General features: G+C 39.5%; 10 protein-coding genes, 2 long non-coding RNA genes and 1 other non-coding gene across 28 annotated transcripts; 8 read left to right on the forward strand and 5 right to left on the reverse strand.

Annotated features, from left to right (window-relative positions):
• Positions 1-2657: 2657 nt before the first annotated feature.
• LOC120440964 (E3 ubiquitin-protein ligase TRIM33-like) lies at positions 2658-12002 on the reverse strand. 3 transcript variants are annotated; one of them, XM_039614520.1, is made up of 10 exons: positions 11934-12002; positions 7897-8101; positions 7438-7623; positions 7157-7296; positions 6295-6475; positions 5632-6203; positions 5419-5542; positions 4445-4519; positions 4122-4274; positions 2658-3569 (listed from the first exon to the last, which is right to left on the reverse strand). In XM_039614520.1, exons 3-10 carry the CDS (start codon positions 7603-7605, stop codon positions 3366-3368), a joined length of 1617 nt encoding a protein of 538 aa, XP_039470454.1. In that variant the 5' UTR covers positions 7606-7623; positions 7897-8101; positions 11934-12002; the 3' UTR covers positions 2658-3365. The 3 variants fall into 3 exon arrangements, with proteins under 3 accessions (XP_039470454.1, XP_039470455.1, XP_039470456.1); XM_039614521.1 differs by having other exon boundaries at positions 7897-7976; positions 11934-11972; XM_039614522.1 differs by lacking the exons at positions 7897-8101; positions 11934-12002 and having other exon boundaries at positions 7427-7572.
• Positions 12003-14161: 2159 nt separating this feature from the next.
• Positions 14162-18320, reverse strand: LOC120441203. The gene is made up of 3 exons (XR_005613876.1): positions 17076-18320; positions 15499-15583; positions 14162-14793 (listed from the first exon to the last, which is right to left on the reverse strand). It is a non-coding gene; the product is annotated as an uncharacterized LOC120441203 (long non-coding RNA).
• Positions 15285-19600, forward strand: rpl27a (ribosomal protein L27a). Its single transcript, XM_031731834.2, has 5 exons — positions 15285-15358; positions 15970-16033; positions 16129-16204; positions 18327-18501; positions 19421-19600. Exons 1-5 carry the CDS (start codon positions 15356-15358, stop codon positions 19547-19549), a joined length of 447 nt encoding a protein of 148 aa, XP_031587694.2. The 5' UTR covers positions 15285-15355; the 3' UTR covers positions 19550-19600.
• LOC116314035 lies at positions 18014-18144 on the forward strand. Its single transcript, XR_004198987.1, has one exon. It is a non-coding gene; the product is annotated as a small nucleolar RNA SNORA3/SNORA45 family (small nucleolar RNA).
• A 1120-nt stretch (positions 19601-20720) lies between the features above and the next one.
• Positions 20721-22885, forward strand: akip1 (A kinase (PRKA) interacting protein 1). Of its 4 annotated transcripts, none has more exons than XM_031731910.2 (5): positions 20721-21083; positions 21575-21759; positions 21893-21967; positions 22055-22186; positions 22563-22883. In XM_031731910.2, exons 2-5 carry the CDS (start codon positions 21604-21606, stop codon positions 22710-22712), a joined length of 513 nt encoding a protein of 170 aa, XP_031587770.1. In that variant the 5' UTR covers positions 20721-21083; positions 21575-21603; the 3' UTR covers positions 22713-22883. The 4 variants fall into 4 exon arrangements, with proteins under 4 accessions (XP_031587770.1, XP_031587769.1, XP_039471327.1 ...); XM_031731909.2 differs by having other exon boundaries at positions 20726-21083; positions 21530-21759; XM_039615393.1 differs by lacking the exon at positions 20721-21083 and adding an exon at positions 21169-21437 and having other exon boundaries at positions 22563-22885.
• An 85-nt stretch (positions 22886-22970) lies between these two features.
• On the reverse strand, positions 22971-31579 carry c7h11orf16 (chromosome 7 C11orf16 homolog). 4 transcript variants are annotated; one of them, XM_039615389.1, is made up of 8 exons: positions 31500-31579; positions 26733-26946; positions 25978-26340; positions 25759-25883; positions 25536-25623; positions 24673-24904; positions 23970-24449; positions 22971-23192 (listed from the first exon to the last, which is right to left on the reverse strand). In XM_039615389.1, the coding sequence occupies exons 1-8, from the start codon at positions 31568-31570 to the stop codon at positions 22999-23001; spliced, it is 1767 nt and encodes a 588-aa protein (XP_039471323.1). In that variant the 5' UTR covers positions 31571-31579; the 3' UTR covers positions 22971-22998. The 4 variants fall into 4 exon arrangements, with proteins under 4 accessions (XP_039471323.1, XP_039471322.1, XP_039471324.1 ...); XM_039615388.1 differs by having other exon boundaries at positions 25536-25689; XM_039615390.1 differs by having other exon boundaries at positions 25536-25689; positions 31504-31533.
• A 328-nt stretch (positions 31580-31907) lies between these two features.
• Positions 31908-35029, reverse strand: LOC116314002 (nuclear receptor-interacting protein 3). 2 transcript variants are annotated; one of them, XM_039615660.1, is made up of 7 exons: positions 34656-35029; positions 33892-34053; positions 33684-33766; positions 33445-33584; positions 33291-33343; positions 33028-33116; positions 31908-32590 (listed from the first exon to the last, which is right to left on the reverse strand). In XM_039615660.1, exons 1-7 carry the CDS (start codon positions 34869-34871, stop codon positions 32560-32562), a joined length of 774 nt encoding a protein of 257 aa, XP_039471594.1. In that variant the 5' UTR covers positions 34872-35029; the 3' UTR covers positions 31908-32559. The 2 variants fall into 2 exon arrangements, with proteins under 2 accessions (XP_039471594.1, XP_031587742.2); XM_031731882.2 differs by having other exon boundaries at positions 33892-34056.
• Positions 35030-39557: 4528 nt separating this feature from the next.
• On the forward strand, positions 39558-51446 carry znf143b (zinc finger protein 143b). Of its 3 annotated transcripts, none has more exons than XM_031731835.2 (15): positions 39558-39694; positions 41692-41807; positions 42055-42243; positions 42439-42519; positions 43025-43221; positions 44467-44535; positions 44620-44736; positions 44879-44954; positions 45511-45636; positions 46230-46409; positions 46995-47222; positions 47368-47516; positions 48194-48346; positions 48673-48801; positions 51088-51446. In XM_031731835.2, exons 2-15 carry the CDS (start codon positions 41702-41704, stop codon positions 51169-51171), a joined length of 1884 nt encoding a protein of 627 aa, XP_031587695.1. In that variant the 5' UTR covers positions 39558-39694; positions 41692-41701; the 3' UTR covers positions 51172-51446. The 3 variants fall into 3 exon arrangements, with proteins under 3 accessions (XP_031587695.1, XP_031587698.1, XP_031587697.1); XM_031731838.2 differs by having other exon boundaries at positions 39592-39694; positions 41695-41807; XM_031731837.2 differs by lacking the exon at positions 39558-39694 and adding an exon at positions 41558-41579.
• Positions 51447-52628: 1182 nt separating this feature from the next.
• wee1 (WEE1 G2 checkpoint kinase) lies at positions 52629-60554 on the forward strand. 4 transcript variants are annotated; one of them, XM_031731840.2, is made up of 11 exons: positions 52629-52952; positions 53045-53621; positions 54078-54292; positions 54675-54741; positions 55693-55865; positions 56162-56430; positions 57668-57757; positions 57851-57936; positions 58025-58195; positions 58743-58888; positions 59301-60554. In XM_031731840.2, the coding sequence occupies exons 2-11, from the start codon at positions 53133-53135 to the stop codon at positions 59452-59454; spliced, it is 1860 nt and encodes a 619-aa protein (XP_031587700.1). In that variant the 5' UTR covers positions 52629-52952; positions 53045-53132; the 3' UTR covers positions 59455-60554. The 4 variants fall into 4 exon arrangements, with proteins under 4 accessions (XP_031587700.1, XP_031587702.1, XP_031587701.1 ...); XM_031731842.2 differs by having other exon boundaries at positions 53048-53621; XM_031731841.2 differs by having other exon boundaries at positions 53076-53621.
• A 1198-nt stretch (positions 60555-61752) lies between these two features.
• On the forward strand, positions 61753-96114 carry swap70b (switching B cell complex subunit SWAP70b). The gene is made up of 12 exons (XM_031731843.2): positions 61753-61963; positions 64454-64594; positions 71788-71961; positions 73189-73416; positions 74221-74367; positions 74593-74701; positions 75942-76123; positions 84717-84824; positions 87671-87837; positions 90447-90645; positions 91397-91493; positions 92720-96114. Exons 1-12 carry the CDS (start codon positions 61868-61870, stop codon positions 92836-92838), a joined length of 1767 nt encoding a protein of 588 aa, XP_031587703.1. The 5' UTR covers positions 61753-61867; the 3' UTR covers positions 92839-96114.
• A 15912-nt stretch (positions 96115-112026) lies between these two features.
• admb (adrenomedullin b) lies at positions 112027-114973 on the forward strand. The gene is made up of 4 exons (XM_031731883.2): positions 112027-112134; positions 112379-112494; positions 113064-113189; positions 113538-114973. Exons 2-4 carry the CDS (start codon positions 112391-112393, stop codon positions 113821-113823), a joined length of 516 nt encoding a protein of 171 aa, XP_031587743.1. The 5' UTR covers positions 112027-112134; positions 112379-112390; the 3' UTR covers positions 113824-114973.
• Positions 114974-122801: 7828 nt separating this feature from the next.
• ampd3b (adenosine monophosphate deaminase 3b) lies at positions 122802-141045 on the forward strand. 2 transcript variants are annotated; one of them, XM_031731844.2, is made up of 16 exons: positions 122802-123058; positions 125984-126055; positions 131240-131462; positions 131586-131748; positions 132162-132327; positions 133795-134014; positions 134125-134254; positions 134416-134610; positions 134870-135001; positions 136197-136360; positions 136487-136613; positions 137546-137709; positions 137792-137912; positions 138968-139141; positions 139382-139492; positions 140312-141045. In XM_031731844.2, exons 2-16 carry the CDS (start codon positions 125995-125997, stop codon positions 140486-140488), a joined length of 2328 nt encoding a protein of 775 aa, XP_031587704.1. In that variant the 5' UTR covers positions 122802-123058; positions 125984-125994; the 3' UTR covers positions 140489-141045. The 2 variants fall into 2 exon arrangements, with proteins under 2 accessions (XP_031587704.1, XP_031587705.1); XM_031731845.2 differs by lacking the exons at positions 122802-123058; positions 125984-126055 and adding an exon at positions 127268-127955.
• LOC120441155 lies at positions 128018-131231 on the reverse strand. The gene is made up of 2 exons (XR_005613835.1): positions 130401-131231; positions 128018-128765 (listed from the first exon to the last, which is right to left on the reverse strand). It is a non-coding gene; the product is annotated as an uncharacterized LOC120441155 (long non-coding RNA).
• Positions 141046-141264: the final 219 nt, after the last annotated feature.

Here is a 141264-nt window from a genome sequence, read left to right on the forward strand (position 1 = left end):
AAGCATGAGCTTGATGCTCTCTTATGTTTGGCAAATTACAATGAGCTGCAGGAAGGAAGAACAGCAAGAACAAAATGTCCTGAAACATTAAAAAAAAATGACACGTTTAAGAGCTGAAAAATTGAAAACCACAATCAGAAAATGACAACAACAGAGCGAGCCAGCCACCAAGCAGGGCAGCAGAGGGCAGGAAAAACACAGGCTGTCAGGTTTGGCAGACGGATCCACAGCATGATTTTAATGTAAAAATCACCAGGAAGTATCCAAAGACTGTCTGTATCATTTAAGAAAAAATGTATATGGTCAAAAAGAATTAGTGAAGTAGGCTGTAAAACAGTGTATTCTGTCAAGGGAATAAGGGTTTGGAAAAGAATTAGCAAGGAACTGAGAATAAATTGCAGTGACATCATAATTCAGGATGACTAGGGGGTAGTACTGGCATGAATGAATTTTGAAATTAGACTCATTGTAGCTTCTTTTATTTATGCTGCTTGTCCATCCATTTATCCATCCATCCATTCTCTTGTGCTTATCCTTATCAGGGTTGCCAGCAGGCTGGAACCGATCCCAGCTACCATAGGGAGAGGGGGGCGGGGTACACCCTGGACTGGTCGCCAATCTGACGCAGGTCTAGTTGCTGATAGGGCTAGTAATCTTAGTCTTAGCATGTCTGACATCTGATTGTTTATTGTCAAGCAAACATCTGTTGCAAAATAATTCAACATAACAATTTTACAATTTTGGTTTTAACAATCATACAGTTATACAAATACCGAACTTCTCTTTGTTGCATATGTTACAACAACTTGTTCTTCATTTTAACAACATGTCTCATGTTATTGTTACTTTTTTATTCAGTTTTTATGGTAAGTCTCCCTTCACATAGAGAAGTACAGCAATGGATCAATTGATGTTTAATAAACAATTTGCTAATTAATATTTATTATTTATCAGTCAATTAGCAAGAATAATTGTTATATTTCCAAGTTGTGGAAAAAAAATTACCCTGCAATATATTTGTAATTATGCTTATGGATAATGATCAGATAAACATAGAGGTTGAAACACTACAATAATGCAATGCAATAGTTGTTTTGTACTCTGACACAACCACAGCTGTTTCAAAGTAAAATGCACATACTATGCATAACTTATGCTGCAAAAGTATTGAGGTAACTCCTGCTGGCAGATAGTACAGCAGATAACGTGTGTGTGTTTTTGAAGCACTTTCCTCCAGCCTTCACTGGGTTTTACTAGCTTGGCTCTGTATGATGTCATTTAAGGAGCTCGAGCCGCTGTCTCATATTTCTGAAACACTTGGCAGCTTGTTGTGTGCAGAGTGTCCAGACAGCATGATTTTTTACCAGTTAGTGTCAAGCAGGTTTAATCAAAATGATTACTGTGAAAAATAAGTTATAGTACTAAAATAAGTTTTGATATCATCTAATCAGTGTTCATAGTGTTGAGGGGGAGTTGTAGACTGAAACGTGCGCTTAGATCCCTAAACACTGGCTCCTCCCCTAATTCCTCAATCAGAGCTTGAATAAAAGACACCTGAAGCCCATTGCTCAATCCCCCCTTGGCTTTCGGGTTGTATTTTTGTGGGGAAGTTGATTTATTATACACTCATTATCCAAAGTATGTTTAGTAACTCCCTTTTTTGTTTTGGTTCCTGGTGTTTGTGGACCAGTGGAGGTTCACCCTGTAGTGACCCTGTGTTTTGCTGCCCTCTGCTTGATGGTGGTGAGTAAGGTTGCAGCAATTAAGGTGGCAAATCAGACTGTAGGAGAGTGGACCCCAGATACAACACCCCCCTCCTCCTTCACACACACACTTGTTTATCTCTGCTGCTGTCCTGACTAAACCTCTTATTGTGCTATAGTTTAAGGCCATGGACACTTGCTTGCCTGGCTAGCTGCTGTTAACTATTTTAGTGCTGTAATTGTAGTTTTTTAAGAAACATAATGAAGTAACTTAATGATTGAAACTCTGTTGTTTTTGTTTGGGCTTTTTCTTCATTGCAGCTCCAATCTCATTTCTTGATTTCTTTATTTTTATTCTTTATTTGTTACTTTTACTGTCAGCTGGTAATATAATCAAGCTTTAGTTTATAATTTAGATTAATATTTCCAAAGGTGCAATTCTCTGGTTAAACACACTGGTAAAAATCCAGACATTAGTTTTACTTTTTCTCCATTTTATATTAACTGTTTTTAGTTTTGGGGCAGAATTTTATTGATTAAATACATCACTTGCTGCCTTTTCAGGCTTTACATCTTTCTGTTTTTTTCTTTTACTTGTCATAAATTATGAAACTGAACGCTGTCATGGATGAGGATTTATTTTTATGTGAAGTCTAACCACACAATAAGACGAAGGCAGAGGTATTAAGAAAGAAAGTGGATAGATAAAGATGAAAGTTGATAGATAAGAAGAAGGGGACACAAAAGCCTCTTGTGCTATAATGGGCTCACTGTCAACAGTATAATTTGCACTGAGGGTACATTCAAAACAGATGTCCTTCCAGTGTTAAGTCTTCCACGGGCTCCCCCTGCTGGGGAAAGTGTGTAATAACTGCAGAAGCACAATAACCAACAATCAACCAAAGCAATTTTAATGATATTTATTTGTCATCAAACCCACATTGCTGGGATGTATGACACCATTATGGAGTACTTTTTATGAAAAGGTGGAAAGCCTTCTGTCTACTGTATAGCTATAAAGTATACTAGCATCACCTAAAACCAGTGTTGAGCAGTGATGTAACATCAACAGAGTTAAAGTAGACCTATTGTGCTCATTTACAACTCCATTTTTATTTTTAGACTTTACGAGAGTAATGCTGGGCCTATGAGCAGCTCCTCAAATAAGCCATTTAGCTTACTTCTTCTAGCCTTCAAGCTGATGTTCTTCTGGTTGGCTACCACTCATAAACAGAGGTCAGCCAATCAGAGATGTCAGAGATGTGTACCTGAGGTTACTATATTAAAGATATTCCCTTTAATCAACATTATACCGAGCCAATAGTAAAACAAACAGCCTGAAACTGAGTATTTAAGGAAGTGATCAGGATAACTTTTACATAAGCTGATATTATTATTTAATATGAGCACTTTAATATGAAAATGATAAATCATGCAACTGATCTGATTTGACTGATTTCATTTAAAAACTGTAAATATGTCTTTGTTTCATTCCATGAACATGCCTGAAAAATGTGACAAGTTGTCAGTTCCACGACATGTATTTTTAATATAAAAAAACACAAGTTATTAAAGTTATTGTCACAGCTTTTTTTAAAGACACACATTTCAATGTGTTTTGTATTAAAATGAGAAGCTGCAAGGAAATTAATAAATTGCAAGTTATAGGTAATATTTTTTCCCGCTAAAAACATTTCTCTTCTTTCTGGAGTTTTCCTTGTTCTTCCTGTGGAGCCACTGAAGGCGAGCTCTGTCTGTTGTGCCCTGGTTGGCTGATGGGAATGTCCGGTCTGGAAAAATCTCCTTCAGTTTGCTCAAGAAAAACATCTCCAGCTTTCGACCAGCCTGAGCCACCTCTGAGTCTGGCTGCACAGTACAAGGAGAGAAAAAAGAACCCACAGTGACCTACAATGAACTAGTTTACCAGAGTAAAGTCATAAATATTTCAGACCAAGCAGGTGCAAGGTGATCCTTCCAGCTTCAGATTTCTATTTTGGTTAAACGTATTTTAAAATACCTCAGCACTTACTTGATTACCATACAGTTTACACAAACATCCACGTTCCCATGGCATATTGTCTATAACCATGTACTCAGCACTAAGGGGAAAAACAAATCAAAGACTACAGACTTCCTCCAATATACATTATAATAACTGCCTTGGCTGTAAACTTCTTCATTCCTGCTAAATTTAAGTAGTAAATCCAGTCACATCTGCGATACCGCCTGAGATTTGATTGATACTTGATTTGCAGATGAACACAACCTTGACTGGCAGGCCCCATGTGAAGAAATCAACATAGAAAGGGGCCCAGCTTGCTGATACACGTGGAACTTATCTCCACAGACTGCAGTGCAGGAATAACTCAATTATACCAGAAATTAGGTCAAAGTGGGAAATCCGCTCATATTCCTTACGTAATTGAAAGTAGCACAGTTCTTGAACATCAACAAGACGTCATCAACAAATTGCTCAGCAGTGAAGTAGTGGAGAGTGTTGCTCTTGTCCAGTTTCCTGCGGATCACTGACAGGTCGATGGGCCTTTTGATGATCTGGTAATAGTTTTGAGCCTGGCACACGAGAGCATAGATTTGATGTAAGATCACAGAGGTGGAACATTTTACACACTCAGTTAGGTTGGAAGAATTTCCTATATACAAATATGCACTGTATATTTAATCCGTTTGTTGCTCATGTATGTTACATTACTGCTGAGGTGATTTGTTGTTGTTGGACTGACCAGAGGGCTCACAGGTTCATGGAAGGGAGCACTGAGAATTTGACAGTATAGCAGCAGAGTCAACTTCTCACATTTCTGCAGACAAAAGAGCAAAATCAGTTCAAGCTTCTTTACAGTGGAGCACAACACGGATTTATTACACCGGATAAAGGCGAGTGGTTTGTGTAATAAACAGTGATAACTCTCATGTGACATGCTATTTTTGGTCATTTATGGCCCAAATATATTTCACACAGGAATACTTTATTAATACTAGACTGTGTCCTTTAATTATGACAGATATTATAAAGTGTTATTAATTATGGTTTTCAATAAATGGTAAATGGTTCTTATACAGCAACTTTTCTACTCTATCAAAGCACTCAAAGCGCTTTGCACAGGAGATTGTTTGCTTCAGAAAAATCTGGACGCAATCCACTTGGTTTCGTGAGGGAGCAGTCTGGGCAGAGGGGGCAATAAACCAAGCTGTTTTCATCATCACTTTGGCCATTAACTGTCTAATACAAAGCTTCTGCACCAATAAATATTACAGTTGTAAGTCTGTTAATCATTGTTCACCCCAAACTGGACTGAAAAACTGCAATAAAATCAAAGCTTAGACCTTAACACATGTATATATAGAGAGAAAGTCATAAATGAGTCTACACAACTTAAAATTGTGTGGATTCTTGCCCCACCGGTGGATCAATTTCAGTTAGAGAGTAGCACAGTTAATAGTCCTTTAATTTCACAGTTAGCGAGTGAACGTGTGTGTGTGACCTGGCGTCTTCACACTCTTCCCCAGGCAGCTCTCTCACCAGAACTAAGTGAATTGTTTCCTGATTTTTCTGAACCAAACAATCTCCTGTTGTATACTTTGTAAGGATCAACATTCAAAAAGCAACCAAAATAAATGCCATCCTCACAGCAACAGAATGAAACTAAGCAGTATAGCTGTACTTTCTCCCTTTAATTTAGGAATTAAACCAGCTTACCCTCTGGTCCAGGTTGGACAGTGTGTAAGGCGCCTTGACTCCCTCGCAGGAGTCCATGATCTCACAGTCGTAGGCCTCCACGGGCTCCTGCTCACTTCTACACAGAGTACACACCCAGTCACCTCTGTGGGATACACAGGACCACAGTCCATGAAAAAATACACTAAACCCACATATCATATATCCAGTTTTGTATGTTCACACAGCACTTACAGCGGGAAGCTGCTGAGAGGAGGTATATGACAGCCTATGTGATAAACTTTGGGGCAGCGGTCACAGCAGAGCAGCTCTCCTCCGTTCAGACAAACAGCGCAGAAATCTTCACTCTCCTCAGTCCCAGCCTCAGCTCCAGGCTGCTGGGTGGATGAGTCAGCCTGTTCTCCCAAGCATCTAATTTCACCTCTTTGATCTTCACCATCGTCCACTTCGATTATATCAACCACATTTTCAACTTCATCCTCCAGGGGCAGGCATTGATCCTGATCTGCTTCTTCCTCTGGATCCAGTTCGATAACTAGAGTCTGCTCTGGATCTGGATCCAGATAAAATGCTTCAGATTCAGCTTCCCCATCATCAGATCGACAGTCAAACAGGATGTAAGGCTGATCTGGATTAGAGTCACAGTCAAAGCCTGAGTCCTGCTCTGGTTCTCCAGAAAGGGAGCTGTCAGGACAATATGGTTCAGTCCAGGATGTTGGACTGAGATCACATGGCTCTACTGGTTTAGGCTGGAATGATCCTTCAGTTAGCTCCAGTATATCTTCCTCAGTTTGACTGAATCCATTCTGTTAGCAGAGATCAAGACACAGAGGTAAAAAATAAAAAAGGAACTTATCTTTGTTGTACATGAAAGTGTTTAGACCTTCAGCTCTGTACCTGTTCAGAAATATTTAATGACACATTGTCGCAGAGCTCAGCTTGTTTTTGGCACGGCAGACGTTGCAAAGACACCACAGGCTGCAGTGATGATAAAGACACAGACCGGAAGTTCAGACGCTCCAGGCTCACTACAGGTATGCAGGAATTACCCAGAATCCTCTGGGCCTCTGGGTGAATCCTGTGAAAATGAAGGTGTCTTATGGCAGTGTCTTCAATTCCATTACCAAAATCATTTTCAGCATAAAGTCTTAATGAGGCTAAATTTCTAAACCAGACTCACCCAAAAATGGAAAATCAACACTGTTAAAGAAATAGTTCAGCATTTTCCAAGACTTTGGAGGAGTTCATTGATAGGGCTAGCTTTTAAATGTGATCATCAAAGGTTAGCATTAAGTGTGTAAAATTCATAAGAACATTTTAAATTTTATACCCATGGAAAGAACACACAAAAACAATCCTGCCTAAACATTGTTGCAGACCAAGAAAACCACTTTGAGGCAACAACACTCCCCAGTGCCTCCCAAAAAGGGCAATACACAACAGAAACAATTTAGGAACAGGCATGACAAGGACCCCAAACCTATATCACACTGACTTTGCTGGCCTTCATGATCATGCAACTACAGAAACTGTAAATAGCACTCAAGTCCAAATGAATGTATTCTACTACACTGTGGACCATGGATATCTGTCACCATCTGATCTGGCAATAAAAGTGTCTATAAACTGGCTGTCCAGCCTGTAACGTACCAAAGCATAGATTGGTTTGGATAAAGAGAACTTTAGGTTCGTCCATTGCTCTGTTGTCATCCTTTAAAATCAACGTGGTTTTACCACAGCATACTCCCTTTTTTTTTACCTTAATCTTCTCAATAAAGCTTTCACACTCTTGTCTGGAGGCCTTTCCCATTTTTCAGATGATGGAGAGGTTGCTTTTGATTTTCTGTCATAAGACTGGTTTGGCTCCTTTTCCATCTCACAGTATCCAGTCATGCTGACCTATTTTGTTTAAAAATGAAAAAAAAAAGAGACTTTGCATTATTTTCATCTTACTAAAATCCCATTTACTCATCTCTCATTTACTACTAGTTGTAGTGATAAATCCCTCCTTCTTTAAAACATTGTTTACATCTATATTACATGTTCTGCCCGGGGGGTTGGTTCCTCTGCTGTGGTTGCGAGATTTGGACCAGTCTCTGATGGCATGGCCTCCAGTGCCAGCCTTACCCTACACTTGGCTACCCATGGTAACATGGTGGCTCGCCTTTGTGGGAAGTTGCCATGGCGTCTGTGAGGCAAGTCTGCCATCTCCAGGAGACTGGGCCTCTTGGGGTGAAAGAACAGAAGAGAAAACAGAGAAGAAGCCGATGGTTTAAAATCTTCTGTGTGCTCAGAGTTTGACAGTGAAAAAAAAGTACAAGTACAAAACCATAAAAGCGGTAGATTAAGAATCAGCAATGTAACATTAATATAACTGCTCATTTGCACAAAGAGTAACGTTTACAACACAAAAAGAGATGTTATGAGCATAACAAAAAGTGACATCACATTAACATACAGAAGGAATCAGGTATAAGGTGAATTATAATCAAAAATTACCTCAGTATTAAGGCAAGTGATGAAAAAACAAGATGTCTGATTCAGAAAGTCAGGTGAATGTGTCCTCAGGTGGATGTGAGCTGAGCAGGAGAGGAATAGAAATGTTCCATGTGTCCAGTGTCAAGGGGAACTCAAATGATTTGATTGGTGGAGTGATGATTCAGCCTCAGCCCCCTGATATTTCAGCACAGCTCACAAATAGAAACTGCAAACAGGTGTTTAATATTTAATGTGTTTTCCAAGTAATCGTCTGATGCCTTTTTGTCCAGTAGGTAAAAGATATATTGAGGGTGTAAAAATAAAAGCTCTGCATGTAAATCAGCTATGAAAATATTTGTATATTGTAAAGCCAAAAACAACGTGACAGTGTGTGTGGTTGCTAATAAATCTGTAGCTCTATCAATGGTTGGCCACAAAATAACCCCTATGCTTTATTTTCAAACTTTATTAATGACATAAAAATATTTTTTTTTTTTTTTTTTAAAAGCTTTGTTTTGTATAAATGATGGAATTCCTCTTTAATGTATAACCAAAGTCTAAATAAGTTGGGACACTGTTCCAGTCTGCTTTTATTTACAGTTTTGCACAATTTGCAAATCTCAGATTTCATTTACATAGAAAAGATATCAAATGATTAAGTTGGGGAAAACTATAATTTATCGTAAGATGATTTTGAATTTGAAGGCAGAAACACATCTCAACAAAGTTGCATTAATGAAATGAAAAGTTAATATTTGTCTAAAATCGGTACATTTTCTTATTTTAAAGATTTAACGCACTGTCTACATTCTGATTGTTGTGAACAAAATATGGGCTTTCGAGGTATTACAACTATTGCATTCTGTTTTATTTGCATTTTACACAACAACCAAATGTTTTTGGAACTGGGGTTATAAAAAATAACCTTTTAAATTTTGAAACACCAACATTGGAGTTTTTGTCTTATATCAATTCATGTATCAGACTCTAAATAACTGATTCACTGTCTTATTTTACTATTCCTGTTGGTGGAAGTTAAGATAATTTAATAAAACATCTTCTATAAACTTTATTAATTTAGTAAAGATTTTCCTCAATCTGAGGGCCAGGCAGGGGCGGATCTAGAAGGGTGGCATGGGGTGGCAAGTGCCACCCTAAAATGATCTCTTGCCACCCCAAGTGCCACCCTAGTTTTGCATATGACAGTGTTGTATAGTAAGACAGCATTAACACTTTGAACGTAGTTACAGTTAACAGTGAATATAAATGCTAAAACTGAATATATTGTATAGTGTTACCCCCTCCACCATTTACAAATGGTTCAGCCCATAGCGCAGCCCGGCTTTTTTCTTGTTTTCAGTAGCAAGCGATGCTTATGATTGTGCCAGCGCACATTTTGAGCAACACCATGGGAATTCCAGATTTCACACAGCTGGTTGGTTGTTACACTCTGGAAATGGAATGAAGGTGAATGTTATTAACCCTCTGGGGTCCACGGAAACACTGCCCCTCCAAATCACATGACTGATTTAAGCTGACGTTGTTTGGTTTTTTGTTTGTTTGTTTTAAAGCATTTTCTAAGGACAGCTCTTAAACAGTAAAGAAAGGGAAAATAGAGCCAACCAATTAAAAAAAAAAAAAGTCAACACGTGTGATTTGGTTGTTTAGGAAGAGAGGAAAGTTTTGGGAGTGACGGTAACGGCAGTGAGACAGAGCGAGAGAGTGTGTGTGTGTGAGAGAGAGAGATGTGGGAGATTTGTGACGTGTAGCGTGGAGTGTATAGTTAGTGTGTTGTGTTGTCTTATGTAGTTAGTCTGTTGTGTAGTCGTTGTTTTGTTTTGTGTGTCAGTGAGGGCACTAATGAATGTCACAAAGGCACATTGCAATGTAAACACTGTCACTAAGTAGAAAACCAGCGGAGTGATACACCTCCTGTTGTCAGGCCTGCAGGTTTATCCCTGTGCTGTTCTCCTGTCTTGTGGTGGACACACTTTTTTTTTTTTTTTACTGACACACAATTTCTCAGGCATCTTATTGCAACACCTTATTGTTCTCTCATTTTAGTTGAGTAATATTTTTAAATAGTTGTACAAAATTAAAAAAAGGCTGGTGTATTGGCTGCATTTTTAGATAAATAGTTGTATATGTTTACAAAATGTGTGCGTACGTTTTCAAAATGTACAATTTATATTTGCTGTTCAAGTTATAAAAATAATTTACTCAACATGTCTGTGTTTTGTTTTGTTTTACAGTAAAAAAAGATACTACTAGGAGTTTAAGTTTTTTGTGTGATTTCAGATCAGTAATATTAATACAGTATGTCAATGAAAAAACAACTACATTCAGACACATGAGGTTGAGCTGAAAAGAATGATACCAAGCAAGGCAAGGGGAAAAATAAAATGAAACAATTTGAAGGTGAAATACAAATGTAAAATCAAAAGGAGTCAAAAATGGCCGATTATATTTTGGACCTCAGAGGGTTGATGCAAGAAATCATAAAAATTAGGTTTAAATTTTTGTTCATGACAGTGCAGATTTCTGTCTGTGAAGGTTCTCAGTCATCCAGGTCATCGTAGTCAAAGGAGTTTGCAAAGAAAAGCGTCTGGACTTCTTTGAGTTGCTTGAAAGAAGTCCAGACGCTTTTCTTTGCAAACTCCTTTGACAGTGCAGATTTCTGACATTTTGTGTAATTTTAGCATGTAAAAATTTGATTTTTTTTCTAACAAAAAACAGTGTGAAACTTAAGTTAGACCTGTGTTTGTAAATGAACAAGTTGTGTAGCTTTCTGGATTTTATACTTATTGGGCTACATATTTAGTTATTATACAGGCTATACAGTACATAACATCACATGTTTTATGTAACTAAAGTGTTTAATTATGTGGGCTACAGAAAATAATTAAGTTATAGACTATATTTATATGAAAAGCGTGTATACTTACATATTGTTAAAATGATTCAAATGCAGTAACCATCTGCATATGTGTTTGGGAAAAAAAGGCTTTGATTTTGCCACCCCATTTGATTTCTTTGCCACCCTCATGCCACCCTAAGAAAATTTCTCTTGATCCGCCCCTGGGGCCAGGCTCTTTACAAAGGCCAGAAAAATAAATTTGAGGTGGACTCTTTGACATGATAAGTTTTTCCCCTTTTAAGCCAAATGAAACCACAAGTTTAGAAAGTAAATGTCTCTTTTGTTTGGATTTTTTTGCAGGGCTTTTCTTTTAATCTTTGATAATGCATCGTAGTGTATAGGGATACAAAGATATATCTTCCCATTATCATTTCTGATCACTACTGGCCCCAGTTGATAGCAGCAAATTATGAGACAGGAATTATAATCAGCTGTGGATTTGGTTGTGGACACGGACAATTGCAGAGTCAACCGATGAGTAAAGACTTCTGTGAAGCCCACTTAATGACTGCCTAAACGGCACATGAGCAGCCGGTTCTTTGTGTCCTTGAATGTCAGGCATGCAGACACTAACACTGACTCTTGCTCCCACAGTTTGATGATGAAATTTATATTATCCGAGTGGACTGTAGTGTACTCTCAGAGGCGATTTTGGTTATTTTACAACTGTTGTTTTAAACATCGTTATCCATCTCAGCCCACAATTTTACAATCAGTGCATCAGTGAATGTGGAGTAAACGCCCCGAATTCATAAAAACAAACATGTAAGTATCTGTAAAATGTACTTAAAGTATCTCAAAAAATGTTGCAGAAAAATGCATCTGTTCCTGTACTATTGTGCAGACTGTTACCTGCAACATTCTAATGAGTATTTTATGTGTAATCTAACATGTTTGTATGCTTATCATACATTTTCAAATTAAAATCTTTATCATGGTTTAGTGTGAGTAAAGTGGCATGAAATGGAAATACTTCAAAGCAGAACAAAACTTTGGGACAAGCTTCTACAGAATTATTTATCTCTTATATTAACCTTTTTAATTTCCTTGTTTCTGAAATAGAGACAAAAAGTATCACTTCAAACACATTAAATATATATACATAAGACAGATTAGGGATTAATACAAAAAATGTCCTTACTTGTTCAGTGGTGCCGATCTCTAGGGCTGCAAAAACCTGGTGGCATGGCAGAGGTGTGTCTTATCTTCCTTCAGAGGCTGATTTTACACCCTGTTATTCTGGCCAATGACAAGTTACACGCTGTACAATTCACTCAAACTTTGAATAACAGACTGACTTCATGTAAATCACCTTTAACTGTGTCTGTTTGTGGTTGCGTCGCCACAGAAATAAAGCTACGTGGACATGTATGACTACACATCATCTTTAACTGTGTGCACGTGATCCAAGCGTGTGCGTTTTTACTCAGGGTTTATATTCTCTGCATATTGTGTCAGGGTACTGTTTTGTCACACACATTAGTGACTAATATTTCCTTTAAAATGGAGCAACATATAACAGCTGAGTAATTAACAAGTTTAAAGAGTTCAGTCCTTGTAAACTGGTCAAAGATTAACCCCTGAGTGTGGTGCTGATGTCAGATTTGATTACTTATTCAGAGTGTGTACAAATCATCACTATAATTGGCAAACACTATGAAACTGGTAGGGCAGGGCAAAAGCTTACTAAGGTAATGATGTAGAAGGGGGGGAAAGCGGCATATTCAGTTTGTTTCAGTCAACATTTAAATCTGCATAGACAGAAATGTAAGCAGAGCGTGTCACTGACTGTCAGTCTGCCACATAATGATTTAGTTACGTTATTGTTTTATATCTCTAGATTGGTGGGAGAATAGAGTCTATAGGATACTGTGTTTTTAATCAAAGACCAGCATTACTGTCATTTTCTTTTGTCATTAAAAAAAAGAAAAGAAAAGCTGGACAGTCAAACGTTGACAATTATCTCTGTCAAGGTATGGCAGGCAGAGGTAGTAGCCAAACACAAGACTCAGAAACAAAGGAATCTACTAAAAGAGGCAGCTTTATTTCCTGAAAGATGACCCCCCCCCAGTGAGTGAGTAGACCAGGATCAACTACAGCAAGAAGCCCGATGGACCCGCCCCCATCATCGATACTGTGCGCGCTGTAAGTATTGCTAAATCTTGCCATTATTAAAAATGTTCTCTCATTAAAATGTCTCTAATTAGCGGTTTTTGTCATAATAATTGGACCTTTCACATCTTTATGGGAGTTCTTGTTGCTCTACTTTACTGTAGCTTGGAGTAGGTGGTGGCATGTTGACTAGTCAGCATTGATTATCACTTTCGAAAATCGCATTTGGGACAGACATATATACATGTATTGGGTTGTTTTCTTGTTCAGCAACTGGAATGAAGCATCATAAACTGTTTTCTTGGTTTTGTTTTTTTAAAGAATGGGTGTCCTTTATACTATTGAAACATTCATAGTGGAAAATGTAATCTTTTGAAAGGGTTTTTGATGAATTACAAGGTCCTGGGCAAAGGCAAGCTGCCCAAGCAATCTTTAAAAATGGACAGATTTCCTGTTTTGTTTTTTTAATATAAGACAATTTCAATCATTTCTAATGTCTTACAATGAAACAGGTTTGTTAGGATTCTGATAATAATGGCATTATAAATGCACCAAAAAGATATAAATTTTGCCATATGTGCTTCAGAAAGTCAGCACTACATTGAACAATTAAAGAAATGGTCTTTCAGAAGTTCTTTCTAGTAACGCTTTTGTCACGTCATTCCTGTTAGAGGCGAAATGTATGCGTATTCAAATTTTTGAGGAACTTGTTCATAGAGTGCTTAATCATTTATTGAAGAAAATAAGAACAACCCTAGGTTTCTCTTCAGCACTGTAGCCAGGCTGACAAAAAGTCAGAGCACTGTTGAGTCAACCATTCCTTTAACCTTAACTAATAATGACTTCATGAACTTCTTCACAAATAAAATTTTAACTATTAGAGAAAAATTTACCCATAATCATCTCACAGATGTAACATTAACATTATCTACAGCTACTTTCAGCGCCATTTATATTTATTTAGAGTTTGTTTCTCCAATTGATCTTTCTGTGCCAATTTCAGTAATTACTTCCTCCAAACCACCAACGTGTCTCAAACAAGTTCTGCCATTTATTAATGCTTTAATCTTAAATATGATCAACCTATATGCCTATATACCACAGGCCTTCAAGCTAGCAGCAGTTAAACCATTACTTAAAAAGCCATCTCTTGACCCAGCGGTCTTAGCTAATTATAAGCCAATCTCCATAGTTCCTTTCATATCAAAAATCCTTGAAAGAGTAGTTGTCAAACAGCTAACAGATCATCTGCAGAGGAATGGCTTCATGAAGAGTTTCAGTCAGGTTTCAGAGCTCATCACAGCACAGAAACAGCTTTATTTAAGGTTACAAATAATCTGTTTATGGCTTCTGACAGTGGACTCATCTCTGTGCTTATCCTGCTAGACCTCAGTGCAGCGTACGATACTGTTGACCAAAATATTCTATTAGAGCAATTAGAGCATACTGTAGGTATTACAGGTACTGTGCTGCAGTGGTTTGAATCATATCTAACTAATAGACCCCAATTTGTTCATGTAAATGGAGAGTCCTCTTCACACAGTAGTTATGGAGTTCCACAGGATTCCTTAATTCTGTTTACATTATACATGCTGCCTGCAGAATCATTAGAAGGAATAGCAGCCATTTTCACTTCTACGCAGATTACACCCAACTTTATCTGTCCATGAAGCCAGCAGGCTTAGATTGCCCGAGTGTGACGAACAGACAGGGACCCAATGACTTGGGTTCAGGTTCTGGTGTCCCTCGGGTACATGCAGCGGGGTAGAGTCCGTGACAGGTGGCGGCGTAATGGCGGCGTGAGGTCTGTGGCACATGGCGGCATCCATGGCTGCATGAAATTGTAGAAGTGGATGATTTCTGTAGATGTTAGATTTCCATTCATCTAACTGTCATTTTTAATAAATAAAAAGACATGTTATCAGAAATTGACACAAAAACAATATCATTATCTTATATCACATCATTCTGTAAACAAACAAAACATTAGTCAACTTTTGCTTTTCAGTCACTGTACTTAAATGATCTAAAGAAAATATCTAAATTGTTTTTTCTTCTGGATCTCAGAAGGATATTCATGTATTATTTTTGTTTAGTCATTAGTCATTAGTCAAATACTAGCTTATCACTAGCTTAAATATCACTAGCTTGTGTTTTCAAATATATATTTGCTTGATGTAACATGAGAATTTATTTGCTAAAATACAAGTAGAACCCGTTTAATTCTATCAATATCAGACTACAATCACATTAATCGTATCACTTTTTTGTTAAATTCACAATTGTCTTCTTGGACTAAAAAAAGTGAATTTTCATTTGACTCTTGTGTCGTTTCTATCATCAATCAGCAGATGTCGCTATGAAATTGTTGCACTTTGTATTGTTGGGGGCAAATCTCGCACAAAATCGCGTTCGTTCCGAATCCCGTTCCTCTTTCAACTAGCCTCCAAGATGGTAGGTTCTACGTCTTATCCCTGTCCATCCAAATTGGGTTAAATCTACTTCCATCCTTACTAAGCTGTATGAAGTAATCCACTTTAGATGGTGTCTTATAATACACTCATGTTGTAGGAATAAATGTTGGGTGTTATTACCGTTATTTACTCATTTTTGTGAGGACTTTGATGGGTTCAGTGTGTGATATGTCGCTTCTCCTGGGCCTCGGCTCTAGCAGGGAATCTACAGTTTTACCCACACGCAGAAAACAAACATTCGTAAATTTTTTGACAACCGTAGTGAGAGTTAAATGTGCAAGGTGGTGGTGGTGTAACCCTGAAACAACCATTGGCATAAAGCGTTAAAACTGCCGGTAAAGGTGGTTGAGCTAGCATTAGCCTCCTACATGCTAAGCAGCATGCAAGTACTCGGACAAACTCAGCGGTTTACTTTAGCGTTTCTCTGGGGAAAACATGATATGTATAGTCGCGTTATTACAAATTCTTAGCAGACTAACATCACAGTCGACCTGTCGGACTGTTAAGTCTGTTACTTTGCTAGACGGGAGCTAATGTTTCAAATAAACCTCATCCTTTCTTTAACAATAACTGCAAAATCTTTGCTCACAGCCTACCAAGAAGTCGAAGACCAGGAAACTCCGAGGACATGTCAGCCACGGACATGGTCGCGTTGGTGAGTATACTCTTTTTGACACAAGTTTTAATTGATTGATTTTCATCCACGGACGATATGGAGATGGAGTAAACGTTTACCGACTCTCTCCACAGGCAAGCACAGGAAGCATCCTGGAGGTCGTGGTAATGCTGGTGGCATGCATCACCACAGAATCAACTTCGACAAATAGTAAGTAACTCATAATGATATTAGTGAAGTTTGAGTACAGTGTGACTCCTGTAAAGTGGAACTGAAGTAAACCTGGCTTTCCTGTATTTGACCATAAAAGTCTTTGTAAGGTAATATGTCTAAAATACACAGAAGTATGCTTTTACCTCAGATATTTAAGTTAGATTATGTCCCTCAGTGTTGCCTGATATGGTTTGGGTTGTTGTGTTGGATTCCTTTAGAGATGAAGCCAGGTTTTGTCGCTAAAGCAGTAGGGCTGGGTAATATGAGGAAAATCTAATGTCACAATATTTTTGGCTGTATCACAAAAAAACTATTTTCAGCCATATAGAGCCTAAAATTGCACTGGTATATTCTTTCAAATTAACTATATAATATTTTTGAGAATAATATATGTGAATGAATTGAAATCTTTGGGGTTTTTTACCATTTGTTGCACACAGAGGTTTTTGGCAAATAACTACTGTCACAGTAAGTCTCTTTCTGTGGTCAACACCAGATGTTTAACAAACAAAAGATCATAGCAACAAAAAGTAAATCGGCAAGAATTCACGAGACAAATTAAAACAATTGAGATTAGAAAGGTGCTCTTTTGATCTTATAACATAAAAAGTGCAAACCAAAAAATGTGATGGCCTTAAAATTACAGGAACGAACGTTTAGATAGTTGCTATAAAAAGAACTAACCTACAACCATTACAGGTATCACAGCTGGTTTATTTAACGTTTTCTTTGCTGTGTGGGAGATGCTGACATGCAGGGTTTAAAACAGGCTTCATTTTGCAGTGGATGACTTTTCAGCTGATGGAATAAATTTGTGGTATTGCTACCTTTTTGTGTCAGTAGTTTTATAGCATGTTTTGCAAATTACCGTATTTTGTTCAATCTCCTCCTTGTGAAATCCAAACAACAGTCTCATTCCCTCCGTCCTCTGTAACTCCGGCCGTCGCCATATTTTTCCTTATCAGGTAGTAAACACGCATGCTCAGCACAGGTAGAAATTTTTCCGGTTGGGAGGGGGGATTAATGATGCATTTGCAGCGTGTGGGAGAAAAAAAAACTGACAGTGAATTGCATGCAGACAGCTTTATATTGCGGCAATTTCAACTTGATGTTTATGTTAAAACCATTTTAACCATCGTTCGTGGAAAAACCCATGATACATCAAGTATATTCAATGTATCACCCTATCCTATATAGCTGTAGTGTTTCCTAGATGAGGTTTTACAGTAATAGTATATGTTAACAATATATTATTGTGTACTGTAGAGCTTGCTGTAATATATAACAGAATTAATCGGCGGCAAATTCAGCAAGCCCCTCAACCTGTAGACGGACTCAAGTTATATCAGCTGAGTTGTGGCTGCTGACAATAGTCCCTGTTCTGCTCTGCAGCCTTGGTGACCTACAGCAGAACAAGGACTACTGTCACAGTAGGGCAGTGGAATTGGAGTGTACCTCACACAGGTGGAAGAGAGTTGAGGTAGCTGATTGAGATGCCACCGCAGCAGTCTGGCCAGTCTTTCTGTAGATTAATACCTAAACAGCTGCATTTTCAAAGAAAGAGTAAAGATTTCATCCAGTAAATCTGAAATATGGTAGACCATATTGAAAGATATGGAGAGCAGTGCACTGATACTGTGTATTATGAACACAAAGAATTTATTGAACTTTCTCCCAATTTGGAACATCGGTGGAACACATTTGTGCAGGGTTAGTTCTGCTGTCCAGTTAAGAGATGTGCTGATTAGTTTTTACCTGCTTGTAAAAAAGGCTGTAGGAAGAGAAATGCACTTATCTAATGTTTCTATAGAGACTAGAGTCTCATCTTGACAGACTTCATTGTCTTGGTGTGCTTGAGTCCTCTTAGATCAAAGACTGGTCCTACTCACCGACTGGCCTCTCCTATAGTCCAGTCATCCACATGGACAGTTACAAACACTTTAATACACATTGCTGATGCACCTGTCACATTGGAATTTGGGCGGTAGTTTATAGTATTCCACTAAATTTGAATGTCAAAAGTGAACTTTGATTAAATGTTAATATTTAAAATTTTAGTGTTTTTTGCTCTAGTTTGAAAACATTCGATTTTCTTTTCTTTCCTCGTGTTTGCCCTCAGCCATCCAGGATACTTTGGTAAGGTGGGCATGAGACATTACCACCTGAAGAGGAATACCTCCCACTGCCCTACCATCAACCTGGACAAGCTGTGGACACTGGTGAGCGAGCAGACCAGGATCAACTACAGCAAGAAGCCCGATGGACCCGCCCCCATCATCGATGCTGTGCGCGCTGTAAGTATTGCGAAATCTTGCCATTATTAAAAATGTTCTTGAATCATAATAATTGGACCTTTCAAATCTTTACGGGAGTTCTTTTTCCTCAACTTTACTGTGGCTTGGAGTAGGTGGTGGCATGTCGACTTGTCGGCATTGATTATCACCTTAGGAAATTGGATTGTTTTCTTGTTGAGCAGCTGGAATCAGGCTTCATAAACTGTTTTCTTGGTTTTGTTTTGTGTGTTTTTTTGGTTTTGTTTTTTAAGAACAGGTGTCCTTTATACAGTTGAAACACTCATAGTGGAAAGTTAAACCTTTTGGATGGGTTTCTGATGAATTTGGTGCAGAAGTGTACATACTGTTAATAAAACGGATTTAAGGCTTTTCGGTTTTCTTTCATTTTTCTGCTTTCAGGACTTTTTTTCCTCCATTTTACACAAAAGTATACTCAGACATTTACATTTTTAAAGAGCTATAAATTCTGGATTTGTACCGGATAATTTTTCTGTTTTCAGTCATTGAAAATAATTTATTTTTGTAAACATACTTTCATTTTTATAGAATAGTTACTCTTTTCTATTAAAACTTGACTTTTTTTGCTGCATTTTGCTTGTTGTGCTCACTTTAGCACACTCCCTTCTTTACAGAAGTTTATAATGGGCATAGCTCTACCTGACGCAACCCCAAAGGGGATTTGTGTCTCTGGCTAGAGTTGAACCAGCAGCCTTTTTCCTCGGCAAGCTAATTTCTAACGTTTGTGTTTTGTTGGGTCGACAGACTTTTTTACTTAACTAGTGTGGTTTTGTTTGTGGTGGTTATCAGTTCATCTTAGGTTGGCTTACATGTTGTAGTTTTAGCTGTTAGTCTTATAAGAAAATATTACAGTGGTATTGTCAGATAAAATAATGATCTCCATCTGTGCTTTATTTCACAGGGATATTACAAAGTCCTGGGCAAAGGCAAGCTGCCCAAGCAGCCTGTGATCGTCAAGGCCAAGTTCTTCAGCCGACAGGCCGAGGAGAAGATCAAGGCAGTGGGAGGAGCCTGCGTGCTGATGGCATAATGATCCTGTCTGTGTGTTTTTGCAGAAATAAACTGTATAAATGGAAACTGGTGTGTGTGTGTGTGTGTAATGTTTGTTTGTTTGTTTTTCCCCACTCCCAACTTGCAATTTGATTGGCATGGAAACTGAAACGACGCTGTTAATTTTGATTGAAAGGTGTGAGGAACAGAGGAAACGTTTTCATGTGAGGAAATCACCTGGATCCTTAGCACTGTTGGTCTTGTCCTTGTAAAATCTTTTTGACAAGTGTCCAAGTTGCAGACTGAACAATCTTTAAAAATGCACAGACTTCTTGTTTTGTTCTTTTAATATAGCAAAAGTCAGTCGTTTCTAATGACTTACAACGAAACGGTATTGCTATGCTTTTGGTAATAATAATATAAACTCACCAAAAAAAATACAAATTTTGCCATATGTGCTTCAGAAAGTCAGCACGACATTGAACAATTAAAGAAATGGTCAGAAAGCTAATTCTGATAATGTTTTTTGTCACGTCATTCCAATTAGAGGCAAAATGTATGTATATTCAAATTTCTGAGGTACTTGTTTATATAGTGCTTAATCAGCTGCTTTTAAACTGCTACCTTTAAAAGAATTTTGATTATTGGTACGCAGTGATACCCAACACAAACTACCAGATATAACTTAACAGCTTGTTTTGTAGTCTGGAGGCCCAAAATGGTGCATCTGACAAGTCATGTATAGAATAAAACAGTCAAAAATGAAACTTTAATATTTGTAAATATTAAAGTTTTCTCAATTGCATCTGTGTGCAAGCAAAGCTGAAACAATTCAGTAATTGTTGTCATGCAGATTGTCCATCATTTTAAGAGCTTTCCTTGGAAATGCTGGCAGTGTGCTAGACATTGCAACATGAATTTATGAATTTCACTGAAGATTCAGGGTAGCTGGGGACAGTCCTGCTCTTTTATTTGCTTTTCCTTTTGATTCTTTCTATTTGAAGTTTTATGAATTAACTAGTTGATTGATGGAGACAAAAATGCAGACTAATCCACAATCGAAATATTCATTATTTGCTTTCCACAAAACTGCACAGAAAAGATAACAAGATACAGCACAACAACTGACTTCAAGCAACATTTTCGTGATTGTGCAGACATGTTAAACGCATAAATTTCACTCTGGTTTATGATTTGAATACTTCCTCCACCACTAAGGGGCGGGCTTTAACATGTAGGATTTCCTGTCATGTCATTTGAAAGCAGCTAAAAGCGTGACGTGAATGCGACTGAAACGAGGGAAACGTCAAACCCCGTTGTAGCGTACGTGTACGGAGCACAGTTTTGTCTAACTTTGCATTCAGTAACCCGCGTACATGTTAAACGTGCAGAGCAGGTAGACGAATAGTCTCCTGACATGAGGTTTGTTGACGGTTCCTGGAATAAGCAGAATGTGCTCTACATGTTGTGACTACGTCATGCTCTAGAATGTGAGGCGTGCACTTCGAAGCGTTTCACGTCTCGGTGTTCCTGAGCTTCCATCGAGGGAAACGGGTCTTATTTAACAGTTGAAAGTAAGTAGCTTCAGAAAGAAGTGACAGCCCAGCTGATTTAATTTGCACGCATGCGCTGTTTCTAGGATATCCGTCCCATACGTTCCCGTTTCCCACACTGCATTTAAGGTGATTATAGTTGGTTCAAACCTTGTCGGAGGAAAAAAAAAACATTGATCTTTGTTAACTGGCCAAAATTTGTTAACAGTCTTATTTTCTACTGATGTAGCTCTATTTACTTGTTTTCTGGCATATTGTGTTTCTTACGAAGCAGCTGAAAAAGGGTTTTCTCAATATCAGATTAGAAAAATCAGTTGCCTATTAGATAGGCTGGATCCACAGAGCAGTTTGACATCTTAGTTTTAAAAAGTCCCAGTAAGTGATAAATTCATTTGTTGTATTATTTTTTTCAAACTAGATTGGTATATTTACAATTAAATTCTTGTCTTTTCAATATTTGTGTCCAGTAAAGTGATCTTAAAGCGTTCTTTGTGCCCGTTCCTTGGGTAAAGGGCACCTGAGTTTTTCCCTCCACCCGCCCATGGACAGCCAAGCCTGGCTGGAGTCCTCCCTGCAGCGCTCTGCCAGTCTGGGCTTGGAGGTGCTGCAGCGAGCCTCCAGGCGGAGTGTGGACTGGGCGAGCACTGCATCCCAAAACCCCACTATGGCAGATGAAGACACAGATATAGCTGATGAGGTGCTTTTATCTTTTGCCTTTAATATTTATAATAATATAACCTTATAATGTAATCTAAATATAAATACTTTTAATTCTTTGTTTAAAGTTTTTTTTTTATCCGCTTGTCTCTTATCATCTCTTGCTTTTCCAGAGAAATCCCACAGAGCTTGATGATGCCTTTGCAAAAATCGCTGAGTTCATGGCACAAACCACTAGTCATTGCAAAGTTAGTGACTATGTCCTAAAGCACCTCTATATGGACTTCCAGCTACAGACCTGGGAGAATAAAATGTGGATTTTGTCTTTGTTGCAGAGATTTTACGAGTCTGGCTGTTGCACGGAGCCCAGTGACATTGAAAAGAAACACATGTCCAGGTTTCACACACAGCCAGCATCTGCAAAGACAACAGCTGCGCTACCAACCAGGAAATGCAACAAATACCAAGTAATTCTGCATTGTTGAGTGTTTTTGATTATTTGGAATAGGAAAAGCTCAGACGCTGACAAACCCAGAGCATTTAAGGCTTTATATTTAAGCAATTTACAGTAGGTAATGTGTTGGCCAAAAAAGTGGCTTGATCATGAGGAAAAGCGAATCAAAAAACTGAGTTGGAGGCTTCAGAAAGTTAGCATTTTATAGTGGAATAGACAGTACCAGCAGAATTCAGGAAACTCCTTTGAAGTTGTATAGATGAAATTTGAAATTTCAGTTTGGGGGCCTGAGTTTTACCATTTACATGTTGTCAAAAAGTTTGGTTTTAATTCATCTAAAATGTAAAAAATAATCATTGCATTAAAATCTTTTTATTTGTTGCTTTCAGCACCACGTGTCTGGCTCCAGTGAGGATTTTTATATCGAGCTTTCACCTGGAACATATGCCATCACTGCCAGTATGGCAGAGTCACAGCAGCAGACTCAGCTGGTCAGTGTTAAAGCTGGGGAGAGTGTCAACCTCACCTTTGACCTTTGACCCTTGATTCATCGGCTGACCAAACCTGCCACCCTTAACCTTCAATAACAACTGACCATTGCACATGCTCTTTGTTTGTTTCTTGCTTCTTGTATATAGATTTTTGCATTAAGAGTTTACATTTTATTTTACTGTAATGCACTTAAACACATTCTTACCTGCACTAAGACCACATCAGTGTATTGAAATAAAATATTTTTGTAATCAGTTTTTTCTTTGTCTTTTCAACATGCACTGTACACGAGTTTATACACTGAGATAATATGTAAATATAATGGCATTGTTCTCAGAGAGACTGCAGTCCCACTGGTGGTCGAGGTTTGAAGCTAGTTGTCGACAAAATGTCTCTAATGTTTGCTCTTCTTCCTCTGGTGCCAGGAAGTGACTGAAACAGGGAGCTGTGATTTGGTGAGGCACTAATTTGTGGTTCAGGGATGCTGAAACTCACAGGTTGGGTTGTCCTCCTGGGACCAGCACTCCCTGCACAAAAAAATAAATTCCATCTGAGCTCATACATATTGCACACATATCAGAATGCATACTGTATACTGCTATCATCAAAAACAGCATGTTGGATCTTTATTGACATTTTGTGAGACAACTTTGCACTTATTTGTGACCGTTAAACGTGAGGGTAAAAGGATTGGGAATGCATTTATGTTTACAATACATCCAAAACAACATGTATGTGTTCATGTGCACCCACACTGTAGCAAGCAGCATCTGCTATAAAGGTAACAGAGAATAACATTTAGTCAAAATATGAAAAACATCATCGGAAGGGTTTCAGGACCACTCTACACAGCGCTTACTGGGGTCCCCAGTAATACACCCAAAAAAGGCGAAGAGGATCGGATGTTTTTAAGATTGGAGAAGAACAGACTAGCAGATGGAAATACACAGATTTTTTCAAGTTATTTATGAGTTTACGAACAAAAATTCAACCAGGTAACATAAGGTCAGGTACAGAGTCTTTTAAAATGTTTAATTTCATACACTTAAGTAGATGATGTCAAAACAAGGGCTTTTAAACATGATGTGATTAAATCTTAAATTTCAATATTTCCTGTCTTCTAACAGTAACACTCCAGTGTTCTCAGTAAATGTGTCATTAACCTCAAACACTGTAGGACCCATTTGTTTATGTGATATCTCAAATGGATTCTCCCTGTGATCTATTTATTCACAAGTTTTATTTTTTTTGCCCAGTTTTCTTTTGATCAGAACTTATTAACTCAGTGTGTGTCTGATTCTCACCTGGCTGCCTGTGCTGTGGTTCTGGTCCAGTTCTTCTCCAGTATCTCCAGGGAAGACGCTGTTGTTTACTTCTTATCTTCACTGAAGGAGAAGTTGATGCTCTGGTATCATAATGGGAAAGAGATGAGGAGGAGGAAGATGGCAACTCGGGGTCACTCGTCCTCACATCTGCATCTCTGCGGTCCACCTGCTTGACTTGATCTGTTTTATCAAGTTCATCTGATGTTTCAAAGCTAGCTCCAAGACTGGGTGGAACTAAACAGGATGAACAGCAGCAAGAGGCACATGCTGAATGGCAGCAGTCGGTGCAGTACAGCTGGGGGGCACAAAGCCAGCTGCAGCACTGATTGTGAGTGACTGCTTGGAGCTCCCGTACTATTCTGGCATGGCGAGAAGCAGAAATGGGCAAAACCAGACTTTCAGGAAGCACATACACACAACTCTTCCACATCAGCACCTGGAGGCTTCTAACACCGTTACCTACAGGAAGGAAAAGTGGGCCCTTTGAGTGGATTACAGATGGTGGTCATGAACAGACATCGGTGATTTATCATGTGAATATTTATCTTAGGAAACAAGTCTCCCATTTGAAAACCTTCTCATTAGAATTATTGACTATAAAGAAAAATATCCTCGATTGCATCCACACCACTGAATGTCATATGATGATGTTATATTATAAAATATACGACTTCTGCCGTACCTCCATAACCATCTCTATGTTCTGTGGCTGCCACCACTTGACCTGGACCGTATCTTCTCAGATCTTGTTCCCATGGTGACAGGACAGCATCGCCAGGAGTCAGCCTGCATGTGCGATCTCTGCTGTCATTGACCATGTCAAGTGAGCAAACGAGCTGGCGCTGGGAGGAGACAATCTCAAACGTTGCACTTTCTGCATGGTCAAAGTCAACCACCCAAATTCCACTGCAGCCCTAAAATTGGAAGACAGTCTGTAAATATTTAGCGGCACTCATCCCTTTTTTAAAATTTGATTTTTAGTCCATTGCAGTCCGTTACCTCTGACTTTTGGATAAGAGCAGTGACTTTGAGACTAAAACATTTTTTTTTTTGTTCATCAGGTTATATTGTTATGATCAGTTTTTATTGGATTGTACTGAAGCTAGGTCACAATAGATTAAGTGCTCTATATTTATTCTGCTTTTCCTCTAAAGACCAGGAGCTTTTCCGCCACTTTTTAAATGGGATGGCACAAGGAGAGCGCTGTGAGAGATTGGCGACCTTACCCAGATGTACCCCACCACTGATCCCGTGACAGCTGGTACAGATGGGAAAATTTTCGGGCAAAGTGCTTATTAAAGCAGTCAGCATCAATGAGAGCCCTGCTCAGTGCAGCTGATGTGCCCCTGTGCACTCATCCAGATGGTAATACATTAAAAGTGGTGTGGCTGAATACCCTTAAACTTAAAGTCAGCAAATACTGTAAATTTATAGTTTCATTTTTAAAATGGTTGTGCTTATGCGGGAGTAAAAAAACTGAACTGCTGACAAAATATTTGCCCGTATTAGCTGCAGTAGAAACAATATTCAACAGTCATGTGTCACCTGTATTTGTTTTATGACAGTGCCCATGTAATAAAGGCCGTCCCCCTCTCTCCTGGCTAGGACTCTGCATCCTGGGAAGAACTCTGGGCTGCTCAGGGTTTGACCAGACAGGATACAGGAGGTAACCGGAAGATTGGGATTACTCCGACTGCTCCTATGGTGTTAAATTGTTGTTAAAACAATGCTTAAAATGTAAAAAGATTGAATAATTGTGCAACTAGACCTGAGCAAGGGTGAAGATATGTGGTGCAGCTGTGGTATTGTGACAGAGGTGGGGGGACAACACCACTTGGCTGGATTGAAGCTTGGCAGTGATGGTTGGCTCTCAGCAACATACAGAGGAATCACCTGACAGCAGTGATAGAACCACACATACTCAGACTCACAGTCACTGTAGGGCCTATTTTTTTAGAACAGCCGAGCAATTCTCAGTCGCCTATACCTTCTCCAGCGCGCCATTCAAATCGAATGGAATCAGATAACAGCTCCCCCTTGTGGTCTGTGTGAAAGACTGCAGATAGTCCCTAGTGTTTCTGTCCAGTTTATTTCCTAAATCTTGCAGGTAGAAAACGTTCACAGGCCTCCCAACTGCCAGGGCAGGAAGAGCTCTCAGCACGGCCTCTGGTTGATCAGGAAAGCCTGTGAAAAGAAGGTGGACGGCATGACAGGCAGGGTCGGTGAGAGCAATACTCAGAGCAGACAAGAGATCTCTGCCTGAGCTGCAGCTGATGGAGTGAATCCAGGACAGAGCCGTGTACACTGTGTCAGGAGCACAGGAGCACATGTGGCCGGACCAGCAGGTCACCTTCAAGGCAAAGAAAGACTCAGTAAATCTGAGGTTCTGCTCAAGCTTGAAAAAAAAATGTCCTCACAGTACTAAAAGCTCAGGGTGAGATAAAAAAAAAAAATGAAGAAAAGGAAAGAATAAGAGTGATTAGTTATTTAAAAATCATATCATATAAAGGTGAGGTAGTATACTATATGAGTTTACTCAATTTTGCACTTGACTGACTTTATACACAGCTGTGATCAAAAGCCCTGTGTGTGAATCCACTGGATCAAAACTCCAAAAGAAATTCAAACTTGTGCACCTGATTCTTGTTTTAAGTTAATAGTATGCTGTACAACCATTCTACCCTGGAAATGAGCATATACAAAGAAATTATTAAAAGCCCCAAATTACCAGATCCCCCTCACCTTGCTTGAAAAGCTCATGATGTTGAAGAGAGAGTCCCTGTGAGACGCTTTATTCAGTAACGTCTGGATCAGCAGGTGTTTCACTGACCCCAGAACAGCTTTCATGTTCTCAGAGCTTTCCAGGACAAACGTGATGTTGCATCCCTGCTTTCCCAGGAGCAGTGGTATCAGTGCAGCCTCACATGTCACCATCTGTCCAGATGTCATAGTAACACTGTGGTAATGGGAAAGAATCACACAGTTTTCTTTTATTTTTTAATTTTTTTGTAAACTGTAATAGTGAAAAGACAGTGAGAAAGGGCGAGGAATCACCTGAAAATCTTTGAACTATTTTTAGGCCAAATGTAACATATTATCGAAAAGCACAAAACACATAACAATGAAAATATCTACATATCTTGTGAGCATATTTTTAATCTTTATTTACATTTTTTTTTAGTTTTAGAACACACTTTACCAAATTTTAAACTGAGCACCTGCATCAGCACATGCTGATTATGAAATTAGAAAATATTAAGAAATATTAGATTCACGCTTTGCAATGTTTAGTTAAATGTCGCAGCAACACTTTAGCTGTATATGTCAATGCATTGTGCCAGAGCTTATTATAACACTATCAAAAACAACCTCAGCTGCCATTGTAGGAGACTTAGGAGTGACATTTCAGAGTGTTGAGGTACATCACCAAGCAAGACTGCTTTTGACATTATACTGACTTGACATTATATTGCCCTAATGGGTGTGGGGGGGTTTTTGTTTTATTTTTAGCTCATTCTGACAAATCAGAAGGAGCCTCTTCTGCGTTGTCAGGGATAGTTTATAGCTGGAAAGGTGACTTTGTAGTTTTTGTTTTGCTTGTATCTTCATCAGCTACTGAGAAGAACTTCAAATAAATAAATACGCTACATTTTTTATTTACCCTGCTCTGTTCCACGTTAATCAATATATCACCCTGAGGTAAATTTGAGGTAGGTTTGGACATGTTGTATATCTGCCTCAAAAATCCGAAACCAAGAAAATATCAGGGAATGTTTTTATTTATTTATTTTTTATGACTTGCTAGAGTGTTACACTCATGCTGGCAAGGCTGAAATGAAAACACAACAAGAACAGAGATGGTTCCCACATCCATGTGTATTTTTTGTCAGGTTTTAAGCAGCAGGAAGGGAACATGGGTGCAGAACATGACTTAGACAAAGGTTGGAGGCAGAGTGGAGGACTGCCCGTGTCAGATATCAGTATTGACACAAGAGGATCGAACACATGCAGAGCAGAAAGAGGCGACAGAAAATGATGCTCTTGTTTGTTTTCTTCCCATAAAGCAGTTGTGAGTCTCTTCACGCTAATTCCTTTAGTCTTTACATAACCATTGTTCTTTTACTTAATCTGTGCTGCTTTGTGCTACTGGCCTGAAACTGACGTGGCTTATGTAGGGTACCTTCATGAACACTGACTACTGAGAACCAGTGAGTTCACTGCAGGGCGTTGCATGTTTCGTGACATAAATGTCTGACCTGCTTCTCTACGGGGGAATTAAGGATTGGGTAACACTGATAAGAGGCATTTTCTAAAATATCATGACTGATGCAGTTATTCCATTCTCATTATCAGAACATCAGATTCTGCTGTTTAATCAAACCTGCTGGGGTCTCATTTTTCCTTTAGCATCTGGTGTTGTGACGCGTGTCCTGCAGCAAAACTGAGACGAGTGAATGAAAGCATGGATAGGAGCAGTAGAAATGTAACTAACTACTTTAAAAAGTAGTTAGTTGCTTGCTTAAAGGGAGAAACCCTTAAACAGCTTGTGTCCCCCTGGGAATAAACTGGGTGCATGTCCATGAGATGAAGTCTTTGGAAAATAATACTTAACCTGACAGTTAAAGTTTCTGCAGTCCCCTTCAGCCTGTTACCCACTACTCTCTACCTCACCTTTGGACTTTTTTCAAAGTCAAAGCTTTTAAATTCTCTGCTGCTCAGATGCCAACAGCCTTCTTCCTCATATCTCTGATCATTAGCTAACTGTGTTTAATAGACGGTTACAAGGACAAGACACGGTTTTGTGTACAAGTTTTTTAAAGATGGACGACTGATAGTCAGGTTTAAGGGTCAGAACTGAACACAACTGGCATCTCTTTAGTTTTTCTCTCTTTTGGTTTACAGTTAAAAGGAAGACTGGCTATTTTAATGTCACCTCACAGATCATCATCATCATATTCCATGATTCCTGGGAGACCAACATAATGGAAAAAAAAAAACAAACCCAAAAACTATTGGTGGCTGCTACTGCTACCCCTCATCATCCAAGTAGATACACCCATGGTATCAACTGGTCATGAAGACATGGTAATGGTGACGGGGATCTCTAGTTCAGACTGAAGGAGAAAAAAAAATGTTCTTAACATTTTAAGACTCGCACAATAAAGATATTCTTTTGCATATTTTAAAAGTAAATTGTCAACAATTTTTCCTATCTGGCCTCTGCACTCATACAGTGTGTATCTTATCTCACTAATTTATTGCACTTCTTGTTTGTTGGTAAGGTGCTTTTAATGCTTTATCTGTACTTGTGTGGGGACTTGTTATAAATCAGTTTTCAACCTTAAATCTCTCTCTGCCTATAAGACCTTAATGAAAATGACTGAATTTTCCTTGTATTCAGTGAGCAGCGAGTTACCAATACTGCCATTTAATTTTGTCTTCTGCTCTTGTGTCTGGTGTGTTAACTCTTGTATATGTTGCAGTGTGGCATGGTGGAAAAGAACTGAGAGAATTCTCCACTAAACATTTGGGTTGGCATTACTTTTCTTTTTTTTTTACTAATTGCTTGCTTTGGTGTTTTTGTGTCTTTGTGAGGTGTCGGCCACACCCATGGGAGTGGAGATTCTACTCTAGTCCAGCTGCCAGCTATTTGGAGTTGAGTACAGGGAGCAGAGGAAACTGGAAGGAAGGGGTGGTTGTTGTTTTGTTTTGTTTGTTTGTGGGACACTGTTGCAGCAGGGAAGCCAGTTGACCTTGGAGACTCCAGGATGTAAAGTGCACATTTTAAATGACTTTTTTTAAAACCTGGTTTTGCTTTTAAAAGAATCTAATGATGCTGGAGGGAGGACTCATTTTAATTAGGATTCATGTGGATCTGCTGGGATAAAAAGACTGGATTAGAGACCGTCTGTGCCCAAGGAAAGGAAATTGGTCAAGATTTGGACAAGTTTGAATTTGAGAGTGGAACCCCCAGGATCTGGTGTAGAGATCCATCCTCCAACAAACGCCAGGCCTAATAAAGTGGATGGAAAGCGTTTCTCAGGAAGATGCAGGATTGATATGTTTTTGGCTACATGTTCTTCTGAGTGACCACCTTTCTATGTTTGTAACCAGGCTAACAATCCTGACCCTGGTGGCTTTGGGCCTTGGATTCCAGGCCAGACTTGTGTCCTCAGCCAGTAGTCTGACTTGGAGGAAGAAAACTAAATCTTGTGTACCCCACTGCAGTGTGAGTGTGGTGGTTTCTTACTGGTCAATATTAGAGCTTACTACGTTCTTGTACGGGAGCCATTTTGAGCCGTACGTAATATTTGGCGTTTGTCGACAGGATTTTTGACCAGCATACAAAACCACCTGCCTTAGACTGATCAATATGGCTGATGAACCATTTTTTATTGGTGCATTTTGGGTACCAGAATTTTGTGGCCTTAACACTAATTATGAAGACTGGGAGAGCCAGATTAGTGCAATGCTCCATGCTCAAAAGTGGTCTATAGAACAGCAGTGTGATTTTTGTGCTGAGTGCATTAGGAGAACCACAACATGAAATTCTTATTTTGGAGCAGGTGGAGCGGGATACGCCAGATAAGATCTTTCTTCAATTTAAAGAACTGTATGGGGACAAAACAGCTGTGGGTACCTTGCGTGCCATGTTTTATGACTGCAGACAAAGGCCAGAAGAGCCTATTAGAAAGTTCACTTTACATTTAAGGGACATAGGTCATGATAAAAGAGCCACAAGACCCTCGGCGTGCCGACCTGTACATGCATGATCAGTTTGTCTTGGGGCTCATAAAGGGCGAGATACACCCGACTAGTCCATGTGTGATTATGAAAAATAATCAGCTTATGCACTTTTATAAAGCTATAGATAAATTAGATAGATTTATAGATAAATTACAGTTTTTGTTTTTAATGTTATGTTTTTAATAATTATGCCAATTAGTCATAATGCAAAGAGGCCAACTTTAGAACTGTCTGTATCACTGGATCATATTGGAATAACTGATATACTAATGTGTACATCTCTTTAATGTTGCAATAGGTGAAGATGGGACTCATTTAATTACTTTCATGTGTGACTATATATACTGAACATATACTGTGTGTATATATATATATATATATTGTATATATTGTATATACTAACTTTATATTTTGTTGGGTAGTAGATTTTTACATTTTAAAATTTTTTCTTTTTAATATTATATATATTTTTTCTTATTTTATTGTACTTTGTAGATTTAGGGTGATATTACAAAGTCACCATACTATCAGATAAATGTAGTGGAATAAAAGCATGTAGTCTAATCAAATGTAAAGTTAGAGGACTTAAGTAAATCTACTTCCATCAAGTTGACTCAAATATGCAGAGAAACTTGAAACATTTCCTTCTATTTTAGCAAAAACAGCAAACACAGTTATTAACCTCCTGCAGTAAAGAAAACAGCTACAAACATGAGTCACTAAAATTGAAATATAACACATTTAAAACACAGATTACATTACCTACAATTTTTGTGTTGATTACAGTCAGCTCCAGACAACAACTTCAACCCATTGTTTATGTCGGTTTCCATGGTGTTCAAGCCCGAGCTGGCCCTCTTCGTAACCACTGGAGGGCCTGTTTACCTGCCAGTCGGCAGGCCGGGTCACGCTACAGTTGCTATGGTACAGCTACACAAAAACAGCAGGTGTGAAAAATGACACTAATCTCTGCAGATGTGTCAGGAGTTTTCTTCTCCTAACTCTATTTGATTTTTCCTCTAATTAAAAGCTCTAATTAGGTCACCTTCAGCTGATCCCACATTCATAAATGGCTCTCAGATAAAATGGCACTGATTCTAGTTACATAAGATTTTCATGGTGCTACAGCTCATGTGAAAAAAATGAGCAAAGGCACAAAAGTGTCACCGTTTATTTGTTTATTCAGTGGTACACTTTTGCCTCCGTTGGGTGATAAAACCTATTACAAGTGTCACTACAATCCTGTAAACATTAAAAGGCAGTGACCTCAATGCAAATACACAATTCAACTAGAAAATACATTTACAGCATTATCAAATATAATAGAGAATACGCATAATCTGTATTCAGTAGATTGTGCTGAGCTCCTAATCTACGCAAACTAACATTTGTCCTCCACGGCTGTAGAATACTATGTCTGGCAGCATAATACTAATTTGTTGGATATTACAAAAAGCTAGAAATCACAGTTATATCACAATCTTAAAGATTACAGCTTCTGTTAACTACCTGCACAGCACGTACTACTGTAGCGACTGCTAATACGAGACTCACACATTCTGGGCTACAAGAACGCTACATGTTAACCTGCAGGTGCGAGCAGCTGCAGGTGCAAGCAGCTGCAGTGTGAGAACGGCTGCCAACGAGATCAGTGAAGTCATTGTGGAGCATCAGGATTTCTAAACGCAGCAAGCAAACCGGCAGACAGAAACTGAGAGTGTGTGAAGGTAGAAATCTGAAGTTCTCCAATGAGGCATCTGGTTGTAGGAGTAAATGTTCCTATTGCTTTTGGTCAGTGTGGGTTTATTTGTGGGTAAGAAGATTAGTAACACAGGTCTCTGAAGTCTGTGGAGCTGGAGAGACAAAAGGGGGGAGAAGAAGCAGAAAGGATTTGGTTAGACCTACACAAAGATGATCTGGCTTTGACAACTTAATTCATAATTAAAGGTAAACAAGTGTTAACATTAATGAAGGTCAACATTATTATGTTTTTCCTATACTGCTACAATGGTGAAAATGTGGAGCTTAAAATAAGCAGTGCATGGATATATTTTTGCACTGGTTCTTTATGCGTGAAAAACTCCCAGCAATGCACAACTTTCTATAAGTAGTGGATTACACCCTAATTTAAAAATTAGAGTTTTGTGAAGGTTTTAAATGTTTAATTGCGCCTCATGATACTAATTTGTAGGTATGATAAGCTGCATGATACTTTATTTTGAAAGGTATAAATATCATTTGCACAAGAAAAAAATGTTTTTAAAGCTAAAAGATGAAAAAAACATCTTACCCTTCACTGAACTGCTTTTTGGCAAAATGAATCTGCTCCCTCACAGTTGTCCCAATCACCATGATCTGCTTTTCTGTATCGATCACACACTGCAAAAACAGAAATGTCAAAACATTACATAACTGTGTTGGTTATAGTAGAGCCATTTTAGTTAGTGTAGTCAATCATCTAGCTTTTATCTTGTATCTGTTTACACCACTGTGTTGTTTCCCCTCTAGGATGGATGGTGGTGATGGATGGTGGTGGCAAAGCAGAAGATTTACCTTGAGTGTCTTTAAAGTCTTGCTGCCCAAGGACATGAGATGCTTGTTACTTTCTGAAAATAGATGTAATAGATGAACAGTAATATGATGACACTGTTTCATATAAAAGTGTTCTTATCATTTTCATTCAGGCAACGATTGTTGTCTTCCTTACCCACTATGGCAAATGAGCAAGTTATCCTGATTTGCCCGACGGTCAGGCCGAGCTCCTTGATGTGACCATCGATGCAGAGCCTGCGCTGAAATGGAAAGCCATCGGTCTCCATTTTGATCTCTTCGACCAGTTCTTTTAAACTGAAAGGGAAACAAAATAAGTCAACAGTTCTCACCTCATGCTGCAGGTGAAAAATTAACTGGTGTCAGGAAAGTGAAAAATTAGTGAAGTCATCTCACCCAAATCTCTCCGCAGTCACAGAGGACATCAGATTCAACTTGCAACCTGTATCAATCAGCAAATTCACTTCCTGTCCTAAACACTGTATACACAGGGGAGGTGCATGTAAGATGGAGAAAAAAGAAAGGAAAAAAAATCTTTTATACAAACGATTCACGGATATTTTGTGCTTGAAAGGAATTTTTAAGTAACCCAACTTCCACCCACCTTGCAGGGCACAAGGATGAAATCATCCTCCTCATCCTCCTGTGAATTTACATGGCTACAGCTCAGATGAACTTCTCCATTGTTTGGTGTTACTCCACACATGTTTATCCTGCCCCTGCACAGCTTTGCCTCCAGTAGGCGCTTCTGGAGAATATTGTGTGGCTGCTAAAACAGAGATTACAAATAACATAAGCGCACTTACTGGATATATATCATCAGTGTTGTCGAAGCCTACGATCAGATCTACAGTCTGAGCTAAAAATGCCGTTATGATATAAAGACCATCTTTAAGCTCATGTATACAGTTTAGAAAATACTGTATCGCCTGACTTTGACATATTTTTGTGTTATGGTTTCTTCACAGAATCCAGATTCATCCATGTTTGGTTCATTGGTGATTCTAAATTGGCCCGAGGTGTAATTGTGGAAGCAAATTAAATCGCTGTCTGTCTCTTTAGCCCTGTGATGGACTGGCAGTCTCTCCAGGGTATACCCTGCCTCTCACCCAGATGTGCTCCAGCCACCCCGCTAGGAGGGATATGTGGTTAGGAAAATGGATGGACTGATAACAATATAGATTGAGGTTTTCACTTTAGAGTATAAAATATTGATAAATTACACACACACACACACACACACACACACACACACACACACACACACACACACACACACACAGAGGCAGTGGTCCCCATCACCTATATAATGTCTAGATAATAATGTCTATAACTATAATAATGGAAGGCCTTAGATGTGAGGCTCACCCCCTGCTTAGAGGTCCCGAGTTTCTTCAGTCCATCCAAAGGAAGCAGATCAGCGGAGTCCTTATGGAGGAACTGGATCGCCTGTTTCAGCCTCCTCTGTTGCCTCAGAGTCGCTGCATCCAGGACCCCCTTTTCTCCGCGGTTCTCTGTCCGCATCCCTGTAAACATGATGGCGGGCGTGTGCGTGTGTTGCCCCTGCTCCCTGACTGCCTGCATACAACCGAGCCTAATGAGGAATCCCCGATGCGTCAAGTCCACTTGAGAAGAGGAGACTCCCCCGTAACATGACAGGTAGTTAAGTCAGGCCAAACTGTAAAACTGAATCCTGCTGTGAACTTTCAAAATAAAACCCATTTGCCAAACGCTGCATAGCCCGTCGCGCAATGAACACGGATGGGTGTTTTTAATGCTGCATTACAGATTCATGTTTTCACCCCTGATAAGCAGATTTACTTCGCTCTTCCACTAACACAACCCTGAATTTATGTTTTTATTTTACAACCTTTAAAAACACTCAAAATAATGTTTCTTTCTGTGTACAAAATGCTGAATTAAAAATACCTCAGTTAAAAGTAAGATTTTTTTTCCTTTGGCTGCTTAAGTGTGGCATGTCAGAAAACGATTGAGAACTGCTATAATGCGAATCTGGCAAGCTACGTTCATCTGCTTCAGATAACTCAGACTACAGTCTATTAAAATGCCTACAGCTTGCTGTTTTGCAAAGACCAGCTGTACTGCATATGCGGGCACTACGAGATTATGTATTTATTTATTGTGTTTCATATAAATAAACTTCAAAGAACATCAATGATTAGAAAACGGAAAAGATGATGGGCCAATAATTCACTGGAACAAAACAGATGCAAACATCAAAAAGTAAAAGAAACATTGTGGTACACTGAATGTTTAATAATGACTGATAGCGCTTGCACATAATCCACAATATGTTATATTCATGTATGAATTTCTTGGGTTTTTGCCAGCGCTTTAGTGGGATGACAAGAATTTTACAACTTTCTGAATTCTCACCGGTTTTATTTTGACAGCAGCTTCCGGTCTCATTCAGTCTGTTAGCGTAACTTTGCTTTTACTTGAGGCAGGTAGAACGAAAACAGGGAAACATACGTCACTTTGCTGCAGCGTGACTCCAATAACACGCTCTCACGTGGAGAAACCACTTGCACAAAATGATGCGATGCTCTATGAGCAGCAAGTCTGTAAGAGTTAATTCACATTTTGCACAACAAAGGCTTTTTGGTGAGGGGTATAAGGGGTTATAACAGGAAATAAAACTTTTTATCAAATCCATTTTTTCTAAATTCCATTGTTAGTAAGATTTTATTGTTTTTAGAAAATATGAATCACGACAAACAAAGCGCGAGCACTGGGCTACAGCAAATAATTCAAAAATATTCTCTCTATTCAAATGGGAACAAAATAGATATACAGTTAAGCCCATAATTATTCATACCCCTGCCAAATTTTGACTTAAAGTTACTTTTATTCAACAAGCAAGTTATTTTGTGACTGGAAATGACACAGGCGTCTCCCAAAAGATAATAAGATGATGTACAAGACGCATCATTGTGGAAAAAAAAATATTTCACAGCTTTTATTTACATTTGAGCAAAAAGTATCATGTCCAGAATTATTCATACCCTTCACAAACTGTCACAGTCTCTGGGAAAATCCAAAGTTCCATCCATTCCAAATAGTCAAAGCTGTTCTAAAGCATCCTAATTACCCTGATTAATTGGGAATAGCTGTTTTAATCAACTCAACAGGTGAAAAACAGCAGCTCTCTGCAGGTGGTTTGTGGACAGTCATGGCTAAGACAAAGGAACTCAGTGAGGACCTGCGGCTGCGATTGTGGCTGCTCACAAGTGAGGAAAGGGCTACAAGGCCATATCCAAATGTTTTCAAGTTCCAGTGGCTACAGTGCAAAGTATTATTAAAAATACAAGATGTTCCGCACTGTGGAAAATCTCAGAGGACGTTGTCGGAATCCAAAAGTGACACCTGTGCTGGCCAGGAGGATAGTGAGAGAGGAAAAAGAATCCAAGGATCACCACCAAGGCCATTCTGGTGAATCTGGGCTCTGCTGGTGGCAATGTCTCAAGGCAGACAGTCCAACGGACACTGCACACTGCTGGGTTCCATGGATGCAGACCAAGGAAAACGCCACTTCTCCAGATAAGGCACGCAAAAGCTCGTTTGGCCTTTGCAAATGCTCATCTGGACAAAGAAGAAGGTTTCTGGTCTTCAGTGTTATGGTCAGATGAAACAAAAATTGAATTATTTGGTCACAATGATGTTGGCATCATTGTGATCATTTGGCATAAAAATGGAGAAGCCTTCAACCCAAAGAACACCATCCCCACTGTCAAACATGGTGGTGGGAACCTAATGCTTTGGGGGTGTTTTTCAGCCAATGGACCAGGGAACCTAATCACAGTAAACAGCACCATGAAAACAGAGCAATACATGAAGATTCTCAACAACAACATCATGCAGTCTGCAGAAAAACTTGGCCTTGGGAACCAGTGGACATTTTAGCACGACAATGACCCAAAACATACAGCAAACGTGGTGAAGAAATGGTTAGCAGACAACAACATTAACGTTTTGCAGTGACCTAGCCAGAGTCCTGACTTGAATCCAATTGAGATTCTGTGGAGGGAGCTAAAGATCAGGGTGATGGCAAGAAGACCCTCCAACCTGAAAGATTTGGAGCTCATTGCTAAAGATGAATGGGCAAAAATGCCTGTGGAGACATGCAAAAAGCTGGTCTGCAATTATAGGAAGCGTTTGATTGCTGTAATAGCCAATAAAGGCTTTTCTATTGATTAATGAGAAGGGTATGAGTAATTCTGGACATGATACTTTTTGCTAAAATATAAATAAAACCTGAGAAATATTTTTTTCCACAATGATGCCTCTTGTACATCGTCTTATTATCTTTTGGGAGACACCTGTGTCATTTCTGCTCAAAAAAGAACTTGCTTGTTGAACAAAAGTAACTTTAAGTCAAAATTTGTCAGGGGTATGAATAATTATGGGCTTAACTGTATATGACAGCATTGTCCAAATGTTCTTTCAGTGAGCAGCTCACCCATGCTTTCACCAATAAGGAGGGATATCCACAAAGCCATCCCCTCTCTCATTTTGCCGTCACTGTCATTTGCATCCGAGCAGGAGACAGTGGTTCATGCTTCCTAACCGGATAGACTGATATTCCTCATACTTACTTAATATCAATTAAATAGCCGATGAAGCGTTCCCCTCGTGTTTGTTTCGTGTCTCTGATGTTAGAAGTAGTTTTCCCGGATAACAAGGCTCAAAACGGTTCCAAGCTGGTTGTGTTTGAAATCTAAATATAGACATCACTTGCAGCAACTACAGGTAGTTGTTACTTAAACGCAATAATACAAGACTAAAAAAAATAATTTGTCCTTACAATTCCATATTTTTGCACTGAGGTCAAAGTTTATAGTGTGAAAACATTTACTGAAAGTATTAGAAAAAAAGTCTTACAGATAATTAAATCATTATTTTCTGTGCATGTGTGTAATTAACATATAGTTTTTCTCCATTCCATATCCATCACTTTAAGCAGTTTGTTTTCTTTATTATTTTACTTTTTAAATTAATTTTACTAGTTTATTTTCTTTTTTCAGTATGACATATAGATCAATATTGTTATTTTAATATCAATATATTTTGATTTTTTTTTTTTTACTTTAATTGCATCGTTGTCAGGGTCAAACTCAGGGTTGTCAAACATTCCAACATCCCAAATCTGCCCCACCAGAGTCCAACGCGGCCCACTGGATGACTTTGCAAAGTCTGAAAACTGCCACCAAGTCATTAACGGCTCCACTTTAAAAGTATTTCTAGATTTTTACAAAGTTATGATTCATGTGAACGTTTGGTGCCTTTTCTCCTGTGATCTTTAAATGAAATGAAATTCGTCTTCTTGTAATGAATGAAAATGTAATGATAGTAAACTCAATGAATGTCAAAGAACTGAGATGTATTTTTGAAAATTGTTTTTTTTTTTTTGTTTTTTTTAAGATATCCAAGGCTAATTATCTATTCTGGTAAACAGTCCTGTCATCTTGAAGACTTGGGAGGGCAAACAATATCCGTCACTGTGGCTTATGGTTAACATTTTTTAAATCTTAGTTACCTATACCAGGTGAACTTTCATTCAGATGTACTTCTTTACATTTAATGAAATGAGAACATTTGATGGGATTTTCTTATGCAGTGATGTTATTAATCTGCTCAATTTCAGAACTAATCGGGCAGTATCTGGTCCATGAATTGCAAATCGTTAGACAACCCTGAGCTGAATACTGCATGTCTATAGTCATTCTCGCCTTATTTAGGACTACATCTGTACATCTTTTCGGTTTCTTTTGTAGGTGTTCTTGAGGTGAAATTGTATGTGCAACTTTTAAAAGATGATTATCTGATGTCCTGGGTGTAGTTTGTAGTGTCATGAGTCATTTTATCCCAGCGAGCTTCTTTTCACTGCATTGCCCACATTCCCCCTTTTTTTACCCACACGACCTTGTTTTCAACATGGATGCCGAAAATTCTTCCACCACAGCGCAGTTTATGTCGCTGGCGAACCCATTTAACCACATTTTGTGTAGCACGGTGGCTCGGAATCTACAATGTCGACTGACTATCGTCTTACTTTCATGCTTAAATAATTATTTTGGAACGACGTAGCAGCGCATTTACAGTCAAAAAGCCGAGACAATACGAAAACGGACGCGGAATGGCGTCTGCCAGGGGCCCGGGAGGCTGAATAACAGCAGTATAGACTCGAATGAACGTAACAGGCACACGCCTAAACCAATAGGAGCGGGCTTTGCGAGTCGGTAACCAATCCCTCAATAGAGAATGGGCGGGACAACACGGGAAGGGTAGTTCTGTCTTACACGTTCCCGGGTTGTGAACATCGCCGACCGTTTCCTGCACTGTTGCATGGTGGTCGAACAGGAGGAATTGTTGGAAATTTTTCGGAGGTTAGTATATAAATTGGTTTTTACCCAGTGTGCATTATTCCCTCAGCCATCTCTGCGAGAGGGAGTGACAGGCTGCGGTGGGGATTCAGTCCAAAAATGGGAGACGGCTGTTTAATCATAAAATAAAATTGACACCCACCGAGCCAAAATGCTTATGTTATCATTAATTAGCTCGCGGATTCCTCGCTCTTGTTTTCCAACTGCGTCGCTAGTTAGTCAAACTGGAAGCTGTATGGAGTGAGTTAGCTAGCCCTCCATTTGTCATTCCAGAGCCCTTTTAGACTTCACTAAACCATTTCAACGTCTTTGTGATCTCGATAACCACAGTCATCGAGAAACACTTCGCCAACAACCGCTGTGAAAGTCGTGACAGCGCTGCTTGTCATAGTTAGCAATGTTGTTAGCCCACGAAGCGGCTATCAAGCTTACTCCATTACGGCATGTTTCTGTGGCTGTAGTCGTCAACTGAGCGTTTAGACAGGCTGTTAGTGTGATAACTGAATCGTGGGATACCAAAGCCAGTTAAATACACTTGTTTGATATACAATAGACTTGACAAATGTGGCAAGTCATAGTTGTGCAATATCATAAGTAGCTAGCTCCAAGTATTGAGTCCAAATCAACAAGCGCCAAAAGCACATCAGCTGTGAGATGAGATGCTTATAATTCACGTAAGGTCAAATAAGAATAACCCTTCAGCTGTTAAGGGGAGGAAAAGCAAGTAATGTTGACGTTAATTTGTCGATAAGACACTAGTAAAAGATTGAATTACCAAGTGTGAGCTGAGCAGAACTGTTAGACTGGTTTATTATAGTTTAATAATAAACTATTATAATAAGTGATGTAATGTTTATGACTTGAACTTGAAAACAGAGCAAGTCAGAAGAACGCTATAACGAATCTTAATATGCTTATTCTTTCTGCGTTTAATAGCCACAATATGTCTGATTAGGTCACCAGAGTTGTAGGTATTTCTTGACATTTTTATTTTGTATTTTTATATAGAACATCGTGTTAGATTTTCTGTTCATTTAACTCCCAGAGTTATTTTGTTCGTTTCGATTCACTTTTTGTTAGAGATGTTGCAATATATCAGCTGAACAATGTTATCAACCAGTATCGGCCTTATTGACTCATATCACCTATTGGCAAACACATGACATTTACAGATGTTTATCTTTTATGCAACATAAATTTTCCACTTAATAAATGTTAAAAGGTGTGATGAAGATTTGAAATTTTGTTTATTTTTTTATCACGATAAAAGAAACAAAATATATGAGATTACTTTGTTTCCTTGGTACAAAAAAGAAAATGAATAAAACAATGCAAACACCTAACGCTGGTATCAATTCCATTGAGTCAATAGAAATAGATTAACTATGAAGCCTGATATGAAGCAGGTTGTTACATTGGCTCAAATTTCACAAGTGGTGTATCTTTAGTTTGAATGAGGGGTATTTGTCTGGGGCCGAGCTTAGAATAAGAAATATATGTTGCAGACATTTCATAAACAAACTTGACTCACTTCGTAGGTAAATATGTGCTAGTGTTGTTTGTGTTCACACATGTTACCACGCTGAAACTGGCAATACAAAAAATTTCATGTAGTGCAGAAAATCTCAAGTTATTTTTTGTTTATAAAAAATCTATATTTGTTTTACTCTTTCACTTATTTTGTTGCACACTTAGGTTAGGTTATTCTAGTAAATCAAAACTAAGTTATAACATATTATTTCTATGCAGTTGTATGGTTGTTTGCCAGTTTGTCGGTTGTATTTACTGAGTATGTTTAGACACTGAAAAAAACCTTTACATATGTATGTATTGCACATATTGGAGGAATAGCGATGATGGGGGGGCACTGCAACAGCAACAACATTAAGTAAGATACTTAATGGTTACATCCAGTTAACAAATAGCTGCACAGTATCTGCATTTCTGGTGCCTGTGTCGGTATGCATTTCATTTGAGTGTCTTGCCTGTTTCCCCCGCAGCAGCTAAAGCATGCTCTTGGCCCAGATAAACCGGGACTCCCAGGGAATGGCAGAGTTTCATGATGCAGATGGGCAGCCGGTCACACTCTGTCTAACAGAGGCTGTGACAGTGGGAGGTGAGCTTTTAAACTTTCTATTGTTATAAAAAAAATGTACTGACATCACTGCAGAACTGCACATCTAATCACATTTGAATTTCAGTCCCAGTTTTGGTTGAGGATGGCAAAACTGTGTCCAGAAGTAATCGGGTATTAGCTGGGACAAAGTGCATCACATCGCAGTCCTGTTGTTTCATTTTGTGACGATCTACTCCATTACTCCTTAAACTGAAAGTTTATGTTTTACTACTCTCATATTTCCCAGATGGAGATCAGATGGAGAGTATGGACACAGTGAGTCTGCAGGCTGTTACACTTGCGGATGGATCCACTGCATATATCCAGCATGACACCAAAGGTTCCTTTTCAGATGGACAGATTATGGATGGCCAAGTGATCCAGCTGGAGGATGGCTCTGCTGCCTATGTTCAGCATGTGCCCATGCCTAAAGCGGGTAAATAAAATGGAAATATTGTAATACCAATAGCAGAGTAGAGCTTATTCTTTGTGTACTGTGTTTGTGGCACAGTGCAAGGCTGTAATTTAATTGCATGTCATCTATATTATGTAACAAAACGCTCACTAGTAGGTAACCAAGAACACACTAATGAAGTAATGTGAGTAATGTTTATTTTTAATGCATTTTTAGGGGGGGACAGTTTACAGCTTGAAGATGGACAGGCTGTTCAGTTAGAAGATGGAACAACCGCCTATATTCACACACCCAAAGGTAAATAACACCTAATCAAACTGAATTGAATTTTAAGCATCTTTCATCTATTTAGTTTATTATTTTAATGTTTCATTTATTGTGCATCAGTAAAAGAAAATAAACAAAAAGACATCTGCTTATCCTTTATTATATTGCCTACCTATAAACTCCTTTTTATAAATTTTAATAAATTTATTTGCAGAGGTTGGCTAAGCTGCTGGTTCACAGACATTAAAAAATGTTCATGTGCATGTGTATCTTCTTTTAAAAACCCAGTTGTTGTCTATTCATGGGAATTAAAAATGGTTACGTAAATGTTAGTATTGGACTAGAAAATGTACAAAACATTTATAAATAAAAACTCTTAAGGTGAGGGATTTTACCACAAAGAAACATTAAGTTTGGGTCCAGACATGCAGAAAACTATTATTTCCCTCCCTGAACTTTTAGATTTTTACTGGAACAAGGCTCAGTTTCATCAGTGAGTTTCAGTTTCTGCATCCTTCTCCTAATTTCTGTGCAGAAACATATGATCAGGGTGGCCTGCAGGAGGTACAGCTGGAGGATGGGAGCACTGCCTACATTCAGCACACTGTGCACATGCCCCAGTCCAACACCATCCTGGCAATCCAGGCTGATGGCACCATCGCAGACCTGCAGGCGGAGGCGGCAGCTATTGACCCAGAGACCATCAGCGTGCTGGAACAGTATACCACTAAGGTACGTGTGCTTTGTCTTTGTACTGGTGTGGTACCAGCTCTACATTTTGTGTGTGTGTGTGTGTGTGTGTGTGTGTGTGTGTGTGTGTTGACACAGAATTATGTTGAAAATTTGGAAATTAAAAGCTAATGCAGAATTAAAAGCTAATGCAGTATTTACCCTTGTTTCCAAGGGTCACTACAGCAGGTGGATCTGGGTGACTCCCCTGAAGCTGGGTTTATGTCTATTGCAGAATCAAACTGGGGATCTTTTGCATAAAAGGCAAACATGTTAGCTGTTACAAAATGGAAAGTTAATATCTCTTCTTTAATCTTACAGTGTGGTGTTAGTTTTAAAGTGTTTTCTTGGCAACTATACTGTACCACACTGCAGTGACATTTATTTATTTATTTTTATTCCCTGTGTGATCAGTTGATTTTGTGCTAAGAAAACTCAGTAGAGATGTGACTGGTTTGAGACTGTTGATGGAGAAGTATAAGGACAAAAGTGTGTTTGTGGATCTATAGAAATCATACAATAGGGTGCCAAGAGAGTAACTGTGTTATTGCATGAGGAAGTCAGGAGTGGCAGTGACATATGTGAGGGTGACTTGGGACACGTATGACGACAGCGAGAAAGTGGTGGGGTATGCAGTATAAGTGACAGGTGGATTCAAGGATGGGGGTGGGGTGGCACCATCTGAGGCCCTTCCTGTTTGGAAAGGTGATGGTCAGGCAGAAGGCTGTGTGGTCTGTGATTTTTACAGATGACACTATGATCTGTAATGAGAGTAGGGAGCAGGTGGAAGAGCTCGGAGAGGTGGAGGAATGCACTGGAGAGAAGAGGAATGAATGTCAGTAGAAGTGAGACAGAACACATGTGTGAGTAAGAGGGAGACAGGTGTAACAGTGAGGATGCAAGGAGCAATATTGATATGAGCTTGCAATGTAGTGGCGTTTTATCATGTCACACAATATTTTTAGGTAAAAGAAAATCACTAATACCATTGTGTTCTGCGCACATGTAATTGGCTTATGTAAAAAGTTATTATCTCGTCATCTTGGCAAGATGGTCACTTGTGAATATGAGATGAAATATTGTCTTATTCATAGGCTTTATAAATTTGCCTGTTTTGAATGGTCCATTTTTGCTGTAATAATGGTTTATCTATTTTAAATATTATAGTTTCATATTTCATATCCCTTGGTTTAATATCTTTATGATCATCCAGTAGACTATAAAAATACCCTTTCTTTTCCCTTAAAGGTGGAGAATATAGAGAACCCCCTGGGGACCTATGGCAGAGTTGAAGCAGACAATGGTGTCCACATGCGGGTAATGTTTCTTTTTATTTATTTCTCCTTTTTTTTCTTTACATTAGGTCTAACATTGAATACATAATTGTGCCTTGTCTTTCAGATTGTGTTACAGGGACAAGACAACAGGCCAGGAAGGGTCTCAAATGTTGGGGAAAAGTCCTTTCGCTGTGAATATGAAGGCTGTGGAAAGCTGTACACCACTGCCCACCATCTTAAGGTAAGTGTGGGTGCTTTGTTTTTCTAAAAAGTTTTTTTTTTTTTTTTGCCTCCTCAAGTATAGATTATTTAAAGATAACATTTTGTAAAATTTTGCCATTTACTCAAATGCAATGCTTTACAGTTTTGTTTGTGTCCTGCAGGTACATGAGCGCTCCCACACTGGAGACAAACCGTACATCTGTGACTATCCCAACTGTGGAAAGAAGTTTGCAACAGGTAGCAACGGATAATATAATTTTACAAATTGACTCATGGCTAATTTCTTTTATTTTTGTTGCCAAATGTTTTTTTTTTTAAACCCTTGATTAAAATCTCATTATCACCATAGTGATGTTGACAATTGAACTAGTCAGGTTATTACTGTGTAAGTAAGTTTTTTCCTTTTAGTGAAGGCTGTTATTGAGTGGGATTTAATTTACTTGCAAAAAATACATTTTTTGTTTATCAAATGACTTGAAATGTCTGGAAAATGCAGACTCTTCAGTAAAGCACCCCAGACAAACTGCCTTAATTACCACTTGTTAACACAAGTTTAGTCCCCATTCAATTAAATTCTATTCTTTTTTTATATAGCACCAAATCACAACAACAGTTGCCTGTTATGTTATATTGTAATATAACGAAAGAGATCCCTAAAGGTCTGTTTTGAGCTAGAAAAAAATCCTGCTATTAAATGTAAGACCATATCTGAGATCAATATAAATATGGAATAGGCTGCTTTTAGGCATGGAATAATAATTTAGCTGAATGTCAAATTGTGTGATTCTTTAAGGCTATGGGCTGAAGAGTCACTCACGCACACATACGGGGGAGAAGCCATACAGATGTCAGGAGTTAAACTGCTGCAAGTCCTTCAAAACCTCTGGAGACCTTCAAAAACACACAAGGACACATACAGGTAAACAATCACACCCAGAAACTCAGTGACAAGTCATAATGTTGTTGCAACACACAATAAGCCTGATAAGGTTTGTAAACAAAAACAGGAGATTTACTGTTGTTTGCTACTGCTGGTAAAAGCTACATTGCTTCAGGGCTGTTAATACAGAAGGGGCTGTTTAAAGAGTGTTTGGAATCAAAATGGATTGAACTAACTAGCCACACAGCACTGTTTTTTGAAACAAACAACACATGGTGGTGAAGAGCTAGGATTGGCTGAACAACTTGAGGGGGTTGTGTCAAGTTGTTCAGCCAATCCTGAACAACGGATGAGGGGAGCTGAAATTTTTCAAAGCCACCATAGTGCTGCAGGAGCACAGGCACATGGTCATCACGAGAAGCATGACGCCAAGTTCCTCCTGCTTGTTTTTTAAAATACAGCAGACATTTTGCAGTTTGAATCACACTGATTATTTATAAAGGCATGAAGGCTAGTTTCATACCAGCATTAGTCATGTTAAACAGCTGCTTACAGTTTTGTGTCCTATTTCTGTCAGGTTTACAATTCTATAGATTTCAAGCTGCAAGGTTGACATACTTCATGTTTTGCAGGAGAGAAGCCTTTTAAATGCCCAGTTGAAGGCTGCGGCAGGTCATTTACCACCTCCAACATCCGTAAAGTTCACATCCGAACACACACCGGAGAACGGCCATACTACTGCTCTGAACCAAGCTGTGGACGGTCATTTGCCAGTGCCACTAACTACAAGAATCATATGCGGATTCACACTGGTGAGTCTTCATTACCTTATAATGACTCAGCTTGCTGAGTCATTGTGAGTCACTAAGTGCTCTCCAGTTGAACCCCTGGATCTCAACACAGTTTTGTTTTTTTCACAAAAACTGTGCAGAAAGCTTTTAAGCTGTTAATTGATAAAGTTTCAAGATGGCTTAAATCATCACGTCTAACACTGAAGTTTGAAAAACCTGCGACTCTGTTTTACTAGGAAGAACAAACAGACGTCATTTCCATATATCTTTAAAACTATCTAGGATATCTATAGAATATCTAGATCTTTAGTCTTTATATCTTTATAGCATATGTATTTGGATTTCATAGCTTAGTGCTAGCTCTAATGTTGTCTATATGTGCAGATGGAAATAAGCTAGTAAACTATATCCGAGAACAATCCCTCTGTTCACTGTTCTTCACTACATTGTGATCTCACATATAAAGGAAACATGATGTACAAGTAAAGCACATACTAATTCTTGAGTGCTGAAACAACACACCAATAAAGATGGGGGTCTTCACTCCTCCCGGAGTTTAATAAATGAATTCAAAAGCTCATTGTCTTACTGTTTTTTCCACTCCAGGTGAGAAGCCGTATGTGTGCACAGTGCCTGGCTGTGAAAAACGCTTCACAGAATACTCCAGCCTTTACAAACACCATGTTGTTCATACACCCTGTAAACCTTACAACTGCAATCATTGTGGGAAAACCTACAAGCAGATCTCCACACTTGCCATGCACAAACGAACAGCGCACAACGACACAGAGCCCATCGAGGAGGAGCAGGAAGCCTACTTTGAACCCCCAACAGGTCAGAACAAATGTTTTAAATGTTTTTTGATAAGTCTGTGAGGGATGTAGGAATTTAGAATGGAAACAGATGTTAACAATAGTTCAGATAAAACTGTCTATTTATTAACTTACAAAATTCTAATGAATCCTAAATGTCAATTCAGATGCCATCGATGACCCCAGTGTGAGCTACACGACAACTGTGGTGGAGGCAGATGACTCCGGATCAGAGCCGGTTCCAGTGGAAAGCTCCGATATGGTTGGTCAGCAGCATGTTGCCTTGGTAACACAGGAAGATGGAACACAACAACAGGTAAGGGAATACAACGACATCATGCATATAAACATATTGCAAATAACAAGTGAGGATGCTCATCATATACAATATGTGAAGCAAACGCTTCAGAAATCCCTTAAAACTACATTCTTTTTAATGGTCACTAGTGGCGATACCCTCGAGTGCAAAATGACATCTGATCCCTGAAAACTATATAGGGAAAGCGGCCTTCTGCCCTGACTTGTGTAAACGTTTTCCTAATGAGTTTGTGGGATCAGTCACCAATGTCAGGTCATGTTAAATAAAACATTAAATTCATTTTTTTCTACAAGTCAGGAAGGAGGGAAGCCCAGGATGGTAATTGGCAAGAAAAATGTATACAAATAGTAGAAGAAATATAACGTACATATTAATGGTGGATGATAATTGCAGCAGAGATTTTGTGAATATTAAAATGAACATATAGCACAGTAATAGGAAGTTGAGATTTCTGTAACAGTAGCATTGAAATTCATTTCAGGTTGTTCCTGTTTAAACTTTGCACTTTTATTGCATATGCTTTTTTGTATCAAGTGACAGCTGCAAAGTCTCATGCCTGTTTGTCCACTATTGAAAAGACGATTTTTAATCTCAGTGGGACTTTGACCTGGCTAAACAATGTAATCATAAGTTGTCACAGTGTAATTCCAGCTCGATGTTCTTTTCTCTTTCAGGTCAGTATCTCCGAGGCAGACCTTCAAGCTATGGGTGGCACAATTACCATGGTAACCCAAGAAGGCACAACCATAACTATCCCAGCCCATGAGCTGGCAACTCAGGGTGCTCACTCAGTCACCATGGTAACAACAGATGGCTCGGATGAACAGGTAAACAACTCTCGTAGCTCAGTAGACTGCACACAGAATAATGTGAATGGCTTTGTTTTCTATTTAGAGCGCTTCTGTGTGGCGTTGTGTTCAGCTTAAATAACTGCACTGAAACTCAAGTCTACATATTATAAAAGTAACTTAAGAAAGATCAGTTGCTTTTATTTTTTGCATTTTTATTTTTTTAAATCACGTTTTCAATTTTAATTTATTATTTATTCTGTTTTCTTGGAAACTTCCATTATGGAATCAGATGTGTTTTAAAAATATATTTGTGGCTCAAAAATGAAGCTGTAATTTGAGTACAGCGTTTTTGTTGCCCCCAGGTGGCCATCATGACACCTGACATGGCTTCCTTCCAAACTGTAGAGGAGGCAGGTTACAGCCAAGAGCAAGATGATATTCATCCTGTCACATTACTGGCCACATCCAACGGCACTCACATCGCTGTACAGGTTGGTAAAGATCATCAGAGGGACCTAGTTCCAGTCAGTAAATTTATTTTGTTCACTTAAGGAAAAAGATAAAGGAAAAATGTGGAAAATGTTACATCTTTAAGTCTGGTTGAAACAGGCTCTGCAGTACAGAGGCCCATTGAATATGTTAAAATTCACGAATACCTTTATAGATTTGGTGTTTCTTTTGGTTATTTGTTATTTAAGAAAAGATTGGAAATTATTTATCACAAAGTTGGGAAATTTGTGAATAAGAACAATACAAAGATATTTAATGTGATACTGACAGCAGTTTCAATCAGGACTAAGGATCTTAAAGTCTTGATGTTACACTCCCAAAATAATACTGTCCCACCCTGAAAATATATTTGCCTAAAGGCTTTTGTATATATAATGAGTAGGTGGGGTTCATCTCAGGAGTGGTAGGTGTGCTGTTGTCCTCTTACTCGTTCAGTCAGTTCAGGATCAAACCAAAACTTCACATATCTGAATGTGTGAGTATGCATGTTATTCAAATTCATGGTGACTGCTAACTTGTTATGCAAAAAAGAAACCCAGCGTTGTAAATAATTGTTTGTTTTTCATTGACACACTATCTTACTATGAAAAGTAAAGTTTAAAAAAAAAAATACGTTTAAGTTCTTTCTTTGCACATATGGGAGGGTGATTTCTTTTATTAAAGAGGACACATCTAACAAATTCACTAATATTTAGCCACTTAAAATACTTTTTTTTTTTTTAGCTATGTCTTAGAGCAGAGGTTCCCAAAGTGTGGGGCCCGCCCCCTAGGGGGGGCGCAGAGCCATTGCAGGGGGGGGCGTGGTATGAAAAAAAAAAAAAAAAGAATGCTTGGACACTGCTAGCATAATGGACAGGTGAAGCATCGCCAAAGATGTTTCCAAACCAACTTCCTTCCAAGCCAAAGACTAGAAAATATGGTGAAGCATGTCTTCCCTTTGGCTTCACCTGCACAAGTGCCAAGGTAGGTCTCCCCTGCAAAATTAGTTTTCCCTGCGTCGGGAGCAGCGCTGGGCTCTCCAAATCACGGACAAACAGTATCCCACATTCTTGATTTTTAGTTCACAAACACTTCTTGTAATGACTAACTACTCCTGACATTTTGGACATGTTAGCTCTTTATGCAGTAAAGTTACAGTGGGATACAAATAATATCAGGCTGATCCTGCCACGATTTGTTCCCCCAGGTTCAAATCACGGACAAACAGTGTCCTACAGCTGTTTTTGTTTTTGAACCGATTTTGCACAGACAGACATTTTTTGAAAAATGTATTGATAGCAATGTTGAATATTATTACACAGATAGTCAAATTAACAGTATTTTGTCTCTATCTGCCATTCTGCAATTCATCTCATGTAAACAATAACGTGGCGCACAGCGTGACGTGAAAAGAGGCACATACCTTTGTCGTTGCGTGACGAACTCTGTATTCCTCGTCCACACATAAACTTAAAAAAGGAGTTTTAAATAATCTCTGTTTTCGGTGAATCGCAGCGCCGTTTACGTGTTGAGGAAAGGCCCAAACGCATAGAAACAGCTGCGTTTTCAAAAATACCCGTGTAGGTGTGGACGCAGCGTAAAAGAGTTAGTAGTGTATTTTATTACTACCTGTAATTTATTGCCATTTACTTGTATTTGCTTAATTGTTTACTAAATGTTTGAGGTGTGAAATAAACCGCAATGGAGTTTGTAAACAAAATATGGGTGTGTGTGTTTGGAGGATGTGTTTGTGCGGGGGGGGACATTTTTCTTGTAAAACAAAGGGGGGCCTGGCAAAAAAAGTTTGGGAACCACTGTCTTAGAGTATCATGCTTAATTTACTATCAAGGCCAAACCCTGAAGGGTATTATGATTACATCAAAGGGCTAGTAACAACCTTTTTATTTCCCTCCACTGTCTTTATTTAACAAATTGCACTGTTTCTGTCATCATGTGACGGTCATCCTCCAGCAGCCTGTTGGGCAATGGTGGTGGTATTGTTTTTGAGAGGGTTGGGAGTATGAATGCATTTACTTCCATATGTGTTTAGATATTGATGCAACTTTTATTTTGTCTCCTTTACTGAAGTTGCAATTAAAGTGCCAACTCTCTTAAGTAATTTGAAGGATATTCATGCCCAAGGGATTATAGCCCTTTAAAATGTGCTCCTTTATTTTGAATGGACCAAAACCGTTGTATGTGCTAGTTCTAGTATCTAGCACCTGTGGTCATCAAAATGTCAATATTGTATAATTTTCATTGTTTTCCTCTCTCTTTTTTTTTTATAGCTTAGTGATCAGCCTTCGCTGGAGGAAGCCATCAGAATAGCATCAAGAATACAGCAAGGAGAGTCACCAGGCCTGGATGATTGATCGATAAGGACAGTGATTATGAATTAAGACTATTCCAAATGGACTATGTCAGTGGGAGAAATCATGAGTCTTCCTCAATGTTTTTCCACAAAATAATTTAGCTTTTATGTGTACATAGAATTTTGATAACTGGAGTTCTGGTGTGCTATTTTGTCCCTCTACATAAAATGTGAGAGGGTGAGGGGGGTGGGGCGGTGGGGCTTTCTAATGTTTATGGTGCACAGTACTGCAGTGTACAGCTAATGCTATTTCTAATTAAAAAAACAAAAAAGTGATTGTGTGACTGCAGTTGATTTGCCACACCCACATGCTTAACAACTTTGTCTCCTTTCAACCTTGCTCCGTTGAGAAGGTAAAAATACCTAGAGGACAAAGGGAAACTGTATTAACACAACTTTTTAATAAAAGATTACAGAAAGATATGAATGACAAGGACGATTTTTTTTTTTTTTAAGAGCGAGAGAGAGAGATCCAGAATAGTTAAAAAGAGCATTGTGCAAACACATTACAGTACATGGAAAACTGTTTTTCCAAGTACCCTGAGGAATGGAGAAGAGGTGTACTGGTACTGATTTTCAAAGAGCAACAACTGAGCTGTAGTAACTACACTGGAATAAAGTTGATGAGCCATACAGTGAAGATATGTAAAAAAATTTTTTTATTATTTATGAGGCTTCATTCTGAGAAAGCACACTATAGATGTGTTGTTTGCTTCGAGACTGTTGATGGACCCTAGGTCAGAAAGAGTTTCATTGTGTCTTTGTGGATGTAGATAAAGCAGACAACGCCAAGAGAGAATGGTGCTGCATGAAGAAGTTGGGAATGGGATTTTTGCACGAAATCTTCTGTTTAGCCACATTTTTTTAAAATCTAGTGTCTTTTACGTGTCTCCCATACTCTGTTGATGCATTTTGCACCCTTTCGACACCTTGATGCACAAAATCTGGCATAGAATCCTCATACAACAATATATTTTTCTGCTTTTTTTCATAAATCACTTAACTTGAGCCCTTTTCAAAATGATCAAACATTAAATTATTTTCAAAATTTTAACACTTTTAATGACAGTTTCAGATATTTAAATTATTAGGCATTTATTGAAAAAACTTTGTCAATAAACTTGACAAAAATGTTTTTACTAAAAATGTTTGCAATTAAACGGGTTAAAACGGGTTTTAACCCCTGGAACCCGTTTTAATGCATTAAAATGAAGCACTAACATACTAACTCGCATAACTTGTATATAACGGGTTGGTGTTTATGTTAATGGTTTACTTGATCTTTATCTATCGCGGAATCTTTGATCTTTCCGCCTGAATAAACTGTCCTTAATGATAGCGTCTTAGATCAGCGTGTAAAGGCACGCGTTCGCGCCAGATTGTTGCTTTGCTATTCATGACGTAACGTCTCCCGAAACCACACTGGAACGCCCATCTTTCAAAATTTAGAGACGAGCTTTGATTGGCTGCGCGATGGCATGTGACCAACGGTCGCGGGAAGTCCTTTCCCACGCGCGTGATAGGAAGGAGTTGGTAGTTGACTCATTCAAACTTTTTGTAAACATTGGAATGGTTTAATTGTTTAAAGACGTGTTTCTCTGTCAGCGAGCCGTCAAGAAGGTAGTGACGGACACTCACACCCGTCGGGTGGGGGCTTTATTTTTCGGAATTAATTCAATATCAGCTCAACTTCGGACGTTGTTCACGGGGCCATTTTTCAACGTTGGATGGGCGTGTAGGATTTCAGCAAACACGTTAACTTTGTTGGCGAAGCTTCGGAAGGTAAAAGTCGTTCTTTTCAGCCTTTTGAATCAGTACCTTTCATTTGAGGCAAATAGAAGTGTTGTATCTCATTTCAAAAAACGTCATTTCAGCAGTGCTTTGCATCCGCCGCGTGCTTTTCAGGGTTTTTTTTTTTTGTTTTTTTACGGCGTCAACGAAGCCGGGTTTTAAATCCTGAAAATGTCGAGCTACAGCCGCCATCGGCACGGATCTCCTTCTCCAAAAAGTCGGCCAATCCGTCAGAAATTACAGTTCACATGCAGCGACGGAGAGGACGATCTCATCGAGGACATCAACAACAGCACAGGGGGAGAGTCTGGCTTCACGGAGATGGATTCCCCGATGCCAGTACGACGGATCATCGCCGACAAATGCCTGGACGGGAGCAGCAGCCCCCTGAATCAGTCCGGTGGGGATGAAGACGTGGAGCTATGGGACGAGGAGGAGAGTTTTGGATCCCCAACTCACCTGCAGTCACCCAGCAGTGTTATATTTGCCAACTGCTCGCCATCCCCTCGGAAAACCTCTCGGCTGTTTGGAGGGTCTCCCTGTCGTCCCGGATCTCCGGACGACGGGGGATCCAGCTCCCCGATCCCGGACTGTCCAGATACACCTCCGCACAAAACCTTCAAGAAACTGCGGCTTTTTGACACACCGCACACACCAAAGGTAAATGTAATTTAATTTTTGAGACAATATTTATAATCAGACTCTTGCAAAATCGAACATTTGAGTGCATTTTCTTGTCTTGTCTCAGTAGTTTAGCTTACTGCTTCGATCGTTTCTCCATCTTTTCAGGCCCAAAAGTGGAAAAAGTTCAGGCCTTTTAGCAAAAACATTGATTCAAAATTTTGAACTCCTGGAGAGTCCGTTAATCACCCACTGACCTACCTAATGTATAACTGTACTTATTGCATAACGTTATGGTCATCCAAACAGTTGTATGTCTGGGCATGTATTTCAACGACTGAGCATTTAATTTAAAGTCCCTTTACATTATAAATACCAGTTACTGTTCTTGACTTATTTTAAACGCATTTTTGTTGAAAAAAAAAAAATTGACTTTTAGTGTTTTTTAGTTCTTCTGCTGTGTTATTCACTCATCTCTAAAACTGACTTTTGCAGAGTTTACTGTCCAGAGCTAGAAGCTCAGGCCCAGGGTCCTCCAGCAGGAGAGTTTCCTTATTCAAGAAAGTGGACGTTTTAGGAAAGTCACTTATTGACAGTGGCAGGAGACAGCAGACTCCCCTGGTCAACTTTAACCCCTTCACCCCTGACTCCCTCCTCATTCAGTCTGCCACACAGCAGAGAATCAACAGAAAGCGAGCACACTGGAACGAGTAAGCTCATAACTTTATATCTTACATCTTTACATCCGTCCTCAAAAACCCTGTTACTCATCATTGTAGTTGAAATGTGGCTGTTGGAGTTGATAAACTACTGTCAATGATTTTTGTTATTGATTTCCCAGCCATAGCAGTTAGTCTATAATTTCCTTAATGTTAATACAGCTATGCAACAATCGTTAAACACGCACTGCAGTGAACAGTGTTAAACTTTACCTGTTTCCTTCAGCACTTTCAGAATATCTACACATTTGGCAGTATAAGGCCCGAGGTTTACCACCTCACTGAACTCTGCCATGTGCTCTTGAAGTCCTCAGTACTGCCCCCTGCTGTACAGAATGCTAACCCACATTATTCTTTATCTTTAAACTTGTAGCTCCTGTGGAGAAGACATGGAAGCAAGTGATGGTGAAGGAGAGGAGGAAGTGGTGCCACCATCTAAGGTATTTAGATGTTCTTGTCATTTCTAGTCATTACAGATGGGTAAAATTTATAGAAACCTCAGATTCAGTGCCTCTGTTTTATTGTTAGGGAACGTTGCTGGCACTGCAAACCAGAAAAGTTTTCTGAATAATTGCCTTTATTCTGTCCGGGTGTGAATAGCGTTTTCTAGGAGTCTGAGAGATTTGAGGTTTTATAAATTACTCAATTGTGAGTCGTATATTGAAGCCTTCAGTCACCAGATATCAAACTTATATATATGTGTGGTGTATTTTGGTCTTGTTAAATACATGTTTCCATCACCATCAGTCAGAACACCAAATGAGGGAATATTTTTCGAGAAATGGTTTTCTATCTGTACAGTAAAGGTCTAGAATTCTGTTTTGGTTATGTTTTGTTTTTTTCTTTGAAACCAGTGGTTCCTAAACTTGTGGATGGAAACCACATATAAACATAAGTAAAATGAATTGCTCTTATAGGGGAAATTATGTGAAGAAAAGTTTGCTGCTATTTAAATTTTATTTGGTTCCTTTTTGTAGCTACAGATGTACAATTTGTGAAACATACCACAAAAGTTTAAAAAAACCCAAAACACACGAACCACACAGATTAAACTTTTAGTAACTTTTGTTGTAGTAACAAATCTACAACAAAGAGGAAAATTTGGTAATTGTTGAAGTTATAAATGTCGTAGAACGAGATTTAAATGGAAATTCCAAAACGAGTATCACACAGAGTATGTTGCACAATGCTCGTTGTTATTCTAAACACAACCTAGAAAAGCTCATTCGCATGTGTATTTCATATGTAAATTGCCTCAAAACTATTAGCTGGGTAAACCTGTTGGTTTCGGTGGTAACTGGACTGGAAAAGTGAGCTTCGTGCTGGTTGATATTCGGATTTAAGTGATTGTATCCGATTTTCTTTTGTTAAAACTCCCCTCCCGCCCTCAGAGGATCACAATGATGGAAAGCAACATGATGTCCCGGTATGCTTCAGAGTTCCTTGAGTTGGAGAAAATTGGCTGCGGGGAGTTCGGTGCTGTGTTCAAGTGCGTGAAAAGGCTTGACGGCTGCATGTATGCCATCAAGAGGTCAAAGAAACCTCTGGCAGGATCAGTAGATGAGTAAGTAGATTGATTTGTTTAAACTACGCAAAAGAAGATCATATTTATTTGTGTTGAATATTGGATACAAATTGGACGGGTGGAAGGTTTGGCCGGATTATTCAAACTTACCTGTACTACTGTGTTTGTAATAAGTCACACGTGTATATACCCAAAGACACCTGTGTTTCTACTTTCATGTTTTTAAAGGAGCTCACAAAAAGTTCTTTTACTGGAAAGTTTTGACCTCCACTCCTGTGAACTAAAAAGCCAGCTCCAGTCACGTCCTAATTAAAACGGTCTGTTCTCCTTCACAGGCAAAATGCCTTACGGGAGGTGTATGCTCATGCCGTGCTGGGCCAACATCCCCACGTGGTACGCTACTACTCAGCCTGGGCTGAAGACGACCACATGCTCATCCAGAATGAGTACTGCAACGGCGGCACGCTGTCCGACGTCATCGCAGAGAACTACAGACGGCTCAGCTATCTGACGGAGCTTGAGCTGAAAGATCTGCTTGTGCAGGTCACACAGGGACTAAAGTACATCCATTCAACCTCTCTGGTGCACATGGATATCAAACCAAGTGAGTAATTGATCTTGATGTTAAAATATTGGGAGTTGCAATATTTAATGTATTATTTTAAAGCAAAAAAGAATGGTCGTCAAACTTATTGAGAAGTATGATTATTGGGCTTTCCTGTTTGGAAAAAATGTTTTGGGGATCTCGGCAAGTTCAAGACAGCCAGAAAAATCATGCACATTGGTTAAAACGATCAGTCATTACAGACTTGATGACTTGTTTGTTACTCAAAAGTAATATACATTTTGTTATTATTAAATAACAGGAAATAACTGTTATCTGTCATCACTTGATCGTTAGGCTTTTTATCTTTGCTATATGCCATGAATGGGCAAAATTAAGACAGGCTCTCTTATGACAGGGCTGTGTTTCCTGGTTCAGTTCAGTTGTTCAAAGTCTGTCCCTTAGCTTTACCCTAGACCAGGGGTGTCAAACATGAGGCCTGGGGGCCAGAATCAGCCCAGGAAAAACAATCTGGCTCACTGCATGGCTTTGGAAAATGTAAAAGCGGACATACATTTTTAGACTTTTAACTGTATTTTCTTAAGTTTTACAGCTTTTCCTATATTCTTGATACATCTAAATAATTAGGACTAGAAATCTACCTTAGAAATTTTAGCTTTTTTTTTTTTCTTTAAAGAAACTCACAACTTAAAACCCTCTTGTTTTCTAATTACAAGACAGTCTGAGCAATGAGATGTCAAAACCTTTTCTACAGTTTTTACACAAATATTTCTTACTATTTAAGCTATTTGTATAATAATGGCTACTATTTAATTGACTACAGCAGCTTTTCTTTATCATGTTGAAAAACTGTTTTATGATGTATAGTTGAAATTGCACTTCTTTTCTATATTACAATGTCTCATGGGTTTACACTGACAGCAGGGGAGTTTCAGAAGCCACGCCTTGAGGCGACCATTGTTGTGATTTTGGCGCTATGTAAACTGGATTGAACTGAACTGGCCTAGCCCACTAGAAGTGAAAGTGGGTTGTATGTAGCCCACAGCGTAAAATGAGTTTGCCCCTTTTAAGAAATGTGTACCCCTGCTTTATGTGGCCCATTCATGCTGATCTACATAGCTGCCCCCCAATAAGTCAATTTTAAAACAGGAAAATTCCACACTAAGGTATTTGAGGTTGCGACTGGCCTTCATTTTTATATTTTATAGAAAAGCAGATGAGAATTTAACATTAAAGTTTCCTAGTCCAAAACTAATGGAAGCTTTCTTTGTTTTAGGCAACATCTTTATTTCACGGAAATCCATAGTGAGCTGTGATGAATGTGACGAGGATGAAGGACTGACTCCTACTGTTATCTACAAAATTGGTAAGCTCACTCCAAAGTTCTATAATATCTAATTTGTAATTTTATTAAATGTTAGATAGCTCGTTCTCACATTCACCTGCGTTCCCTCTCTAGGTGATCTCGGTCATGTGACAAGAGTGAACAATCCACAGGTTGAAGAGGGCGACAGCAGATACCTGGCTAATGAAGTTTTACAAGAGGTTTGTTTTCCTGCTTAAAAAACCAAACCAAAAAAATGCATGTACTTATTCATCTGCACTTTCAACATATTTTTTGTTTTCTCTTTAGGACTACAGTAACCTGACAAAAGCAGACATCTTTGCTTTGGCCCTGACTGTTGTCAGCGCGTCAGGGGCCGAACCTCTACCCACCAACGGAGAGAAATGGCATGAGATCAGACGGGGCAAACTCCCTGCCATTCCTCAAGTGCTTTCTCCAGAGTTTCTCAGTCTTCTAAAGGTAACTCCACAACACTTGTCTTTCCTTTTAGATCCTTTTAGAGTTTATAAGAATGGGTGTTATTATGTCTTAGCTTTTGTGCTAATCTGAGCCGAGCTGCATGTTCCCAGTTACTTTAATGTATAAAGATAAACTTTTATTTTCTGTGAGACAGTGCAGGCCATTTCAAGTTTTTCAAGCACCTTCATTGGGTGCCTGAAAAGTTTTAAAATTTTAGCTTTCATTCTGATAGGACAGGAGAGAGCAGACAGGTCAGTAGGGAGTGAGTGAGAGGGAATTTCACATGAGATGGGCCAACGTGGATTCAAACCCTGGCCTCTGGCATGAGTCATTGACCAACCAGATGGGCTATATTAGCCTTCCTGTGGAAAAGCTTCTTGAATGTTGTTATTTATTTTATTAACCAAACAATTGATCTAATAATTGAATTGTAGTTAATGTATTTATTTTTTTTGTAAATCTGAGCACTGGCAACCTCAGCTTTTAGTTTTCTGGTGAATTTATTTATTGATTTTGTTTTTGTTTGTTTTGTTTTGTTTTCCCCCAGCTTATGATCCACCCTGATCCAACAAGGCGCCCATCAACCTCTGACCTCATCAAACACCCGGTACTTCTGACCACTGCCAGAATGAGTGCTGATCAGCTCAGAGTGGAGCTCAACGCAGAGAAGTTTAAGAACGCCCTGCTTCAAAAGTACGTACAGCACAGAAGCTTACCAAGTGTTTAATGTCTTCACTTGTCAGTGGTTTGACAGAGTCTGAAAATTCCTAGTTTGATTGGACAAGTTATGATGCCCGAAAATAAGCCAGTTATGGAGTATCTATCCTGCACCAGTGTTAAAGGAGGAGGCTGGGAATCATTGCCCTCTCATTTTGAATAAATAAAAGTAGCAAACACATTAGAAGAAATATGTATTCAGTAATTTGTTTGTATTCCTTAGTTAAAATAAACAGTGAGCATAGTGAGTTTGAGGGAGAAACCAAAGCATCGTGGTCAGAGGTGCTCATTTGGTTACAGTTTTCAGTTAAGTCTAGGACTGTTCTTAGTGTGGTCTACCATCTCCTGGCTGTCTCATTAATTCCCTTTTTCTTTTAATGTTCCTCAGAGAGCTGAAGAAAGCCCAGCAGGCTAGAGCGGCAGCCGAGGAGAAAGTTTTATCCACGGACAGGATCTTAACCCGCTCCACAGTCCAGAACTCCAGAACCACCAGGCTTATTGGGAAAAAAATGAGCCGATCGGTCAGCCTCACAATCTACTGAGACTTTATTCCATCCTGATAAGAAGTGAAACACAAAGGCTTATGGACCTTTTAACCAGATCTGATCACTTAAAAAAGAAAAAAATACTTTTTTTTTTTTTTTGGAGGACAACCCTGTCAGTTGAGGAGTTGGGCTCCTCTGTCCAATCAAAGCTGTAGAGTGTTGACGCACCAGACTTGAACTCATCTCACTAGACTCTTTGCCAATATAGTTCAGTCCTTTCACCAGTGGACTTCTTTTTTTCTTTTTGAAAGGAAGGTAGTTGCTTTACCTTTTACACTTTGTCATTCTTTAAGTTTGCATAGATGTCAGACACTTCTCTCCGTTCCTGTCCTTGCACTTCTCTCGACTAAGTCGAAGCGCATTTCAGCAGATCAAAACTGCAGTGAAGCTTTTTTTTTTCTTCCCCAGTGTGAATGTACTCAATGTAGCCGTGCGCACCTTACTGCCTGTCGCATGCCTGATGCTGGCTACTAGAGGATCTGAGAACTTACAGTTTCTGTGTTTGTAATGGAGCACTTTGGAGGTAACATGTGGAGCTTACCACATTGTTTCAAAAGAGAGAAAAAAAAAAAAAGAAAAGAAAAAGAAAATGAAACCTGCTGCTATCGATGTTTTTGTGTGTCAGGGTTCGGTCGGTTTCAGGTTGGGTCATTAATTGTCACTGGCTCTTATTTTCAAGTAGCAGGAGCCCCTATTTCCATCGTTTTGTATCTGGTCGGATGGAAATGGATCATGCTTAAAAAAAAAAAAAAATAAATAAAAATTATCCAATGTCTGTGAAGTACCGCAACCAGTGAACCAACTTGTTATCTATGAGGTTAGAATTGATCCATGCTTTTAATCTTGCCTATTGATCAGTGCTGCCAACCCTGCCTGTAGCATTACTACAATCATCGTCCCGTTCTTACGATTCTCATGTGTTCTGTTGGTTTGTTCTTTCTTCTGTCTGTTTTTCATAACGCTTGTCTTCTATTACTGTTTAGGCGAGTATTCCTTTTGTTCTTGTAACCCCATAACAGTAACTTTTCTGTTGTCTGTTCTGTTGTTGTACCATGTACATATGTTCTTTTTAATAAATTCTCACAATCTACACGTCACCTTCTGTTCAGTTTGGCATTTTTATGAGAGAAACTTTCAGAAAGATTGAAAATGAATCTTTAAGCACAAATGATTATTTGTGTTTAACAAAAAAAGAAACAACATTCAACATGGTGATATAGATACATACATATATCAGCATTAGTATTTCTCACACCAAAGATGTTTGGGCAATAGAATGTGACACTTCTGAGTCACATGGTATTACAGCTCAGGCCATCTAGAATTGGTCACAAATTTGGCACAAACTAATTTCCCTGGAGTTTTAATCAGAACTGCTTCATTTTTAAACCCAAGTAAAAATTCGCTGTGTAAAAACTAAAAATTCATTATATCAAAAATTTTGCATAAAATAACGTATAAACTGACGTGGTTCTATTTGAGATTTCCATAGAAGTTCAGAGGAGGATGTTAAATCTTTAGTGAACACTTCAGAGTTTCTCCTATAACTGAACTGTATCGTCTACAGTTTAACCACTTCACTTTGTAAAATATTTTCAGAATATTCAAATACTTTTAGCCATCTAGATTTTAACACAAATATATTCTCAGTTACATTTTAGCGCCTTAATCAAGCAACATTTTTAAATCCAGAAATTTTATATTTTAATCTTTAATTTCCCATTTTTAAGTTGTCAGAAACCCGCCGGAAAATAAAGAGATAAAAGGTCTACATGACACCACAGATATATGAATGTCATTAAGTATTAGACAAAGGCATGTGTACACGATCTCTGCACTGATGTCAATCAATCAACAGGTGAACTTAATAACATGGCACACCTTTGTATGCATCTACAAAACATCTATATACACATGCAAGTTTTATCAAAATGAATGCCTACAATATTTAAATATTCATTTATTTAAATATAACTGGCATACTACTACTAATAATAATATTTTTCTGATTTTTAAAAGTTTAGTGTTTTTGAGCTGACAGTTTAGGTTCTCCGTATATTTATATGTAAACGACTTTTTTTTAGCAAGGGAGTTTCAAACACCTACTATCCGTAATTTTTACTCCAAAAAAAATTAATGTTTTACCCACGAAGTCCTCACACAGCGCGTCAGTGACACACACACTCGTGCCTGATGTGTGTGCGCTCCTCTCGCTGAGCGGTGCTGCAGCGCTTCATCACGATGCCGAGCACTCAGTAGCGGGTCACGTGACCTTTCCCCGTCATGTCCAACAGCAGAAGAGAGACAGTTCACACAGCAAGAGAGGACGAGTGACACACACGCAGCCGGAGAGGAGAGAAGTAAGAGGAAAAAAAGTACAGGAGAAGAAGACGAGGTATATTCCACCGATATGGCCTTGCGGGACGAACTTTTAAAGTCCATTTGGCACGCCTTCACAGCGCTGGATGTGGACAAAAGCGGGAAAGTCTCTAAATCTCAGCTGAAGGTAAGCTGCTTTCCTTGATGGTTTTGAGTTTCTTTTGGCCGCTGGAGATTTTAACTTTTAGGATCTTTGGCTTTTTTTGAAATGCTGAACCAGTTTCTTCCTATTCTGATTTGCGTGGAAAAAAACAAACGCACACACTTCTGTTGGGCAGCATCAGCTGAGACGCACCTGTTGACAGTTTGCACATCGAGTACAGGAGAATCCCACACTAAAAACCACCACAGAACAAGTAGCGCCAACAGATGTTTGAAAAGGAGGCTTTAACGCAGATGAAAGTAAACTTATTCAAAAGAGCTGATACACTTCTGCATCACTGGAAGAATCCATTTTAAAACACAGCCAAGTAGAAGATATTTTTATATGTGTACAAATTTCCTGGAGTATCCTCCGTGTATGTAAACAACACGCACTCACACTCTTGTGCCAGCCAAACATTGTTCAGGAACAGATGGAAAAAACCAAAAACACTTCACTTCAGTCGCATCAATTCAAAGTGAAAATGGTCGCTGCTACTCTGGGGTAAGTGCAAAGAGAAAGGGCATGGGACGGCATCGGCCCCTCCTGGGTTCCCACCCTCTATTGCCAATGTACCGGCCATCCATCTTGTTCTCCTTATCCATTCAGGGTCGGGTTCTAACCCAGTTCTCCCAGGGCCAGCCTGTCACACAGCTAACACAGACAGACACCTATTCAATCCTGCAGTCAATGTGGAGTCGCCAGTTAACCTAACATGCATGTCTTTGGACTGTGGAAGGGTGAGGAACCCGGGGTACATGGAGAGAACCCAGGCAAACACAGGGAGAACATGCAGACTCCACACAGAAAGCCCCCAGCCGGTGGATTTAAACCCAGAATCATCTTGCTGTGAGGTGCCAACCACTACGCTACTTTGCCGCACCCAGCAGATTAGAGTGTTTGTTAATCTAACAATGCCAAACGCCATTGGATGAGAGCATGAATAGGAACAATGGCTGAATCTAGCTCAAGTACTTCACGGTTTTAATGTTGTTGTAGTTTAAGTATTTCTATTTAATAAGTGGAGCTGAAGGTTATACAATGGCTTTTAACTTGACAAAACCAGTGTAAACCTTTCTATAGTCATCACCATTCACTGCAACCGGTAGTTTATCTATTTGGTTGACAGCACGTAATTGATTGACTAATACTCCGAACAATAAGATTGCGCAAGGAACTCGGTGAAGATCTAAGAAGGAAAACAATAGATTTACACAAGCTGGGGAGGTCTTTTGGAGCCATTTCTAAACAACTGCAGATTTCAAGATCATCAGTTCAAACAGCTGTACGCAAGTACAAGTTATTCTGCCCACAGTGAAGTGACTTTTACATCTTCACTGACTAAGAGGGTGCCGACCAAGACTACCTCAAATTTGACACATTCAAGTGCCACTGAAATTTGCAGCTGTCCACATGGACAAGCCAAATGCCTCCTGGAGAAAAGTTTTATATGAGACATGACGAATACTGAGGTGTCTGGTCACAATCGCAAGAAGTATGTTTGGAGGAGTAAAAGTGATTCTGTCAAACCTAAGAACACGAACCTAAATGTCAAAGAAGGTGGTGGTGGTGTTATTTCTTGTGCTCTTTTGCTGCCAGGGATATTGGTACATTGCACAAAGTGGATGAAATGATGAAGGAGGGCTACCTTCATATTCTTCAACTTCACCTCAAATCAACAGTAGATGGTTGAAACTTGGAGACAGTTGGATGTTCCAACAGGACAGTGATCCCAAACGCACATCAGAACTACCTGCAAATTCTTGGCGACTGTCAGAAATAGTTACTCAAAACAAAACCGTCTTTAAATTCTTGTACAGCTATTGCATCGATGATAATGCATAATAACTGCATTGTCATTGGTATTAGGGCACAGGGCTGCATACGTGCACACGGTGTCTTCAACATTAGTTGTCTGTACTATACTTACTTTAAATATTCTGATCTGGTCCCCCTTTTTTTAATTACTATCCTGGGAAATGTCCCTGTTGCTACTTGCACGATAGTTAGACTAGTCTGTACGAAACTGTGGGCTAAAAAAGGAGAAAAAAAAATGCAATGCAGCTTTAAGACACTCAACGTCTGTTGAAAATGGTGAAACTCCTTCCTTTGTGGTTCTCTTGGTTGCGCCACACTTGTTCTCCAATTACACATGTGGACATGACAGTAGTAAACCCACATGGCAACGAGTCGTCAAACGGAATTCTGGGCAGGGGCCTCTGTATGACAGGGAACAATATTTATGTTTTGTTTTATTTTGTAAATGTCGACTGTAACCTACGACTTTAACCCTACGCTGTAACCTTTCATGTAACCTCAAGTGCATGTTTCAAGAAACTACAGGAAGCAAAGGTAGAAACGGCCAAGACATGGCTTAAATGGAATGTAACTCGTAACTATTAGCTGAAATTGACTTAAACATATCAATCGGTCCTTATAATAACTAGTAAGTATTGTTTTCACCTCTGATTTCAGGTGCTGTCCCACAACTTATGTACAGTCATGAACATTCCCCATGACCCGGTGGCACTGGAGGAGCACTTCAAAGATGATGACGAGGGTCCTGTCTCCAACCAGGGATACATGCCATACCTGAACAAGTTCATTCTGGATAAGGTCAGTCAGCTGTGTAAGCACATTCAGTCACACTTTGTCAGCCTAGGATAGTAAAGTGGTGTTTATTACATCTAGGGCGCTCTCTTTTTCAGTGTCAACACACTGACAAACAATAAGTGCCATTGTTATAGAGGAAATAATAATGGCGAATTCTCAGTCTGCGCTACAACTCTTCATTACTTTGCTTTGAAAATGATACAGGCTGTTGAAAATGTAACATTAGCTGAAGGCTGTTCAGAGGCTTGACCAGCCATAACAAGTACTTTGTGGGCGTTTTATCTATTTTCTACTAAGGCAGGAGATTGGAGTCATGTTGTAGTTGCTGATTGTTTGTCCCTGAGAGCAACAGACCCGAGTCTTCGTCAGGGCTGCAAAAGCGGCCTGTATGGGTCACTCATAAATAGTGGTGTGATGTTCCTCTCAATCACAATTCTAGACAAATAAAATCAGAATTATCTTCAAAGTAGGTAATTCTTTTTGAAATACATGTTCTTTTCTCTCAAGCAGTTATTTAAATTTCTTGTTTTCTTGCATCATCCTAACTTATTTTAACAGTTGACCTGATATTGTTCTGTAAATTTTCTCCAATCCATATTTTCTTGGGTAAAATATTAAACGCCACCAACTGTGAAACTTAATCGGGGTGTCTGCGAGAGTGCTGTATGTGTAGAGTTAAAGCACTGAATGACTGGTTGAGGAGACCATAAAAACTATATAAATCGGGTCCATTTTTAGCATCCGAGCCTTCACATAGCAAACTAGTGTCAAACCTCAGTGCTTCCTCCACCATGCTTAACAGTTGACATGTGTTTTTTCTTTTCTTTTTTTTGGTGGGGCAGTGTTTGCAGAACCGTTCTCAATCAGTATTTGCCTCGTACTCAACAGAATGGGCAAAGATTCAGATTTCTGCAAGTCTTTGCTGTAGTTTAATGTCTTTGTGTAATCTTCATAAGATATCCTCTGCTATGGGATGTAGCAGCTTTTGAGTTTGTAGACATTTTGTCTTGCTGTAGATGATTGAACATGGGGCATTCAGACATATTTTTAGCGTTTGTCTGTCTTTTATAGAGATAGCTGAGAAAGATGTGATCAAGGTATGATTCATACCGACCAGTCTTTCTTGATATGAGAAGACTTTTTCATTAAGTAGAGTTTGTGCATCTCTGAATACTTTTAAAACCTGATCACAGGTAGTTTTTGGAGTCTTGATCTTAATGCTACTGAGGTGCTGTGGCATGGGCTGACATTTTGTACAAACATACCAATATAAATGTATTAAAAACCATGTTTTGGGAGTAATGTTCCCAAATTCTCATCATTGTGGTGTATGTGTCATAAGCAGCTACTTATCTTATAGAAGCTGCTGAAGCTAAATGTGGTTTTTTAGTTACTAAACCAAGAGCTGGAATACTCTTCCCAGCCTGCATTGTGACTGATTACGCTGTGTTAAATAAAGACATGAGGCTTACAGCTATTTGTCAGTCTGTCACTTGGTCTAAGATTGGAACCCACTGTGGCCAAAAGGTTTGCAAACTTTCTCTTGCGGAAACCTTTTGTTTCCCTTTGATCATGTTTAAGGTTATTTATTAGTCATATTTAACCGTGCACTACAAAGGTCCATTGATGGACACAGTGTATTAGTAGCTACATTGTGCTGGTGTCACCCTCTGTGTCCATCCATCATTGTATTGCTCCGAGACGGCGCCACAAAACCAGTTATTGAACATCACAGACCTTTGTGATGATGTAATAACGGGGTCACGGGATGAATGGAGCGTTTGTGATTGCATAGCTGGACATCATGACAAGAGAAAATGCTTATTTTGTGATTTCATGAGCAGCAGTGAGCTCTAGTAGAATTATTTCTGAGTGTTTGGAATTCTTGTATAACAGCAGTGCTTTTTTTATTATATATTTTCTACCTGATAGACTGTAATCACTGTTAACTTCATGTCTCTATAATCTGTGACACTTTATTCAATTGATGTGTTAATTAACTGATTGATGAATGTAAAATACTTTTTCTCCCCTGCTTTATATAATTAAATGACCGGCTTATAGAAAATTCTTTTGTTTTGCCCTTAAAATGACTTGACTATTTCCAGCTGACCAGTCGGTTCAGCTGGAGCTTCAATATATAAAAAGCTTGGATTAACACTAGTTTAGAGAGGCTGTTTGTATTTGTTTGTCCTCTCGTTGTCTCTGTGGCAGTACACATTTCTGACCGTTTTATATCTGAAGTGATTTCTGATAAAAGCTGCTTAAATAATTTTATTCTGGACATACAGACTTGACAGTTGGTGTTGTGTAGTTAAGACATGCTCGTGATTGGTGCTGAAAAATTCTAACCACATTTTCTTTAAAGAAACTGAATGCTGGATTTAGTTTGAGGAAGACACACACACTTGTATTTTTCAACACAACCATCCCACCCATGCATTGGAGTGGGGTGGTGTTCAAAGCATTCAACTTCACTCACTCCTGAGGAAACTCCACCCTGTCACACAAGGAAACTGTGTGTATATATGTATATATATATCTGTGTGTGTGTGTGTGTGTGTGTGTTGGAATCAGAAACCCAAAACTCAGGCGAACAAGTATCTTATTTTACAAGTGAACACCGTTGCTAGTCAGGAAAAACTTTAAACTGCGTGTGTGCTTGTGCCTTTGTACGGCAGACAGGAAGTGCAGATGGAGGCAGACTGTACATCATCCTCACCAACTCACCCGTATAGTGCAGCAGAAAATAAAAGGCAGACCTCTAACATTATCTTTTATAAGAGCACAGAGACATGTGTGACGTGTGTTGGTGTGATGAGATTGTTGAACTCTGTATCATGACCCTGAAACACTCACCACTGCTGATGTAGCAGAAGTGTGAGATGATGTTGACGCTCAGGGCCGCGCACTTGGTTGTGTGATAGCATGTTGCACTGCATAGAAACGTGTGTGTGTGTGTGTGTGTGTGTGTGTGTGTGTGTGTGTGTGTGTGTGTGTGTGTGTGTGTGTGTGTGTGTGTGTGTGTGTGTGTGTGTGTGTGTGTGTGTGTGTATTTGTTACAAAGGGAGACAACTAAAGTTCAGTGTTCCTACTGTCCAAGTCAAGAATTTTGACACACACAGTCAAAGTGGTGACTCCTCTTGTTACAATAGTTCTCTGCTGTTAGAAAAGATGGAGGACAAAATCCTGAGTCCTCACTTCATGTAAAACTGCGTTGAAGCTAATTGAGGTTTCACCAGTCTGAGACTGATCGGGTGGGTTTGTAAGGCACAGTGTTTCCTTGCTGAGCTGCAGCAGATTGGCAGTAAGACATTTGTGCTAACTTGACTTATAGAGATTATCTTAATTTGAAATCCATTCTTCTGAAACATCACATTTAATACAGAAACAGAAATTTAAAATGGATTCATGCACAGAACAAGGACTGTTCTGTTAAGGGTTAAGAGCTTCATGGGCTGGTTTTTCTGTTCAGGAACTTTACAAATAAAATATGAATTCCTTGAATTTTGCCCAAGTTGAGGGGCCTATATCTAATTTTTTTTCTTTTCATCAGAAATGCTAAAATATTTATTTATTTAATACAGTTGTGCATGGAAATAATGTCAGATCTGGAGTAATCTGTGTTCACATTCAGAGCGTGTCTTAGAATTCAGATTTGGTGAACTTTGTCATTCGAATTCACACTAACCACAAAAGACATACAGAGGAAGGATGCTTTCATAGTTGTATGACAATATGCACCTTTAGTTATCTGCTAATGAGAGCCTCAGCAGTCTGTGTTTAAGTTTATGTATATTTATTACGCTTTTTTTTTCTTTCTTTTTTTTAAGAAATGAGGATGTTGATGCCAGATGTTGGTGATGAACCATCCTAAGAGCACCTGTTTTGTGCTCTGGACCATTAAAAAAAAGCACTTTGTTACTACTTCCCCCTTTTCAAATGCTTTCATATCACATCATACTCTGCTGAACATTCAGCTGCTCCTGTCACTGGTGTGATTCTCATTCCACTGAAGTCTTTGATTTTTAAAAAGCAGACAGTCCCGTTGAACTGGTAACAAGCTTTTCTTTGTTTCTTCCAGTTCATTCTAGCCTGACTTCACTTGTTACATTTCTGTGTTGTTTTGGTGTGAGATAAGGCTGAAGTTTAGATCCTGAATCCTAATGAACATGTGGCAGTGGAGAGGAGGGGGTGATTTGCTGACAAGGATCTCACTGTTGAAGGGAAGAGACCGAGAGGGAGCTTGAAGGGGAGGAGGAGAAAAGACGGCGAGAACCAGCGAGCTAAGAACAAAAAGAAAACAAGACGAGCGTGACACAAAGAGAAGCTCTTTCATAACAAATCCTGCTTTCACAACTTCCCCTTTACCCTATCCTCGTATGTTGTGCTGCTGCAGAGTGATTAATCATTCAGAACCACAAACATGATGCGAACACATTCAGCTACCTGAGCACATCATCATGAGAGACTCATCGTTATTTATAACAACAGCACAATATGTTGTTTTTGAGTCAGACTTAGTGCCAGAATCATTGACAAATGGCAAAATATTCATGATGGGAGGAGCCTCTTTACACCAGCATGTAACTTTTTTTTTTTTCTTTTACTCCACCCAAAATCTATTTTTAGCCTCAGAAACAATCTGTACCTGTTACGGTCTTTAATAGTTGCCAGTAATTTCACCTTCACAAAAGAGCTGCTCTTTTCAGCTTCAGTAATCTCAGCCCTAACCATTCCCAACAGCAACAAATATTCAGTACACATTTGTACCATCTGAACATGTACAGAGAATCAGCATGACTGATAAGTTACCGGTAGGCAAACCCACATTTAATCTGCATAGCCAAAGTATATGAGGATATGTATTTTGCTTATTTATTTTTGAATACCCACTTAATTTACCGCTGCTAAGGTACATGAAATAAAATTTTATTTTCTCTTATTTTTTATTTTTGCATTTTCTTCTGTCTTGGCTTGAAAAGGCTCTGATGTCATAGAGTGCTATCTCTGATGGCAGAGGTGACCATGCAGAGGCCATTAAAGGGAAGTTTGGCTATCGTGTTTCTGTAAACACAGTAGCTGGAGAAGTTTGAACAAATTCTGATAGATCTTTGTAGGTGTGTGGAGTCATGTTTGCGATGACTGTATTACATTGTACATTTGACAGCTGACCTTTCCATCAAGGTCAATAGATTGAGCTGAAGGTCAAAGTGATAAATACAGAGAACACGGGGTGAGTTGCCTTTGCTGAAGTTTGCGCTGTCTGAGTGCTTCTTGTTTTAAAATAATAATTTAGAACGCACAGAGGAAAGAGTAATACACTACAGGAATGTTTGTTTTGTTTTTTGTGAATTTAAGAAAAGTGTTTTACTTCATTTAGACGTCAAAATTCATTGACGTTTAGTCCTAGTTTGCAGTGTTGAGTAAAAAGTATATCTGCAAAAGCTTCAGGGTCACTCTCCAAGCTTGAGGAAGTAGTATCGCTTTAACATCTAGCACAGGTTTCTACACAGGCACTCACCCTAAATGAGCACAATAGCAGGTTACATCAGATCTTGAAAACGGTTCAGACGACTGCACTCCAGTCATTCACTTAAGCTGGATGTTTGTCTCTCTCTCTCACAGCATGGAAAATGGTTCAAACTACAGGATTTGGGTTCAGGAATAGCTGAAGCAGCACACAAGTCAAAGGTTCATTATCGTGTGGACATAATTCACAAACTCACTGTCCTGTTTGTTACCTGTGGAAAAAGGAAATTTTAATGAAACATTTGATAAAACGCACAAGCGCAGAAGCTATTTGCTTTGTAAATAACTACTTGCTTATGATAGTGTTGTGCATGTTAGTGTGCCTGAGCCCCTCCCTCTGAAAGCGTTAGTCTTCCCCACATTTACACAGAGGAAAAAGGAGTGACTTCCCACGCAGCTCTGTAAAGGGGACTGCAAAGCACATTCTGCAGAGTTCAGCTGGAGTGATACTTTTAGGTGTTCCTTCCCTGAAGAGCTCAGTTCTCCTGCTTAAAGAACTCAAACAAAGACAGGGCTATGAGTAAACACCGGGCTGCCTTCCTGAGATGATAAGCTGAGGGGGGGAAAAGTTTCAAGTAATGAGGTCAGCAAATGACAAATAATGCCTTTGAGCCATAAGCTCAGTCTCCAGATTTGTACACACTTGGTTTCACACATCCCTCCCTATGACACTCTTGCGTCTGTATGATGTCATAGAGGATATCCTTAGTATGGTCAGCTAAGTTGTGCCCACAGAAGCTACAAACCTATTTGAACAGTCATCTTGAAAATAAAGACGACTTATAGGGGAAGGAGCTAAATGGTTTGTTAGCCAATTAACTGGAGGTCTCCACTAAGGCTTAGTGTAAGAAAAACGAGGATTATTTTAAATGGAGAATAATGCAAAGCTACTCAGAATAGAAAAAAAAATCTGGAGCTGAAAATGAGTGGTAGTGCTACTAAAGTTTGTACTGTGTTAAAGGCTGAGAGTTCGACAGCAATATGAAGTGTTACTGAATGTCCTGAATGCCACCTTAGACCAGTGTTTCTAAAAACTGTGTGATGGCCACTGCAGGTGGCGTAACCATGGTTTTGAGCAGGATTCATGGACCGTAAATGTAATACTTGATGAATCCAGTTACAGGGTTGACTGGTTTCTAATCGTGGCAAACGTTGGAAGATGTTTTGGGATCATTTGCTAGTGGTTGGATTTGTTGGGCGACTGCCAGCAGGACAAGATGTGCTCCTCATCCAAACGACTGCGCGCTCAGCCAGCCAGTAGTCTCCATGGAGATGCTACTGTTCACTGGCTCAAAGAAAACATCCCGTCCACACCACTGACTAGACCTTTTTAAGAACTTTCCTCCCATTTTGCTCTGGAATTTAAACCCTTGAGGCACTTTTTCTTTTTGTCCCTTCTCAGTTTCTGTGTGCATCTCACTGTAATACACAATCTGTCTTTCCGAATACTCCTGCACAGTCAGGACCTTGCACACAGTGGAACACATGCTGTACATTATTAAAGTTGTGTGTTATGGATTTAATAAATGGATATATCCCATATGTATAATATCCATGCTCTGTGGTTTGAAACGTCAGCTTTGCAAAAAGGTGAGCGTCTGGAAAAGCAAACTGTTCTCCTTTGGTGTGGAACATAACCTGATGATGTTTCTGTCGTGCCACAGGTGAAGGATAACTTTAACCGTCAGGACTTCAACAAAATGTGCTGGACGTTGTCGTATAGGAAGAACCTGGAGCAGAATGAGCTGAAGATCTGTAACGATGACGCCTTCAAGATCTGGTGCATCTTCAACTTCCTGTCTGAAGACAGATACCCCCTGATCATCGTCACTGAGGAGGTCAGAAAACATGGGATGCTGTTGTGTTGTAGTACGCCCTTTTTTTTTTCTTTTTTCTTTTTTTTTGTGGCCCTTACCTCAGTTGATGTCATAGAGGGTTGGTTAGTCTTATATTTACTGATTAAATCATTACATTGAAAAACTTGACATTACTGGGTTTTGTACTTTTGCAGATCCACTTTGAAGTGCTCTGTAGTGCACATATAAGTACCCAAGGCTGTTGATGTGTTGTGTAAATAGATGTTACATAAAATGTGAATACTCTTAGAAAGCCTTGTGTAAATTAAAACAAAAGCACTTTGCAGTTGTTTTACCGGTCCGTCCTACTTGAAATCTCATTCACTGGTATGTGGCTCATGAAGTAAAATGACTTTGACACTTCTGGTCTGAATGTAAGAGAGCTGATATTTAAAATGAACAATTCATGTAAACATCAGATGGCTCTAGAAAGGAACAGACAAATTCTGGGTGAGTTCTAGGTGACGTTTTTTTGTTCACATCTCCAACTGAACATGGAGTAAAGCAACATCGATAGAAACTGAAAAAGCTAAACTAGGTTTTTAAAAATATTCAGACCACACCAATTGTGTGTAAAGACGCAGCTCTGGGCCACATAATTGGCTTAACCACACTGCCGTCATAAAACCACAGCACTGAACACAAACGTCTTTGCGTCAAAAGTGCTTCAGAAGCTATGGGGTAAGAAATTAACTTGTAAGGATGCCATCGACTGGCTCAGGAATCACATTAAGGTTTTGGGGTTTTTTTGGTTGTGTTTTTTTCCTCAGGAGAGACGGTAAAGATTTTACATTTTATACTGGAGCACTTTTTGCTTACTAGTGCTTACTAAAGAGGAAGCACTGGCGTGGACAGCCTTTTATTCATCTGTAGTCTGTTTTATTTGCAGCATAGGATACTGTACATGTGTCCCTTCACTGTGTCACTTAGTAGCCAGTGGAAAAAGTCCGTTGCTCAAGAGCAGAAAAGGAAGTTTCAAGCTTCCTGTTCTTTTACAAATGCTGGAAGATTTATTGTTGTGTATGAAAACATCAAACACAGGAAGATTGTTTGTTTGCAAAAGAAATGTGCATTTTGCTGCTGCACTCATGTAAGGATGAATTGTGGGAAAAATGCAGAAATGGTGAGAGTTATCTTTTTATTGTAAATGAACAGCTGTGTTTTTGATGAAAAATGACTGTGTGTGTGTGTGTGTGTCTGCTTGTACAGATTGAGTACTTCTTGCGTAAGTTGACCGAGGCGATGGGGGGAAGCTGGGTGGAGGAGCGCTTCGAGGACTATAAGCTGCAGCTGAACTCAAAGCAGCAGTGTCTGAATGCATGGGAGCTCATCAGCCTAGTTGGGTCGGGTCAGTTCAGTAAGGGCATGGACCTTCAGACGCTCTCCATGGGAATCGGTGAAGTCTACCAGGAACTCATTCTTGACGTGCTCAAACAGGTGGGCAGCACAGACTGATGGTACGGTCTTCATCACAAAGCTCTGTCATCTTACTCTGATTTCAAAGAGTGCCGATGCAGTCTACTGTAATAACTGTGGAGCATGTAACCATTCAAATGGTAGGAGTCATAGATTTCACACTAAATTAAACGGCACATTTAGCACCTGGCAATGAAACTGTCAAAATCCCTTTAAATGTCTTAGTTCACAGTAGAAAAAAAGGCCCCAAAAATGCACAAGTTTTTTGTATTTTGATTAATTCTGCTAAAAACTAAAATTGTTTTAAAGAAAATACGCTGTTTGGGACCAAGCTCCCCCCCCACACTGATTTTATGAAAGGAGGCGAATGCAAAAGGAGGTTGAAAATCAACTTTTAAAAATCTTTTAATTGAACTAATAATATTGCTTAATATTTTAGTAGATTAGGTAAAAATTAGTTATTTAGTATATTATGCACATGCTTGGAGGGTAACTTGGCCTTTTAGGACAGAGAAACTTGTGTCACTAGATTTCTTAACATTAACCAGATCGCAGGTTAGTGAGGTTTTTTTGTTTGGTTTTGTTTTTTCACCTGCTTGCACCAAATGAGCAAATATTTCATTTCATTTCAATGCTTAATTGGTTTTTGCATTTTGAAAATAATTACAGATTAAAATTTAACCACAAATGCAGATCATGGATTAAAAATGGTGGCAAATAATGAAAGTTCAGTTCATAAAGTGTTAATGATTGAATTATAATAAAGCTTGCTGTTAGGAGGATGTGAATGTTATTTAAGCCGCTAAGTGTTCTGTCTTTCTGCAGGGCTATATGATGAAGAAAGGGCACAAGAGAAAGAACTGGACGGAGCGCTGGTTTGTGCTGAAGCCAAACACAATCTCATACTATGTTGGTGAAGACTTGGCTGAAAAGAAAGGAGACATCCTGTTGGATGGAAACTGCAGTGTGGAGGCAAGAGCCTGCTGTCTGTAGTAAAACTCTGTTTCAGCTTCCTGGCCTTGATTTCTATGAGAACAGCAGCTGAAGAGAATATAAACATGTGAAACACACAGATTAATTCCCTATGTACATAATAAATAAAAGACCAGAGAACTGTTTTAAAAAAATGAGAAGTATGTTTTGTTATTGTTTTATGTCTGTGTATTTTCAGCTTGTGAATTCTGTTTTTCTTTGCAGCACTTACAAGATAAAGAGGGAAAGAAGTGCCTTTTCCTCATCAAGTCATCACAAAAAAGCTTTGAAATCAGTGCATCAGACAAGAAGAAGAAGCAGGAGTGGATCCAAGGTGAGTTCTATCGAAGCTGCTTCGATAGTAATTTGATAGTTTTCTGCTGTCTGCCTCATTTGTGATAAAACAGTAAATTAGTTATTCACTACTTCTACTGCAAATAAACCTCTGGTAGTTTGACACAGTTTCAGGAAAACTTTGTTCTGCTCATAACACCTCACCTACAAGGTATCCAGGAGCCCGCTGTAGTTGTTCGGATGCCTGAACTATTTCGTCTTACGCCTTTTGATGTGGACAAGTAGCAGCTCTACTTTGAACCATTCCTAAATGACTGAGCTCCTCGCTCTATCCCTAAGGGAGACTCCAGCCACCCTTTGGAGGAAGCTCATGTCCACTGTCCATCTCTTTCTTTTGCTCACTATTCAGTGTAACCTCAGTAACAGCTGAACTTCTCTCTTTATGAGAATACTCAAGACATGTAGCTGCAGGTCTGATGAAATGATTACAGAATCAATCATCAGCCTGTGACTTAGGGTGTCCTGGGGCCAAGTGCACATATGAACATCGTGAATTGTATGTTCAAACATGATGGTCATTATGGACAAGCAAACCATGACTCAGGCGGTCCCTCCCATTCGCATATTCCCAGACTGTGTCGTCACTAATCTAGTGAGAATTCAAGGTGCCTGGTAGGACAATGGAGTCCCCAGAAGGGGCACCTTCAGTCATCCCATGCATATACCTACCCTTGACCGCCTGACAACTGCCTTTGAGCAATGGCAACTCCAGAGTAGTATAGAGCCCAGGCTGTGTATTGAGGCAAGCCCAACTATCTCTAGCACTACTTCCCAACACCTCACACTGGCTCAGGTGCCTTAACGCCCAAAGAGGTGACGTTCCATGTTCCTAAAACTAGATTTGAACTGTGGATTGGACAGTGAGGGCATCCAACCATGACTGCTGCCTGATCCACAAAGCACCACCACTTATATCCCCTTCTGTTAGTGGTGGTCCCACAAGAGAGCAAGCCCATGTAGTGCTTTCAGACTGTTCACAGCCAGACCCCATAGGTTAAAGCTAGGCCTACTTACTGTGACCTCTCACCCAGAGGTCACAGTAAGTAGTGATCCTTCCAGGGTTGAATTGCCCCTGACAACATAGCTCCTGGGATCATGCCGGCATGCAAAACTGTCCTCCAGGAAAAAAGTTGCAATTCATAGAGGGACTTGGAAAAACCAAAACATGAAACAGGAAGCTCTAAAACTAAAGATTTTTTTGTGTGATATCCATGTCTCAGCTGTTCAGACCTGCGTGACTCTGCTGCGTCAGGGGAGACCAGCGCCGCACCGCGAGGCTCGACAGAAGCGCAGAGAGCTGCGGCTGAAACAGCAGGCTGAGCAGGAAGAACTGGAGCTGAGGATGAGGGAGCTACAGACAGCCAATGAGGCCAAGCAGCATGAACTGGAAAATATGAGGAAGGTAGGAGATGAAACGCATACAGTCAATATTCCCCCGTGGATCCAGTCTGGTCAGAAAAAGTCTGCCTCACTATCACTTCTGTTTCGTGGCATCTCAAAGATGAAAATGAACAGAAGTGAAAAATGCCGAGATTGTCAAAAATATAACAGATAAAAATCACAAAAGGAAAGAGGGGGAGGAAAAAACGAGAGACTTAAAGCAGCTCTTGGCTATCTTCACTATGCTGTTTGTATTGAAACAGGGAAGTTGATCTTTGTGGTCATGTGAGACAGAGGTGCATATCTTCATGGGAAAAACTGAGTGAGTGTGCATCATTTAGAGACAAAATGTTGTGCAGTGCAAACTGTACATATAGTACAAGATCAGCATGTGATCCTCAGACATGAGAAAGACCCTGTAAAGTGAAGCCACCGACTTTCATCCTCTGAGCTAAAAATACAAATAAAAGTTTATTTCCTTTGTTGAAATGGAAAAAACACACTTGAAGATAAGGTTCTCAGATAATAGCCTGACAGTTGGGCAGGCAGTAATGACTCTGAATTAAAACAGCCTTTCTCTTGAGAATTTCTCGAAAATAGGAAGTGCACGTAAGGGAGATGTGGTTACTGAGGTTATAACGAGAGAAGCGTCTGCTTATAAGGCTGGAGGTGCATCTGTAGGATCACAGATGAACACCAGGATGTTTAAATAAGATTAATTATGAATGGAACAGAAAAACAAAAGCAATCCAGGAAAAAAGTATTTGCATTCTTTAGTGAGCGAGACAAACCCGAGGGATTTCCCATCAGGGAAGTTCTGAACTTGTATGTTCGAAAACGGCACTCCTCAAAGCACAGCTCAGTCCTCAGTACTAAGTCTCAGATTAAAAAATGAGGAAGGATGGGAGGCATTCCTCTTCCAGGATCCAGCGTAAAGTGCACTGATGGAGTAAGGGGGCATGTGTTGACTGTGTTGCAAGCTTTATGGGTACTATCCACAGCCTCATTGTAAGGTAGACTACAAAACAGGCCTGAATATAAGTCATTTTGACACATGAACTTTGTCTGCTTCAGACAAAATTGTATTACTGGAAATGCACTGTGTGGTTTAGAAATGGGAGCTACCTGTGTTTATGTATGTATGCACAAACTGCACCTCACTGTTGAGCTATGTTACAGCACACTGGTGGTTAAAGACCAGCTAATTTGTGTTCTCACATTCATGTCAGAGAAGTCTTAGAAATGTTCAGGGCTCAAATGCATGTGTGAAGAATGTGCAGTGTTAAAGCTGCAAGCCTGTCCTCCATTTTTCAGGCACCTTCTCTACAGGAAGGTGCTCACTATTTGGCACTAAGTTTGGGAAAGTGCTTGAAGTATCTGAAAACAATGTTCTGCCTGCCTTGCCTTTTATGGAATCATATTTCCGTCAAAAGACAGCAAATAATTCGTTGCCATTTAGGCACATAGAACTCGACAGCCAAGTGCACAAAGAAGCCATCATGCAGGCGAGCGCGTCTCTGCTTAGCTGTAGCTAATTTATGCTCTTGCAGACGGCTCTGCTGTCGGAGTTGACTTCTGCTCGCTTGCATCAAGCTGACTTTTGAGAGCTTGTGGAGGGGGGGGAAGCCCAAAGAAAGAAGACCACTGATGGGCCTGGCTACTTTAAAAGCAATCACACCTTTAAGCCTTGGTTGAGGGTTTTTTTGAGGTTCTTTGGAAGTATGGGTTATTTGGTTTGTTTTTATGAGCGATTCGGTCCCTGTACGACCACAGTGAGAAGTTGGTTGGCCTTGCAGGACGTGAGCCCTAGTGGGTGTTGAACTCTGCCAGGGCTGCCCTCTGTAATTGATTACGGTCATAAATTTTTACCAACAGGCATAGCCAAGTGTTGATATCGTCCTAGCTTCATCTGTGGTTACAAACTGTGGGGTAGTGACCAGAAGAACGAGTTTGTGGATACTAGCTGTGAAAACGAGCTTCCTGTAGAGGCTGGCTTCTTGCTCAGAGCTGAGGTGAGGAGTTCAGTCATTTGAGATGGACTCAAACAGCCGCGACTCTTGCACACTGAAAAAAGTCAGTCGAAGTGGTTCAGGTATAAGTGTAGGATGTTTCCTTGATGAGGTGTTCCAGGCATGTGCTGTCAAGAGGAAGCCCTGGTGTAGACCAAGGACACGCTGGGTAGATTATTTCTCAGCTGACCTGGGATTGCCTCGGTTTTCCCACAGATGTGTTGGAGGTGGCTGGTAGGGATGGGTATCGAAAACCGGTTCTTGTTGAGAACCGGTTCCCACTGTTTCAATTCCTTGGAATCGTTTGCCATTTTTGCAAACGATTCCCTTATCGATTCCAGTCGCCCCGAATGACGTCACCACGTTGCGGAGCGTCGGAGCATACCTGGCAGGAAACACGGCGCCTAAGCGGCTCAAACGCTCAAAAGTTTGTTTATACTTTACGAGAACAGATGACAACAGGGCAACTTGCAATACTTGCAAAGTAGATATTTCATTAAGGGAGGAAACACTACGAATATGCAAAAGCATTTGCTCACAAAACACGCGATGAACTTAAATGAATGTCTTTAATTCCGCTCCGGACTCGTGAATCTCAGCAGCAGCAGCGGTAACGTTTGCACGTCCTCTCCCGTTAATGCGGCAGGTAAATAATCAACTAACAGTGCATATTATGTTAGCGCGATCTGCTTTATTACAAAACCTGCCATTACTGTGCATTTAGGTGACCATGATGAGAGAGACAGACAGAGTCTGGCTGGCGCTCGCTGGCAGTTGTCGCTGCAGTCTACCGGTAGCGTCTCTTTTCAGGCCCGAATGTCACCGAGCAGTGACTAGTTTGTGGTCAAAACCTTGCAGCCATTTGCCACAGCAGATGGTAAGTGAATGTGTTTAATTGTAGGCAGGGACATTACTGGATATTCTTGTGTAATTGCTACAGAATAATTTATGTTATACTTTGTTATTGCTACAGAAGAATATTTATTTTATTATTTTACGTTTACAATTTCCCCCGGGGACCCTGTGACACCCCATTGAAGAGCCGTAGGCTGTGGATCTCTTAAGATCTCACTGTTGGGTTTGTAAGGCCATGTTACTCCTAAATTTCTATCTTGTTGAAAGAGAAGATATAAAACAGTTCTAAGCTAATCGACCTTAGTGTTCTCCTTTTTTAAAAACAAGAATCGATAAGAGAATCGATAAAGAATCGAATCGTTAAACAGAATCGAAAATGGAATCGGAATCGTTAAAATCTTATCAATACCCATCCCTAGTGGCTGGGGAGAAGGGGTTTTGGGCTTCTCTTCTTAGTCTGCTGCTTCTGTGTGACCTAGCCCTAGATACCAGCAAAAACTGGGTGGATGGTAATGGAACTAACAAAATGGTCCAGTCTGGTTACAACTATAACTGCTTTTCATGAATCTCCCTCCCCAGGCCATAGACATATACTGGCTATTGCACTTCCTGCTATGGCACCATAGACGTATACTGGCTATGGTCAGCAGCCTGTCCACCTCTCTCTGTGGTCACCCACTGCACTGTGAAGTGATAAAACTTTAAACTGATAGAGCTGACTGGCATAGATATAGCAACTTAGAAGTACCAAGATGTCTCTAACTATTATGGCATAATGTTGGGATTGCATCTTGCTTAACAAGTGTTAAGAAGCCACTTTGTGACCGAGAAGGAACCACTGTTTTCAGTCAGGTATGTCATCACGGCTGTCATCGACTAAATTAAGTGTCAAAACCAATCCAGCAACATTCTTCTAAGATCGCATCACATCTTAAAATAATCATTCAATAATTATTATGTTGCGCACTTTCAGAAGTGACGGTGTATTTTTGTGTTGCACACTGCAGGGTTACACATGCGTCTCATGCAACTATTTGAAGTAGGTCAACTAAAAACTCTCATTACCACTGAAACTTGCTGCCAGCTCATGAATGCCAACAATAGACCAGCTCCACCCTGCAGTCTCTGACTAATAAATAGTCCATCACTTCCTGCAAATGAAGGAATGTGGATTGAAAGAGCAATGTGGGGGCGGGGGGGGGCAGATGCCATTAAACATGTTGCTCCAGAAAATCCTCCTGCTAAACCTCACTCTCAATCGTGCCAACAGTGCTGATTTCTGCAATTTCATTTGTCCTTTTCAAATGCTGACAATTAGTGGCTGCTTTCTGCTAATGCTGGGAAATGACAGGAAGTGCCAGCTTCAAAATTGTAGTGGTTAAGTATTTTTCTCATTGATGTTACTCATCTGTGAGAAAAAGATGTTTGTTTGTACTCTCCTTTTGCAAGATGGGCAAATGTTACAAATGTTATTAAATAGTCTCTCAACTGATTTTGTGATTTTTGTGTGTGTGTGTGTGTGTGTGTGTGTGTGTGTGTGTGTGTGTGTGTGTGTGTGTGTGTGTGTGTGTGTGTGTGTGTGTGTATAGAAAAAAAAAACATAATTGCAGAGCAGATGGGCTACAAATAATTAAAAAAGGCCTCTTATCTGACTCAAGGGCTCAGATAAATCTTCTCTGAGAATGGTATTGTTTAGTTAAACTAAAATCACCGCATTGACCAAGTATCAGTGGTTAGGTTTTCAGTTCAGTGCAGGACCGGGGGTTTTGCAGCCAGCATTGTGAGGAAAGCTAAGTTGCAGTCAGACTGGTTCACACTGCTGCGCTCGTCTAACGTAGACTGAAGAACAGGACAAGAGTTCTTTGTCTGGAACAGCGACCTCTAAACTCACAACAATCTACCATTGAGGTGTAAGTGTACATCTCGCATAGTTAGCTTCATGAATTAACAATGAACACAAACATGTATAGCCACACACAGGCATACAGTAGAGATTCTCACACACTGCTACTATAAGAGGAGGACTGTGACAGTCTGCAGACAGTTCACATGAGGGGTGAGGCAAAAAGAGGTTATTGATCAACCACCAGCACAGCTTAATTTACCTAAATATTTTTCCCAGTAATGTACGGTTTTGTTTCGAAACAAACCCAGGCTCTACACCAACAGCCAGCAAACTTAAAAATGTGTTTTCATAAATTGTTTATTCTAGTGTTGTTGGTGTCACATTCCTCATAGGTCAGTGAGATACCAAGAGGCTAAAAACAGCTACACACAGTTCGCACAAGACTGTGTTCACATTGTGTTTAAATGATTGTAGAACAAAAACAATGGCAGCAATTATAAAAGTTTAACCTTGCAGTGTATAGGGTAGGTTGGACTTTTAAATGTCTTTTATTTTAGATAGTTAGTTATTCTAGTATTTTTGAACCTTTGCTTCTTTTATAAATGCAAAAGCTAACCATATAAAGTTTTTAGAGCTGAAAAACAAATTTAAGTTTTTAAAACCGTAACGTATCGATTTTATATCGGCTCTGTAATGGAGTTGGCAACTTTATCATACTGATCTTTTACCATGATGTGGGGGTTTTTTTGTTGTTGTTTTTTTACATTAAAGTTCTTCATGGTGTTGTCTGTATATCTTGCTCAATCATTCAGGTAAGTAAATCCCAAAAAGTTGATTCTGTTCATCTGGACGTAGCGTTTTCAGTGGGAGAAACGTTTCGTCACTCATCCAAGTGACTTCTTCAGTCTCAGCTGACTGCAGGTTTCCCCAATCTTATAAACAGTACCTTTGCACAATGACTGAAACCAGCCCACTGAAGGAACAATGGGCTGTGAGGTCAGTTTCTTGATCATTAATATGCAAATTGTCATGACCATTGATCATTGATCAAAGACCACAGATCAGTGCGAATGGTACCATGAGTACCGTTCACAGAGAGTTGGGGAATGGCTGCAATCACAGCATTGTATGATGGTGGAAGATGTACCCTTAGGCCCCCTCCTCGATTCAGAGATGCTCTTTCCCTTTTCACGTAAATGGCCTCCTTGACTCCACGCTCAAACCAGCGTTCCTCCCTGTCCAGGATGTGTACATCCTCATCATTGAAAGAGTGTCCACTGGCCTGTAGGTGTAAATCAACTGCAGAGTCCTGGCCTGACGAGGTAGCTCTTCTGTGTTGTGCCATCCGCTTCGCCAGAGGTTGTTTGGTTTCCCTGATGTTTAATCCTGGCAATCCTCCTGGCACTTAACAGCATACACTATATTACTCTGTTTGTGTCAGGGGACCCGATCCTTGGGGTGGACCAATTTTTGCGCAGTGTGTTTTAGGGTTTAAAAACCACAGAGATGCGTGAGTTTTCGCTTAGTCAGCGGTTGTCCTTCTGTCATGGATGGGCTGGAACGTTCTTTAGGTGCCTTCTCAGCTTTGACAAATGTCCAGCTGGAATAACCACATTTACCCAGGACCTTCTTGATGTGATGTTCTTCTGCTTCCCTGGCCTCTGTGTCAGTGGGAATGGGGTTTGCTCTGTGCTGTAGCATCCTGATGACATATAGTTTGTGAGTCAAACCTGTTTATAAGGTTAGAGAAACCTGCAGTCAGCTGAGACTGAAGAAGTCACTTGGATGAGTGATGAAACATTTCTCCAACTGAAAACGTTACGTCCAGATGAACCGAATCAACTTTTTGGGATGTTGTCTGAATATGTCAGGTAAATTGTAATTATGGTCAATTTCTTCTTGGAACTACATTTTGATTGCATTCCTATTACAGCATAAGAGGAAAATTTATCTAGCAATTAGGGGACAAAAAAAAAGAAGTATAAAGTGTTATTACATCCTGGCAAGATAATGGAATTAGCCAATTTAATTAAATGGACGGAAATGAAAATGGAGTTAATGAAGTTGCTGCTGCCTGATGCTACATTTTGTAATAAATTCAGGGACCTCTAGAAACATCTGGAAGCACCAAACCTACTTATGCTCCTGATAACATTTTATCAAATGTCTTGTATCAACAGTCACCTGCAATTCCACATTGAGAGTAACTTGTGTTGTATTTTATAACTTTGTCATTCAGAAAGTTAAATGAGGAAAAAGTCTTGAAACAAGCAGAAAACTTGCCAACGGCTAAACTAAATTTCCCTTCATTCACAACCAGCTGTGGCAGATAGCTTCCCCCCCCCCCCGAGGTTGGTTGTGGTGAAAGGTTTCCTCCTATTTTTAAAGGGAGTTTTTCCTTCCCACTGTTACCCAGTGCTTGCTGATAGAGGGCCTGGTGATGGTTCTTTCTAATATTGTTGGTACTGAATCCTAGAAAGTGCCTTGAGGCAGCTTTTTTTTTTTTTTTTTTTTTTAAATTGGTGCTATATAAATCTTTTTGATCTTCATGTTATCATTGTTTAAAAATAGTCAAATGTGATACCAGTATGTGAAGTAACTGGCTAGCCTGCCTACCACTGTCTGAGATGCTGATTATTTATCAGCCATAAAATAAAAATGCAACCGCAACGGTAAAACATTTGTTATTCCAAGAAGTCTGAACTCTGCCGGAAAAATGATTTCATCGTGTATTACTTCATGCTCATAGAGCACTGCTGGTGGTACATTTGCATACCTATTCAGAGGCAGCGCACTCATTTCTGTTAGTCTGTTATAAACCACAGTCTTACAACTAAAATTAAACATGCAGCAATCCCCCCCTGACAGGTCTTTGCTGAAACTTCCCCCTCACACCAGTTTCGTTGTTTGTTTTCCTTTTTTCATTCTGCGGTTTTTAAAATAGAGAAACTGCTTTTTAATTTCAAGTTTATTTAAAAGTTATGATGTAGTTCGCCAGTTTCAAAATGGAGGCATGAAACTGATGTGCTGCATACTTTGTGTTACTACCTTTCAGTTCTCATCCTTGGCTAACCTTTTGTCTGCACAGTAGTTTCATAAAACTACAAAACACTAAAAACAAAATAAAATAATAGATATAATTACCAGGCTTTAGAAGGGAAAATTAAATTAGAAGAGCTACAATTCTGGTTGTGAACTGATGGCACTTTAAGGAGAAACTGTACAAATTAAATACTACAATTACGGCCAAAGCTATGAGGACGCCAAAACAAAACACGAACTGGCACCATAATGTGCGCTCTAGATGGCTTTTTCTTTGAAAACACTGGACATGTTGCCAAATTGATATCCTTCCCTCCAGTGTGTCGAGTTGGGCTGTAACATGACTTATTAAGAATGATGACTGATGATTGGTTCAGGTACGAGGAGTGAATCGAAGGTAAAGCCAGTTATTAAGTAGGTAACTTTTGCCTTGTGTTATTTTAATTTCATTAAAGGATAAAGTCCATACTTTATCTTGTTTTATGTCATTATTATATACCCACAGCACATATTCCATATTTCCATATATGTAGTTGCTTCTGCAAAAGCAGGAAGATGTAAGTCCTTTACAGTTTTCAAAATAACAGGGGGGTTTTTTGGGGGGGGGGGGGGTTTGTGGCTGTTTTACGACTCTAGGACCTTTTAATATATTAAGAAGTGTAGCCTTTCTCAGCCCTGGTTATATCCCTGACTAGAGTGTGATATTTTAGTGTGTGTAAAAGTAACACCACCAAACAGTCTCTTTAACCTGAAACTACAAGGGTGTGAAATGTGTGATTTCACATACTGCTTTAGTCCACTCTGCAAAAAAAGGAAATTATTAAAACATTTCATTGTTGGCTTGTCTGTTGTTCTTTTGGCAGGCTCTGGAGGAGGCAGCGGCTAACGCAGCAGAAGAAGAAACAAGACGCCTTCAGACCCAAACTGAGCTCCAGGACCGCTACAGGAGGGACCTGGAGAGAGAGAAACTGGTCTGTCAATCCTTCTCATCTGCACGTAATGTCCATAACATACAGTCGAGCATAGTGGTGCCAGTTGGACTTAATATCATACGTTGACTTTTTCGTGTTAGTTACACAAACATTTCCTCTGCACCATTACCACAAACCTCTGATTACTCTGCCAGACAGCATCTTAATATTGTAAAAGCTACACTTCATTAAGTACACTCTAGTGCTGGATCTTCCGATCTTCTGATTAAAATGCCAAATTAGAGTTATTTACTTTAATTCCTGAACAGAAAGACAGTTTTAGTGCTTTAGCAGTTCCTACTTCCTACTATTTAAGTTAATTCTGCATCCCCTCGCTGTATCTCTGCATCATTTCCGTGATGGCTGTTCATCTGTGCAATTCCACTCAGTCTTTGGTCAGTTTTCTGAGATATATATTGAAACATCAGTAGTAGATATGTGCAAATGTCATCAATGGTGGCCTCCATAGTTGTACTATTACAGATAAAACAAAAAATAAGCAAAGTCAAACACTACCAGGTCCTGAGTTAGACCCCACCATCTGGCCGGGGCCTTTCTGTGTGGAGTTTGCATGTTCTCCTGTGTTTGTGTGGGTTCTCTCTGGATACTCTGGCTTCCTCCCACAGTCCAAAGACATGCAGATAGTGAGGTTAGGTTAATTGATGATTCTAAATGTGAATGTGAGTGCGAATGGTTGTCTGTCTCTCTGCGTTAGCCGTGTGACAGACTGTGACTAGACCTGTCCAGGGTGTGCCCCAACTCTCACCCTATAGTAGCTGGGATAGACTCCAGCCCCCCGTGACACGGACGGATGGACGGGCGGGCGGGCGGGCGGGTGGGCGGGCCACCCGACTGGCCAATTACTGCGCTTGCTTTATATTCAGGGACATTAAACCTCAATTATCAGGCTGCAAATATATTTATATCACTGTATTATTGAGAGCATGCAATAATGGGTAAGTCAGAACAACATTGTGTTTTGCTATAACATGATTCATTCATTTTAATCTGACATAAACTTGTTAAATATAGAAACTGAGAGGAGCTACTAAAATAAACAAAAAACTACTGCAGAGTCTTGAGCAGCAATTTGGAGAGACTTGAATGGATATTATGTTTGTTGCCTCACATTTAAGAACATAGTGTGTGGTTAAGAAATGTCTATGAGGCTCAACTAACACTGATGGTGTTTTCTTCTTACTCACAAACGCTTGTTTATAAAAGAGACCCATTTAACTGTGCTTGAATGCCACTGATAACATCTTGACATGCTTGCTGCACAGCATGGATGTGGTGAAATGGCAGAGAGATGTTTAACTGTGGTTCTTTAGTCACAGTTCTGCTCTCGGATGTCCCACTTAGTTGATCCTAAGAGATGGTGTAATTTTGATTTGTTGTACTTACTTATTCTTATACATCATTAATACATTACTTGGTTTAAGTTGGTTGTAACAGCACTTCGCTTAACTCCACTTTCTCTCACACTCTTGCACACCAGCTGAGCTACCCACTGAGAATAGCTCGAGGTTTTTAGTGTTTGCTCCACTAATGAGTTAAAACTCATTCTGCTGATCAATCCTGCTGGTCCATTAATCAGTTAATTATTAAAACTATTGATAAAGATTGTGTGTGCTAATTCATAAACTCCTGATCCCAGAGGTGTTGTATGAAGCAGTGTTAATGTGTTAGTGAGGCACGCTGAGCTCTAAGGTGACTCTCAAATGTTTTCATTGAGTCTTTTCCCATCAATAAGCTCCAAGTGGGATTTGGATGATACAGCAGCCTTTGGTATTGAACAGCAATAATATTCAGTCAACAGAAAATATTTCAATTTGATCTGACCACAAACTAAAGTGATTTACAGCTCTCCATCAGAAGGCTTTGGGACAGTGTCACAATGCACTTTAAATGCACCCACAATATCAGAAGTAAACAGCAGCACTCAGGACATAAAGACTGCTAGAACAAATACTAACTTATGAACTCACAAGGCTGATTTTTCTATCATATTTTGCTGTTATATTTCTTTGCTGTCACCTGTTCCTCTGTCTCTGGATGTAGGCAGCCCTTTTTTATGTGAAAGCAGTGAGAGCCTGAAACAGAAAGCCTGAGTTTACAGAGAATAACTGATAACTATCAGCTTTCTGTTATATTTCTTTACAGCATGTCACCTGTTCCTCTGATAATGTGTCTGATGGGAGTAATCAGCCGTCTTTTATGTGAACGCACTTGGAGCAGAAAGCCTGAGTTTACAGAGAGCTGATAGCAGTTGTGATAGCAGTTATCTCTGACTGAGGTTTTAGGTACACCTGTCTATGTCAGTTTGTTTTACACGTCTTTAAATATCTTACACGGGTTTCCAGTGAGATACTGATTGATCATGACAAGAGTACTTTAGATATGCGCACCTGCTGTGGCACTTAAGAGTTGGCACCAATATGCAAACTCTAACGCTTAATTCAAGTCAGCTTTTTTTAATATAGCATGAAACCATTACCAGTCCCCTTAAGGTGCTTTATATTGCAAGGTAAAGACCCGACAATAAGAAAGAAAACCCTGAAAATTAGATGCTCGCCTATGAGCAAGCACTTTGGCAACAGTGGGAAGGAAAAGCTCTTTTAACAGGAAACAACATCCAGCAAAACCATCCTCAGGGAGGGTCAGCCATCTGCCGCAACCAACTGAGGGTGAGATGGGGGCGATGGAGAAAAAAAACACACTGAGGAAGAGCCACAGATTAATATCTAATGATTGCAGAGTGGTGTATAAACACATACGAGTGTATCTTATGAGTATTGATTTTGAATTCCAGGTGAAGTATACTTCTGTGTTTCCTGGTTTTAAAGGTGCGGCAGCAGATTGAGAAAAACCTGGCTGAGAAGTCCACTGAGCTGGAGCAGTACCTGCAGAGGGTCCATGAGCTGGAAGACATGTATGGTCAACTGGAGCACGCTTTGGAAGACGAGAGGCGTGCCAGACAGGATGAGGAAACCATCCGTAAGCTGCAGACACGGTGAGTCAAAGGGTGTGCGGAGGGAGAAATGTTTGGGTTTGTATAAAAAGTATTCCCCACAGAGCCTCACTCAGATCCTCTGATGAGGAAACTTAGGTCACTCGGATCTTTGCATACTTCTCTGATCTGGAAAGCATAACACTGGCATAAATATATTCATATAAATTCTTTTTTGTTACCTTAACAATCCAGCACTGGTGCTACCAAATTTCAGTGAAGCATGAAACTTAATATTCCTAATTAAGTGCTTCACATGAACCTCTGTCCAAAGAGCTGCGTCTGAGTCTTTGTTTTCTTTATATAGGAGGCTATACACAGCCAGACTTTCAACTTCTCCTTCATACACTCGACATTTCCTCCCCCATCTTTCCTTCCTATCTGCTGATGAATACATTCCAGGTCACGTTTGAGAAGTCACCAGCGAGTATTTCCTTTAAATGTAGTCGTTGTGTTAAAAATGGCAATCAGTTCTTTAGAAGAGGACAATTTTCAGTGGCTGTTTTTGTCCAAACAAACAACTATATAAACACATTAAAATGAGTAAAATATGCCTGAGAACTAAATGGCAGTGTTTTATAATGAAGCGTATAGGTGCTTAATGATACAAGAAACATTAAAGACTTGCCACTGAAATTTTGAGAGAGGAGAGAGCAAGTCTGTGCATCTTGAACTGAGTATGTTTGACCTTTGCGTTTAGATTTTTCTGACAGTTTGACCCCTTTCACTTTCATTTTTTAAAGACATTAAATGTTATCCGTCACGTGTGCCTTTTGTTTCTGATAGAAGTAGAATGCCTTTTATTGTCACTGCACACATGTACAATGAGATTCAGAGCAACTCCTACCCAGTGCAGACATGTGGGGGGTGTAAGGGGCACAGTTGTGCAGCACTATATACATATGAACAGTCTCAGTGTCAAAAAATATCAACTATACAAATCATGACATCACCACAAACTCAGATCACCTTTATGTAAAATATATTTCATAAAAAAGTTTGAACTTTCAGATAAATTATGTTTGTGTGTGTATATATTTATTATATTTACTTGTCTAACTACACTATTGCACCACCTGCTGACACACATCAGTTTACAGCTGATGTACACATTAGCTTCTTCATTATTCTTTTTTTTTCCTTTTTTTCTTTTTAAAACGATTATACTTTTACAGCCTGGAAATATATTTCTCTTATATTTGTGAAAAGGTGTTTGCCCCCTTCCTGATTTCCTCTTTTTTGTGTGTTTTTGTCACACTTAAATATTTCAGATAATCAAACAAATATAAATGTTAGACAAACATAATGCAAGTAAACACAAAATTCAGTTTCTAAATGAAGGTGAACTGATTGCCCCCTAAACCGAATAACTGGTTGGAGCACCCTTAAAACTGCAACCAAGCTATAACTGGTAATGAGTGTTTTACAGCACTGTGGAAAATTTTGGTCCACTCATCTTTGCAGAATTGTTGTAATTCGGTCACACTGGAGGGTTTTCGAGCATGAACTGCCTTTTTAAGGTCATGCCATAGCATCTCAATCGGATTTAAGTCAGGACAAGACCACTCCAAAGTCTGCATTTTGTTTTTCTTAAGACATTCAGTGGTGTACTTGCTAATGTGTTTTGGATCATTGTCCTGCTGCCAAATCCAAGTCTGCTTCAGCTTGAGGTCACAAACAGACGGCCGGACGTTCTCCTTCAGGGTGTTTTGGTAGACAGCAGGATTCATGGTTCATTTACCACAGCAAGTCTTCCAGGTCCTAAGGCAGCAAACAGCCCCAGACCATCACACTACTCCCACCATGTTTTACTCTTGGTATGATGATCCTTTTCTGAAATGACACACACGTTTTTTTTATTTCGTCAGTCCACAGAGTATTTTCCCAAAAGTCTTGGGGATCATGAAAATGTTTTCTGGCAAAACGAGACGAGCCTTTATGTTCGTTTTGCTCAGCAGTGGTTTTTTTGTCTTGAAACTCCCATGCAGGCCACTTTTGCCCAGTCTCTTTCTTATGGTGGAGTCATGAACACTGACCTTAACTGAGGCAAGTGAGGCCTGCAGTTCTTTGGATGTTGTTCTGGGTTGTTTGTGACCTCTTGGATGAGTCGTCGCTGCACTCTTGGGGTAATTTTGGTCAGCTGGGCACTCCTGGGAAGGTTCACCACTGTTCCATGTTTTCGCCATTTGTGGATAATGGAATCACTTTTTCCGCACAAGGCCATGTAGGTTTGGATTCTTTTTCCCCTTAAGAGTATACACCTTAATTTAGAAACTGCCTTTTGTGTTTACTTGTGTTATTTTTGTCATATATTTACATTTTTTGATGAGCTGAAACATCTAAGTGTGACAAACATACAAAAACTAGAAACTTAGGAAGGGGGCAAACACTTTTGTGTGTGTGTGTGTATACAGTGCATACAATGTTGATAATAATAACTATACAAGTGTTAAACTACACAGGGACTAATAATTTTCTCAATAAGAAGTGGCAAATCTGTGGAAACCGCGTGTACGGTCCACATGCTTTGTTTATGCAGTGATCTGACCCTCCTGGGGTAGGGCCCATGCTGAAGCCTGCCTGTAGTAAATGATATATGTACTGTGGACCAGATTACTGGAGGAAGAGGCCAAGAAGAGAGCAGAGTTGGAGCAGATCCATTTGCAGCAGAAGCAGGCCATCTCCGTCACGGTGGCTGAGAAAGAGGAGCTGGAGAAGGAGCGTCTGGCCAAGGAGAGCGCCCTGCAAGCTGCAATGAAGCAGCTGGAGCAGCTGGAGCTGGAGAGGCAGGGGGCGCTGGAGCAGTATGAGGTCAGTGATGGGGGGGTATGAATATGGATGCAATAGGACTAGTGTGGAAACTCCTCTGTTTTTTTTTTAATTTTTTTATTTGCCATTACCCACAAATGAATCATTAAAACAATAAAAAGGGAAAAGCCCAGCTTATCATCATTTCTATGAATGTTGGCGTTTTATGACTAAATTGTGCCTCTTGCTGTAGTTCAAAGCAGTTCCTGAGGAGTTTTTGAGGTTTGCACCTAACATATGTCCTCAAAGTTGTTTTCAGTTGTCCTTCCTCATATGTAGCACACAGCAGGAGACGGTCTGCTCCACTCACACTACAGAAGCTGCTACATGTGGTTTAGAGGTGGGAGTCACCTGCATGCAGGAGGCAGAACATGTGCCATCCACCTTGCTAGCAGTGACTGGACTATTTGCACAGCAGCTTCCCATGCACATATGCAGACTCATCATGTGATTAGTCTGTCACTCCCAAAAGAATTCACATTTAATCAAGTACTTTGTGGAAGCCTCAGGAACACCTGTTCAGGCTTAGCCATAAGTGAGCTGCTCGAGGAAAATCAGAGTTATATTTGCTGTATGCCAGACATGGTGTCACTATACAAGTAATGTATGCTGAGCTGCCATTTAGACAAGATTTCTTTAGACAAGAAATTTAATACTAACCACTTGTGAATCAGTATGCTGATAGGTGCCATTTCTTATATCTATTAAACATCATACATGTGTTGCGTTTTCTGTTTCTCCATGTGCGAGCCAGACGGTGAAGAAGAAGCTGGAAACTGCGACCAACAACACCAAGACCTGGAAGCACAAAGTGGCTGAACATGAGGGGTTGTTACGGCTCATTCAACCAGGTAAACAGAAACCCAACGAGCATCCGCCTGCACCATGTGGTGCTTTTCTTAAGAGCTGTTTGACAGTTAAAATTCAAGTTTAAGGTTAGGGTTGGGATTATTGTTAGGTGATAGTGATATATTCAGAATATCTTACATCTGTTTATTCATATAAAAAATATAAAATTGTTGGGTTTTTTCACTATAACATAAATTCAGATTAAAAAAAATAGTAAAAACACATGGATGTTAAAAAGCTTTGGACAACCTATTCACAATGATAGTTAGGATTTTTAAAAATGTTGTATTATAACAAATGCCATTCTATTTCATGTAGAAACTGACCTATGATATGTTATAAACTGTGCAGTCAATTGCAGCTGGTTATAATCATAAAGTCAGTACACTCTCTCCGTGTCTGCACCATTGCAGACGCTGAGACAACGGGAGGCACAGCAGTCCTGTCATTAGTCAAGACTGAGATAAACTGTACCTGGAACCATGCATGTGGTTTGGTTGTTGCAATAGTTGGCAGCACAGCTGGTCGTAGTTGTGTGTGTTGAGTAATGGTTTTGCTTGCTGATTTACGGCAAGGACTCGAGTGAGCTTGATGTTGGACAGCGCCACCCCCTTGAAGGGCATTAAATCACATGCCAGTAGAGGAAGGCATAAAAGTAGAAGGCTACACTCTGCAGGCACAGAGTGTAGATAAGAGAAAGGGAGAAACTCTCTGTTTCTCTGTGGGTTTGGTAAACATTTCCTCTGTGGTCTTCCCTGTAGCTGCTAATCAGACAGAGGCCATCATCTAGAGTGCTGCAAATTTTTTGCACTGCTATCTTAATTTGAAGAAAAATGGCAGTTACACATATAATAAATCCTCAGATTTTTAGCTGAGGATCAGCTGTTGTGGTCTGTCTTTTTTACGCCATTTTGGGGGGGTTGCTGTTGTGCTTGGGATCATTGTCTTGTTGCATGACCCAGTTTGGGTCAAACTTAAGTTGTTTATTAGATGGCCTCAAATATTTACTCCAGAATACTTTGGTGCACAGAGGAGACTCAGTGACTGCATGGAGCCCAGGTTCTGTGGGTGCAAATTAATCTCAAATCATCACTGCTCCATTACTGAGCTTTACTGTTGGTATGGCCAATTTGTGATGATATGCTGTTTGGTTTACGCTACAAACATTTTTGGTGGGTGTATTTGCCATGCAGCAATGTTTTTCTTTCTGTTTCTGTTTCTTGCTCAGGTGCCAAGGGGCAGCAGAAAATCACAAACTGGGGCCCTGCAGCCTTTTCTGAAGCAGAGCTCAGTCTGAGGGAGAAACAATGGCAGGAGATGAAGAACCAGGCAACTCAAGCTCAGTAAAGCTGCTGTAAACCATTATCATAACCTTAAACATGTTTAACTAACAAGGGAAAGATGAGACAGGCCTGCTGGGATGTACTGGAACGTCTCTGATGAAGCATATCTTTGCCGGGATAAAAAGGCATTTTATAAAAAGGTGGCATTAACTAATCAATAAATCTCACGTTACCCTGTAGGAAGCACAGATAGAACTGATAAACTTGACTCTGTGTTAGTGTTGGCCACCATTGATTATCTCTAAAACCACCAACAAGAAAACGTCACCTCATAATTTAGGGAACGGGATTTAAAAGGATAATTATTGCAAAATAACCTTTCCTCAGTAGAAATATGAGACATAATCAGCACAAAATTGATAGAATGCATTCAGTTTATATTTTGACACACAGCGTGACAGGCCAGTGACAATGGGAGTAGTGCCAAACCGAACCAGTGACTATGACAACACGGTCCACGGCTCAAAAGACGAAGACGTTGTTGAAAAGAGGGATCCAAAGAATTCGGTATTGTGGAGATTGTAGCTGTCCAACAAAGGAGTGGAATATCATACACTGCAGATACTGCACATACGTACCTTTGTGTGAAAGCATGTTTCAACAAAGGCACGTAACACCACAAAATTGTTTTTGCCGTCCTTGCAAAGTGCAAAACTGACAGTTTCTCTGCAAGATTTTACAGTCCCAGACACTTGTGTACATTTTATTGTAAAAGAAATGATGCCAGTAAGGACATCGGCTGATTAAAGTAACTGACCCTCCTTAGCAACTCCCTTGCCGTAAGCATTTCTGTCAGACAAGTGCAGGCACGTGTCGGGCATGCGATCCACATGAGTGCAGTTTTACCAAAATGTCAGCAAAACCCACATCAAACCACAGGCGCCCACAGATTATGTGTAATGAATGAGAAACGTCACAGGGAAAAAGTATTGAACACATGAAGAAAGCGAGGCGCAAAAGGGAATGGAAAGTCATGACACCAGCTGAAATCTATCAGGAATTAGAAAATAATCCTGACGCTTAGTGCAAATTAATATCAGCTGGTTCAGTCCCAACTGACGGCTTATAAAAAGGTGTCTCATTACCAATGTGTCACAGAAGAGACATCTCATGATGGGTAAGACTAATGAGCTCAAAGACTAAAGACCTTCACAACCTTATTGTTGGAAAGCACATTTTTCACCATAAGCCGACCACAACCAGGTGCTCCCGGCAAGATTTGAGACCGAGGAGTGGAAAGAGTTGTCCCAGAGCCAAGGAGCACAGAAAGACCTGGAATCAGCAGAAGGCACTGCACATCACCCCCAAAACGCCATACCAACAGGGAAGGTTGGAGGTGGGATCATCATGTGTGGGGCTGTTTTTCAGCATACAGCACCGGCACACTTCATATTATTGAAAGGAGGATGAATTGAAAAATGTACTGAGACATTCCTGATATAAATCTGCTGCCATCTACCAGGATGATGAAGATGAAACGCTTCAGCAAGACGATGTTCCCAAACACACAGCCAAGGAAACTCTCAGTTGGTTTCAGCGAAAGAAAATACAGCTGTAAGAATGGCTCAGCCAATCATCTGACCTGAAGCCAACTGAAAATCTATGGAAAGAACTAAATTTCACAGTTTATAGACGAGATGTGTGGAATCAGGATTTGAAGATGTTTGTGTGGAAGACTCGGCCAAAATCACACCTGAGCAATTGTGAAGCTGTTATCACCAACACAGGCTTTTGTACCAAGTATTAAATGACTCAATATCAAATTTATAAATTATTAAATTATATAAATTAATTATTAATTATATAAATTAATTTAAAAAAATGTTCAATACTTTTCCGCTGTCATTTTTCATTCTGACACATACATTTTGGACGTTTGGCTTGGATGGGTTGTTACAGACATCTGGAGATTTCGTGTCAACAGGACCTTTAGAGATGATTGGTGACGTGTTCAATACTTTACCTGCTGTATACAGAATGTTTGTTGGGTTTTTGCCTGTTAATCTTTCTCGCAGTTATTTGCAAACCATTTAAAACTGTAAGAATCGGCAGGATCCTTGTGATTTTATTTTTTATTAATATCTACATTATTCTTTCTTGAACTGACCATAATCATAATTTAGTTTTCCATTTTGTGTTCATGTCTAACACATCCGGCATTTGTACGATGATTGTGGAAGGCGACTTTGAACTATATGATCTCCTGTAGGACCAATGGGAACCTTACCAGTTACCTTTATACAAAGTTAATAAAGAGTAGAGTACTTAGAAGTTAACAGTGGTCAGTGCCTGCTGTCTGTAAAGGCAGACCATAGTCAAAATAGGCCTGAGCTAACAATATACATGATTTGAAGTTTTAAGACATGCAGCTTTATTGAAAACACAAAAAAGAAAACTGTTTTGTTTTAACAGGTTTCATGGATGGAAAACTGTAAAGTAATATGGTCATTTCAGGCAGCTAATTTCTGTGTTTGCTTTTGGTTTGACTCTAGGAAAAACAATGTAAAACTTGTTTTTGGTCAAATATAGTCCCCCGGTATCATTTTTTTTTTTCTTTCCTGAATCTCTGCAATGGAGGTGGAGAGTATAAATTTAGCATGACCCACAAAAACACAATAACCTCATTAACAGGAAATACACAAGGATGAAACACAATGAAACTAACCTTAAAGCCACAAGTATAAACAACGTGCACACCAGTGCTTTGTACCATTTTTTTCTTCTTCCAGTTTGTCTCGACTGTGTCCACGATATGCACTACTTTTGATCAGAGTCTGACCCGTCTAACAAGAATTAGCCAAAGTGTATTTTAGGTTCTTTGTTTTAACCCTTTTAAAGAAGCAGAAACTACTAAAACTGCTAAAAACTACTCTACAAACTAGTCTCCTTAAGATCATTTTTACATTAAAATGTAAGTGTTTGTACATATTTAGTGGGCTTTATGTTTTAACAATGTTATGTTCAAAAGAATGTAAACTATCATGTACAATTCACTAAATGTTTTATCGTCAAAGAGCTATTTTCAGTACTTTGTTTCATCAGGATTGATTTCTAAGTGACTCTGGAACATTTCTTGTTCCTGAATATTGTCAGTAGGATTATTTTGCTGAAGTCTAACTCCCAGCACAGATGCTAACTGCAGAACATCTGTTATTTTAGAACAACCAGTGACTTTGATACTGTAAAAATTGAAAATTGTGTTTGTTTGTTTTTTAAATATAAATATATATATGTAAAAAGCTCAAAACTGAACCATATAATAAATCACATCTTGAATAACTGACTTTTTTTTTTTCTAACACTGTAGAAGAGTTACAATGATCCATTAACAAGCTTCTTCCACTTATCGAATTCAGGAATGGGGCTCTTGCTCTCAGCAAGGCAGCCAATGTGTATCTGCTAATCTACAGGTAACATTAGATGGAGAGATGTTTGACCTAAAGGCATTTAACAATGCATTTAAATAAGGTAATGTGCTATTTATGCTAAGTTGAGAAGTGGGAGCATCTAAACATGAAACAAAATGACTTAAATAGGTAAAATAAACTTCAGATTCACATTTTTTCCATTAAACTTTGGTTTACTTTGACACATCTTTATAGCCAGTTTATAAAGTAATAACTATGTTTTAACCTTGAGTGATCACTAGAGGGCGCTACAGTGTCATAAAACGTGCGCTGTGAGTTTCTAACGCAGCAAAACGGTAAGAGTAAAATGTTAACTGGAGCTCATCTGGGGACAGAATAGTAACAAATGTTGACTTCATTTCTGTGACTTCACTGTCTAAACCTTTAGTTTTACAAAAATAAAGCTCATCACTGTCTCATGGCTCCTGTCTGGCTGTTATAATACAGACAAGATCATAGATACTGCATTTTTCTACAGTTATGTAACAGAAATGACATCTAATTAAATTGCCATCCTCACATTGTATTATTGAGTAATGAGGAACTTAGTTAATATGAGGTCCAGAGCACACAGGGATACATTAGTCAAATCTGAGCCAAATATACAGACGATGTTAGTATTTAGAAAAACCAGACATGAATATGATTAATTATCACAGCAAGAATTATGGAAGTTTATTTGTATTATTTTAAATGTATCTTTTCAGATGAATCGTTTCAGTGTTGTTATTTAATAATTTAGTAGTACTATAATTCTATGTTCCATTGAATCATTGACATCTGGCTGTTGTTTCAGAGTGTACCAAAAAGGAATCTGAAAGTACATCTGACATTCTTCGAGTTTCTCTGGGTTTGTTCCAGGAAGTTAAAAAAAAAACCAAACAAAAAACAAAACGTTGACTTTCAAATGTTCCAGTTCCAAAACAACTGATTAGAGTTGATTTAATCCCAGATTTGTTCAGAGTTAAGCGAATGCTTTGTGAATGGAAAATAAGGCGTCATTAATAAGACTCTGACACTATGATTCAACATAGCAGTGGGTAAATAAAGAACATCTTATTCCAGCAAGAATGTGACCGTGCACATTTATCTTCATCTCACGCAGCAACGGGAGCAATGAATGGCCTGAAATGGAGCACGGAAAAGAGTCAATAAACAAGTATTGCACAGTGTTTATGCTGCAGTTCACTCATTCACAGCGGCACAGGTAAAGCTGAGTTCAAATTTCGGCCGTCTTCTCAACATTTTGAACGTTTTCCTCAAGATCGCTGCAATTTTAAAGCAGCAAAGTTAAACCACCATGAGTTATGGAATGTTAAGAATATATGCAGCCTATATTTAAAAGCTTACTTTAAATCTTTAAAGCTGCACTACAATCATCCTCAATTAGAATTACACATAATTCCAAGTATGCTGTATTACGCTGTTCTGAAGTTAAATGTTTGAATATCTTGAAATTACAGATTTATTTAAACCCCACGTGACAGAACAGATTAGACCGACATGGTAATTGTGTCATATAAATAATAAAGGTAGACATGAATGCATAATGACTGTTGGCCAAATAAAAGTATGACATTACAAGGTGTAATTTTTTATGACACAGTATTGACATAATGGCTAATTAAAAAAATTAATGGTTAATAAAACTAATGATAAATTTTACCCAAGCAACATTACAGTGTCTTGGTCCATGCTCAACCATCCAGGTAAGGAAATCCCAAAAAGTTAACTCTGTTCATCTGGACGTAGCATAAAATATGGAAATCCCGATGAAAGCAATGACTTCATTATCAAGGCTGAAGCTCTGCTCACCTTACTGTCCAACTCGTATTTGTTTAATTCAGTTAAATTTTATTTATATAGTGCCAAATTACCACAGTGGTTTCATCAAGGCGCTTTATATTGTGAGATAAAGACCCTACATTAATACAAAGAAGACCCCAGGAATCACCGGACCCACTGTGAGCAAGCACTTGGCAACAGTGGGAAGGAAAAACTCCCTTTTAAAAGGAAGAAACCAGGCTCAGGGAGGGGCAGCTGCCATTACTGGTTGGGGGGGTGAAGGGAAAAGATAATTCACTTCTGTCTGTCACAGTATTTAATTAACAATAATCCTAAAACACCTCAAATGAGGACATAACCAATGCAAACTGCAACTTTAATCTACAATCTTCCCTTTATTTTGATCAGTTTAATATATAAACAGCCATCTTTGTACACAGAGTGTTTTTATGAGCTTACATTACAAAGTGTTTTAGTCGGGGTGGCAGCTTCATAACGGGCAACTTTCTACTACCTTAACATAATTTTTTATCATTTCCAAAAAATATCAGCACATTATTTATGTTAAATAAAATCACAGCAGCAGCAATAATTTACATGATGATCTGCATCACTTTCCAGTCATGTTGATTGTTTTTGCGAACATTCTGATGATGCACCAAGAGGATTAGGGCCACTGGAGGAAAAAAGAAGTGGCCACATCTTTTTTTTCTTTTCCAGAATTCTGAGAAAAAATAATTCTGACTTTTTCCTCAGAATGATTTTTTCTCAGAATTCTGACTTTTTTCTCCGAATTCTGGAAAAGAAGAAAAAAAGACGTGCACATTTTTTCCCCCGGTGGCCCTAATACTCTTCCGTAATTTTCAACCTTTCCTTTCCTTTATTAAATGATGGTCCAGTGTATCCTGTTCTAAAGGAAGTATTGGAGGACACTCTGAAGTATCTTTTCTTAGTATTACTGTGCTTTCTAGGTTCCTAACTGCGTGACGTGACCTGGAAATGTCTGCTTGGCGGCAATAATAAGCAAAATTTTCTACTCGACCGCAACCTTGATCTGTAGTTAGTCTGCAGCTCACTAATTTTTTCCTCTGTTGCAATCAACCTAACAATGAGTGTCTAATACGATTCAGAGGAATGTGACTGACACAGTGTAAGTAAACACTGTCCAAAACAGACTAGATTGTAAAGTCTCCACTTTTAGATCACCCCCGCCTCCACACACTCCCCCAGCTTCTCCCCGTATGATCCCCTGCTAAGTTAATTCGCTCCATCCTCTCTCTGTATCGTGCAATAGTCGTTAATTTGAGTGAGACGGGGCAGACCAAACAAACACACACAAAATGCGTTCCCAAATCTGTGGTCCAGATGCGCTCGGCACATACCACAGCTGCACTAACATTGCTTTTTTGCAACAACATGGCCTGTCAATAACGTCAAATACTGCACCGGATGCACCCCCACCCCCAGAAACGTCTGTATCCCATCATCATCCTTTCCTTTTAAACATCCTCACATTCATCAGCTTGGGGTTATGAGGCTTGTGGCACGTGTGCCGCATTCCTGGGAGGTGATGCGAAACAGAAATGCATTAAATTCCAGATCTGGAATCCATCGCAGGGGGTGTACATGAGCGTGTGTGTGTAAATATGTCTGTGTGTGAAGGGGTGTAGGGTGAAGTGGTTAACAGGTCTCATTGCCCTCTTGAGTATGAGAACATCCGAGTGTCTGAAATGTCTGAGGAATTCAAAATATACAGCGTTTGAAGGTTTTAGGAATTCTGGGCATTTACAGCAAATGGGGCTCTCGCAAACCCCCTGGAGCCTGCGGAGGTTTACAGAGCAGAAGCGTGCTGTTGGGACTGTGAAATAAAATGTCTGTAGAACATTTACTTTCTATCACAGTATCGCATGTGACTTTTCATGGACCCCAGGGGTGTGATGTGAGAGTATTAAGAGTTCAGGAAAGCATCTGGTGAGAGAGTAGACAAAAATAGCATATCGCAGCATCTTCACATTGTAGATCTCGAACGGATGATTAAAAGGTCCCCAGAGAATTCCTGTAAGGGTTGACTATGCAAGCAGATGTCCTCCCTGCCTCATAAAAATGAAAAACACCAAAAGTGGGTCCAGAAGAGTGAGGAATTAACGGCGGCATTCCACTTCACAACAACTACAATAACTATTACTATTAAAAGGCTGTCTTTGCCTCCCTTTGAGACTTCACCTTCGACCTCATTTCACCTGCATGTCATCTTTCTTTTCCAACAGCGCGTTTTTTATTCCGCCGCATCGCCCTCCTGATATTTCACAACATTAGATTACAGTTGGATTTGTGTAATATGGGACTTTTTCTTTAGAGGTTTCGTGAGGTTCAAGGATGCGAGGATTCGGAATCTGGGACAAAGGATCTGGCTCCAATCAGAGCATCAGACTGAGGTTGACTCTGCACCCACAGGAAGGCCAAACCCGAGGCCGCAGAGGAGAACTCAAACCCATCTTTCTCAATTGTTCATACCAGATAAAAATAGCTCCTGGCAATGCAAAGAGCCAAGCTAAAGGTGAGCCTTGTGCCACTCTGACCTCGAATTTGTGTTTTTACCAACATAGGTCAAAAGTTACTCTTAATACATGCAAGAGTTCATGAACCAGTCAGCTTGCCTCCTGTAAATATTATGCAAATGGACATACAGATGAATACAGGTGTTTAAGCTGCACACCTGACACGAATACCAGCACTCAAATGCATGTATTTCCTGCCTGCAAACACGGAGGACACAAATGCAGCAAGCACGCAATTGTACCTAAATGTGCTACAGATAAGAAGAAGAAAAAACACCAACGCACGCACGCACAGGCAAATTTTTAATTCAACTCAGTCAGAGGAAAACTATAACAGGGAAGCAGTGAGAAGTGACTGCTTGGCTAAGTGGTCCAACTCCATCGGTGAGGAATGCTTTACGTGACAAGACCGCAAGACTTCAAAAGTCAGCATCTCATCTTCTTGGTCCCCCATGAACACAAAAGAATGTGTGGCAAGGCGCAAATATAAAACACAAGTGTTCCTGTTAAGAAAAAACCTACAACCCCCATGGACTGCGCTGCACTCGTTCCAGCACATGAAGTTATTTCTTGTTTCAGTTGAAACCGTCTGACTTTTTATGACTAAGCCAAGTTTGGAGTTGGCCTCCAACCAGAGCATTGTTTACCAGCATCCGACTTAATTACAGCTTTATGAAATCATGCTAAAAATATCCAAGAGCAGCAGGCTGGAAGAAAAGAAGTCAACGAGTCAGCAGAGCTCTTCTTTACCAGGTGAAAGTCGTGCATGTGTGTGTCAAGGGGGTGGGGTTACCTGCACAGTACTGTGTCAGCATTTCTTTACACACCCTTCCTCCAGGGTAAGAGCGTCATGAAGGTAAACATAGGGCTGCTATTTCAGACTGGAGAGGAACAGAAGCTGCTTTGTCCTCACACCCAAAAAGAAACCACAACAGGAGAGCATGGCACTTAATCTTAACTTCTGAGGTTTGAATGTGGAGCTCTGCCACAGATCTACCTCCAGTCCAGAATCCTCACTGGCAGTTTATGTTGAACACACTTTTGAGTAAATGTGACCTCCTCTCAAAAAAAGATGTTTTGTGTGTGTAAATTTTTCATGAGCAACGATGGGGAAGCTGCTTTCAAATTGTTACAGTTACTTCACATTGAATGCTGTTCAGCTACATCGAAGCTAGCTGAGGAAAAAGTATCATTTTGTACAGAAAAACTATGTTTTAACATTTCAAAACTGACGGTGTACGGTGATGTGAAGGTACAAAATCTTAACATACAAACTTTTTTTTAAAAGTCACTGAGTTGTGCTTATTTCAACGATGGCTCATTTATTCAGAGGTCATCCAGAAAGATATAATGAACTACTTTGTTCTGGATAAAATGTAGAAAAGTCAGCTCAGCTTTTGAATATAATGCCCACCAGTTTCAGCTTGCATAGCTCACAGGTAAAAGCTTGAGTCATACAGAACAAGTCAGTGTTGTGTATTTGCGTAAGGCTGTGGCGATGCTCATCCACAATGACAGTGCTGCTGAGTGAGCACCACCCTGCACTACACAAAGGTCCATTGTGTTGCTTGTGCTGGCCTGATGAGTGCGTTGCCCAGTCATTCACAGCCATCAGGATGAAAGAATAAAGAGAAAAAGGCTTCAGCTTATAAGGAGAAGGGTACTTTTGGTTTCAGGTATAATCCAAAAATAATGAATTTAAGTTAGAGTATAGATAGTTAGCATACATAAGTTACATACATTACATAAGTTAAATTAAACTTATGTAAGCAAGTTATATAAATATTATTACCTCCACCAAGGAGGTTATGTTTTTTTCCTTTGCTTTGCATGAATGTGTGTCACTTTGTCAATCTGTAAACACCATAGCTCAAAAGGTTTTGAATACATTTGGGGAAAATTTTGCAGGAGTGTAGAGTGGGGTCATGTTAACATCCATCCATTCGCTTCCACTTATCCTTTTCAGTGTCACAGGGGGCGCTGGAGCCTATCCCAGCTGTCATAGGGCGAGAGGCGAGGCACACCCTGGACAAGTCGCCAGTCTGTCGCACACAGAGACAGACAACCATTTGCGCTCACATTCACCTATAGGCAATTGGATTAGTCAGTTAACCTATCCCCTTTGGACGGTGGGAGGAAGCTGGAGTGCCCGGAGGGAACCCACGCAAACACGGGGAGAACATGCAAACTCCACACAGAAAGACCCCGGCCTGATGGTGGAATTGAACTCAGGACCTTCTTGCTGTGCTAACCACCATGCCACCATGCTGCCCGGTCATGTTAACAGTCCATTATAATTTACTTTAAATCCACCAAGATCTTTAAAGTCAACTGAATGATTTATTGGCTGAAAACAACAAAAAGCCTTAAAACTATGATTCTTATAAGTGTGGCTTGTATAGTTAACATAAATAAAGTACTGTATAAAGATTTAAAATATCAAATATCAATATAAAATATCATATTTCACATTTGACCTCTGACCTCTCCTTTAAGGTCTTTTTTTCAAGGTACTTTTTGAGTATAGTCGATTAATTTGATTATGGCTCTGTTATGCACATTACAATAACAGACAATAAAAGACAGTTTTATGTGATTCTGTACAAAAACACAATCACATTAGAGCTCTCAGCCACTACAAGGCATTAGGAATAATTGAATTAAAAGGTAAATGAAAGGAAATGAAGTGCTTACCGCTGCAAGCCACTTTCAACCACTTACACTTTTCATCTAGTCACAGCCCTTTCCTCACCTCACACACACTCACGCTGATGATACACTGGGGGTGTTTAAGGGGTTCAGTTTCTTGCCCGGATGCCAAAATATTTTATAGTTTTTACGGTGAGAAGCACAAACATTCCACAAACTCCTGAATTTCACATCATAACTTTATAAATTATGGACAGACCTTCCTTGTCGCGCACCTGGCATTTAATGAACATAAGAATGATCTGGCCATTAGGAACATTTATGTAACTGATAATAAAGCCTGAATGACAAAAAGAGAAATGAAGCCATAAATGTTATGTATTCCATGCGTGTAACAACCGTCACAGGCAATGAAACAACAGAGGTGAGGTAGTGCTCGAAAGAACACGACTAAAAGAAAAGTCCAAATGAAATCCACACGTTACACAATCCTTCTCTCCACTTCATTTGAAAGTCATGAAACATGTCTTAAACTATAAAGTTGTAATGAGGACAATGTGACAGTAATCCTTTGGTTCCAAAACTACAGATTAACTCCCCAGTTCTAATGAAGTGTTATACAATCGCTTAGCTCGCTGGAGTGCCAGGTTCACATTTCAAAGAGGCTGGATCACTCAGCGGTGAAACCAGCGTGAGTGATGGTCAGCGATACTGGCAAGATTTGCTGTTTTGATCCCTTATGAATTCAGCGTCGGGTGATGCTTGCGGCCCTTCCCGCATGCAACGCTGGCGTGACAGCGGATGACTCACGATGGCAGAATGTGATGAAGCAGGAAAGATCATTTCCAATTACACGATTAGCTTCGGAAGAATTACTATAGTAAACATGCTATTTTCAAAACACATTTATGAGCCACTTGTGGGATATCTATCTCTCAGAATTGGAGAAGACAGCGTGGAATAAAGCCCCAAAACATCTTGGAAATGCAATCTACATTTTCTCCACTTGTTGCCTTAGTGCAAAAATAAACCGGATAAACAAGGCAGCAAGGAGTACACACCAGTGAACCACAGCAGCATGACCACTCACAGATGCACGGATGTTCTGAGTAACTGATGATCTTATGATGACACTACATGTGAAGTTAATCTGGACCTAATATTTAGTGTGTTGGATATGAGAGGAATGGGCTCGCCTGAGAGTCAAGCTGTTAAGGCCAGGTGACTGGGTTTGAGCCAGTGCAGGGTAGTAAGACCATAAATCAGTATCACAGAATATTTTAAGATTCTGGCAGGATACCCCTGTGTTATTTATATTACTGTTATTTTTGTATAAGCGGCCCCCTACGGAAGAATAGGTCATTCTTCTGTCAGGCCTGTGTGGAAAATAAAACATGTTGTATCATCATAAAAAAAGAAATTAAACATAAACCAAACCGATAAATATCATCCTCTTAAGCTTGTTAACAAAGATTAAATACAGGATGTGTGATATAGTGTTTGGTTATGGTTGGTTACTGTTTTTTGTTGCTACTAGATAGAGCAGAGGTCTGAAGCTTTAAAATTTCGGACATACCCTTTCACAGACTTAAGGCACAAATTCATTTGTCCTCAGGAGAAACAGCTGTGATTAGGTTCGCCTCACCTGTTTTCCTGTCACTGTTTGTGGAGGAGTTGCGTGACCAGAAATGAAGCAAAACAAGTCCAATTTATTTTTACAAGTGAAATTCCAAACAGCAGACATAGATCTGTGGTCTCTTTTCTTCATTCCTATTCTGTTGTTAAGATATGTGAAACATTGATTTCATTTAAGAAATAATAACCAGCACACTGGTACATGTGGAATAGTGCCCAGTGTTAGTTTGAGTATTTCTGAAATGGTAAAGCTTGTGAGGTACTTCTGGTCTTGGCCAGCAGTACTTAACAGTGGATGGGACACACACACACACACACACACACACACACACACACACACACACACACACACACACACACATGAGGAAAAGGAGGTAAAGGAGTTGACACATGTTCAAGGAATTTTAACTCAAGACTGACACAACTTAAAGTTACAGTAGCTAAAATCTCACCACTAGATGTCAGTATGTTGCAGATTGCAGTCAACTGAATTTTCTTAACCCTCCCATGTCAAGTACATAGCTACGGCGGACGCTGCAGGACTAATAACTCTATAAAACTTTGTGAAAGAAGTCGGATTAAGTGTATGAGTGTATGAGTCAGTGAAGCTCACTTCTGTCTGATGATGTTAGGTTGAGGTGAGCCACAGACAAAAAACTTAGTTAGTCGGAACTGGGATGTCCATCTGTGCTCAAGATGCATTTGTTCCTAATTCTAAGCTCATGAGAACACATCAATTTGTTGGAAAACACAATTACAAAATTCTTTTTTTCTGTTCAATAAGCCCCAAAATGACTGACTGTACCTTTAAAGGCACAGCTTACACTTACTCTGCGGTGCCACCTTCAGCTCTGCTGTGTCTACTCAGAGTTAAACTGTGTCTGAGTGAAAATATATCTGAGTTTAATAACAACAGACAAGAAATGTTCTAGGTAAAAGAACTTTTCTTCTCTTTTTTTAACCTAGCAGGGGTGAGGGAACGCCTGTTTTTGAACAAAACAAGCGCTCTCTGGCATTAAACTGAGACATTCACAGAAAAACAGGACAAGTTCATGAATATTGTTTGAGTTCATAAAGCTGAAAGTAGCAGTAGCAAAAGACAGAAAGCAAAAAAAAAAAACAATAACAATACGGCTCCACAGCAGACTCCACCAGTGCACATATTAGCAAAGCTGGTAAATAAACAACAACCTCCACCCACTCCCTTTAAATATTGCCAGAAATGTTTTTTTCTTTTGCCAAGAATGCCCCTAATACTCTGTCCTAGAAATATAGCTATGTTAAAAAAGCTGCAAATTTCACCACATTATTCAAGGAGGGAAGAAAAGCAGCTGAGAGTCAGAAAGGTTCATTCTTCAAATCTTCACAAGCAAACAGCACCTGCAGAACCAGAGACGATATTAAAACGCTCAAACGTTGCTCGGTGGTGGTTGTTTTGATACCGCGTGTGTCAGGCAACTAACAGGTGTGAATCTGTGAAATATTTCATCTGAATATTTGATCATAATTTGGTTCGTTAATGCCAGCTTGTTACAAAAGCATGCATGTCAGAGGTTGTTAGCATGAGCAACAGCTGTTTTGAAATCAAGCAGAAGCACGACGCCCGTGCTGACAACACAATGTTGTGTGAGATTTCTATAAATATTTACAAGAGTAAGAAGTAAGATATTTATTGGCCAGTGGTGCAAATGTAAAATTTATCTGCGCGGTTGACAGCGTTGTTAATAAATATCAGTCACGACTCTGCCAGGTGCTGAAGTTTCTGGCTCTCATAGCACACTTTCCATCCTGCACCCCACCCATTGGAATTTTAGGAGTCTCCAAATGGATCCCTGACGTATTTGCGCTTTCAACACAACAATGAAGCACAAGCGAAAAACAAATATCACCAGAGGTTTGGGTCGTAAAACACAAATATGTGTAAATTTAGCAGACTTGTGTATCATAATCTTCACATCTCCCGTTAACAGAAAAGGTGAATGAAGAAGATGTGACCTGACGTGTTGTGAGGTGATGCAGTAAGCTGAACCTTCAGATACTTAATATAAAACTTCTCAACCAAAGCACTCAACTTTGGTATAATTATCCAGAGAGAAATTCACAGAGGGACCCTTTAGTTCTGCTTGTAATAGAGTCTTACCCATCGGCTTTGCTTTTATGGATGCGAATGATTTAATCAATGCAAGTGTTGTAAATAATTCATTAAAGTCATTTAAGTCATATTCCATATAAAGGTAGACACAGTTAGTGATCTTGGTAATCCCCAGACTTTTGCCACAACAAGTTAAAGTTTAACTCAATCAACAGGAGAATGACCTGATGGCGCGGTACAAACATCAACTGATGATGTTGATACCTGACTTTTCTAGAATTACATGATGATGCAGAGAATGCTTTTCTTCTTATCACCATCATCAGGTTGCCCAGTCTTATAAATGTCACCATCACAACAGAAAGTGGTAAAAGGTAAAGCAGGCCACTGAGTGGGGGAGAAAAAAAAAAGCTAATTTAGGTGTAGGGTGATGTGGGATACATTAACTAAATAACCACTGACGCAAAGGAGGTAATATGAGCGATCCGTGAACACGATCGCTCAAGCTTTAAACTTTGTAGCGGTGTAAGTGGACTCATGTTAACAATGAAATAAAAATTGGCTTAGATCGACCTAGGTCTTCAAGGTCAACTTCATTATTTATTAGATGAAAATTGACAGAAAACCTTATAACTTAGAAACTACTATTCTTACTTCTTATGTGTGGTGTGCATTATCAACATATAGAAAGTACCATTTAAAGTTTTACACATATGACCTTTGACCTCTCCTTTACTGTCAGTAGATTGATCAGGGATAATAATGCTACACAGACCTATTTAAAATGATGTTTCTCTGTACAATTTTTCAATTTTTCTATACATATTCTGTACATTGTTACCTGTATATACCTGTATATACGAACTTCGGTTGCTTATGTTTATAGGACCACCTTGTGTCTTCCTTTTATATTTTATTTTTTAGACAAAAAACAGGAAAAATAAGTCATTAAATGCTACTGAAAAAAAAAAAAATGAAATGGAAGAAATGGATTTGTGGACAGGTGTGCTTTATACACATAAGTTGAAATCATGAGTATCTATAACTGATTGATTGATTGTAATCTGTGTGTCCTATCGGCACACAGCAAATCTGTGGGAGCCAGAATCCTGGTTGGGAATCAAATACTTATTTCAGTCAGTGACATCTATAACTTTTACTTAATGTGTGTTTTTTTCTGGATTTTCTGTTCATATTCTGTCTCTTTCCATTAAACTACCATGGAAATGAAAGACTGTTCATTTCTTTGTAAGTGAGCAAACTTACAAATTCAGCAGGGGGTCAAGTAATAAAGTAATTATTCCCCCACAGTAGCAGCGAAGGCTACAACACCATCAAGGTTAAACGGCAGAGACATGGAGAGAGTGGCAAATGAGCATGTTGGGTTTCCCTTGGGCAAACTCACTCTCCACCTGTAAATACCTCTTCCTGTATTTTTCCAAACAGAAAAAACCCTCATATTGTAACTTTCCGTTGGTTGGAAAGGAACAAAAAGGAATGTAAGGGCCCCACATTTAGGAAAGCACAATTCCAGGAAGAAGGCTATTGCATACCAGAGCAAATAAAGAGTTAATAAAATTCCTACAGTGCCTGCCCTTTTATCTCAGTAATAATAAAAACAGAGTGAAATATGTAACTATGAATAGACCTTGAATATCACATAATGGATGTCTGCCAAAAGTGAGCTCACACTGTGTTCTACTGACCCTTGGCTGTGGAAGTGTATCAGATTCACCCGTCTCCAATCCAAACACTACACTGTCTTTGAACTTGTCAAAACGTATTAATGAACAACAACAAAAAAAGACTAACTGATTTGGATACAACAGCCGTTTGGCCGTAGGTGGTTAGATTTTTATCATTAGTGCACTTTGTTTTGCAAAACTGAAATTCTGCAGCAGGAAATGTGCCAACAGCTTGCAAAGCAAATAAAGTACGACTAATTTAAGAACGGGAAGGGATCACGTCGAAACAAATCACTGACTCATCTTTTGGCCCGTGAAAGCGGCAGAGGCGTTGCCATGACAACACTGTGTACACGTATCCTTGGCATCTAAACTCCGATAGACCACAAAGCTGACACCTGACAGTGGTACAAAGCTTCTAAAAATGCAGCCTGCGGACGTAAAGAAGTATCGCTGCATTTGTAATGTGGGCAAAAGTTACATCAGCTGCTTGCAGGTTAATACATGTTGAAGTCAAGATATTATGAACAAACTGGGAAGAACTTTAAATCTACTACTACTAGTACAGTTCATCAAAAGACGCAACAATAGAAGCTGTGGAAAATGTCTTCACTGCTTTTAAAAGAAGCTTGTTTTTCATAGTTTATATAACAGAGTCAGTGTTGAATATTTGTTTAGTACTGTGCTATAGCTTTTAGTAGGGTAGTACTGCAGTATTCTACTAGGGTATTTAGAAATGATATCTTCTAACTTTCTCTATAAAAAGGTACGTTTTGCAATTACCCTACGCAAACGTCAACTAAATAAAATTCACCACTAAGGGGCAGCGTTTCACCAAAAACATATATTATACAATGCTGTGGGAAACCACAAAAAGCAGCATTTATTTTGAGATCCGGTGCAAACTGTCTGGTAGATAGCTATGAGGCACAAACTGTCTACTTCAGTGGAAAGCTCCTCTGATACTTTTCCTTGTCTTTAGAATTGTACCTTTTTTTTGTAAATCCCCAAAAGCTGATTCTGTTCTTGTGGACGAGGCGTTTTCAGTGGGAGAAATGTTTTGTCACTCATCCAACTGACTTCTTCAGTCTCCACTTAGTCACTTGGATGAGTGACGAAATGTTTCTCCCACTGAAAACATTGCATCCAGAAGAACAAATTCGACTTTGGCCCCACAGGAGTTAGTGTAAGAGTTGGTGGGAATAACATTCTCTTGCCATTATTTGCTGTCCGGTTTATTAGAACATCTGTCCTTCCACACTAATGTCAGTTTATTTGTAAAATCCTCACATACTGTATATGGGTTTTAAAAATAAGTAGAAAATAAAAATAAGATACTGTACGCCTAGACTAGATATCACAATCTTAAGCTTGATCTTTACACATTGTATTTAGCAACGAGAAAACTTCTACGCCCATTGCTCTTAACCCGCCACAGGAAGTGTCAGGTTAGCATTCACAATATATGCAGCTGTTGAAACACAAGCAAGAGCAAAGACGATGAACTTCTATGGGGGATACAGGAACAAGGCCTCTAGAACACAGCGCAAATGATTCATTTTACCACACCTGTATATCTTTGCTTTTAAGCCTGTTGTTGCCACTACCACGGGAGGTGCAGTTTCAATTTCTGTGTGTATATACAACACATAGTCAGAACCACAATTAGACCCAGATGAAAGCCAGATGCATGCGTTCATGCGACCTCTTTACCATTTTCAGTACTACTTGTATTGTGATCATTTATTTAAGTATTTGCACCATCAGGGTGTGTCAACAAAAAGGCAGCTCAGCTTAGAGAGAAAACTAAACAGTAATCTACACACAGTCCGTGTTTACTGGCTTCAAATCTTAACGTTTCCACAGTTTTTAACATCGCGTTTCTCCAGCCTGGGAGCACACCACCAAAACCTACAGTGCCATTAGCCACGCACTGTACTTTTAAAAAAAAATTACTGTGGGGACATAAAGGCCCATCAAACAACTGAACATCTGGCCTACTTTGCTTGTGGCGAAGGCATTTATAGTTGAGTTAACAGAATCGGTTCTTTCAAGGATGTAAAATTGGCACACTGTGAGGCAGTTATTCATTCTTTTTTTTTAAGGATGCTCCAAACTAGCCACTAAAGAGATCATTACTCAAATGTGTTACATGGAAGAAAAGGACAGGCTGCCAAAAAGACGTGTAAGGCAGTTTACGGGCAGTATTTTCTGTGGAAGGGAGTGAACTCTCCTTTCCTGGACTTTGGCTTGTGTTAAAAATAGTGCCTGTTGTAGAAATGCACTGTAATCGGAAATAGATCAAATCCATAGAAGCATGGTGTGGGGTGTGAAATGTGACACCTTTTTCAAGTAGAGCTGATTTTAAGTTTCATATTGTAGTAAATTAAATAATAAATTTAATAGCTAACTTTAGCCGTTAGCTCGTATCATTTTTTCATATTGCACCGCTAATTAATGAAGCATGCAATGCCCCATTTTATGGTTTCTGATCATTCAACATAGAGTACATGCCTGGTACCTACATCCCCAAACTGGAGGCCTAACCAAGTTTTTTTTTTCTTTAGTTTGGTAATTTGCAGTTTTTGATTCAAATATCTGAAAACGTTAGCTGTAGCGGACAGAGATCGAAAAACATGTTTATACACTTCCCTAATTAGGATGCCTGCAAGCAGCTACCAGTGATTGAGAGCAGCACTTTGAACGATTTAAGAGATCACTTGGAAGTGCACAAAAGCACACTCTTCTTTCCTAAATTGCCACACTGCATGCGGTTGCCATAACAGCACAGCGCTAATTTACACATGGTTAGCTTTTTGCAGCTATTTAAAACTAACAGATGGCTCGCTAACACTCAAACGGAGCCATCCAACACACACATTTCAATTTATTTCAGTTATTAACACATTTAAACCCAAAATAACTGCCTTAAAGCATGCAAGACCACAGAGTGTCCTCTGTCAACCCCTCTAAACAACCGATTCCTTCACAGTTGCTGAAAGAAAAGACCAAAAATATGTAAATGGACTTGCAAACAAGTCTTCCATTTGCACAATCATATACAAACCTTTGACAGAGAGAAGCAATGTAGTTAGGTCAATTTGCAAAACCCCTGAAATGCAAAAAATTCTTTCAACACTTTCTCAAAGAGAGAGGTGGGGGGTGGGGTAATAAATCAGAATTATGTAAGTATCTATTAGTCACGCTATTTGTGGACTGCTGTGTCGATTATAGTCTCTATCTACGTGTTTTTGGTCTGACTGACTGTACATGTGGGGTGGATGGGGTTGACATGAACTGTCCCACAGTCCCTCCCACTGGGTATGGCATTCAGGTACAACTCCCTCCCTTCTACTATAAAGCCTCTCATGTTAGCAGCATAAACTTCAGACTTCAACTCATGGTAAAGTCTTTAAGCTAAACTAGTAAAGAACACACTTGGATGTGCACCATTAATTTTGTACATCACAACACAAACTAGAGCCAGAGGTAAGTGAATTTGTCACTGATTTCTATTTGAGTAAGTTTTGTAAAGAATTTAAATTCTGCAAAATTGGTGAAAAAATTCTGAATCACTGGAAGAAAATATTTTTATTTACTGATGCTGTTCTGTGTAGAAAAATCTACATGTTACTGCAATAATGTGTCTAAAAGAGCTTCATCACTCAGATGTTGTGGTAATAGATAAGACATGACCGCTTCAGTGCCATTTCTGTCTGTTTACCATTGGCAGCTCCCAGCCAACATGAGATTATTTCTGCACACCATCATCTGCTGCTGTGTTTTCACCACAGTCCTGCCATTGGTAAAAGGGGCCAGAGGAGAGACCAACACCAGCCTGAGAAAAAGGTAAGCTGCCTGACAAAAGAACCCTCTCAGAACATTGTGTTCATTCTACATTCATCTAGTAGAATAAGATGCCCACTGTTGGTAACACAAGGAACTTTTATGCCAAGTAGATTCTGAATTTTAGTTTTTTCTTGACATAAGGGATTATTAAGCCAATAATGACAGATATATGTTTTTTTTTCTAAACTTGAATATAGTATAGTTACATCAGCAGGACATTTCATAATGGGCAGAGTTGTAGTGTCTCCAGTGGACACTGTCTCTGAAGTTTTTCAAACATGTCTTTGGCATTTATTCATTGCAATTTCCTTTTAATCACTACATGTATGTGTGTATGAACATATTTAGATTGTATAAAGTGCTTTGAGTAGTTGAGTAGAGTAGAAAAGCGCTATATAAAAAACCCATTCACCATTTAGATTTGTGTCAATATACATTAATGACATAGAAAAATCTTGGAACATTTTTCAAACAACATGAGCTAAATTGGCTTTAAATCACTTAACATCAGTGATAATGTGACAGAGTTGAAGTTCTATGGTTAACAACCTCTTTGTTCTTTGTGGCAGGTCTAGAGTATGGCTGCAGAGCCATATGAAGAGAGACTTGCGCAGTCGCTTGGTGACAGGCGATGACCAATACTTTAGTGGACCGCAGCAGGACAGGCTTGCCAAAACTCTCCCAACCCCATCAAGGTAACAAGAAACATTGGACTGGTGACCTAGAGTCACATAGTCATTTAGTGTGCTCCTAGTTATTTTCCTACTTAGAATACCCCTGTGGTTGTCATTTATGTGTACGAAAGCTGTCTGACGCTAGAGGTGTTCAAATTTTAAAAGTGTTAAAATTCAAAATTTTGAAGCATCTATTTTTGTTTAAGACGCTACAAATGAAGTCTAAAAATGATCCATTCTCTACTGGATAAAACATGCAAAAATCTAGATATGAAACATTTTGGATTTTACACACTGTGAACATATTATGTGTTGCCAAGTTAGACTTAACAGCACCTCTAAAGCAGTAAATCTTCCCCTTTTTTCCAGCTTTGGCCTAAATATAAGGTCCAGGAGGTCAACGTCAAGTCAATCTGGTTGCTTCCTAATCACATGTATATACCACGACTTGTTCCACCGATTGGTCCAGATAAAGAAGAACGAAAAAACAGACACCACTGCTCCTACATCAAAGATAGGACGGAATGGCTATGGACGTCGCCGCCGCTCACTCCTGGATGCCACTCAGCTCGTCCTCGAGACAGGAACGCATAGATGGAGCACGGAAACTGGTCAGCGAGTCAGCAACACCAAAAGCACACACACGGTGGCCTAAGGCAGGCATGAGAAAGCAAAGGAGAGTCCCTGTTGAGGTTATGTGAGCACTGCAGATGAAGATAAGTCCACGCAGAACTTTTATTCCACAGATTCAGAGCTAGATATAGCGAAAGACTGGCTGCTACATCTGCACAGCCCATCAGAGGAAGCTCAAACCACTCTGGATGAACGGAAGATTGAAATAAATCAAACTGAGACGTTTGTGTGCACATGCTTCGGTTCAGGTTTCAGTGTCTCTGAACAAGTGTTTGATTTATTGATGAATTCAAGCCAGACCTATGGGACTTGACAAGAATGTCTGTCTCTTCTTCAGCATCCAAAGCGAGCTTGGCAGCTGAGACAGAAGACAATTCCTGAGGATCTTCTCCGAAACACAAAGCTTGGAGGAACACATTCTGCAACAAGGGAGCCTTTTTATTTTACTTTTTCTTCAAGGAATCAGCATTACTGGGCCCCAAACTATCAAATGCAGAATCCTCACAAAACTGAACTGAATGTACTGAATTGCTTGTTAGCTACAATTTTTTATATATAGATAAACATATAAAATATGTACCTTATATGTTAAACTATGAAAGACTACCTTATAATGTATGTAACTATAATTTCCAGCAACAAAACTGCATATTAAACATCTTTATTTTAACTTCAGTGAAGTATCTGATGTATCTGAAATGTGTCAATTTTTTGTTTTGCTTTTTATATTTCTATGTATGTATCTAAACAATGAGTTGTACCATTTGCCTTCACTTGATTACACCTTTTTGGAACTTGCTCATATTTAACATGTCTTATGGATATTTATCTGCACCTGAAGCAAAGCAGGCCTTTTAGTTTGGGGCTGAGCTTTCACTTAAAGGGAAGGAGAAGGATTGATGAGCTGATGAAAGTGCTGTGCTGCCATCTAGCTTCACAGCGGGCTTATGTGTAACAAATGCAGACCAAGCCATTTCAAAGCATCTACTTTGGTGTGTTAAATGTTAGGTTTGACATTTATCGCCTCCTATATTTGAATGTTATAAATCATAATCATTTGCTCACAATTCAGCTGAAATTACTTGAAAAGGTATTACTGAACCAGATTGATGTCTTGCTTCGAATACCAGGAACTGTAATAATTTTCAGTAATAAATGAACAAATAAAACAATAAAATAAACTTGAAGAAACCTTTATTCTGTGATCCACATCAATTATTTACCTTGTGCGTGTGTGCGCTCGTGTTAGGGGGAAATACATGGCGTGTCCCTTGTCATTTAAGGATTGCGTGTGCTGTTTAATAAAATTAAACTCTGAGTCATGTTGAGAGCAAAATATGTGACCCAGTGGTTTACATTCCATTCTAAAAATAGCACTACTCATCAGCTGCACTGTCTCAAGAAACACATGTACTAAAATTACATTTGTATTGGGTAAACATGTTGCTCGGATTGTGTAAGTTCGACCTCTCGGGACAATAAATTACGCTTTGGCAAAGACAGTCCAAGTTCTGCTTAATGGAGAGGAGAGTGGTGCACTTTTTTATACATTAGAAACACTTACATGAGGGGTAGAAAGATATAATCACTGTGGAATGTGACCCCCACCCACCCACACACACCCACACACACCCCCACACACACACACACACACACACACACCTCTCTGTATGCTGAGTGGTCACAGTGCCCTGAAATGATAAACAGATTAGACATAAATGACATAAATTTGACATAAAAACTTCAACTTCCCCTCTAGGAGGATTAAATGCTATGATGGTCTCTGGCTTTGCTATGGGTTTGTTTGCAAAGAAACCTACAAACATTTGAAATATTCAATTATAAAAAGCTCATATTTCACCCATTGCTGTTGCCTGTGTTACTTAATGTGCAAGTAATGAACAAATGGCACACAGACATGTGAAGTTTTCTTCCTCTTCCCAAGTCCAGTACGTGTGCGTGTAGCTCTCTGAAGAACTATCTGGGCCAACTGAACTTTGCAACAAGCACAGCCTGCGTTACATTTCCATTTCTGCCAAGTGGAAGATTCATGATATATCCTGCCCACAAAAGAAAGATGCTGGAGTGGTTCATCAACATATTGCAGGTGCAGTATCTTGAAAATGGTCAAAGTACACCCTTTCATTTCTAAGGATTTACATATCAGGACATACAGTAAAAGACAAATTACTGAAGCTGTGTATGTAAAACTAAGCATACTCTTATTGTTAACATAGGAATTCAAAGGTTAGGTAGCAACCAGGTGCTGTTAATCAAGTGCACCTAATTAACTGATCAACAGCAAGTGAGCGCGCCTCAGTAAAAACAGAAATTCTGTCAGTTTACTGGTCTGGAGCATTCAGGTACATGTTAATACAATCCCAAGAGGCAAAGCTTTTGGAGTCATTGGTTGACCATGAATAGAGTCAAATATGAGGCCATCTGTCTGACGGCCAAAGCTTGGTTTAAATGAAATAAGGAAAACCAAACAGCTGCTTCAGAGCTGAGGATGCCATCATCTACCTGCACAATCGTCTCAATTGTGTCTGCCCATCTGGACAAGCCTACAAGCAAAGTGAGTCCCGAAAAATGTATTGTTCATCTGGACGTAGCGTTTTCAATGGGAGAAACGTTACATCACTCATCCAAGTGACTTCTTCAGTCTCAGCTGACTGCAGGTTTCCCCAAACTTATTAACAGTACCTTTGCACAATGGCTGAAACCAGCCCACTGAATGAACAATGGGCTGTGAGGTCAGTTCCTTGATCATGAATACACACATTTTCATGAGTGGTACTCACAGAGTTGGGGAATGGCTGCAATCCCAGCATTGTAAGATAGTGAAAGATGTCTTTCCCTTTTCATGTAAATGGCCTTCTTGACTCCCCGCTCAAACCAGCGTTCCTCCCTGTCCAGGGTATATACAGCCTCATCATTGAATGAGTGGCCCTGGCCTGTAGGTGCAAATAGACTGCGGAGTCCTGGCCTGATGAGGTAGCTCTTCTGTGTTATGACATCTCGTCAGACCAGGACTCTGCATTTATGCTAGTTTCAGTCATTATGCACATGTACTGTTTCTCCCACTGATAACGCTACGTCCAGATGAACAGAATACAAGGGTGTAGATTTGGTTTTGGTATTGGTGGGGACGGATGATTCAGCCACCAAACCCTGCCCAGTTTCTTTTTTTTTCCTTTTTGTTTTTGCTTCTTGATAACAAAAGGAGAAATATACTTGCCTACATATCCTATTCTACGTACTTTTAAATCATTTAAAATTACAATTCATAGTTTTATATGTGAATTATATAATGTTAAATTACTATTAAACAAATGACTGACTAAGTATTTTAGACTTTAGTTTCCTTCAGCCATATTCCATATAAATCAGGTATCATACAAAAATAAAAAATAGCTTCAAATAGAGTCATGACAATAAAAGAATATGACTTTAAGGACTTAACAACATTAGTTCAGTTATAGTACACCAACATCTCTGACACATTAGCACTAAGTGAACATTGAATGACCTGGTGGTTTTTGTCCATAAAGCTACTCATCTAAGATTACCACAAAGTGAAAGATCTCTCAGCAAAATTATGCAACATTTTAGGCACTATTGCCCCGATCAAATCAGTGAACTGGGATGTTTTATTCTAAACATGAACTACTGTTACAGCAACAGACACCAACTACTGGTGCCCCACACAACAACTCAATGTCCACTATGTGAAGGAGCCAAACACATGCCTTCTCCTCTCATTAACTGAGATAAACTGCTGGCATATTTGTTTTACACCTATACTGTCCAGTCTCTCCTGGTGGACATGGCAACACGTTATTCATGGTTACATACAATTTTAGACTGATGTGGCCAAAGCCTAGCACATACTTGCCAACCTGGAGACCTCAGAGTTAGGGAGACATTCAAAGGGGCTGTTGGGGTGTGGGGGGGGAGAGTGGTGTGTGTGTGTGTGTGTGTATATATATATATATATATATATATATACACTAGTAAAGCACTATACAAATACAGGCCATTTACCATTTAACAATGTTTATTTATCGGATAAAATAAGTTAAATGTCACCATTATTATTGTCCGGTCAGAAACAGGCCGGGGGTGTCCAAATTCAGAGGCTGCGTCCACCTGAGGACCAGGTGTTGTGCCAAAAAGTGATTGTCTGCCGAAAACTGATTTCCGGTATTTGTCAAAAACTGATTGCTTGTATTTAAACTGCTATAAATAACTTGTTGGTCTATAATATGTGAAACATGTCAAATATATCCCTCATGAATTATATCAAGTCATCTTGAGCAACAAACAACATTCTTGTAACAAGGTAGAAGCCGCAATCAGTTTTTGGCAGTGACTTTTATGTATCCTTTATTTATGCAGTTAAAAATAAATCCTGTTTACTTTAAAAATGTGTCTGTTAGGAGTAATCTGGCCAAGAGGACAGCTGCAATTGCAACAAATACAAAAATAGTTCTGTAAACATATTTTAAGTGAACAAAAGGAAGCTGATTGATTATAATGGAAGTACAATAACACAGATATTTGAAGTTTACACAGCTACATTCTCGCCTGAAAATATGTTAAAAGTTTATTTTGTGACCCAGAAAGAGTAATATTAAAACTAAGCAGGTGCAGTAGTAGTAGCCATTGTTGAACACTGGAATTGGCTGGGCCAAGCTGGGATATGGTTTTTCAATTTTGTTGTCCGGGTGAAAAATCGGGAGAATGGTGGCTCCGGGAGATTTTCGGGAGGGGCACTGAAATTTGGGATTCTCCCGGAAAAATCGGGAGTGTTGGCATGTATGGCCTAGCATAGCCTGTAACGTTTTTATGACGGACACATTTTATGAGTGAACTTGACTTTAAGTGACTTACAATTCAGTAATCGCTGGATAATGGTGGGGACATGTCCCTTCCGTCCATGCCAAATCTACGCCCTTGACAGAATACATTTTTGGGGATTTCCATACCTGGATGATTGAGCATGCATCAGGACACTGTGAGGGTCATGTTTTTCAACTTTTCTAGTGCATACAATACCATCAGGCTAATCCTCCTGGGTCATAAGCTGAAAGCATTGCAGGTGGATACCTCGCTTGTGTCCTGGATTATTGATTACCTGACAGGAAGACCACAATATGTGTCTTCATCATTGTGTGTGTCTGACAAGGTGATCAGCAACATGAGGCCACCACAAAGGAACTGTCCTCTCCTTTCCTCTTCACCCTCTACACCACAGACTTCAGCCACTGCACAGAGACCTGCCATCTTCAGAAGTTTTCTGATGACTCTGCAGTGGTTGGATGCATCAGTGAGGGTGATGAGTCAGAGTACCGGGCTGTGGTTGACCCCTTTGTCACATGGTGTGAGCAGAATCATCTGCAGCTCAACGTGACAAAGACCAAAGAATTGATTGTGGACTTTCGGATGTCCAGGACACCTGTGACCCCTGTTTCAATACAGTTGCTGTGGACATTGCAGAGTACTATAAATACCTTGGAGGACACATAGATAATAAACTAGACTGGGACCTCCTAAGACCCGAACTCTTCCACGGCATGCATTTTTAATTTGTCTTTGATATTTGGGCATATTGGGGCCCGATTACGGATGGCTATCGTTTAGGTTTTATCTGATACCGGTGCCAAACCGGTACTTTTGAAACGGTGCCGGTGCTTAAACGGTGCTCAAACCGAAACGGTGCCTCTCATGTTCAGCTGTTTTTTTTTTAAACAATGTGCTCAAATGGTCTCCGGTGCTTAAAGAATGGAGAACACAAACTTTGTCCAAAAACCTCTCATGTTTAACTGTTTTCCACTTTTTCTTTGGTCATTTTAGCCTTTTTGGCCAGGGTGAAGGGAGTATCTGCCATCAAACAAGAAGACAGCCGCATGTAACTACGACGGTGTTTGCTAGTTCACCTTACATGCATTAATGTAATAATGTGGTTAGCCTACTCAACGTTAATTACACACGAACAACATGAAGCTACTCACGCAGAGGAGAACGGCTGCTGCTGCCATCATCATCCGTCATCATTTCAGAATCAGAATCAGAATCGTGTTTATTGGCCAAGTATATGTGCAGACAAATACAAGGAATTTGGTTCCGGTAGATGGTGGCTCTCGAGCACAGCAATGTAAATCACACACACACACACACACACACACACACACACACGTATCTATATATACATTACACATGCATACACATACATACACAAAGCTGTGTAAACCAACTATAAATAACTAATATAAACGTATATACATAAAATACAGAAATGAAATGAGGTGGAATGAATACTACAGAATGTACATAAGGTGCAGTTGCAGTCTGGCAGTGGGAGCAGTGTGACAGGTCAACTGTTTAGAAGGGAGATGGCGAGGGGAAATAAACTGTTCCTGTGTCGGGTGGTCCTGGTCTGCAGGCTTCTGTACCGTCTGCCAGAGGGCAGCAGATCAAAAAGTCTGTGTCCAGGGTGCGAGGGGTCTGTGATGATTTTCCCTGCCCGTTTCCTGGTTCTTGAGAGGTACAGATCCTGGATGGAGGGCAGGGGGGCGCCGATGATCCTTTCTGCTGCCCGTACAGTCCGCTGCAGTCTGCTACACTGACAGGGCTAGGGGCCAGGACTCTCCTCTTCGGGTTTTGGGGGGATGTTGCTAACTCCGGGTCCGATAACAGGCACCACACCCGCAGTAGATGTGCACGGTGTGAGGTCTCGCAGCAAGCTATCAAACACGGCGCATTTCTCGGCTTTTAAAAAAAAAAAGGCTATGCGTTGCCAGGTGTTTCATCAGATTTGAGGTGTTACCTCCTTTGACAGTATCACAGTATCAGCTTAAAGCACTTGTTGCAGGCTGCTGAGTTTGCATCTTTTGCTGTGAGGTACAGCCAGACTTTTGATCGCTTCGCCTTGGGCATTTTTAATCTGTAGCTCTGCTCTAAAAGAACGTACGTACCTGGGCCCGCCTACTATCCTCGGAAACGTAAAATGATTGGCTAGAATTGGCTCAGGAAAAAAAAAGCACCGAAATGTGCGCTGCTTTTCGGGCTGGTTACTACCGTTTGGCACCGGACACCGGTACCCATCCCTAGGCCCGATGAATGTCAAAACAAAGAATTACCAGATTTTTTTTTTTTTTTTTACCTTATTTTTGTTTTTAAGAAAAATAAGAGCCACATATGAGGATATTTGTTTAAAATTTTGATAGAACAGTAGCAGTATAATGTCCTCATAGGTGGATATCAGGCCCATGTAGAGCAAAATTGAGTATTTTGGTCTAAATAACCCAAAATGTGATGTCCACATATGTGGACGCCAGGTCCTAGGAGGTTAATACTATCATTATGTTTACTGCAGGAAGAAACTGTAAAAACAGCGTTTTCTAAGGAGAGCGCTCGAAAGTACTCTCAGCTTGCAAGCAAAAACAAAATCAATGTGAACAGGAGGAGTCATACACCTCCTGCTTTCAGGCCTGCAGGTATCAGGCTTATGATGTTCTCCTTTATCTTATAGTGGACAAACTATTTTTTGGAGTGGCACAAATAATTTGTGTGGCATCTTATTTGATGCAGAACGGCCGATTGTTCTGCAAATAGTTTGAAATGGTTATAAAAAAAAACATTTTGGCTGCATTTTTATGTAAATAGCTGCATATAACTTGTTTGCAAGTTATATGCAAAACTTGGGCATAGGTTTTTAAAATTTACAATAATATTGTAACTCAGTTACTAACTCGGTTACTTTTCTGAAGAAGTAACTAATAACTATAATTAACCCTTTTATGCATGAATTATAACAACCTCAATCAGGATTTTTTGCAGTAAAAAAGTAAAAAATTGTATTTTTATTCATCTTTAGGCATGAAAAGATGAATAAAAATACTTAAGAAAAAATCCTGATTGAGGTTGTCATAATTCATTCATGACAGAGTTAAATAGCAATAATTACAATGGAACACGTCATACATCTATAGTCACATTAAACCACCAGTGGGCGGCAGGGTATGTATGTGCAAGTATACCATCAACGCTGACACCAATACAAGAAAACAGCCTTTGAATAGCTGTCCACTGTAGTGACCACTATGCGTGAAAGGGCTAATTACTTTATCAAAGTAACTTGCTCAACACTGCTAATAAAAATAACAAACTGCAGTGCACCAATGTCAAAGTAATATCAACATTTTATAAATTTAGAGTCACCCTAAATTTGAAGTTTGACCAGTTTGTCCTGTCCACCTGCTGAATGCGCAGCTGCTGTGGCACTGTATCCTACAGCAGCATAGGACCATAAACCTGAAGAACTACGACTTTAGAGTTTTAAATGTGTCACGTCCCTTTAAAAGAAAGGGAGATACAATACTCCTGGTATGAATATTTTTAGAAGAAGTATCATAAATACACAAAGGAGTATAAGGCTTTAAATTTATTTTTATCTAGACAACCGAGGAGAATGAATGTTCCTTCACTGTCCAGATGGTGGTGTTGCAAGCATTACTGTAGCATTATCTTATGCTGAGCATACTCAGGACCAGTTTACTAGTATTTCAGACAAGTGTGTAGCAGCGGTATGCTACACACACACACACACACACACACACACACACACACTGTTTACCAGGTCAGGATCGAACATCTTGACCTTGGTCACAGGAACCTTAAATTAAAAAAAACATTTTCCCCCCATGATTGTCAAGATTTAGTTCTCCTTTCAAAGTGGTGGAGAAGGCAATCCTTTTATAGAAAAAAGTCAATTCCCCAAGTTTGTTTATTCACTTGTGTTATATTTGTTGCTATTTCTACACACACACACACACACACACACACACACACACACACACACACACACACACACACACACTCTTTCTGAAATCAAATACCCTAAAAGGAGACGGTGACTTGTCGCCAGCCCAGTGAATTACACATACAACTTAAGTTCACAAAGAGGGGCGGGGCTTATGAAGTCTCGAGGCTTTTAAAAAAAGTTAGACAGAACTGCTGGTTCATACAAACGCTTCCTCCTGCACTTCCTCTACTGCCAAACAACACTGATGCAGATTACTTCCTTGTTTGCAACACCAACTTTGTACCTCCTTCATACTTCAACCCGGCAGTGACAGCCCGAACCAGCCCGGTGTCTGCTGGAGCCTGCACTGACAAGGCTTCAATCTGCTGACACCTGACAACGCTCTCTACAGTCCCAGGAAGTTTTAGCTTTGTGCAAAGCCCTGCCAACAGTAAGTACGCGGCAGTCATAATGATTCTTTGTGTTTCTATTGTTTATATTAACTTCATGTCATTATCAACACACCAGCATTGCTTTTAGCACTTACCTCATTTGCCTGGTGAGCTCTGGCAGACATATCTAAGTATAGTTTGCATATAGATTAAATATCTTAATATTAGGGTGCATATTTCTATTTATTTTTATTTTTGCTTTTTTGGCTTCCAAAGGAGTGGGCATCTAGAAGTATTAAAAAAAATAAATGATATATCTTAAACTGCAATCTTAAGGCACAGTCAAACTTTTTTTTTTTAAAGGCAACACTTAGCTGTGGTTAACACTGCTGCCTGACGTCAAAATGTTTTTTTTCTTTTTTTCTTTTATTCTGAAACATTGCTCCTAATGTTGAATTCACAGCATTTCTGTGGATGTATTCTTGCTCTCTTTACAACACAGTCCAAAACAAGCCTGATCAAGTACACCAGCCACACATTTCCCAGCAGGTACCAACATGTGTCTTAGTTATCTAATACAAAAATAAATGGAAAAAACCCAAACAATACTAGATGCTGACTAATTGCCTTAAAAACAGGACTGGGTGGTATTCATTCTGTTTCCTCTGTTGTAGAGGAATAAATACAAGACTGCGTTACACCCTAGAAAGAGACGAACCCGTGATACAGATCTAGTCAAATGATGAGCTTATGCATGGCACATGGTGCATGCACTTCAAAGAAGACACTGTGGCAACGAGAAGTTTCCCACAAGTACCAAGTTGTCAGAATCTCCTTTGAAATGCTTAGTTTGCACATACCTTTGGAGTTTTTTGCACTGGTATGCTGTTGTTCTGTCTAGGCTATTTACACCAACAAAGCAACGTAACTGTGAAGCCGCATCTTTACTACTTTTAGCTTGTTATACCTCTAGCTTTTTATGTGAGATCTGGAATATCAGACAGATTTTATTCATTCACGTTCTTTCAATCAGGTAATTTGTTAATGATTCAATTATTTTTGTATTTTTTAGACATATTATTCTAGACAGCTAAAATTCACACGAGTAACTCAAGTTTAATCCACTACAACATTGAGATAACACCTGGTGGCAGCTCACAGGATTCAGTCACATTGGCATTGTGGATACTTGAACCTGGTTCTATTAGATGTCACTTCCTGTTAAAAATGACTTCTTCTTTTTACCCACTGTCACCAAATACTTCTTCACAGAAAACTGCTAAATAGTTGGGTTTGCAATGTTGTAGCCTTTGACCTGAAATTATAAAATGAGTTCTCATAATGGGTGTGAACTGGTGATAGAGAAATGACATTAAAAAAAATGTTACACTTTAACACATAGTGAAAATGTGTTATAGAATCAGCACTTGCATCTGATTCTCAGCAACTGTCTGCACATACAAGGAAAGAAGTGCTTCTGAAATGAGCTCTTTTCAGTCTTTCACTGTTAATGCGTTACGTGGATATTTTTGAATTCCATTGTTCATGTTTAAAATGAATCTAAATGGCATTCTATAATGAAAAATGACTATAGGACTGTTCACATGGATGTTGTGAAAACACTGACACTGCATGCTGCTATAGAGCTTTGAAACACGCAAAATTGTGTAATGTAATGTTGTGTAATCTATACATATCATTATAGGGCTGAGCATTATACTCGGTTGTTTGACAGAAAAGGTCAGAAAACAGCTTGTGAAACACAACAGCCAAAGACATTAACTCAGCCTCCAAACTTCCCAGATTCCACTCTGATCAAGCAACCACAAACACTGTCAAGCCAAATCTGAAGGCATTAAGGATCCACCTCCTTCATCACCTCCTCCAGACACTCCCAAATGTGTCCCAACAATGGCCATACTGGTTAGAGCAGTTTTTGTTGTACTATAGTGAGCAATCTATATGAAAACTCTGTCTTCAGCAATTTACTGAAATGACAGTTGTTCAATCCAAACAAAACAAATTAAGTGGGATGTTTTGGGGATTTTTTTTAAGCTAACATTTTGCCCAAAACACAAAATGCATAACTTTACAAAATCATATTAGAGTTCCAGTCCCTTAAAATATGTCAGGTAAACAGCTAAATTCAATTTATGATGGCAACATAAAATCACAAAGTAACATAACAAAACTAACTGCTCAAATAAAACCAAACTTGAGCTAAACAAACCAAAGCCAAACAAAAATGGGAGCTTAAACAGTGACTGATCAGACCAGCTTAGACCAGCAAACTATCTAACAGCAAATAAACCAAACCAACAATTAGTTTAATAAAGAAATAAATAATAAATAAATAAATACCTAAACCTTTCCCCTTTTAACATAATTTGAACACTCCAAATACAAGTAATGCATTTCAACTTCTTCTTTTGGCTCCTCCCTTTATGGGTTGCCACATCAGATCATTTTCCCCCACCTCACACTATGCTTAGCATCGTCCTGTCACACAGCTCCTCTGCATGTCCGCTTTCTATCGTGTCCGGCCAACAGCAGCACAGTTTCCACCGTCACCCTGTCTGCTAACAGTACCAGAGACGCTCCGATATGGAAATTTCATTCTTGATGATCTCCATGTTTGACTTGTCACAGCCCTTTTGCCCTTCCTGACACAAACCTCCCCACTTTCATTTAAAAAAAATTCCAAGTTAAATCAGAGCATAAGACACAAGCATTTCAAAAACTACGATAAATCAAACAGTGAGTTAAAGTTGCGTAAAATCTTGGTGCACGGGGTGTGACTTCGGGTGTGGCCGTCACACTAGCAAACAAAGGTAAGGAAGAAAAGACTGATGCAAGATAAGGCTGTACTGCTTTGCCAGGAGCCATTAAATGACAACGTTAACCAGTCTCAAGTTTGAGTAAATGCTGCCTTACTGAACAACAGATCTGTGCAGTGTTGTTTATTAAAGCTTGGTTTTTTCTAGGTCAACTCAAAATGAATAAGAAAACCAACACGGCCCTTTTGAAGCAACAGTCGACACCATGCTTGGGAAAGGGTGAGTAAATAAAACCATGCAGGACAAACATAGTATACAAAAGCACAACGAACTGCGGTCTCACTAAAGTAACACATGCATTCATCTCACTCCCACATATTCAAATGCAGCTATTACACGGTTTATCACGCATCTGTTCACACACCAGTTTAAAGTTAAACTGTCTGCTGTCTGCAACCTTGAGTGGCTTTTGCGAACAGTGCGCACCCCATATAGGTGCGATAAAAGTGAGGGCAGTGATGTGAATGGTAACAAAGCCAGGGCCAACATGTTTGTGAACCATGAACCATGCAAACAGGTTCAGGCAGTTTTTTTCCCCATGAAATTTGTCTTTCTCAAACAGTTCTGGCCAAACCCTGCAGCTTCTTTTATTACTTTGTTAGTTTTTTTCTTTGTCCGTTTCTGGGGATGTCTAATATAACAGGTGTATTACCCGTATTTAACATTTAACAGGCTTTCTGTTGAGTAATTTGCATACAAAGATGGACTGTTACCAGCAACGAGGTTCCTTTTACTACAATAACATGCATACTTTTGTTCTTCAGATTCTTTGCTGCACAAATTCTTTTATGAATGATCTCCAACAGAAATATAATTAAGTATGTAAAATGGACTATAGGTGTGTTTTGGATCATTGTCTGGCTGCATAACCCGAGTGGTTCACTTGAGCTCCAGGTCCTAAGGCAGGAAAGCAGCCCAGATCACACTACCACCACAGTTTGACTGTGGGAATGATGTTCTCATTAATCCACAGAATATATATTTTTTGGTAAATGTGAGATGAGCTTTTTTCTTTTTTGGGTCAGCAGTGGTTTTCACCTGGGAACTGGGAATTTCTTATTATTGAATTGTGAACTCAAATCTTAATTGAGGAAAGTGAGGCCTGCAGTTCTTTAGATGCTGTTCTGGGATCTTTTGTGGCCTCCTGGATGAGTTGTAGATGCACTTTTAGATTAATTCTGGTAGGCAGACCACTCCCGGGAAGCTTCACCATTGTTCCAGGTGTTCTCCATTTGTGGATAATGGCTCTCACTGTGATACGCTAGAGTCCCAAAACCCTAGAAATTGCTTTGTCACCCTTTCTGGACTGATAGAAGCCAGTCATTTTGTTTCTCATTTGTTTCTTTAAATCGCAGCATGATGCGATTTAAAGATTTCTTTGTGTGTTTGAGGTCTTTAGCCTGCTAACATACCTCTATAAATGATTTCTTGGTTCAACGGGTCGGGCTGTTGTCACGCCTGGGTGTGGCTCGTGAAAATGAACTCGGTTTTCCAAGAAGTCTGTTACTCACAGTTCATTAGTAATTTAGTAAGAAGAAACCATTACTTTTTCCTACAGGGCCAGCTAGGTTTTATGGCTTTTCCCCTTACTTTAGTGTTTACATGGTAAACACAGTGACTGTAGCTGCCAGTACTTACTTGCCCTACTGCCCCATATCACAGATCAGAGCTCACATGTTAGCAGCCAGTTGTGACATACCAGCTTGGATTAGCAGCCCATGTTACCCAGACGCGCTCAATACCCTAAAATAGATATAGAAGGACACTTAATACAACAACAACAACCAGCAGCTGCATCATACATACAGGCAGTGGACCAAATAAACAGCAGAGCAAAGCCCGACAGAGGCAGTCAGAGAGAAAACCCTGAAGAGAAGCATCACAGATACGAGAAATATACAGTCACCAGAACTCAGGAGAGTTTACATAGGTGTTGTTTCAGCAGCACTCAGGTGTTTTGTAAGACCTGCCACTGAGTGCTATACCTAAAGAAGTGTCGGGGCCAAAGCTAAGAGGTAAGAGGTCCACAAGAGACAGAACCATATACGTGAAAGCTGAAATACCTGACTCAACAGGCAGAGACTGAAAGAGCCAAAAATGGCCCAAATCACGACAGAAGGTAAGAGACAGATAGTGCTACCCCTACTGATTTTATGTTTCTATTAAAAAAAGACTATGAAATGTTTCAAAGATGTTTATTACTACTGTCTGAGGCACAGAAGCAGCTAGATTTCACTTTCTAGGTGATGATTTAAGCACAGCAGTCTTTAGCTGAGGAAACAGATGGATATTTATATATACTATAAGTGAGTATTATGAAATACTGGCACATTTTACTGTTTTTTCTTTTTGTGTTACACACTGAAAACTTAAAAATCAATCCAAAATTGAAATTTTATCATAATATTTCAGAATTTCAGTTTAATTGACACTTTAAACATAGTCAGAGGCTTTGTGAATGTTGGGTTTTTATAACTGGGGAGTGTAATACATCAAGGTCATCCAAGAGACTGCTGAGCTGTTCCAGCAGGGAGAGAGTACACGTGCTGAAAGGCTCATCAGAAACAGCAGCTCCCAAAATGTGCTAGCCAAGGAACAGGCAGCAAAGCGTGTCAGTGTGAGGGCAAATGTTAACGGTATCATCTGTGAAGAATTCCAGATCACTCAGAGGTTTCAGACAGAGTGTTGTGTAAACCAGTAGGGATGCAGTGTGCAGCTGAGAAGTTTGGCATCTGATACACTGGAGCTACATGTGCTATCGTGTGCTTGTTGATTCCAGTATCCTCACACGGATATAATCTGGATGTGTCCCAGTGACCTCCATGGACTGCGACGATAATATCCGTAGTGACAGCGATGTAACGGTGATCAGAATAGCCAAACATCTCGACTGATGATGGGATGTTGGGTAGCAACAGTAGCTGTCACACTGTGGGAATCAAACAAGAGGGAGAACCTATTAAAATTATAAACCCAATCTGCTGCCATTCAAGATCAGGGGGTCCTGAGTTCAGAAATAGCTTGCCATGCATGTATGAGAGAATGAGATTAATACAAATAAACTTGACTGTTTTCCCACCAAAAAGCCTTGAGAACCAAAATGATGGCATGCTGATAACTGCTGCTCTAACAACGAGGTCAAATATTTCCTTTCCATTTACAAGCCTGGAAAAATCATGTGAACTACATACAGGATCTGTCTGAAGATTCTTGAATGTACTTTACTGATGCCTACCATTCAATACCAGACCTGTATCAAGTCTGGCACCCTTGCAAACCTAAAACAATGTAACCTAAGCCAATTAATATTTGCATGAGCCTGAACTAACCTTCTGATAACATTACATTGTAAATGTCAAAATAAGGAAAGACTGACTTCCCAGGGGAAACTGCAGTGGCAAACACTTCAACAGCTGTGCTTTTCCACATGTTTGAATGTGGCACGTTTGTTGGTGCCAGACAGGCGAGTATTTTTGAAGCCGCTTTTCTGCTGGGATTTTCCCCGCACATATATCTCTAGGGTTTACAGAGGATGGTTTGGAAAAAAATAATCCGGTGAACAGCAGTTCTCTGGGCAAAAACTTGTTCATGTCAGGGATCAGAGGGGAATGTCCAGGCTGCTACAGGCTGATAGGAAGCCAACAGTAAATCAGAGATCTACAACCAAGATATGCAGAAGAGCAGCAGAAAACCACACCAGGTGCCACTCAGCTAAGAACAGGAAACTGAGGCTACAGTTCACACATGGTCATCAAAAGTGGACAACAGAAGACTGGAAAAATGTTACCTGGTCTGTCTCAGGTTTTTAGCATAAACACCATGAAAGCACAGATTTATCCTGCCTTGGATCAGTAGTGGTGGGGCACATCTTAGCACCAACTGTTCATTATTGAAACACTACATTTTAAACAGTAATGTGCTTAAATGCTGACCATCAGATCATCTCAACTCATTTCTTGACCACATTGCACTCAAATGGCCTCCACAGTCCACCAGACCTCAATCCGACTGGGAACCTTTGGGATGTGGAGGAACAGATTGGTAGCCTCCATATGTGCAGCAACTGTGCGACGCTATGAAGCCAATGTGGACCAAAATCTCTGAGGAATGTTTGTTGAATGCGTGCCACAAAGAGTTAAAGTTGTTCCACCTGGAACGAGGTGCAACCTAATGAAGTGGCCGCTGACTGTATATTATTTATTAGAAAATAAACATGCAACTAATGGTGTCACAATATACCAGTAAGGATGATGATAACCATAAATAAAAAAAAAATATGTAACCTCACGAATCATTATGTAATTTTTGTTTTGCAAACGTTTATGCAGCTCTGGTTTCACAAGTTCCATCAACATGATCTTTCCTACATAAAAATAACCTGCTTATCATCACAGCACTTTAGTCACATCTAATTAACACACTGCGATGCACCAACAGACAGGAGGTACACTGTGTAAGCAGGAGCTTTCAGTGTTGTTGCTTTTCCTGCTGTCACATACCGTCCTCAGTGCTCTCAGCACACGCGGCCAGACTTGGACACACAAATCAGTTTACTGTAACTTACCTGATGCACTGGCAACAAGCACTGAAACACGAGTTAGCCACTGTTAAAGATCAACAGAGTTCTTTTGATTCCTCAGAGGCATCCGATGGAAGACAAAACACTGCTCAGTAGACCATTTAACACTTTATTTCTCTTTCACATTACTTGTAGAAGGGAGATGCGTCCTGCATGACACGTTGCCGCGGATCTCAAAATGGTGGTGTGCCCCTAACAGTTTTATTACAGAAGCTCTCTTATTCTAGTCTAAACAACAGTGTCTCAGTAACCTTCCACTAGAGATGGTCCCCTCTTATCTACTTTTTCCAAGGCAAGTGTGAGCGAGCGTCTACAGCTTTCTACTCCCCAAGGACACATGATCTAATGCCTTTATTTTTCAGGGCTGTGTCCACTCAATACTACACTACATGACTTTATAACACTTATTAATAAAAAAGCATAGCATTATTGAGGCACTGCAAACTATTTGATTCCAACACCACTCAAGACACGTTCTCTGGTCTGTGTGTTGAAATGAGAAGCTGGAAAACGCCTTCACAACCCACCGTCCTCACTCCGGGTTATGTTTCTGGTATTCATGCTTACTGCCATCACTAAGATAATGTTATTTCTTCTTTAAGCACTGCCATATTTTAACCTGTTTATGAGACGAGTTATAACATGTCAGTATTTTGTTCCATTTCAGATTTAAAACATAATTATGACATAACTCTGACTAATAATGACCAGTATTGGAATAACAGAAGCATTCTGAAATATGATTAGATTAAATTTTTAAACACTACTTTTACTGGTAAGAAAAATACAGGTAGTTGCTAAAAAAATGTTCTCAATTTTTTCAGATATACCACGCCTTTTCCCAAAAATGTCAATACACGAGGTGGATGAGAGGGTTCGTCTGATGGCAGAGAAGGTGTACGCCTCTGCTCTGAAGGAGGAAGACAGCAAGGATACTCTGGCTCTGTTCACTGTCCCGGAAGACTGTCCCATTGGTCTGAAAGAGACTAGAGAGAAGGAGCTGCAAAAGGAGATGGCTGAACAGCAGTCTCAGGAGTCAGTTAAGAGGTATGAAGAGGAAATATGCTTAACTGAACATGTCTCTCTTTCTGGATAGCCAAAACAGAACAAAAAAACAACCAAAACACTCAGCATAAATAGTGCTTGCTTCTTTTCCCTCTGTTTAACTAGGAAGAAGAGTTTCAGGTTGAAGCGGTCACAGTCGGTATCTATGCAGATGCCTCCTGATTGGACACCTACCCCAGTGCAAACACCCGCCACTGCTGAATCTTTGCTTTCAGACTCCTTCCCAGACTTCCAGAGAGTTACCATCGGTGGAGATTACTGTGCAGGGGTAATCAATGAGAACAGTCCATATGTTGAAATATAAAAGATGGACCACAGCCTAGTGAGGAAACATACCATTAAAAAAAACAACTAATTTTTAAATTCAGACCAATGATGTGGTAAAATGCATGTTTGGCCTATGAGAGACATATTTTTACCCAGAATTAAAAAGTCGATCCACTCTATAATTATAAAATGACATTTTCACACAAGAAAAAGAAAAACATGACAATTGTTCTTTTCTTGTTAAAACTTAATTCATGGCTGTAAGCTGACAGGGCAACAGGAGACATCCTTCATTTAGCTACGTGCCATAGTTTAAATAGATTGTTGCAATCTTTAAGTCACCGTGGTCAAACACAAACAAAAGTCAAAAATACATTTAACACCAAATGTTTAACAACCTCATGATGTTTCCAGATCACAGTTGAGGACTATGAGCAAGCAACCAAGGGTCTCCTCAAAGCCCTGTTCATCCGAGAGAAGTACTCCAGGCTTGCCTACCACCGATTTCCAAGGACAACAGCCCTGTTCCTGCGAAATGCTGAAAATGAGAGGTGGCTAGAAGAGGATGAAGTCCTGCCAGGTTTACCAAACTTTTCCTTTTTGGTGTAAAAAATGTCCAGTTTAATCTTCCTGCAAAATTGCACGTTTTGTAATTTTCCATCTACTCTCTACTCGCTCACACTCACAGCAAGAGGTTATGTACAACATGCGCAAGTGCAGGTGTTTAACCAGCTCAACTAACCAATGAAATACTCCGACATGGAGAGGGAAATGAGCAAGGCCATTAATATTAAGGGTTCACGTTTCAGTTCACCATTAACCTCAAACAATTCACACAGAGAGCAGAAACAATATGAAACTTACGATGGATGCCGTCTCCAATATTCAGTAAAAGTGCTCAGACCAGTTTAAACAACTCACTAATGATTTGATGTAAACAATTATGTAAATCTCAACCATTTCTGTTTATCTGTGTTATTGGAGATAAAGATAAAACTTACTGTGTGCCAACTATTCTATGCAGAGCTAATTTAAGAGCTCTCTGTATGTGTGCCAGAGATAGTGTGAAGTGTCTGTGAGCCAAGGTCAGTCAGCCTGTTTCTGACAACAGAAAATGTCGTTAGAAACAAAACCTTAGGAGAATCCAGACAACAGATAAAGAAAATGTACAATCTTAAATATACCTCCAGTGTAATAAAGTCTACCAGCCTTAAATTATCTTACTATTTGATATAATTTTTGCTCATTTTGATACATTTACAGTTAAGTTCAGTCACTTGCTGTTACTTACTGTACAAAGTAAAAAGTAAAACAAATACACCAAGAGAACAAAACAAAACTCAGTCATAATTAAAAGCCAACGTTTAGGTTTAAGTGAAAAATAAATAAAAGATAGTGTATAATTTCACCCTTGCTGAATACACTGGGAAGGTTATACAAGCATGGAAATATCAGAGCTCAAACCTGATTGGGCAATGCCTGACACAGAGCCTAAAAAAACTGACCTCAAATGAGTCAAGAGAAAGACTTGGAGAGCTGGAATTATCGACTAGCCGTCATGTCATTCAAATGTCAGCGGTCTACTCGACTCATTTCCAGTTCCTTTTTTGTATTCTTACACTTCACCAGAGAGAGGCTTTGCATGATTTTGCACACTTCAAAACAATACTTCTTTATCTCAGCCCCTGGATACATCTCACTGTGTGAAACGAGCCATCTTAACTCCTTCACCTGCCCTCACACAATCTTTCTTCTGATTGGATCTCCCTCATAAACAGAAGGTCTAAATAGCAGGTGTGTGGCCAGAGGTTTGAGCCTGAAATGAAGGCATTAAGGATATTTGCTCTCTTTGATGAGGCTGACATCCTTATTTAAAATTGCCAGTATTCAATAGGAACAATTATTAATTTAACAGTATATTTGTATGTGGTACAACATAAGAAAAAATACACTTTAAGAATCTTTATTCTATAACCAACACTTCAGAGAGTGACTGTTTCTGCAAATGTGAAATAACTACTGATTGAGCTGCTGTCATCATCTGCAGACATCTGGCCTTACCCTCGTGAAGGGGAGGACCCATACTCCATGGAGGGTATTCCTGAAGACCTGAACTATGAGCTGCAGATAAAGGATGGTATAATTCATGTTTATGAGAATGCTGAGGCCCTGAAACAAGAGCAAGCTTACAGACTTCCTTACCCCGACCTCGAGACCTTTGCTATAGACCTGAGCCATGTACTTGCAATGATAGCTGACGGTCCAACGTGAGTGCAAAGCCTTAGTCAATATTTCTAACAGACTGACATTACAAACTTTTTGACTGATACCGAATGACACTTTGTATTTTACTCGTAACTGTTTCGTTATTTCGCAGAAAATCCTACTGTCACAGACGGCTGAACTTCCTGGGCTCCAAATTCTACCTGCATGAAATGCTGAATGAAATGGCAGAGCTAAAAGAGTTGAAATGTGTCCCACACAGAGACTTCTACAACGTTAGAAAGGTTGGCTGAACTTGCCCCAGACAGAGGAGAGGGGCTGACGCACTTAGAGCGGAAGCTATTCATAACTTTAGTGCTCTCAGTATAAATAAATACCACTTTATAGGGATGCTGTGAGTTGTCCAGTAAACCCCGTGCCACTGTCTGACTTGTGTCAAACACAGGTGGACACACATATACATGCTGCCGCTTGCATGAACCAGAAGCATCTGCTGAGATTCATACAGACCACATACCAGACTGAAGCAGATCGAGTGGTCTTGGAAAAAGGCAATAAGAAGCTCACACTCAAGGAAGTCTTTGACAACCTCCACATGGACCCGTACGACCTCACTGTAGACTCTCTGGACGTGCACGCTGTAAGAGAACTCAAAGCTTTCTGCCATTCTACTTGTTCCTATGTCAGCATTACCTTGTATAAATAGAAATTGTCCTTGTCCTCCAAACAGTTGAGGCAATAACTCAGTGACTATAAATGACCGTTTGGTTATTTATCTTTACAAACAGCTTAACAGTTCCTGTTCATTTCTACTGCAGTCACTTTAATGAAATAGAAATTTTATGATCACCACTGCGCTGCATGAGCCTCACTGTCTGACCGATCAATTATTCTTCTAGGGAAGGCAAACCTTTCATCGGTTTGATAAGTTCAACTCAAAATACAACCCTGTGGGGGCCAGCGAACTGCGGGAGATTTACCTGAAAACGGACAACTACATCAAAGGAGAATACTTTGCACGTCTCGTTAAGGTATAGTATGAGTTAAAGCACTAACACCACTTGAAGGCCTGCTTAGCTGTAGCTAAGCTGAAATTATGTAAAGGCACCAAACTACTTGCAGAATTTATTTGCTGTTGTTTTGGCCTGTCATGTTTGACAAGCGTGCGTGCAGGTAAATAGTCAAGGTGGAGAGCAGAAAAAGGAACTACTTTACATTATTCAGTGTTTAAATAGATCCAGATTCCGCTTGATGGCGACAAAATAGGAGCTACAGATGCAATTCAACAATTAAATAAGGACATTTATACTTTTCTTCTGTCAGTCTCTTTGAGACAAATAACTGAAGGACATTATCAGCTGCTTCTCAAGTGAATCTCTATGAAGTATAACTTCATTTAGAGCTACAGATGTACAGTTCTTGTCCTGGTATGCAGTCTCAGCGTGCCAGTTGATCTACAGTGCAGAACAAGCACTACCAATGCCAGCTACAGCCTCATATTGAGCTTTACAAGATCCTGTTAGTAGCTGAATAATAATGAGGACAACTACTTAGTAGAGCCAGCTGTCATGGAAAGCATGAAGGCCTTTTTTCCATTCAGACAAAAGATATACAAAATGCTAAAGCAAGCCAACAAATATATCTGTGAGGCCTGACCAAATAAAGCCTATGTGTAGGAAACATTGCATTTACTCATGTTTAAACTTGAAACTGTAGCCTGTTGTTTGACTACAATTGACATATTTATCAGTGCAACTTGAACTGATCCCACAGAAAAGGAGAAGGCTGACCTGGATATAAACTGGCTACATGTTCAGGATGTTCCTAGTTTGGTTCCCATATTTTTTTCTAGACATTATGACATCACTGTAGAAAAAGCCCAAAACATAAATAATGAAATCAACAATGGCTGAATTCCATAAAGCTGCTTTTACTTTTTAAGGCCCTGGTGTTGTGCATGCTGAGTCACTGTGACATTTTGATGCAATCAAATGTTGCTACACGTACAAAGATTTGAATCATATTTCATATGAATTGGAATAAGATATATATATGCCTCACACGCACTGGTAGTGCTGCTCATCTAAGTGATGCTTTTGAATATGCAGTAAAAAGCACTTTGCTGAAACTTGGAAACAGCACAGACACAAAGTGTTGCCATATCCTTCCACTTCTGCTTTATCAAGAAACATCCTGTTTCTTCCTGTGGTTTGTTATCCGTTTCAGGAAGTCGCCGCTGAGCTAGAGGAGAGCAAATACCAACATGCCGAGCCCCGTCTGTCAATTTACGGCCGCTCTGCAAGCGAGTGGGAGAGCCTAGCAACGTGGTTCATCCAGCATAAGGTCCACTCACCCAACATGAGATGGATGATCCAAGTCCCCAGGATTTAGTAAGCATCAACTGAAGGCTAAATAATTACACTTCTCAGCCAGCTGTTTTCAATAAGCAAACAAACTGCAAAATGTTTGTGTCACATGCAGGAAGATGGGTTAACTTTGCTCCTCTTGTCTTGCAGTGACATTTTCAAGTCAAAGAAATTAATCCCAAGCTTTGCCAAGATACTGGAGAATGTGTTCCGCCCCCTCTTTGAGGCTACAATCAACCCTCAAAAGCACAAAGCAGTCCACGTGTTCTTAAAATATGTAAGTGTCAAAAGGGAGAAGTTTTAATGTGCAACAGCAACCATATACAGACATGGACAAATTTAATGGTACTTTTCCATAATTAAATAAACAAAAAACATAATCATCTGATTCTTATATCAGCTTACATAAGAATCAGATGATTGTTTTATGCTACTTAACAAAATTAAAACGGCATGGACAAAAAACAAGGTGGTGGCCTTAATATAATACTTTGTGGCAACACCTTTTGCAGCCGTCAGTACCAACAAGTGATCTCAGTGATCTCTGTACTTCATAATAAGACGTCTGCATTTCCAAACAACAGGTAGTTTGGCTCACTCTCTCAGGTTTGAAGGATGCTGACTCCACACTGCACTTTCAGATGTTTCCTTAGATGCTTAATAGGATTAAGATCCTGTCTCATGGAGTACCATTTAAGAATAGTCCAAAGCTTTATTCCCAGCTATTCTTAAGTGCTTTTAGCTGCATGTACTGGGTCATTATCCATGACCTGCGACTGAGGCTGAGCTTTCTGACACTGGGCAGTATTTTTCACACCAGCATGCCTTGGCACTCTTGAGACTTTATTGTGCTCTGCCCAGATTATAGGTTTCCTGTGCCAGATGAAACAAAGCTGCCCCAAAACAAAAGCATCCCCTTACATGTTTCACAGTAGGCTTGGTGTTCTTCTCTTATAAGGGTTCATTTTTCCTTTAAACAAAGAGCTGATGTGGGTGGCCAAAAAGCTCCAGTTCTTTCTCCTCAGTCTAAAGGACATTTTCTTAGAAACTTTGGAGCTCGTTTTGGTGAATTCCACTGAAATGATTCATTGTTTCAATGAACTGCATGGAAACAAACAAATGTGTCCACGTCTGTCCATTCATTTCAGTGTTGTGTTATATATACTTTATGTTTTGCAAATCTGCTGATGTGAATCTGTTTTCCTGTAGGTGACGGGATTTGACAGCGTGGATGACGAATCTAAACACAGCGACCACATGTTCTCTTACAAGAGCCCGAAGCCTGAGGAATGGACCACAGATGACAACCCTCCCTACACCTATTATCTGTTCTACATGTATGCCAACATAATGGTTCTCAACAACCTCCGCAAGTAAGCCCTGCCAATTAATCTCATTTAATGCTACATGGCTTCCATGTAGTAGTGCACAAAATAATTATGGATCTCTCTACAGGCAACGAGGACTGAACACCTTCCTGTTCCGTCCTCACTGTGGAGAGGCAGGTTCCATCACTCATCTTGTCTCCGCCTTCCTGACAGCTGACAACATCTCCCATGGACTCAACCTTAAGAAGGTTAAAACCTTAAAATCATATTGATGTTTGATACTCAGCGTCTTGTGTTTGCTGATGGCACAAGATGCTGGCAGATGATATTTTCTGCAAACAGGTCTACTACCATACCTACCGTTTCACCGGCATCAGTAACGAGCAGTGACACGCTAATCCACACGAGTGCTTGTTTTTAGTTGTCACATTTTAGCTTTGCATTAAGCTTCGTTTCAGCATCTTGCCAAACCCCAAGTCGCTCTCCGATGTGCTCATAGGAGATCAAAAAGGGCTCGTTTGAATGAGGTGTGTTGGGTAGAATAACATTTACCATCCAGTTGATGTCTAAACACCAGAGAAGTTCCTGCTGTGTAATATAATATCCAACTAAATGTAAAGAGAAAAATAAACAGCCAACAGATGAGGTTAAACACTGCATGTATAAATATGTAGGAAAGATTTAAAACAGTTAATCACATTCTCTAATAATTGCATCATGTTTTCAATACTGCTCAAATTTGGAACACATTGCATTATTGCACACAGACGACATTAGATTAGTATGACAAGTGTTGCTAAGATTAGCACTGCAGCCCTCAACATCCAAATGTCTGTGCAAAGAATGTGGCTACATGTTGCTCCAGTCAGTTATGTCAGTTTACATGGACACAGCCTCCATACAAGCACTTTCCAGAGTGCATGTTTAAAGCTTTTTCTCGGTCACAGAGAGAGAGGGGGGTGCTGCCATCTTCTGGGCTCCATAGCCCAAGGTTAGTTGTGTCATATCATAAGATAGGGTTTCTAAAAGCACCATTTAAACATCCTGTCATCTACTTATGCACATCTCCAAGGGAAAAAAGACAATATGACAACTCAAAAACTTCTGCAGGACCAAAACCTTTTGAATTTCAATGAGAAAGTCAATATTGATTTAAGACTTGCGTCTCTGCACCATCTACAAAGAGTTTTCCTTGAACTTCTACTTGTTCTGCTTGTAATTACATTTAGTTTTTCCATAAACAGAATGAAAATAACAAAACAAAATCGTTCTATTCGCATTACTATGTTGTGTCTCCTCCCAGAGCCCAGTGTTGCAGTATCTATACTACCTGGCCCAGGTCCCAATTGCCATGTCTCCACTGAGCAACAACAGCCTGTTCCTGGAGTACTCCAAGAACCCCCTGAGAGAGTTTCTGCACAAGGGCCTGTGTGTGTCCCTGTCCACCGACGACCCCATGCAGTTCCACTACACCAAGGTCAGAAACACAGGAGAATTTTTCTTTTACCTTTTCACAGTCACTTCAATCGCAGTTATTTGCTCCAGTCTGACATCGGTGAGACTAATCGAATAATCACTGTCAGCATGTGGTGCACAGAGAAATACAATAATATACTTGTATTTCCCTCTTCTTGAAGGGTGCCTTACAAATAGACTTGCCAGCCTAATGTAATAATAACATTTCATTTGTTAATATCAGTTTGTTGAAACATTTCAGGAGGCCTTGATGGAGGAGTATGCCATTGCAGCTCAGCTGTGGAAGCTGAGCACTTGTGATTTGTGTGAGATTGCCAGGAACAGTGTCCTGCAGAGCGGCCTCTCACATGAGGTAAGGTCAGACCTTTTTGTGCTCAGGGGATGCATAACTCTATTTAAAAGTACTTATTGTAAAGTCATGTTTTTGAAAATAGATAAAATAATAGATAAACTAAAAACTTCTTTTAGTCCCAAACTTTTGTATTAAACCTGATCTTAAGTTGATCTGCTGCAAGGCATATTTAAAAAGACAAAAGCAGGACTTTTTGGAAGTTTTAAATCCTGTTACTTCTGATGTAAAACGAAAAGCATTTCATAAAAAGGTTTTAATACAAACAGTGAAATGACGGTGGTAGTGTGATGGTCTGGGGCTGCTTTGCTACTTCAGGAGCTGGATGACTTTTCATTATTAATAAAAGATCAGTTCAAACTGACTTGGGTTTAAACAGCAGGACGATGATCTCAAACACACTAGCATCTGCACTGCTCAAAAATACTAAAACAAAGGTTTTAATGCTGTTCAGTCAAAATCTGCAATGAAATTCAATTGAGATTCTTTGGCATAACCCTAAACATGCAATTCATGCTCAAAAACATTCCAATGTGCCTGAATTAAAACAATTCTGCAAAGAAGAGTGAGCCAAAATTTCCCCACAGTGATATAAAAGGCTCATTGCCAGTTTTTACTAATGATTGACTGTAGTTAACAACCAGTTAGGGGTAATTACACTGACTGCATATTTATTCTGTGAAATCTCTCTCTGTTTTTTTTTTTTTTGTTTGTTTGTTTTTTTTAAAATGAAATCCAAACCCTACAATGGGCTAATTCTGAAAAATATTATATGTATTTGCAACTTTCCAACCTACATCTTTTTAACCCTGCTATCCACAGGAGAAGAAACACTTCATTGGGGCCAACTACCTTCAGGATGGACCGAAGGGCAATGACATCAGGCGGACAAATGTAGCACAAATCCGCATGGCCTATCGTTACGAGACTCTGTGCAATGAGCTCAGTTTTCTAATGGATGCAGTGAAGACAGAGTTCGGACAGAGTTCAGCTCAGTGACCGAACACACCAAACTGTGCTTGGATATGTCACACAGGGACAAAGGGGCACAGGCTAGACAGCACAGTGTTTTAAACACCCTCTCTAAATGTTCCTGATGCTTATTAGGAAAAACTTGAGTGTTTTCTACATATTTGATGCTTGTGGGTAAAGGTGGTGGTGTTTTTGTCACAAAATGGAAATGTGATTGTAACACCTTCCGTCAGCATGTATATCGTTTCATTAGAATAAGAGTTTATTTTCATTTTGACACATTAAGAATGGGGAAAATGGTTTAAAAGTTAGAAAGCAACAATTGGTTTTTGTTCTGCATGTTCTCTGCTTGAAGGTAATATCCGTTTGTGGTCAGACTATGCCGTGTGCATGGATTTCAGGCACGGGCATAATTTTGACAGACGTCAATGAAAGGCCAGGTAAACATTTACAGTGAAATCTGTATTTAAGACCTGCGTTACACTCACAAACATGTAACTGTTTAGAATTTTCTTTTTATATATGTGATGTCATTTTTAAATAGTTTACCATTCCTAAAATAAAGGCTACAGAAATGTCAGAGATGTTTGTCATGAACTTTCTTTGAACCAACCTGCCAATAAGTTACAGAGGAAACAGATGCTGTTTAAACTGAGCAATCGTCTGCTGTCTGCACACGGCATGCAAGGGGATAGGTTTCAAAACCTTCCACACATGTGAGTGTTTTATCAACATGATAGCGGAAGCAGGCACAGTTGTGATCAGGAATACAAATTTCTAATTGCAAAACAGGGATCATGATG

Source organism: Oreochromis aureus, linkage group 7 (assembly GCF_013358895.1).
Source record: "Oreochromis aureus strain Israel breed Guangdong linkage group 7, ZZ_aureus, whole genome shotgun sequence".
Classification (NCBI taxonomy): Eukaryota; Metazoa; Chordata; class Actinopteri; order Cichliformes; family Cichlidae; genus Oreochromis; species Oreochromis aureus.

Bases quoted from the DNA above. Each gene is read 5' to 3' on its own strand.
- LOC120440964 (XM_039614520.1), bottom strand. From the start codon at position 7,605: ATGGCAGACTTGCCTCACAGACGCCATGGCAACTTCCCACAAAGGCGA. The intron at 7,297-7,437 runs GTAATATAGATG...TAAACAAAATAG, and splicing joins CAACCCCCCGGGCAGAACAT to GTCAGCATGACTGGATACTG. The intron at 6,476-7,156 runs GTAAAAAAAAAG...TCATTTTCACAG, and splicing joins GCTTTATTGAGAAGATTAAG to GATTCACCCAGAGGCCCAGA.
- rpl27a (XM_031731834.2), top strand. The intron at 16,034-16,128 runs GTGAGTATACTC...CTCTCTCCACAG, and splicing joins CCACGGACATGGTCGCGTTG to GCAAGCACAGGAAGCATCCT. The intron at 16,205-18,326 runs GTAAGTAACTCA...GTTTGCCCTCAG, and splicing joins AGAATCAACTTCGACAAATA to CCATCCAGGATACTTTGGTA.
- akip1 (XM_031731910.2), top strand. From the start codon at position 21,604: ATGGACAGCCAAGCCTGGCTGGAGTCCTCCCTGCAGCGCTCTGCCAGT. The intron at 21,968-22,054 runs GTTAGTGACTAT...TCTTTGTTGCAG, and splicing joins AAACCACTAGTCATTGCAAA to AGATTTTACGAGTCTGGCTG. The intron at 22,187-22,562 runs GTAATTCTGCAT...TGTTGCTTTCAG, and splicing joins GGAAATGCAACAAATACCAA to CACCACGTGTCTGGCTCCAG.
- c7h11orf16 (XM_039615388.1), bottom strand. From the start codon at position 31,570: ATGGAAACCGACATAAACAATGGGTTGAAGTTGTTGTCTGGAGCTGAC. The intron at 25,884-25,977 runs GTATAGGCGACT...CACTGCTGTCAG, and splicing joins TGAATGGCGCGCTGGAGAAG to GTGATTCCTCTGTATGTTGC. The intron at 24,450-24,672 runs GTACGGCAGAAG...TCCTTCCTGTAG, and splicing joins ACATAGAGATGGTTATGGAG to GTAACGGTGTTAGAAGCCTC.
- LOC116314002 (XM_031731882.2), bottom strand. From the start codon at position 34,871: ATGCAGGCAGTCAGGGAGCAGGGGCAACACACGCACACGCCCGCCATC. The intron at 34,057-34,655 runs GTGAGCCTCACA...TCTCTGTTTTAG, and splicing joins TCGGGACCTCTAAGCAGGGG to CAGCCACACAATATTCTCCA. The intron at 33,767-33,891 runs GTGGGTGGAAGT...CTGTGTATACAG, and splicing joins TCATCCTTGTGCCCTGCAAG to TGTTTAGGACAGGAAGTGAA.
- znf143b (XM_031731835.2), top strand. From the start codon at position 41,702: ATGCTCTTGGCCCAGATAAACCGGGACTCCCAGGGAATGGCAGAGTTT. The intron at 42,244-42,438 runs GTAAATAAAATG...ATGCATTTTTAG, and splicing joins TGTGCCCATGCCTAAAGCGG to GGGGGGACAGTTTACAGCTT. The intron at 44,955-45,510 runs GTAGCAACGGAT...TGATTCTTTAAG, and splicing joins TGGAAAGAAGTTTGCAACAG to GCTATGGGCTGAAGAGTCAC.
- wee1 (XM_031731840.2), top strand. From the start codon at position 53,133: ATGTCGAGCTACAGCCGCCATCGGCACGGATCTCCTTCTCCAAAAAGT. The intron at 53,622-54,077 runs GTAAATGTAATT...TGACTTTTGCAG, and splicing joins ACACACCGCACACACCAAAG to AGTTTACTGTCCAGAGCTAG. The intron at 57,758-57,850 runs GTAAGCTCACTC...TTCCCTCTCTAG, and splicing joins TACTGTTATCTACAAAATTG to GTGATCTCGGTCATGTGACA.
- swap70b (XM_031731843.2), top strand. From the start codon at position 61,868: ATGGCCTTGCGGGACGAACTTTTAAAGTCCATTTGGCACGCCTTCACA. The intron at 64,595-71,787 runs GTCAGTCAGCTG...GTCGTGCCACAG, and splicing joins ACAAGTTCATTCTGGATAAG to GTGAAGGATAACTTTAACCG. The intron at 74,368-74,592 runs GCAAGAGCCTGC...TTTTCTTTGCAG, and splicing joins ATGGAAACTGCAGTGTGGAG to CACTTACAAGATAAAGAGGG.
- admb (XM_031731883.2), top strand. From the start codon at position 112,391: ATGAGATTATTTCTGCACACCATCATCTGCTGCTGTGTTTTCACCACA. The intron at 112,495-113,063 runs GTAAGCTGCCTG...TCTTTGTGGCAG, and splicing joins AACACCAGCCTGAGAAAAAG to GTCTAGAGTATGGCTGCAGA. The intron at 113,190-113,537 runs GTAACAAGAAAC...CCTTTTTTCCAG, and splicing joins ACTCTCCCAACCCCATCAAG to CTTTGGCCTAAATATAAGGT.
- ampd3b (XM_031731844.2), top strand. From the start codon at position 125,995: ATGAATAAGAAAACCAACACGGCCCTTTTGAAGCAACAGTCGACACCA. The intron at 135,002-136,196 runs GTATAGTATGAG...TATCCGTTTCAG, and splicing joins ACTTTGCACGTCTCGTTAAG to GAAGTCGCCGCTGAGCTAGA. The intron at 137,913-138,967 runs GTTAAAACCTTA...GTCTCCTCCCAG, and splicing joins ATGGACTCAACCTTAAGAAG to AGCCCAGTGTTGCAGTATCT.